The sequence below is a fragment of the Chiroxiphia lanceolata genome, chromosome 1 (genome assembly GCF_009829145.1).
Source record: "Chiroxiphia lanceolata isolate bChiLan1 chromosome 1, bChiLan1.pri, whole genome shotgun sequence".
In the NCBI taxonomy this organism is placed as follows: domain Eukaryota; kingdom Metazoa; phylum Chordata; class Aves; order Passeriformes; family Pipridae; genus Chiroxiphia; species Chiroxiphia lanceolata.
The window spans coordinates 26,550,457-26,694,635 of record NC_045637.1 but is presented as its reverse complement, the minus strand read 5'-3'; the positions used below and the strand labels follow the sequence as shown (position 1 = coordinate 26,694,635).

At 38.8% G+C, this 144,179-nt stretch overlaps 2 protein-coding genes and 1 long non-coding RNA gene across 6 annotated transcripts; 2 read left to right on the top strand and 1 right to left on the bottom strand.

Moving 5' to 3' along the window:
* Window positions 1–59,286: 59,286 nt before the first annotated feature.
* On the top strand, window positions 59,287–81,316 carry RIPK2 (receptor interacting serine/threonine kinase 2). 2 transcript variants are annotated; one of them, XM_032687121.1, is made up of 11 exons: window positions 59,287–59,664; window positions 62,524–62,677; window positions 63,852–64,007; window positions 66,289–66,446; window positions 70,871–70,920; window positions 71,258–71,419; window positions 74,302–74,387; window positions 74,569–74,658; window positions 75,078–75,183; window positions 78,202–78,384; window positions 79,187–79,634. In XM_032687121.1, the coding sequence occupies exons 1-11, from the start codon at window positions 59,474–59,476 to the stop codon at window positions 79,318–79,320; spliced, it is 1,470 nt and encodes a 489-aa protein (XP_032543012.1). In that variant the 5' UTR covers window positions 59,287–59,473; the 3' UTR covers window positions 79,321–79,634. The 2 variants fall into 2 exon arrangements, with proteins under 2 accessions (XP_032543012.1, XP_032543002.1); XM_032687111.1 differs by having other exon boundaries at window positions 59,295–59,664; window positions 79,526–81,316.
* LOC116786520 lies at window positions 78,184–87,292 on the bottom strand. The gene is made up of 2 exons (XR_004356983.1): window positions 87,138–87,292; window positions 78,184–78,478 (listed from the first exon to the last, which is right to left on the bottom strand). It is a non-coding gene; the product is annotated as an uncharacterized LOC116786520 (long non-coding RNA).
* Window positions 86,039–108,945, top strand: LOC116786504 (Y+L amino acid transporter 2-like). Of its 3 annotated transcripts, none has more exons than XM_032687138.1 (11): window positions 86,039–86,443; window positions 92,464–92,747; window positions 92,928–93,445; window positions 96,551–96,676; window positions 99,794–99,938; window positions 100,826–100,949; window positions 101,681–101,784; window positions 102,089–102,185; window positions 103,494–103,643; window positions 105,894–106,077; window positions 106,795–108,945. In XM_032687138.1, the coding sequence occupies exons 3-11, from the start codon at window positions 92,944–92,946 to the stop codon at window positions 106,884–106,886; spliced, it is 1,524 nt and encodes a 507-aa protein (XP_032543029.1). In that variant the 5' UTR covers window positions 86,039–86,443; window positions 92,464–92,747; window positions 92,928–92,943; the 3' UTR covers window positions 106,887–108,945. The 3 variants fall into 3 exon arrangements, with proteins under 3 accessions (XP_032543029.1, XP_032543026.1, XP_032543025.1); XM_032687135.1 differs by lacking the exon at window positions 92,464–92,747 and adding an exon at window positions 87,187–87,228; XM_032687134.1 differs by lacking the exon at window positions 92,464–92,747 and having other exon boundaries at window positions 86,040–86,443.
* Window positions 108,946–144,179: the final 35,234 nt, after the last annotated feature.

Genomic DNA, 144,179 nt, shown 5'->3' with positions numbered 1-144,179 from the left:
ATAAAACTAAATTATCTAAGGTGATACATTTTTATGTTTGCCAATCCAGTCATTGCCCTGAACAATTTCTCCATCATGGAAAGTCAGCTATCTTGCCAATATGTCTATATTAACATCTCTGCTAAGGCAGGATACCAGTAATAGATTTTCCATACATAATCCAGTTATGAACCCACTTTATTGGAATAAGATACTTTAAATCCCAGTGGTTAGGAAGATGCAGAACTTTAAAGTATTCACTCTTCTCAGGCAAATTATTACCTATATTGATCTTCAGGTCAGTAAGGTTAAAAAATCTGTACTCAAGGAAAGTGAGAAAAAGATCTTCTAAAAGGAGAGAAGATGTTCTATGCTTGAAGAATGTTTTTATTTTGGTTGCTTTTATTATGTGTTTTTAATTGGTGCTGGAGGAAAACATTTAGTTGACCTTATGACAATTCATTGCAGCTACTCAGAAACTGGAATATCAGGGGTAAACACGGCAGCAAATCAGTAGAGATTATTAAGCAGATCTAATTTGAACAAAGTCAATATGTTTTCCCCATTTTTTAAGGAGTTAAAGCAGCAAATCACCATCATGTTAGGATGCTAAGCATATCAGATCTACAGTATCTGAAATGTGCCAGAAAGTGTAAAATCCTTCTTAGGAACTCTTCCAACTTGCTAAGAATCTGTAATCAGGAAGATTTCTCCCCTTCCTTTGCTACTCAATTCTTCTGACTGTTTCCCACAGTAGAATTCATTAAGAAAACTCAGAAATGCCAGGAACTGCATTTTAAAAGGCAGTAACATCTTTACTAACTCTGTTCCCATCACAAAGTATTTCTTTGCTTTGAAAGAGGACTGTATTCCTGTTGGCTGCATGCACAGAAAGGAAACGGAAAAAAATCTGCTTGCAGAAACATCCTCAGGAAACATATACATTGCACAGATCCCCAAAAAGACTTTCCAGTTATTCAAAGATTTGGTCAATGCCCACTATGGACATTTGTGTCTGGGGTATCCTCACACCCTCAACATGTTTAGCTACTTTACTTGGACCTTTAGTAGCTGTTAAGCTCTCAAGAGCTCAAGCTCTTCAAACAAGAAAGTTAAGTGTTCCTAGTACTGTACAGAAGTTGAAGGGAATGAAGATAAATTGCTTTTTCTCTCCTACTTCATATGAGCTAAGGTTTTGATCCTGATTTGTTCTACAATCACACTGTTAAAGCTGTTTGACTCCAGGCAGTCTAGTCCACTTGCTGGAGAGTATAGTATGGCATCAAAGTGATCAGTGGTAAAATGGACAATAAATTGTAAATATCAACCTTTCTTGCAGGTTTTACACTTGGATAAGAGCTGAGATAGTGCATTGAAATAAAATTTTTCTCCTTCTGCACTTTAGCATTTTCAGTTTGGAAAAGACTAATACATTTCAGGTCATATAGCTTGCTCCCTAAAGTGAGATATTTACTAATTTAGAAGGTGCTATCAAAATAGCAAGAAAGAGGAAATGAAAGAGAGAGCAAAATAGTGATACCTTTCCTGGCACAATAATCTCTGGGTCTTTGACCCAGCAAAATATCCTCTTTGCTAAATCTTGGAGGTGCTGGCAAGAGTTCCAAATAAGATATCAGGAAAGGCAAACAGATTTCTGTGGTGGAGGAGATTGTATTAACCTATCACCCCTACTGAAATGATTACTTTATTTGGAATGATTCTTCCTTAAAAGCCATAGTGATTTTGTGTACTAATTAGAGAGGGAGACAGAGCATCAATCATAAATCTTTTGGCAACATTATCATCTGACAGGCTGGAATTAGACTGTGGATATGACATAGTTCAGGATTTTACTTTCGTTTTCCTTTGGTGTAAGATTCACCTATTAATCATCTTGCATGCAGATAAATGTATTTTAATCATATTTGAAAAAATTAATGTTGTATTATGTAAGCACTCAGCTGTGAAAGCACTCAGCTGTTTTATGTAAGGTATTTTAAGATAAAATGGTATCACAAACAACATCAACAACAACAACAACAAAGACAATATATTTTGAAAAATTAATGTCTTCTCTTGTACTTAAGACATTTTGTCACAGAAATGCTCACTCCTCTGTGCTGTTCCCATACACAGTAGTCAAATAAAATATGCAGATTTTTACAACAAAGTTTTGCAATTTTTAAACATTTATCTCGATTTTAAAATTGTTTCTGATTATAATTGATATAAGCATTCTTTTCCTGTTTTTTCTTCTTAGTTGTTAACAGAGATTACAGTGCTGTAATCAGAAAAAAAAAATAAAAGCTTGCTGAATGGCTAATGTTAAATATACATGTATTCCTTATTTGTGGAAAATTATATTGAGGTGAACGTACTAATCCAGAAGGCAAACGTGATGCAGGTTCCAAATAGGGACAATAATAAAGACAACTGCTAGTGTTAAAAGAAGTACTGCTGGTAAGAATTTTTGCAAGATGCATCACTTTCCATTGTAGTAACCTTGCGTCCAAATATGTCTTGGGCATATAAAAAGAGTATCCTGGTTACACACACCAGAGTCATCTGAACATGGCTAAGAATATTAGATCCAAAACACCAAGAATATTAGATCCAAAACACCTTTTTTTCAAAAGAAATTTTCTTGTATCAGAACTTGTATAAGTAGACATTCTAACTCACTATTTAACAGAAAATAAAATCCTCAGAACTGTACTGAGTATGCAGTGGAAGTACTAATGTACCATTTCCTTTGAAAGCATCATGAATAAGCATTTCACATAATTAGAGAGCTTGTCTAAATTCACTTTGTTTTACCCTGCAAACTAAAGTCTGTTTTCTACCTTAGCACTGTTTTTCTCAAAGAATTAGAATACGCTGAAATTCTTGAAGCTGAAGCACTTCCTTTTGGTCTTAATTTAGAAACTGTAGGATTAGATGCCTGAAAATTAGCCCATTAAAAGGTAATGTCTCGATTACAAGCACTTAAGCTCCCATGTGTATATGGTTTCATCAGAGATTCTACAAAATGAAGGAAGTCCTGGAACAGTCCTGGAACAATCCATCGTAACAGTATTCATTTGCTAAAACAAAAATGGAGATCTGTAGGAACTGTTACGTGAATTTAAAAACATTGTTCACCTTTGTTAGTAACATGGGATATGCATATACATGCTTATATCTTGACAAACTTTTAGCTCTCCTATTCCAAAGATAGTTGACTGCTGTGCTTTCTGCTCATCATTCTCCATATTTTGTGTCCATCTTCTTCTTGACTTGGTCCACAGGTTACTGAAGCAGTTGGCTTCACTGTCTTCCAGGAGAAAGCTGGTCTCTGCAGCTATCTGATCTATCCTTCATTCTCTCCATTCCCAACACTATAGCCTTGTGATGGAGCATCAAAGAGGTGTTGCTATATACATGGTATTTTCTTTGATATTGTTCTCCATTAAAAAAGAAAAATTCTAATTAGACTATGGAAAACATCCCATCCCTGAGAGTAAGATACTACACCAGAAACAAAGAAAATCTCAAGGAACCAGTGAAGCTCAGGGTCCCACCTTGGCCATTGTCAAGTTGCAGGAGCCAAGTATTTGAGCTCTTCTAGATTAGAGGTGTTTCTGGCCTCACCTCTGACCCTGTAGATTTAGTCCCTCTGCCACTGCTACTTTCCATTTTCTAAAAAAACGGGCAACTGTTTGCAAATTGTCTTCCATAGGCAATGTTTGGGTAATGCATCTTTATTTTACATGGGGTACACCCAGAGAGAGAATATAATGAACTATTGTCCCGAGGCATTTATCTTTGCAACTTTGAGAGGGATAACTTAGGAGCAATGTATAGTAGCCATGAAGATAAATAACACTTCAGGGCATAGTATAATTTATAAAATATTCTCGGTACTCTAGGTTCCATTTCATTATTAGAATTTTAAAAAGAACTGGTTTTTTGGTTAGCTTCCAGAGCTAGCAGTCACAGAGGCTAATTGCAAATTGCTTGTGGCCTTGGAAACAAAGATGTATTTGTGCAAACACTGCCTTAAACAAAAATAAAAAATGTGAGTAGGACCCACTCAGCCTTGTAAGTGAATTATATACAAGACAGTTTTTCTCCTCACAAAACCCCATCTCCCCCCAGTTTTATCATGCACCAGCATTTACAGGATGGCTTTCAAAGTGACAAAACTAATAAGGAAAAAGATAACTAACTGAGATAGACAGACAGCTTCCTATGGTGAACACCTAATTTTGACCAGCATGTGCAGTCCTTCCTCTTTACCTATCTCCAATGAGATCTCTCTCAGAGTATATTCAGGAAGGATGTGGATCAAAAAGGAGGAAGCCCAAGGTAGATCAGCAGGAATGGTTAGATGTGTAGTTGTCAAGGATTGAAAGAATTTGGGTTGTTCAACCTGAAGAAAAGGTTTCTGGAGGGAGAGCATGGCAGTTACTGGTATACAAATCACTAGAAAAATTTGCAGTAGGATACAGAATAAAACATTCTTAATAAATAGATTTTTAAAAGACAGTGAGGGAAGTTCAGGCTAGATACCAGGAAAACCTTTGTAATGTAAAGTTAGTAAAGCAATAGAATAGGTTACTGGAAATGCTGTGAAATTTTCACCACTGGAAGTTTGATGTGCATGTTTATCTAGAGAAAACACAAGTACAGTTAACACTGCTTTGGATCTGGGAGACAGAATGTGCAACTTCCTAAAATCCTTTCAGATCAAGGATTTTGTGGTTTGTTAAAAAGTGCTGCATAATAAATACATGCCTCAATGTTAGCAATAAAACAGCACAAATATAAAATTAATCATAATCATTCAGCAGCGCATCTTATCCCAGAACTGTTAGCCTTTTCTCTTTTTTAGATAATGGCACCAGTTGGTAATTGCATGATAAATTATTTATCCTAAGTTTAGTTAGCTTAGACAAATGAGTTATTTTATGGTTAATTCGGTATGTAGACTTTAGTCTCAGTGGAGTAGAGTTTAAGCCCATTTTGAAACAGATTCGGTTATTTCAGTTAATCACTTGCTCTCCCTGTACACTAGTTTTTCACTTACAAGGAGGACAACATCTTTTCCAGATTTTAACTAGTTCCTGTAGGCATATATGGAATGAAGAACGGAAACCAGCCATTTCCAGGAGTGACCAGACACTTTCTTTAGATAAACAAATAATAGTAGACACTTCTTTTAATCAGGCAGCATAAAATGAAGCTGAAGTGATCTGTAGATATCATTAGGAATAAAAGGTCAGTCTTAGCATAGGTATCATTTTATTATTGTTTAATAATTGCCCCGAACAAACAAAAAGTTGATATTTCATCTTATGGGCAGCATTACAATGAAGATTAATTCTTTAATACTTCAGGACAGTAAGCATAGCAGATGTAAAGTTATTGAACCTTAAAATGTTTTTTGGACCAAACTACTCCAATGGCCCTTAATTTGCTATGGATTATTTTTTTCAGTCAGATATATTTGAGTTTATATGTACTTTTTTGCTGAGGTAGATGAGAATTTAAGAGCTGCATGGAATAAAAACAAAGCTTTTATGCCTCTAAGGAAAACTCCTGCTGAAATGGTCAGAATCACAATCCTATAAGTTCCCAACTGGCTCTTTACTCACGATCACACAAGCTTGCCAAGCTGAAGTACGTGCCTTCCACCAATGTTAGACTCCCACTACCTAAAGACTGTAACAACTTATTAATTCCTCAAGTTCATTCACCTCAAAGTGCAAGTGTAAGAACTGAATCTCTCTCCCCTAGGGGAGGAGGCTCTACCAGGAACTCAGCTCAGGCTGTATTTGAACTTTTCTGCAAGGTGATTGAAGTACAGCACTCTGTATAGGTGAGTGTTGCCTCTGTACATCCTCCCATGGCCCTCCTGCGCACAGCAGGCTCTGACAGTTTCTTGGTCTAGTTTGTGGTCCCATGAGCTGAAATTGGCCCTCCTCTTACTTTTGGTAGTGTTAAATGTCAGTTATTTGAGGATTTATAGTCGAAACGTGCCTTTTAGACTGTTGCTTTTTCTCACTTATGGTTAGAGGAAGTGGCGTATGTATTTTTAACTAGGAACCATAAAACTTATAAAAAGACACAAAGTTTAACGTTTTAGTTGAAATACAGTGAAAAAAAGAATCTGTCTTAAGACCTTTATTAAGAGTTCGACCTGTTTTTCTAATACAAGATTAGTAACACAGTAAAATATGCCTGTTTGTGAAGTGTTATCCAAAAGAAAAGTATAATATTTTTAATAACTACATTTGTCTCACTTAATCCCTCCCTCAAACCAGCAGACTCTCTTCCCTGACTTCATAAGAAATAAAAAATAGAACACTTCTACTTGACTGAAAAAATTTATAACTCATTCTGGTTTTGACAGACTTGCCACTTATGGCTTTCACATTAAGTTTAACATGTTTCAGGGTGTCACTATGAGCCTGACATATAGAACAGATATAATAATTTTCTTCCCTGATGTTCAGTCTTGGAGTGCATTCAGTGACTGCTGTCACAGCTGGACCCATGGTATGAGGTGGATCATTTTGCCTGTGTCACAAACATGTGCTCGTTCCTACGTATGTGCAGAAGCCAAGACTATGGAGAAGGATGGATGACTCACCTCTAGTGCTTCTCTTTTTTTTTTTGCCAACTAGGTTGGATACAGGGGCCTCTTTGTGTAAAGACTTCCGGGATCATCCTCCACCTCTTCTCTTTGTCAAAATCTCTTTATTTTTTTACCCTTTATATTATTTATTTTAGGCAGTTCATAAGTCCTTGTTTTGTTCCAGTAATGTGTTGTTTTTCATGCCATCCTCAAGGTATGTTCATACATAAATTGATTAAAATGTCTTTTGGTAAAGTGAGGCAAAGAAGTCTGGTTTACTCACTGCCTGCATGTGACAATACCAGAAGATCTAGATATTCTTCAGAGATAGAATAATCTGTTCAAAGAAGAAAAAAAAAGAAAAAGAAAAAAATCACAAAAAACAACTAAAACTTCAATTAATATCCATATATGAATCTTTATATTATGTAGTCTTTTCCCAATATTTCTCAAGAATTTATCACTATAAAAAATCGTATTCTGTTTTGACAAAAATAAGAAAGAAAGTTGTTCCTATTTCACAGTCTAAACAGGTTGAGGCTAAGAGAAATTCCAACACAAAATCTGATTCAATGGATACTGTTTTTTCCTGTAAGTTATTGCATTGAAACCTAGGGAATTCAATGGGAAAACAAATGTATTATAACATGCATAGATATTCCAGAATCAAGAACATAACCTATACCCATAATCTTCACTTTCGAGTCATAATTTACGTCCATCTATGTAGCTTTTTTATAGAAAAATATACAAATCAAATATGTTTCCAATTCAGAGACCTAATTTTACAACCTTTTGAATGAGTATGCAAGTATAATTGCCTTTCTTTTTGCTTGTTCACTGTCAAGCAATCTTTTGGTGGGTGTCTCAAGACATATTTCAAATAGTTTCCTACAACATCACATATTTTTGTGGTACTTGAATATTAGTTGTGAAATACTATATTTTGCGGGTTTACACAGTTTTGTTTCTCACAGTGCTTCAACACATCTTCATTGGCTTAGCTTTTTCTGCAGGATGTCACCAACATCTGCGTTTAAGAAATCTTTTGACAAGTAAGATTAGAAAGGTATTCTTTCGTGTGTTTTCATTTGCACATTTGACAAATGTTTTATGTGACTAAGAAAATTAGGAAACAAATAAAAATGGTCATCTGATGGCCTAGAGAAGAATCAACTGAAAGGTGTATAAAGACAAGGTAAATTGTGTGTCACAGTTCAGACAGTGCTTATTGCCACAAGTTTCATCAAGTCATTGTCTGTAAAACTATAATATTTTCCAGGGCTTGATGCATGGACTCATCAAAAAATTCAGGGAGGTCAAGAATACAAAGAATATTTAGGATCCAGCACAGTTGGTACTGAGAAGTCATAGAAAAAGAGATTGTGTCTTCCTAGGAAGTACTCCTTGGAAGAGACTTAAGCAACCTAGGGGAAAATGCTTAAAAGAATGAAAATATTTCTACCTTAAATACAACTTCTTGATTATGGCTTTCAGACTTTAAATTGCCAAATATAATCAGCACATGATAGGAGAGTAATGATGACACCATGAACTCTAGCATGTTACTATGAAATCAGACTGATTTAACAAGGGACTTAAGGAACATACATGATGGAGATCTTTTAGGGATAGGTTGTCAATCACATGTTACGGAAGATGAGCTACTTGTGGGAAATCTTCAGAGCCTCTAAGAGAGACCTCTGCAGATGAGTGTGCGTTGGATTACAATGAGCAGTCAGCTATATGATCTGATAATGCTTCAGGACTTGGAGAGCCTCTTACAGTCCTTTACATCCTTTGATGTTGTGGCTTATGTAAGGCTGTGGAGACCACTTCTCAAAAACTTTCCCAATAAACAACCTTCCCTTTTTCTTCAAGTAAGAACCTATTTCCTCAGTCACTCTTCTTGGTTTCTGGTATTACAACTTCAAAAACTGTGAGAAATTTTGAAAAGCAAAATTACTGAAGAGTTGCTCTACAATACTGGGTTGCAATTGGTAACAGAAAGCAAAAGTATGATCCAAGATGTCCTTCAACTGAGCTTGGAAATGGAAAAATTCTTTGCAGAAACATCTGGAGCTGTACATCACAGTGGTGGATCGCCTAGGAGGTAGAAGAGCAGATAGCAGAAAAGAAGGTTGAAACTTGCTGAACTGCAAGAACAACTAGAAGCCAGTTCTGTATGCAACTTTGTAATCCACACCAGTTCTGATCGTGGAACTGTTGCCTCTACTTCGTTTCCCTAGAACTCCAAGATTGGCCCAAATATGCTGTCAGTGCAGGCTGGAAAGTCAGTAAGTAAGCCGGGGTGTCTTAAGGCTTGCCAGGATCTGTCGAGTATTGAGGAACCATGCACTGCACTGCACAGCAGAGAAGTGAGATTGGACTTGTGGTGGGTTGACCCTGACTGGATGCCAGGTGCTCATCAAAGCCGCTCCATCACTGCCCTCCTCAGCTGGACAGAGGAGAGAAAATATACTAAAAGGCAGAAGGAGGTAAGGGATGCCACCATACTGTAGCTGGGGTAAAATACAGACCTCCCCACCACTGAATACGTGCTCTCACTCTGGGAATCTACCTACAGACAATAACTTAGAGGAGACATTTCAGCTATACAGCACATTACACTTTGGCAGGTGTATCACTTGATTGAAGCACTGCTTGTCTGTACACTGACAGAAAATAATGAAAGCAAAATATGTAAGTTAGTTGTACTTTGGAAAGGTACTTCTAATTCATGTCCTTGAAACATAGCTATAGGTATTTGATTTCTGAACACAAAAGGCAATCACATCCCAAAACCAAGAGGAATGTGTCTCTTTATTTCTAACATGCAGGTGCTGAAATGTTTCTCAGTGTAAATACAGAGTGCCTCAAGTACAGCTAGTTGCAGCAAGTTGATGGACACCAAGCAACACAAAATGGTAATTCATCAGCAAAGCTGGAGACTCAAGGCAGAGCAGCAGCTGCTAAGAGGTGCCTTACATTATACACCATTATTTGTGTTCAACCTCTTCCCATTCATTGCTGAGGAAAGGAAAATTTGATGTTACCACTCTGCAACCTTTTCACACTTAAATCCCTGTAATGGTTCTGTTACACTCAGTGTATGCTGGACTAGAAAGTATAACACAGGAGCACAGGTGTGGTATTTGCTGAAGTAAGACAAAAAAGGACAGAAAGTTATACAAGCTAGGCACGGTTCATCTGTCACAATGTGGACAGGTCAATGTTTAACAGAAAGAAAGATGGTTGTGGTTTCACATGGCCAGAGATGACTCACTGTCTGAAAACACAGACTCTAATGGGGTTTTCTGTGAAAGAGAGCAGAGGCAAACCTGTCTTTGTCACTGGCTCTGCACTAAAAGCACAAGATGAAATGCAGACATTACCATACACTGCTGTGGACTTCAGCAGGCCCATTCCTCTACAAATGAAATAGCAGCTACACTTTTTAACCAACTCAACTTTATTTTTGACTTACAAATATTTGTCCCTACAATGTTCTTGACTTTTAAATAAAAACAGTACAAGACAGAAAACATATAAAAGAACCAAGGAGGACCATAATAAGTAGACAAGCATTTTATTGTGCGTTTGTTTGTAGTTTGGTTTGGGGTTTTCTTTTTGTGGTTTCAGATAGGTTATTAATGTGTTTTTTTTTTTTTGAAGAGAAATACATTCTGTGAAAGTTCTCTCTGTTTACACTGCCCTAAATTGGGAATTAGTTTTATCACATTAAACATTTCTTTGGTGGTCACACAGAATGGCAGAAGGTGGTGTGTTGTGTGATTATTGGGCACCAAAGTAGCTCAGTCCTCCACTGATTCAGGTAGTTTCTGCTACAGTACTCCTTGTAACATGCAATGCAAATCATTGGTTACCACAGTTTAAATGTATTTCCATTACAATCTCCACCACTGGTCCCTTTGGACCAGACCTTAGGGTTTAACATTGCAATGAACTCCTCTCCCTTCCCCTGCTCCAGCTTGGGCTTATTCACAGAGTGTAGTCCCTTGGGATTGTACTTGCTCTAAGCAGAACCCTATCTATGAGCCACAGTCTCTTCAGGGGTATACCTGATGCAGCATGGACTTATCCACTGCCACAGAGGCTTCAAGGTGGACATTCTCAAATGTGGATTTATCCTTGGGCCACAGTCCCTCACATGTACACCTGCTGTGCCATGGACGCAAGCACAGAGACACACCTCCTCTGGAGTGGGCTTATTCATGACCAGAGACACTTCAGGGTGTCCTCTCACATGGGCTCATTCACAGGTTGCAGATCCTTCGGCTTAGGTTCGCACTGGAGTTCCAGCCTGTCCAATACAGCAGTATAGAAACAGCAGTGATGCCCTGGTCATTGACCAGACCAGGTGCATCACTACTGCTGTTATCAAAATGTTCTTAGGCATAGGTAAGGTGATAGGCAGCATAGAACTACAGCAAACAGCAAAAGTAAAAAAAGTAGCCACCAGAAAGCACTAGACTACTTTAAGGGCAAGCAAGTCCCCTAGTAAGCATAGAAACCTGTCAATTCATAGTTAAACAGCAATAACAGCTATAAATTTCATCTAGCTTATTCCAATCAAACCTCTTACCTCAAAACCTTCAAGCCCCATGTTAGGCACCAAGAGGATTGTCATGGTTTAACCCCAGCCAGCAACACTCTCACTCCCACTGTAGTGAGATGGGGGAGTGAATTGGAAAAGCGAGAAAATCTGTGGACTGAGATAAATACAGTTTAATAGGCAAAGCAGAGCAAAACAATGAATTCATTCGCCACTTGCCGTAGGCAGGCTGGTGATCAACCATCTTTAGGAAAGCAGGGCTCCATCACATGTAATGGCGATTTTGGAAGACAAACATCATCACTCCAAATGTTTCATCCTTCCTTCTTCTTCCTCAGCTTTATAGACTGAGCATGACACCATCTGATCCCTTTGGTCAGTTGGGGTCAGCTGGCCTAGCTATGTCTGCACCCAATTCCTTGTGCACCCCCAGCCTCCTCACTGATGGGCTGGTGTGAGAAGCAGAAAAGGCCTTGACTCTGTGTAAGCCCTGCTAACCTTCAAAAAGTCAGGAGTGAAAAGAGATCATTTAGCTAAGTAAGAACAAGCTGCATGAAGAAGCAGTATAAAGTGGCCCTCCTAAATATTGAACTTCCCTGGGGAGCCTGTTCCAGCACCCAACCACCCTCTGGGTGAAGAACCTCTTTCTGATATTCAACCTAAACTTCCTCTGATACAACTTCAGGCCATTCCCTCAGGTCCTGTCACTGGTCACCACAGAGAAGAGACCAGTGCCTGCCCCTCACAAGAAGGTTGTAACTGCAATGAGGTTTCCCCTCAGTCTTCTCTTCTCCAGGCTGAACAGAACAAGTGACCTCAGACACTCCTCATACGGCTTCCCCTCAAGGCCCTTCACCATCCTCGTTGCCCTCCTTTGGACACTCTCTAATGTCTTAATACCTTTCTTACATTGTGGTGCCCCAAACTGCACACAATATTCAAGGTGAGGCCTCCCCAGTCCAGAGCAGAGCGGGACAATCCCCTCCCTCAACCAGCTGGTGATGCTTTGTCTGATGCCCCCCAGGACATGGTTGACTCATATTCAACTTGCCGATGACCAAGACCCCCAGGTCCCTTTCCACAGCTCTGCTTGCCAGCATCTCATTCCCCAGTCTGTACAAACATCCCAGGTTGCCCCATCCCAGGTGCAGAATCTGGCAGTTGCTCTTGTTGAACTCCATATGGTTGGTGATTGCCCAGTCCCCTAATTTATTGAGGTCTCTCTGCAGAGAGGGCCTCTCTGCCTTCAAGGGAGTCAACAGCTCCTCCAAGCTTTGTGTCATCTGCAAACTTGCTTAGTATCCCTTCCAGTCCTGCATCCAAGTCATTTATGAAGATGTTGAAGAGAATAGTGCCCAAGATGGAGCCCTGTGGAACCCCACTAGTGGCAGGTCACCACTTTGATGTCACCCCATTCACTGTTACCCTCTGTGCTTGACCCATGAGCAAATTGGTCACCCACCACATGACGTGTTTGTCCAGTTGTGTGATGGACAGTTTGTCCAGAAGGATCCTGTGAGAGACTGTATTGAAAGCTTTGCTGAAATCCAAAAAGATTATATCAACTGACGTCCCCTTATTAGCTAGGTGGGTTACCTTGTCATAGAGGGAAATCAGGTTTGATAAACAGAACTTTCCTCTATGAACACTCAGCTAGACATCTTATCATGTAAGTCCTTTCCTAGACAAGACTAGAATTTCCTATTCCTGGAAAGAGCTGTTTCTTGTGGATAAAATATTGCAATTGAATCTCTGAATATCTGAGTTCAATTCTCAGATATCTTACAGATAGATCTTAATTGAAGACTTATCAGAGTTATTCAGCTTGCTGGTTTCAGTATAGACTTCCTCAAATGACAGCTATCCAGGCTTTGAAATAATACTTGAGCTGCTGTGACCTCATTCAAGTCATCTTCATTTCTATTGCACTGAGGCAGTACCTGTCCTAGTTAGAACAGTTGGGACCGATTCATCACTGGATGGGTGTAGCCCAAAACTGTGTATTCTATAGCCCTCCATGCCATTTCCCAGAAACTGTTGTCAGTAGAGGCCTGCGAGGTGCCCCCCCCCCATGCTCCTGTCCTCATGCCCTTTTGTGGAATTCCCTGACTGAGCACCCTTACACCCTTTTATGGAAGGACTGAGGGAAGGACTGAGCATCCTTTTATGGAATTCCCTACTCTGAGGGAGGGACCAAGCATTCCTACCTGAGCTGGAGAATATATAAACCTGGAGCTTCAGAACCTTACCACCACTTGTGAGATCCAGAGGAGGACTGCAGCTCACCGCTCTCAGCCAGACTGCAGCTCACCGCTCTCAGCCGGACTGAGACCACCACCCTCGGTTGGACTGCAAATCACCACTTTTGGCCGGACTGTGGCAGCTCTCCCACCAGCAGGTTTTTCCCCTCTCCCTTTACTTTGGACTCGGGGGGGGCCCAGGGAGCACCGCTTTGTTTGTGCCCCAGGGTGCTGGGTTGTACATTTGGGTTTTGTGGGTTGAGACCAATTGCTTGTCTGTGTAGTTGTGCTTATTGTATTATTTTATTAAATTGTTATTCTGACTTGTAATCTCTCTTTTGAGTTGAGTTCATTTCCCCTGCTGGTTAACTTTTAAACCAGCACAGTACCTTTGCACAGTATTAAGTTGAAGTACTCTAGGAATTGTTTTCCAAAGAACTACCAGCGTCTTTGCTTGTGCTTCCTAGTTCCTTTTGGAACTATTGGATGCTGACGGAACAGTACAGGCATTAAAGTGGCATTTCAGTGCTTATGTTAATGCTTCATTTGTGATTAGCCTATACTACTAAACAGTCAACTATTTTGAACTAATAACACCATTTTATTTGAGTGAAGGGATGTGCTTGGGGGTATAGGATCCTAGACTGGACACAAAGTCATCTCAGTGGAACAAACCTAATAGTGAAGTCTCAGACAATTATTAAACCTCTTATATCCTCCTAATTCCATCTGAAAACTGGAAATTCTAATTTCTCTCCCCCACACTTTACATGCCTGACCTGTTCCAATCTCTAAAAGACCAAATAGTCAGCTGGTGTAAATGGAAGAAATTTTCTAGATCACTTCAGCAGTTTTAAGGTCAGGTTTGGTGACACCGGCTCTTGTGTGTGAGACAACAGTCCAGTACATTCAGACCTGGATATTGATTCGATGTGTAGGAGCTCATGCATTGAAGACGGTAAATCATCTTTGCAAAGAGGTATAAAAAACCTTTTCAAAGTATTCTTTATCCTTCTTCAATATGGCTTTTTCACTATGTCCACGTAACAGAAACCACCACACCAGTTTTAGCAATGCTCCATTCAAACTATCTCCATGAAAGGGACTTGATTCAGCATTGAAAACTGCTGCTATACAAAGTGTGCTACAAGAAGGCAAACTTATTTGTGTCAGTTCAGTATCTATGCAACTGGAAAACTGCAGGAGGGAATTAGTAAACACTGTTTAAGTGGAATTTATAATACTTTAGACATATTTGACTTTGGATATTGGAAAAGTTAATGCTGGCAGCAGGTAAACTCATGGCAAGCCTGGGTATGTGCAGTTGTGCACTGTGTACTGTGAATACAATGAAACCACATAATAACAGTAAAGTCCATATGAAAGTCCTGCCAATTGTTGTATGCTTTTTTCCATGCCTGGAACTGTTCCCATTCTGAATCTTGCTTCTCTACACTGTCCCACTCTGAAAATCTTGCAAACTCAGTAAATAAGAACACTCCGTCTAGCCTCACATCTCTATCTGCCATGCAACAACAACACTGACAAACAAGGGCAACCAGAGGTGAAAAGAGAGATCCAAGTTCAGAATGTACATATTATTTACGTTGTTAGTGGTTATTTATCCATTCACTGACAAAATAGCTGTCGTTTGCAAGATTTTGCCTAATACACATATAGCCAATACCCCTCAATCCAATTCTTTCACTTCTTTCTACACAACTGCAATTGAGCCACTTATCTGTCAAGCTAATGATGACTTTTCATGTCAATATTACTCAGCTCTACACCTATGCTGATAACAAATTAGAGTTACTAATGATTGATAAACATCTCACTGGGGTCCATGCAAGACTTGTGTTGACAAAAACATCAGGTTTTTGACTCTTCTACCAATGACAGCTAATGAACACCAACCTACAGAAGAAATTGCTCTTATTAAGACTCCAGGGGCATCAGTTTGTACTTTATGTTCATTTAGTTTTGAGGACATGGCAAGATTACCTTTAATCTCTGCTCTGTCATTATTGTGTAGTGGACTCACTTATGCTCTCCTGTCTTCTTTTTTATTTATACAGCTGAATAATCTTTTGCTATTTGTTTAATTTCCTTTACAAAGTCTGGCTCAGACTGGCTTTTGGCATGTCTCACATTACCACCATACTTCTTGATCTCCTAAACATAATTGGATTGCTGAGTGGGACTTTTTCCTGTTCCTGGTAGGGTGTCTACTTACCCCTGTGATTTGCTTTGTGGTTTTTATTCATCCAGTGGGATCCAGAGTCCTATCCTGAAATCTCCCCTAGAGTTCAGAATATAAATTGTTTTTTACAAAATAAGATTTCAAGCCTCCAGTTTTTAGTCCTTGATCTTTTCAATGCAACTGACTTCACAAATCTTAACATGCTCATTCACATCCCAGATGTCAACCACCATGATACTTCCTCAGTCTAGAAAACTTCTGGCCACACAAGCAATCCAGAGACACAGTACCATCTAACCCTCTATCACCCAGATGGCTCATCTTCCACCATCAGCTTCTTTGTATTGCCCACTTGCCCTAGTCTTAGGTGACTTGCCTAATAATATTTACCCCAGGTAGCCTGGCTTCTTGGCTACTTCTAGACAGATCTCATGACTGTCACTGTTCAAAGAAGGATCCACAGACCTATAACTGAAGTCTGTTGTATAGTCATTGACACTTGAGAGATCAAATATATAGAAAAGTACAGTTCCAAATTTTGTTCTGTGATTCTGTGATTAAATTAATCTTCTCTAAGGAATTAACAAATAATATATCCCCTCATGTTTAAAAAAGTTTGGAACTCTCCTTTTCTACACATTTGATCTTTCAAGTATCAGATTAATGTAATTTAGGGTTTCAATGTCCTGTCAAAAATCTATAAATTTTAATGATTAATTCACGTCATCAAATAGAGCTCTTTCTATCCCTATATATCTTATCTGCACCCAAAGGACAATTCATCATGTCCATAAGCACCTGATTCATTTTCCTGACAATCTCTGGGAAATAAGTTATTAATTACATTTTAATAGATCATATTAACTCAGGTCATGTCAGGGAAAGAGGTCATATTAACCACCCTTGGATACCCACAACACTATGACTTCTTTGCATGCACACTCTGCCATGCATCAATGTTATGATGGAGGTGACTGATTCCTTTTCAGCCAATAGCTGCTTCCTGGCCCTCTAACAAAAAACTTCAGTGTAGTAAGCACTGCTCCCTTTTGTTAATGCCATCTTCCCTGAGCACTGTCACCTGTTCTTGGTTTGATAAAGGTCTCCTTCACCTCTTCACACTCTCTTTTCAGGCTTGCAAACAGAAGTCTTTATTTTTTATATGGAGGGTCCAGTACTTGCCAGCTGCCCCCTTGCTCATTTCCATGCTCCCTGGCACCACTTCAACACCAGTTAACATTCTTTTGGCATCTTACCCTGACATGCATATTGGTGAATCTGTCTCACTCCCAGGAAACAGTGAGGCCAGAAATTATCTTGGCCACGGTCAAAGCAATATACAGAGCATCCAGGAGTGAATTGACTCTTGATTGTTTTAAACTCCATGCAACCTGCACGAGTTGATGCTTTGAAAATGGATTGCACATTGGCCCATATGGTGAGGGGCACTGGAATGACTGGAGCCACTCATTTAGGAGGGATAAGCACTGGAGGTTTCAAGGTCTGGGGGGCCACAGCAAAGGTATATGTTTAGATGGACTGAGAGAGCTCACGTGCTCTATAATTTATATGGAAGGATATACTTGCTCTGATGAAGAATTAGGCTGCTAGGAGGAGTAGCAGTGGCCAGGCATGCAAACTTCACTTCTATAACCATTCTATACCTTCAAGGATATTTTAATTTCTCCAAATAAGTGAGTCAAGGCTACAAGCCAATAGAGTTGCTTCACTCTACAAGAAAATAGTGGAAAGAACAGCTGGAGAGGTGTCCATGGCACCAAAATAAAAATTTTATAAAGCATGTTTAAGAACTCTTCAAGTGATGCATACTGCTGCTTGGCAAAAGTACTGAACAAATCTTGCAGCCAAACTTTGTTAAAATGTCACCATATTTAATACAAATAGGTTTACTTAGCACAGAACCTCACAAGAAGGTGGATTATTGATTCAGAAAATAAACTTATTAAGCTTTAAAATGCAGCAAGGATATTAAAAAGAAAAAAAAAAAACAACACTGTGAAAATTTCACTAGAAGCAGTACCTTCTCAAAATATAAACATTTTTGGACAGTAATTACTGTAAAGCTTTCATTATCAATACCATTCTTATTGTTTATGCTGTATAGAAACTATGAAACTTGAACTTACATAAAAACTATTCAGTGAACCCATTAAAACAGCATCATTATCTGAACAGCAAATTCTAATAATGCATGAACTTAAATCTCATAATAATCCCATAATAGGAGAAGAAAAACTATTATTTCAGCATATATAGTGCTGGCATGGGGTGTAATTTAACTTGAATCTCACAGCTCTGTCAGACTAACCAATGCCCTGGGTGCCTTGATAAACTATGAGGAGCAGATGCATAATAAGATAACTCAGACAGCTTACTAAAGTTTCATCTGCCAGTGGGACCTACTTGGTACAGCCAGAGCTCTTCGCCAAGTCTACTTTCTCACTCTGTATAAATGGCATTTCTCCAGTAGCAGCTCTGATCTTCTATCCAGCTGCTACACACAATCTCAGAAAGAGAACTTTTATTATACATTAGTTACAAAGTCCTACAAAGAAAAATAGGACCTAGCCACTACTCCTTAGCAGGTGGTTCAGCATTTTTTAAAGACCAATTTTAAAGCCCTAGAGGTGACAAAACTCAATTTAGCTACTGAAATGGTTCAGGGTAAAGTGGACCTTGAGCCTAAAAGAATGTGAGGGCTCAACATCAGAAAGCAGGCTTAGGATTTATTAAGCTCTAAATTTTTGATAGAAAACTCTGACACTGTAGAAATACTGATTTTCTAACCTGTAGTTCTTAAAATCATTGGACTTCCCAGCTATGATATTGCAATTTTCTTTAGAAGGGTTTCTTCTGTATGTATATTTCCACTGCAGAGGTTTAACTCCTTTCTGGAACTGCTCTGCTAAACCTAGTGAGTCATGCTGCAAGGATTCATCTGAGCTTCAAGTGAGTCAGAACTGCTGTCCTTGGTTCATGTATGTTTGTATGATTCCTAGGACATTCATCCCACAGTTCTGTACATTGCAGCAAGTCAGGTTTCTCCATCATGTCTTTGCTGAAATATAGTAGTAGGATTTTTTTTTTATATTTCTAGAGGGTATTTGAGCTTCTACGTTTATCCTGAAGAAAAGAAGTCTCCAGGGAGACCTTAATGCAGCCTTTCAACATTTAAAGGAGGCTTATAAAAAAGACGGAGAAAGAATTTTTACCAGGTCCTGAAGTGGCAGTATAAGGGGCTACAGTTGCAAACTGAAAGATGGTATATATAAGGATATAAGGAATAAATTCTTTACAATGAGTGCGGTGAGACACTGGAACAAGCTGCCCAGAGAAGCTGTGAATGTTCAGTGCCTGGAAGTGTTCAAGGTCAGGTTGGATGGGGCTTTGGGCAACCTGATCTGGTTAAAACTGTTCCTGCCTATGGCAGATCCTTTGTAACCCAACTCATTCTATGATTCTGTGATTCTATGATTCTATTTCTTTGTGAAGATGCACAAAGCACTAGCAACACCAGAACACCAGCTTCACCTAAAGTGCTCAATAACTATGGTGGAAGTATTTACATCAAGATTTTAAATCCTGTCTTTTTCTTCCTGTCAAATGTTGCACAAATACTCAATGTTACTTAGAAAACAAGTTCATAGGGTCTTTGCAGAGGGTAGCTCTCACAGAGAGAATCAAACCTCTTGAAAAGGACAGTCAGTCCAGACTAAACGGTGCCAGAAATCTTTGTTCCAAGGACCCTGGTAATTCCAATGGATTGGATGAGACTCCTCAAATCACTGTGTTGATGAATTCTTATGATCCAGAGGTTTTTTCGGTGCAGTAGACAGCCTCTTGGGATTTGTGCTGTGATGACATGATTCTGCATGTTTCTTACCAGATCCCATACCTATTTATTATGATTCCTTCATTTTGATATATCCCAAAATTGTCCTTCATGCTTGACAGTCCTGTGTCTCAAAAATTTATAGATTCTTTTGGTATATATTATGTAAATTATGCATATCTTGCATTTTTTAATATTTCTTAATTAATCTTCAGATTATTTATGGAGAAAGCATTCAGCATTCCATTAGCTTGGAGATTTCTTTCATTGAAAACAAGATAAATAATGTCTTATGGAGAAATACTGGTGTAATCATTTGTAAGTTTAGGTACCCAGCTGCATTAAACTGTCTGGTCCATATTTTGTGGTTTGGGTTTTGTGAAGCTAACATGTGATAAACTGGATATAAATTGTCTGCCTTTTATAGGCCATGAGTAGGGTAGGGGTTTTTTTGTAATATGATTTCTATCGTAAGGTGAAAGATGATGCTCTAATGAATTTAGTGAAAATTTTGCTCTTTTGTAGTGAGCATGAAGTCAAGATTTCTGGATTGTGGTCTTGGATGCTCCTAGATTATGCATAACTTTTTATGGGATTTTCACCATTACAAGACTGGGTTATGGAGAAAATTAATAATTTTCATACCACATCTTTCAAATAAAATACTGTTCACTAAGTCAAAACTGAGATAATTTTCAAACCATGCAATCTCTCCAATCACCTATCAACAGACTCCAGAAAAACAAGTTTTAGAGCCCAAATATCAATGAATAAAATGTTCAGAAACATTTTGCAAAAAAAATGTTTTAGCATAGGATTTTTTCAGTACAAAACCAGACATGTCAATGATATTTTTATGTCCTTTTTATAGTAAGTTGCAGAATGAAGCCAACCGATCTGCAAAAGTTGTATATGTACTGTAAGTCAGCAAATATTCCTCCTATTAACTGCGCTGTTTGATCTTACAGTCTAGAAGAGAAGCAGAACTATATTTAATGACTCTCACAGCCAGAATTTCAATTTAAAAAACCATCTCTGAGCTGTATTGTTCTTTGAAATACGAAACCCTCATCTCGTTTTCCTGTTCAGAGAGCTTGAAACAGATGATGGCAGGATTCTTCCATTAAATTGCTGACAGGTCGCTGTCTGCCAGGATTCCAGCCGGGAGCCAAATTCACAGGGGTCAGGGGTTGAGGTGAATGTTATGCATCCACAGACAAGTCTTATAATAGCCAAGTACAGAAAAGAAGGCTTTTGAGTACCTCCAAAAGGATGTCAGAAGCAGCTATTAGGCAAAGGGGAAAATACGCTTCAGCTCCTTGCACTTCCATGGTAGGTGATGAAGTCTCTAACTGAATGCAGTCTAAGGACACTGTTAGGGGACAGAAATACTGGAGACATTTTGTCAATATCTTGATTACCAGGTCCACAAAAATGTATTATTCATGGGTTGCTCCTGTTCTGTGTCACCATCACAAAACAGTTTTGTTAGTACTGGCTTTACTGTTTCGTTTCTTGGGCTGAATAGCAGATTCTTCACTCCCACAGGAATATTCACACTTTCTGTTTAAAAGAGAAGCTGAGGTTCATCACTGTAACACAAGTAGCATAAATATTACTTCTTCTAAAGTTCTGTCCTTACCTATGCAGAAATAAAGGAGTGTCCTTGTATATTCCTATGTTATGCAAGTGAGAAGTAAGATAATAAAGAACTAAGAAACTAAAGCCCCTTCAGGTGCTCTTACCCCAGGAAAGTTTCACACAGGTTAAGGTGCTGTTAAGGGGGTAAGATGATAATGAAAATAAAACAACTGAGGCTAGAACAAGAGCATTGCCAATAAAGAAACTGTAAAATTAATAGATTTTGTAGGCACTGAATGATGCATTAGGGAATATGGGTATCTACAGAAGCAAAGCAGGAGAAAAGGGCAAAAGCTTTCACCAATATTTTCTGCAAAACAGTGATACCCACACTGGGGTGGAGCACAGTAACACTGATAATGAGTTTGCCTACATTTCCTATTTAGCATTCCTTCCTATTTTCCTCTGCTTCATATTTGTGTCCTTCGAAAGATAGGTGACACCAATTTATACTAGCTTGAACTTATTCCTGCTTCTTCCACTCTGCAAGTAGCTTATTTAACTTGAAATGCAAAACCATTTCACATTCCAGGACCTAAATGCAGATAGTGTAAGAAGTAAGCCCTTTGCAGTTCAGGTGCAAAGGTTGTGATTTCATAAGCATTTAGTGACAGGAAAGAGTTTGTATATATTCCTCTCCTCATCAGTCATCTTAATTGAGTTTAAAATTCCAGTTATAATATTCTTTAAGTATGGACATCTCTATTTCATAAAGATAAACTTTATTTCCTGACAGTCCTTAGTGAAGCACTGTGTTTTCATAAGTGAAGTAGGTATTTTGATTACATTTGCAAAGCAGGATTTCTGTCTCTGTCACATTGTAATATAAATCACATATCATGTATGAATGCATCACTTAAAGTCACGTAGGTTTATGTCATACTGTGACAGCTCTTTCTCTTTAGAGTTTGCTGGTAGTTTAATAATGGTCTTAGACCTTGACATCACTGCCTTTAGGCAATTGACCTATATGAGACATGTACAAGCAAATTATATTGACTTTAGATAAGGTATAAAAAATACATGATGAAGATAAACCTTTCTTACTAACAAAAATAAAAAAAGTGGTAAAAGAGAGTCCTCGATTACTGCTGTACAGAGAACCTGAAGAACCAAAGGCTGTTTACAGTGAAATGGCAAACTGCTGATGGAAAATCTCTTTGGCAGCATGTGAGGAAATGGAGAAGTGAACAAAACACAAAAGAAACAGTTCATGTTAAACTTCCTGCCTGCATAAAAATCCTGCATCAACCTTCCTAGCTCTATGGAAATTGCAAGTTAAATATTTTATTCCTCAGGTTTATTACTTTTAATGGCCCAAAATTTATAAAATGTTTCCAGAATTGAGTGGTCATTTTCGCTAAAAGGCCCACAGCATGATGCTAATATGAGACAAGGAACTGCAGAACTGCCATTGCAACAAGGCATTGCTAAAGGTGTCGTTTGAAATATCATATACCAGGTGGTCATTTATACTCAAAAAAGATAAAATTGAACTGGAAGAGAAGCAGAAACAATCTATAGCAATGATTAAGTAAAATGAGAACTTGCAGAGCTTGGGTTGTTTAGACAAGCAAAAAAAGAGACGGAAGAGGATACAAGGACTCTAGAAATATGTCTTTGGAGGAACAGAATGGCTCGAGCTGAACACACGCACTAATATAAAATCAAATTACTGTAAACTGATTGTGAATAAATCTATTCTGTAAATTCCTAATAACTGAGGAGCAATATTTTAAGGGTATACACATCGGCTATAGGAGAAAGCAAAGCTAAATTTGTTTTAAGATTAACTTAGTAGATAGAGGTGTACACCTCTCTTAGTAGAGAGAGGTGTATAACAGAGTATGAAAATGTCTGGGACTAGGAAGTTGGTGGCTCACTTCAGTCCCCTAGACAGCAACAACTAGTACCATGTCCTCAAACACTGCTCCTGGCCTCCAGCTGCCAGTCCAGAAAAGTTCTTCTACAGGATCTGGGTAGTATTAGCCAGAACTGTGTAGATTTTTCAGCTAAGTTATAGCATCACAAATGGCATGAGTTGACCACGTTTAAGCTTCTGAGTCAGGTTGTGAGGATGGGTAATCAGACTTAGGTATATCATGTGCTATGTAGGCAGAAACATACCCTAAGTACCTGGACCTTTATGAGCTTGTATTGAATTATAAAGTGTTCTCAAGACTTCTTACTTGTCACATTTGGAGGTCAGGGAGAATTTCCCCAGGTGAATGCTCTAGTTTGTAGGGGAGGCAGGTTTTTCTTTCAGTTTTGAACCTAAAAGGTATTCATCATAACTGCAGGGAGGAAGTTAAAGAGATATATTTGAGGGTCACAGTGCATTATATATTCAAGCTGATGCTGAGGGTTAAAGAAGTTATTGATCAAGAGATGTTTTTTCCTCCCAAGTTTGACTTAAAAGGTCTTTTTGCTTTTTCTACATAGAGAAGAATGTAGTCAGGCTTTGAGTGATTTTAGTTGAACATATACTGTGCTATTAAAGAGCCTAGAGATGTTCTGTTTCTCATTCATGCTTCCCATGGTACAGCTGTGACACTTAGCCTTGGTAAAATTATGAATTCTTTACAGGGTGATGGAGATGTTTTGCACTCTAGCGTATTAGTTACTTGTGGAGTGCCTACTGCCTTTGGAACTAGAGATTTTTCCTTGGTTACCCACAGCTCTGGGTGTTCCAACCAGACTGCCTACAGATCATGACCTAGACTGTCTCTTTCATATGCTTCTATTTTTATGTCCATATTAGCATAATAATCAATTCTGAATGCTGGAAGAACTTACATTATGCTGTCCTGAATTTTCTGTGAACCCCAGCAGTATGTATTTATATACTGATTTCCTGGCTCCTGGACATCTTTTCCCATGTGTCAGAATAAAGAGATGCTATTTTATTTTAGATGTTCAGTGTCTTTGCTGTAGTCTGGCTCTTCTCAGGAAACATCTCAATGTGATGGATTTTTAATTTTAATTTTTTTTTAATAAAAGTCACATAGATATATTAGAAAAATTCCCAGGAAGGTGTGTTGCCACAGTTTTATATTTGAAAGTATCTACACAACTGTAAGTATAAAATAGCACTATCCACAGACAATGTAACATACACTATACTAAACTGTGAGAATTGTGTGTGCCATCTGAGTATTCATTTGTTTTAACAGCACTGTACAGCCGGACAGTGCTGAACTGTGTGTAGGAAGATTGCAGTGTATAGGCTACGGATCCTTTTATTGCTGTTTTCTTACGGCATGCAGTGTTATTGAAAACAGTATTTTGAAAAGGCTGTTGAGTTACTGTCTGTTCCTGCTTACAGCTCCCAAGAGCAGAACAGCAGGTAGAGAATGTTGTTATGAGGAGATAAGTATAAATGGTCAGGTAGAAATAAAAAGCAAGAAATAAAACATTTAGATATACAATGTGCTTGTAAAACAAACAAACAAACAAACAAACTAAAAACCAACCAAAAAACCTTCAACATAGTATCTGGGAGATTAATGGAAAAATGAAAAATGTGTAACTGACCACTTTCTCCCAAGAAAATGAAAACTGATGTCTCAAGATTGCAGTCCTCATATTCAAAAGCCCCCTTGGGAGAGATTTTGGGAGAAAAATGGCAAAACTACCTCCTGAAACAGCAGCTACTTCAGGAGGGGGCTGAATGAGAATCCGAGTTGTCACAGGAATGCAATGCTGAGTCAGAGTATTCTGATGGGAAATACCCCAGATTAGGATGGGTGTGGGTTCATCAGGGAAAGTGAGCCAGCACGTGAGCCATGACGCTGATCTAGCATCCTCCTCTCCTGGACATGAGGAAGCAGATCAGGATCCCGGTGCAGAGAGCTGTAGTTATTCTTTCCAATATCTCAGTCACTAATCACAGCTGCCACCTGAGACCTAGCAGATGACTCCATATGAATCAGGCCAAAATCAAGAGGCTAGCTACAATCACAGAATGTAGGAATATATTAAAGGAAGCAGGAATTACGCTACGTATCACTTCTTATATTTTAGTTTATTGCTCTGTCACTGGGAATAGAGGCTGCTGGAGCTGAAAGCAGTGTATACAGGTACAAATCACAGAATCAATTGGGATGAAAAAGACCTCTGAGATCATTGAGTTCAACCGATGAATTTGGATACAGATTTCTTATGTCAGCAGGTTTGTTGATGACTGAACCCAGGGCTAAAGTTCAGTCACAAAACTATTGCAACTTCCCCTGATAAAGAGGCAGGGCAGAGGAAGTCTGAAGAAGACAGTTGGCTGACAGCCGGACAGTGCTGAACTGTGTGTAGGAAGATTGCAGTGTATAGACTATGGATCCTTTTATTGCTGTTTTCTTATGGCATGCAGTGTTATTGAAAACAGTATTTTGAAAAGGCTGTTGAGTCACTGTCTGCTCCTGCTTACAGCTCCCAGGAGCAGAACAGCAGGTAGAGAACATTACTCAGGCTTGTTGAAGCAATCCCAGTTTAGCAAATGAGCATCTTATATCCCAGTTCTCTTTTAAAAGTGTAAGAGACACTGGATTCAATACCAGGCAAGTAACCTCCTCTAAAGCCACATTCAGATCAGGGAGTGGTATGGATGCAAAGATTATATACTTTATTTCAGAAGTCCATTCAGCTTTGTCTTAGCAAAAGACTTTGAGGGAATTCACAAACTTGCTCCTCATTCAAACTAGAACAACATGGTCCATAGATGTGTCTGCCTTATATCTACAGTGTCTACCCAGCTGTATATTCAGGGCATTCACATTTGTGAGACTACGTTCCCAATCTCCTTCAATGCAAATATACCATTATTAAGGTATTATAACCAAATAGCTCTCACATTCTTTTACTTTGCTTTTATGGTAACCCATGAAACAGAGTCATATCTTCCTTTCTATTAAGGGCCTGAACACCTACTGAATTCTGTGAAAGTCTTTCTTGTAACTTCAAGTAATTGTGGAACAGCCTCCAGGTAACTGCTTACTCAGTTGCTTTGAGTTAGGTTTTTAAGTGAATTTGATTGTTATTCAGTAGTGATGTCCTCCAGTGCAGGACCTATTTTGTATTGACAGGAGCAGAGATTCCTCCTGCTGAGAAGACAAGAGATGGTGTACAGTCAGCTACAGCTTCTGCAGTTCCAGAGCCTTTCCTTCCAACACCAACACCTTGGCAGCTGTTGAAGTAAAGTTTGACCCTCAGCACTGTATCAGTTTTTACATCCACTGCTCTCTGCACTAACATCTTTTTTTTCACTTTTGTCATAACTAGATGTATTTTGTATTGCCCTTTTTCCTCTATTAGCCCAAGACTGACAATAGTGGAATTTCACAGCCAATACAAATACTATTTACATTTAAGAAATAGTCAAATATTCACCTGTATGAAACCCACAATTGTTCCATGCTTCGTGTCAGTCTGTCTAATGTTTTTCTTCCCTCTATGACTATATTCTTACATCATTGCATCGTGAGGCATGTAACACAGTAAAGTACAGCCAGCAAAACCCACATTCCTGACCATGGAACATATCCCTTTTCATTCAGCAATTTCTCTGCTGCAACGGGTATAGTTCATTTCCTCTAACTGAAAATCAGGTCCCTAGAGGAAAGTGTCTGCTGTGCATGAAAATACACTGTCAGGTAAAAATGATGCATTCCTTAGTTTTAATGTTTAATGTGATTCCATGATGACCCTCAGCCCACACAGCAGAAACTTCTAACCTAGATGATGTTGGGCAACTGAGAGAATTAGTTAGACAAATGTTCTTTTTGTTCAGCAAGTCATTCCTGATATGTTCTATCACTGAGCTTTTGTACTGCAAAGCCAGTTTGTTTGAAGCAAAACTGGCAGATAATTTTGTGATTAAATAATTGCTTGTCAGAAACTGTTGATGTGTCCAAATAGAAAAGTATTGCTGAGAAGCACTCACTCGACTTTTAAAGGACAAAACTTAACTGGTCAAATTCAGATGGAAGACAGATGTTCACTGACCTTAAAAGAGTTTCAGGCAGGTACGTGGGAGTAAGAATCCAACCGTGACATTCTTGCTTTGTGTATTTCAGACCATGGATCTGAAACTCACACACCCACATACCCAGCAGGTTTTCTGCTTTCTGGACTATTAAGTTATCTTTCCTTATGCTCTTTCCAAACAGATAATGCAGTTATCCATGTGAAGTGGAGTATCTGCAATAGGAAAGACTGATTTACTCAGTAATATGATTCAGGCATTTGATTAAAATCTACCATTACAGGGTTCAAATATCTGTTTCAGCAGTAGTCTACAGAAGGATAAAAACATCAGGTGAAATGTAGACAGAAAGAAATACAGAAGTTCAAATCCTTTGGCATATTTAGACAGAACAAAGCCTTTAACAGACCTCTAGATTTTTAGCGTGCTAGCTGTCAAGATAGTATGTAATATGAAATAGAGAGGTCTGCCTTTTTTACTACTAACTTTGAAAAGTTATTTCAATGTGTAATATACACACATACATACCAAAACATCAAACATGCACAAAAAAAATCACCAGGAAAAATGGAAAAGATTTTTTTTTCTCTGAGCTTAATGCAACAGCCTGTAACACAGGAGTGGAAGAATCGGTAATGCTTTGCACTCACGTGATCCTTTGAGAACTCATATTCCGTTTAAAAAGTTAATAAATTCATCTTCATGGATTTCTTGAGGTAGATATTGTGAGAAAAATGTAGTATGGAGTTAATAGGTTCTCCATACCAAATAAAAATTCATTGGCAGAACTGCAAAGGGAACATAAATATACAGCCCTCAGCCTTACCTATGACATTATCCTTTTCCATAAAGTGTTCTCACTTCCAAAGGTATAACAGTCAGAGTTGAAGGAAAAGATGCTTTTTCATCTCATCTATCCTGAGGTTTTTCCTTTTCTCCTGTTCCATGAGATGGGTTTAAGTACTGTCTATAAGGGAAGGGAGAATTACTCCGATTGCCCAGTCCTCTGTATTTAAAGCATATTCCTAATCAAAGGAGTTTGAAGTATTTTGGCCTTGGATCGCCTTTCCCAATGTTGAACAGACTCTACTGTACACTAGAGAAATTATGGTGTAATTTTTTATAACAACTTTTTCATTAAAGCATCACACTTCAACAAACTATTTCAATGAATCACTTTCTTTTTTCCAATGAAAACACATTTTGCTGAGAAATTTCTAACCACTTGACTTTCAGAATCAGTTAATAACCCGGACCTAAATCCTGAATTCCTTCCTGAGGCTTACTTCATCCTTTCAAGGGTTTGATCTGCCAAATAAAAAAAATTTGAGAGAGGTACTAGAAATAACAATGTTTTATCATTTGTATTTTGTTAGGAAAGCAATTTTATTCATATTGAAAATCTCCTAGGAACTTTCTTTTGACTGCAGTGACACCTACTGGTACTCAGAAAATTTTCTGGATATGAAGTAAGAATAAATATATCCAAATGACACTAGGTATGGGGCCCAGCATTTTGACATTTTAGTATGAGTAGGAGAGCAGGAAAAAAGCTGATGTTCCAGTGTTCAGGCATGTATCCTCCCAAGGACTGCAGGCTTGCTCATCTTTCTTCATGTAAGAATAAAATTATTCAAGTGGAGAGAGCGCAAATTCAAGTGTTTTAAAAGGCAAAGGAACTAGATCACCCAATACATAAAAAGCGGATCATTGACCACTTTCTATTCCAAAGTGAACAAAAGAAAGGAAAAGACTGCAAGGGAGGGAAGAATTCAAGAATGTGGAGGGGTCTATAGAAGCAGCCATGCTGGCAGAAGTAACAGAAGGGTAATGGCTTGAGCTGCCTGATATCTCCCTCTCTGAGACATTGAAATGAAGCACCAGTACAGTGAAACCAGCACAGCAGTAAGCTAAGAAACTGAAATCCTGTACAGAACACCTAAGGGCATCCAGACCCCATCCCTGCTTTCTTCGCATGGTGCACAGTTAATTACTGCCTGTACCCTCCAGAAGACTGGATCCACAACAACAATGAGGATGTCTACATCTTCCTGCTCTTCACTAACATAATCCTTGCTTTGCCTTTACCTTTCAAATAGATAGTGGGTGCTTAAGAAAACACTGTAAAAGAGCTAAGGATTTTTATAAGATACTCATATAGGTATTTTTCATTGTAAATTCTCTCCTTCCATGTTTTTTTCTTTTTGTGTTTGACTGTAAATTCATAAGGAGAAGCACATAACTTATACTACATTTATGAAGAATTGTCAAATATGCCTTTGAAGTATGTTTGTATAGTAATACATTCAAAAGTTATTTATACATCAGGATCCTCCTCATTTTATTTTTCAAACAAACAGAAAATCTTGTACACTTTAGCTGAACTCTATGTGTAAATATGCACAATGAAGAAAGTACTTACAAAAGTGTCCTTTCCTTAATGGCATATGAGTGTTTTGAAACTCAGTACTGAGCATATTCAAATAGCAAATACTTACTAGGTATTTCTGAAATGACTGACAAATGTATCAAAAAATATTGTCCAATGCCAATAATTTAATGCTAGTCAAAGTCAGAAAGCTGCCTTGCTTAATGCATTCAGTTAGTCTGTTCCCTTCTGCCTCTCAGTTAAAATCAAAAAGACATATGTTAATGAGAGTCACCTCTCTGGACTTTGCAAGTTTCCACATTATCTATGAATCTATCCTGTAGCCATTTGGAGAAACACTGAGAGCAAATGAGTTATGAGTCATGGGAGGAAAAGAAAGGCACATCACAAATATTGAAATTAAATGTAAAGGGAAATGACAAGTATTGGAAATATGAGCTGCCTAACAAGCAACAGATAGTAAAATACGTCAAAAGCTGGAAATGGCAAGTAATACAAGAAGACAAATACTGGGAAGAAAACACAATAAAATAAGGGAATGAAAACAAATACAGAACTAATGGCATCATTGATCCTAAGGACTCCTGAAAGGGTAAGACAAAAGTACTGAAACAAGCAAAGCTTTAGGGAAGATGCTAAATTAAGGCACAATACAAAATAAGAGATCAAAAGATTCACTTAGAGGCTTGATCAGAAGCATCCAATTTGTCATTGATGGGCTTTCTGACTTTATCCTTTTTGTTATTGTGGTGGTGGTGGTGGTGTAACTTCGGTATATTCTATTTGTTTCCCAGCATATAAAAAGTAAACACAGATACTGTTTTCAGGACTGTGGAAATTTTTTAAGATCTTTGGCCATTTGTTTTAAATGTGATCTTCAGACTTTGATTTACACCTTGATTAGTCTTAATGACTTGCAGAAAGTACACTTGCTAAGCAAGACAGAAATTTCTCCAAGTTTATTTATTGATTCTAAAGGAAGAAGAAAGAAGAGAGCCCGAAAATAAAGATGAAAGGCCACAGTCTCAGCTGAGATATATGAGTGTAGTTAGATGAGCTTCTGATTTATATTACTTAGGAAACTCACCTTGAGGCTCTGTCACTGTGAGACAACTTCTGAGGGTGACATCTGCTAACAGGGCAAGGTCTAGAGAGGGAATAGATTTGTAATTAAGAGCATTATTTACTCAGCCTAACCTAAGGCACCTTCATCAGGCATCTGCTCTTGAGTCACACTTGACTGGACACTCTCTGTGAACTGACTTTACATGGAACCAAGGGAAGATACAGCAAAACTGAAAAGGCTTAGAAGTAGCTGCACCAACACATTTATGAAAAAGCTTACTAATATGAACTTAATACATGAACATAAGAGTATTGGAGATCTTAAGGGAAAGGTAGCAGTGAACTTCCCTATCTCTCATGATTATGGCTGACTTCAGTATAACTAATAATGGGATCAAATTAAGAGTGAAGCTTCCACCCTTTAAATGAAAGTTGGCAGCACTGTAGAGCCCAGCTGATTTTAGGGGATGTTCATGAAGCATCCTGAGCATGATGTACAGGCATTAAACTAAACATTTGAATATGTGTCTGATGGAACAAGACTAGGAACTGGAAATTCAGAGTTTTTATCACTTGCATAAAAATTATTTTACATTGTTGTTTTGTATTTTCAAAGGGCCTTCAAGTGAAGACTTGAAGTGAATTGATTAAGTGAATTAATCACCCACAATACTGGAATATGAGTATCAGCCCTAAGCATAGCCTACCAAGAAAATGTATCTATTTTGCCCTTGGACGCTATTTTGCAAGGAGTTTTAGTGTCTTGTTAATACAATTTGTAAGTTGAAATGTAATATTTATCAGAATATTTACCTTTCTATCTTTTATGGGACGTTTTTAAAAGTTGCAAATTGCAGGGTAAAGGGCTTAACATAAAATGTAAAATATTTCATATCAACAGCAACTTTCATCTAAATACAAAAAAAAAAGCTTTGAATTCGGAGTTAGTTGAGACAACTATCATTATTAATTCTGCATTATTGGTAAACAGGTCTTATTCAGAGAAACAGATATGATGGGAAACAGAATAGAGAATAAACTTGGAATATAATTTTACTTAACAAGACACTATAGCTTGAAGAGTAAAGACAGAAAAACCTTAAGATATTGAGCTACACCAAGTATAGCTGCAATTTAATAGGTTAAATATTTCTGCAAAAGCAGAAGAGTGCTTCATTGAGGTGGAGTCTGCACCTCTAACCATGAGGGAAGGGAAGAAGAGTCTTTGGATGTGATGGTAAAACCTCAGACTCTACACAGCAACAGCTCAGGAGCAGAAGGGGGATGCACACAGGTCCCACACAGCAATAGGACTGTGGGATAGGACCAGGCAGTGGCCAAATGTCCTGGGACTGGACCACACCAGTGCAGAGCAGGGACTCCAGACCCCCACCGGACCCCAGACCAATTTCCGGAAAGCTCAAGTAAAGAGGAAGACGCATCCCTGGCCAAGACTGAACCCAGTCCACGGGGGTGGGAACCAAAAGCTTTAAAAAACTTGGTCCCAGATAAAAGAGGGGGCTCTAAGGGCAGAGATACCCTCCCTCCCTCTCTCCCTCCCTTCCTTCCTCCCTCCCTTCCTTCCTTTTCTTTTTTTCTCTCTTTCTCTCTTTCTTTTTCTTTTTTTCTCTTTTTCTCTCTCTCTTTCTCTTTTTCTTTCTCTTTCTCTCCTCTATGAAAGCAAACATATGTTGTTTGGACAGTGCTGATTGCTAATTTCACCCAGGCTTAAACTCAAGTCGGTTCAGTTATTGCCAACAAATATTGCTATATTCACAAAGATGTCTGGATAATCGTCATTATCCAGTCTTTATCACTCACAGATTCAAAACAACCTACTCCTTTCCCACCGAGGGGGATGGGACACTGACAACTATCAACAATATAACTCCAGATCCAACATCCCGCCTTCAGCAAACCAGAGGTGCTTTTAGGTCACACAACAAGACACACAGAATTTATAAAACCCATATAACAGAAATGATGTGGATAGCACCACTTTCCCATAAAGGTTTTTTACAAACTATGTAGACTAAAATTATTGTATACTATCCTATACTAAAACTGAAAACATGGTTGATTAAGGAAAATTATACTTTTTTGTTTACTTTGACTTATTAATTTAAAAATTCCATAAGGAGAGGAATTACAAAACCACAAAGGTGAAAATAAATTATCAGGTGGGGGAGGAGCAAAATTAAGTGACTAAGTATTTTAAGTAATGCTCGCAAGAAATATATCAGAGGAATATGCACACTATATAAAGGGTTTCTTGTATGATATTTAAAAAGCATCTAAGAGTAAAGATTAATTTAAATATATAGAAAATTACACAGCTAAAACAAATAATATAATAATCGAGAGCCAGAGTGATCAGTTCTAGACTTGTGATTAATGAAGGTTGACTTACCACACCTTAAGATAAAACTGAATAAAACAGTGAAACTTCTATCAAGACAAACATTAAAATTATTATAATTAAATAAGAAAACTACAAGTAGGAAGACTAGAATGAAAATTCATATTCCTAATATTAATAGATTTTTGTTTGATTTTTGCTAATATAATTGCTTCCTGAGTCAACAGGTCACCAAGAGAAGTTTGTAAGTTGTATTGTCACAGCCATAGACTCTAATATCATGATGGTTCCAGGGACAAGAGGTCAAGAGATTATTGAAAATTCAACCTTGTTTCACTGAATTTCATAAAATTTGTTGAACTAGTGTGTTCAGAGGAGTTATATTCAGCACTGATTTACCTTCTACTTAGAAAAGAATTATCTATGATCACTTAAGAGATGAATGTAACATAAAATTGCAGTGGTTTCAACCAATTCCACATTGTCTTAAGCAGCCAGATACTGTGAGAGTACTTAAATCACAAACAGTTTTTTTCCCCTAAACAATAATGAAACATGGGCTTCACTGAGTAGGGTGATTTCCAAGATGAAGTATTTATAAGTTTGCATAAGGAATGAGTCATATAAAATTAATGCTGAGCCACAGGATTCTTGAACACATAAAACTTTTTGTTATCTGCTGAGTTTGCACAACCAGATTGATGTATATGGGACTACCTGCTTACACTCTGAATTGTATGATTTATTAATAAATACATAACCAAACATGGCTTCAGTCATGGCTAAGTGTAATTCTTACAACTTTCCTGCTGCACAAGCCTTTGAAAATATATTCAGAAAAGAAAATGGGAATATTTAAAATTACTGAAAAACTACATCTGAGAGCTTGCTGTAGTCTAATATGAATTTTTGCTGAATTATGATACTGATTATTTATTTCAAGGATACACTTTGAAGGGAATAAGAAAACTATTAACATTAAAATACTAATATTTTAAAGTGAAAGAGAAGGTTACTACAGCATTTCAGACCACTACTAATGCTCTCTCTCACATGAAAGCTAATAAAACCAAAACTTACAAGCCTCTATGTATTTATTTGTGGTTAAATCCACATGCAGAATTAATGCTAACCAAAGGTGGCATGTCAAGACAAAAGCATTTGCATTTCAGTCTTTCACTATTTAGTGGTGGAAATAACAAATTTCCAAGTTCATCTTTTATCCAAAGATCTTGATGTGCATCATAAACTTTAATTAAACTTCACAGCATGACTATCAGTCAGGTAGAAATCCTATCATTTTCAGAAAAAGCATGGCATGGCCTTCATTCCTTGCACAGCTGCTCTGATTACATATTGCATTTTCTCTGCTGTGTTTTACTGTGAAAAAATATATAATAGCAAAGCAAAAGGCCCCAGTGTGCCCAACCTTTATTAGCTTAATTTTCTTACTTATTTCTTACTTTGTTGACAACACTTTTCATTAAATGTTGCATTTTTTATCTTTACCACTGAATTTATGTATGTGTTCCTAAAGCAAATCACCATTTCTTCAGGACAGATTGGGGAAATGAGAGGGATATATTCATTAGCTCTTTTTCTAATTGTAGTTGCAATTTTAGTGGTCCTGTGCTACTTCTGACAAAAACCATCTTCAGTTGGATACAAGCCATATGAACTGAAGTTTGATATTATGCCTATAAATAAGAAAATCACATTTACGAAATGATGGATTTCAACCAAAGTGCAAATCCTTTGAAAGAGATACTAAATTATGAAAGTGTATGCAATCAGCTTTCCTAGGTACCTATGGTTCAGAGCAACAATTAAAAAATATGTGTGAAATGTAACATATGTAGCTCAGTCAATCAAATATAAATCAGAAGAAACACTGTGCAGTACTAAAACTTTGCAATAAATTGTAATACTTGAAGAGTTGAGGAAAAAATCCACAGGACTATTAAAGCCTGGAGATGGGAGTAATTGTGCAAAACTTAAAATATAAAGCCCAAGAAAAAGATATTTTTGATGAAGAGGTCAAAGTATTTCAGAAAAATATTGACACAATATGCATTGTTCCAACTTATTTGAGGTACAGATGATGTTAGTATTTAAAATTTATGTGGAAGGCAATGCTTTCTTCAAAGTCAAAACAAAACAGGAACTGGTAGCATGAAGTAGCTTCTGTTTTAACAGACCAGGTTTTCTCAAAAGGATAGTACAAATAATACTATAGTCCCAGTTAGCACAGGATCTATTCATGAGCTTCCCTGGCAGGGTACGGTCAGTACTATCAGGTTCACATGCAGGCAAGGAGATGTCTGTATCTGTGACCCTCTGTGGTGTTATTCAGTGATGAGGAGAAGTCACAAAAAGCTCTCTTTCTAATCATATATTTCTATGTTGATTAAAAAGTTATCTGTAAGAATTTTTAGCTTGCATGTAGCTACTGCAGTATCTTCTGAGAAAGCACATGTATGCAGGTCTGTGTCTGTATGTTTGCTTACATTATTTTTTCTGTTATGAACACCTTATTACTAATAACTTTGAGCTATAATTGCTAAATTTTCTTTTAACTAAAGAGGTTATCTGTAAATCTATATATTCATAGCTTAATCACACACAATTTTTATGTCAGGATATACTTAATCTCAGTGTGACTGAAATGTAACAATATCTATGAAGTATAAAATGTTAGCAAAGGAGTGAATCTGTCTACAAATCTGCATTTATAAATCCCATTACCTACAAAGTTTACTTTATAATGGAGCTCATGGTTGTCACAAAAGTTCTTTACTGCCCTTCTCCCTTTGGGGCGTACCTGCACTCCGATTCTGGATGGCGCTCCATCAGAAGTGTCACTTTGGGTTATGCAGCTTTGCTGACTGGCAGGAACTCATTCCAGCATGAGACAGCCGCAGTGAAACGCTGCCTAATTGGGAGCATCACTGCAGAGGGACAGCTGATGGGCTGAGGCCTGCCCAGTGCAAGGTAAGCAGCTCTCAGCCCTGCCACTTGCCGCAGCAGCCAAACCCTGCCAGGCTAGAAACATGCCCAATTCTTCCTCGTCTGACAGGCTTGTCACAGGGATATTGACTGCTTGCTCAGCTGCTTTGCTAATGGAAAGGATGAGTTGGCAGCTGGCACCGTGGCTGTGCCAGAAAGGGGAGTGTGCTGTGCTGGGCTCCCAGCAGCACTTGCATTGGCCCAGCCCTGTAAAAGCATCAGCACGAGGCTGTGCCCCAACACATCAGCCTTTCCCTCCCCTGCTTCATGTAGCAGTGACGCTAAACTGGCAATTGGATAAGTGCCATCATCTCCCTTTCAGTAATATCTGCTTTCATACTACTAGGGAAAAAAAAAGAAAAGAAAAAAAAAAAGGAAACGGTTTTTCTGAGTCTTTCAGTTCTTTACTCTTATGACATGAATGTTTTCTGCCTAGATGTGTTTTGTGTTACATAATATGGTTTGCCAAAATATTATTTTATATGTGAGTATCTATCTTATTTTTAAATTCTTTTGCATGCAAACCTAAAAATTAAGCTGATTGTTTGCTGTCCACAGAGTCTGAACTGAGAAATCTGCATCTCCAGATTCTAGGTCTATGCTATATACCAGCTTAGCCTCTGTACAATTTATTTGACCCTCTTAAGACAGTTTGGCTGCTGAAGAGATAATAAGAAATCATTAATATTTTTATAATCTGCAAATTTTAAAAGTATTTAAGAACCTGCTGTCATGGCAATAACTGCTAAAGATAGCAGCTCCTAAAAATACTCCTGAATTTATTACATGATTAGCATATACGTGATTCCCAAAAGAACCATTTCATACAGTAGTACTTTTGAGGGCCTACTGCCAGTGCATTAATGTTTTCAATGCTGTAAAATCCCTGGAAGAAAGTTTCTGTTATGAATAGAGACATTTCCTTTGCAGTGAAGGGGATTTTAACTGATTTGCATGATTAAACCTTTTATGGCTCCTTGGAAAATCTGGTACCTCATAAAATCATATAGTATAGGTAGTTCTCCCACTAAAGTTTTTTATCAATAACAGTAAACTTTCATCTATTTCCATTAAGAATATATTTAAAATCAGGTCAAGCATGGTTTCCAAAATGGTAGATTCAGCATTTTACTCACAATAGCACTTAGTAATAATATTCAGGGAATTATGCTACTTTATTGACATACAGGATAAAGAAAAAATTGAGATTTCATTTAAGAATTGGCCTCCAAAGGGGCATTCTGATGTCCACCTGGAGGAGTATGACATAATTTAAATGTGATTTTTATACGCAAAGATAGAGTTTCAAAGCAAGGAATATAACTCCTTATTAAATCATCATGAGTGCTTCACTTGTAAAAGTTGCTTGCCTGAGCATTCTGTCAGTAGCTTAGTTATGTTCTTCTGCCTGACAGATGTAGAATAGTGTGAAACAATAAGACATTGATGCAGCATAAGCCTACTCAGCACTTTTCTGGTGGCAAAGTGCATTAATGGCAGAGTTGTCACAAAGTATCCAAGAGAAAATGGAAACTACGGTTCAGAATAGCACAAGATGCATCCTACTGTGCTATACTGTTAAATAAAAGTAGTACTTCAGACAACTGATTAAATATCTCACAAGATTTAACTGGAGAAAATGAGATATTTTCTTCATACTTCAGAGAAAAGTAAGGCTTAAATTTCAAACAATATTTTCTTACTCATCAATCTAGGACATCAGCAATCATAATTGCTAATCAACTGCTTCCAGAACAGCAGGGAATGACACAATCCCTTTTGTCATAGGGTAGCTACCACAGCAAAGCCACTGTTGTGTTTCACTGAAATACAATACAGCGTCCTGGAAAATGTGTCTTTGGAAGGCAGGCTACAGACCTTCCAGATGCTGCTAAGACATTAATAACCAACATTACTAGCAGGTTGTCAGTGGGCTATTTTAAAATCTAACAAGCCCTTTTACATTAAAAATTAGGAAGAGGACCCAATCTCATACAATTTAGTACACCAAAGGCAAGAGCAATCATCTACACCAGCTGTGAAAACAACACTCGTAGTCCACTGCAGGTTGAATTATTTCACAAGCTGTTTATCCCTCCTGTAAATTGTTTGAATTGGCATTGGGTAACAATTGACTTAATTTACAATTGTACAGGTAGCAAGAAGTATCCTACTTTGGTATTCAGAAAATTCAAATTAAACCTACTTCAAGCTCAGAGTAATAAACAAACACTCCCTGTGTAAATTTTCATTGCTTTCTTGTCACATACTCACGGTTATTCACCCACCAGAGAACATCTTGCATGAGTCATATAGTGTACCCATGAATCTGGAATGACACAGTCAGGATTTCTCTTTATCTGGAATATGGTATCAGTGAACGATCCTGTATCTGGAATAAAGTACCTCTCTTCAACAATAGGCAGAGAACTGTTACTATTTTTTCACTAAGAAATGCTCGATTTTTACTTCCTTTTGGGCAAAAGTCACTGCTAGAAACTAAAGGCTCAGACACACAAAAAAAGCATTGGAAAAAAACACAGGGTAAAACCAGGAAAAAACCAGTCATGTTGCCATTACAGCACTGACCAGTTAAAATCCAAGTAATTTCGCTTAGGAAACACATCTTGCATGACAAACATTAAGACATAATTCTTCTATTCCACATGTGACTCTGGGTCTACACTGCTTGATGTCCAGCTTTTTAACTGGTGCTTCCTATTACTGGGAAGACACAATACAAGAAAAAAAAGTCAACAATTGTTTTTCAATTAGGCACTGTTTGAAAAAGAAAACCTGCAGAATTAAAAAAACATCAGCTGCAGAAAAACACGAGTTTGGCCAGCATAACTAGAGGGGCAGCACCACTGTGTAAGAAACACTGTGTGCTGACTTGAGAGAAACACAACAGAAGTAACAACGGAATTCAAGAAGGCTAAAACTTGAAAAATAGTGTAACCGTCCTCAGGAAGAAAAGGGAGCTAAGTGACTTGTTTGACCTTTCACTTACCATTTGAACCTCTGTTTTCAGAACTTCCATCGCTTTGGCAATCTGGCATTTCACTCTCCTCTCTTAGATCTGAATGTTCAGGAAGCACTACACTCTTCTTTCTGAAGGAGATTTAGCCACAAGGATCACTTATTCTCTTTCATTTTCTGTTCCATTTTTTCTGTCGTTCTTGAAGTACATTTTCACGTTCTTCCATAGGAGTATCCTCAGAGGACAGAAACTGAACATTTCTCTTTGTTGCTGTGACTCTTGTAGAGTTTCCATTCTTTTTACATTTTCTTTCTGACTTATCTAGAAAGAGATATAATTAAACATAATCCAGAACATGACTAAAACAGTTCTTCCTTCAAAATGCAGCATCCTCATCTTACTTGACTTGCAAGGAAGATGACCACAGAAGCTCAAGTAACATTGTCCATCTCCCTACATATGTCTAAAGAAAAAGTTGCAAGTTAATTAGATGAATTTGATATTAAATATATTGTAGGCAGGGAACGGGAAAACACTGTTTCATATAACTAAAAACTATTCAAAAACTGCCATGACAACATTTTGGACTTCAAGAGGTAGTTATGTAGGAGCCATTAAAACCCAGCTGGGCCATCAAGGCCAGGGTCTTATAATGTCAAGCAGCAACAATACTTGAACTCTATAACCACTCTGAATGAATGACCTCTGGATTTATCCCACATTTTGAAGTATATTTAAAAAAAATCAATTCCTCTTGCATGAAGAGCCATACATCACAAGAATCTCCCAGGTCACAGGAACGTAGGAGGTAGCAGTGACTTAAGAACCTTCTCCAAGAAAGTCTGAATAAAATGCAGCTTGCTATTAGAGATGAGTATAGTGGCATCCACAGGTGCTGATGGCATTTTTGGTTTTTCATTACACTTGGGTATGTTTTGTTCATCCAGGAACAGAGCCCTCCTTTGGCATTACATGGATGTAAGAGGAAGCATAGTCTGAAGGACTACAACCTTGCAATAAAGAAGAGAGAGCAAAGAATTGTGTCTTGCATGGTAGGTCACAAATAGTGAGACAAATCTTACAATGTTCAGTGCTAAAAAAGTTTCTTTATGAGATTCTATAATGTCTTGGCAGCATTGTTCAAAATTTTCATCCATTTTGTGACTCACTGTGAAATATGCAGTATCTCTCAAAGCACAAGTGCTGTGCCTAGGAAGACAATCTGAAATTTTATACTCATTGTTTTCTACCAGATAATGAAACCCTTTATTTTGCTTGGAAAGATTTTATTGTTTTCATAGGTAGGTTCTCAAAGGTTATCTCAGTGAATGCTTTCATCATAACAGAAAAGTTCACACAGAATCACATAGAATATGCCGAGTTGGAAGGGAACCAAAAGCATAATTCGAGTCCAACTCCTGGCCCTGCACAGGATGATTCCCAAGATTAAAGCAAAAGCACTAGTTACTGATCAACACATTGATAACAATTTCATGCCCAGTTTATTTAATGCTACAACAGTTACAGCCTGGCAAGAAATACTCTCTGTAGGTGTTTAAAATTATCTAATCCCATATCTACTGTCTTCAGATGACATTTATCAAGTTATACATTTAAAAATTTTCTAAATTAGGAATAAAAATACATTCTCACCTTCAGGACCCTAATCTAGGTTGTATTCTTAAACATTGCTACAGATTAGATCTATGTCCTTCAGAAAATGTCGTGTAGTTAGGTACCGGTGCAATCTTAGAGAGAACTGTTCAGAGGTCCTTTGGCTGTTTAATAACAGCATTATGATCAGGTGCCTATAAATGAAATATTCCTGCTCAGAGATTTTATGCAATACCTAGCAAAATTAATTATATTCACAAAGTCAAATAAAGGACTTCTCAAAAACACCAAATATTTTTGAAGCATCCAAAGATGCAGAAATTAACCAGCTAGTTTCCTGAAAATAGAAGGGCTATTTCAGCTGGCTTTGAAGAGACAGACCAGAAGAAGCTGGACAAAAAAGAAGCAGGAAGGTAAGAAGCATGTGTGGGACAGAGAAGGGAACAGGCACCCAAAATTTATGTCCTAGTCATCTACTTTAGAATGAAATAGCTGGACCCAGAGCTGCCAATTTCTTTCTACTCAGATCATAAAAGGAGCCTAATGACTAGTTTAGATGAGAACATCTATGTTTGTCTAGGTTATTCACATCTCAGAAACTACAAGGAAAGGAAAAGACAAGTCAGTGGATGCTTAGCAGAATGGGACTGAAACACAAAAGTCTTAAAATTACAGCTGACTTTGAAGTATGTGCCCTAGCTTAAACTTATTCAATAAATTAAATGAGTGTCATGGTTTGAGATAGCCCAAAATCCAATTCCCTAGCTCCATCCCCCTCCCACATCTCAACCCAATGTGAGATGGGTTTTTTCCAGACAAAACACAACCAGACTCAGAATGGGAGAAAGGGAATATATTACAGTGACTGTACAAATAAATACTACATTATACACACAACTACAACTATCTCTACCATGACATAAGTATTTACAATGGATCAGATCTCTTCTCCCCTCACAAATAAAAGTCCAGGAGGGAAAGAAGGACAGATCCCTTCCAGTCTCTCAGGGCAGCAGATTCTTCAGAGTAGCAGTCACTAAGCAGCAGCATCTTCTAAGGCAGCAGGTTCTCTCTCTCTCTCTCTTCTGTTTCTTGCAGCAGCTGATAGCTGGATCTCTGCCAGCACACACGAGGGGGGTATCCCCCTCGGCCACTCGTCTCTCCAAACAAGTGGTCTTCCATGGGCTTCGTAACCCCAGACAAAGGTCGTTTCACCACGTCATATCACGAAGCACAGGGGGTCTTCGTGACGGTCTGGTATCTTCAGGAGATTCAAGCTCCTTGCAGGGCCTCTGTGCCCTGTCTCAGGCTGCGAGCTTCTTTGTAGCTTGCAGCAAGGGAGGGCCCTCAAGGCCAACCTCCCCCACTCCGTCCTGGCTGAGCTCTCAGGACGTCCGAGCTTCTCAGCTCCTCTCTGCAGTGCATGTTGCACTTCAAGGCTCTTTCAAGTAAGAGTCTATCAACTTCCTCCTTCCAGGAGGTCTCAAAGGAGTTTTGGGGGGTCTGGTATCAGTTCTTACCCCCAAGAACTCTGTAGAACTCAGCTGCTGACTCTCTTTCCCTCAGGTCTCCTTCCAGGAGTCCCTTCTCTGGTGCTGCATGTCTTTGTTGCTTCTTCGGTTCAGTTCTTATCTGTCTTGGCTCTCTGCCACCGTTTCTCTGGTCAGTGCCAGCTGCTGCTCTGCGCCCATGGAGAAAAACATCTCCTGGCATAACTACAGGCACCTAGCCCAGCATTATGCTGTTCCAGGTCCCCACAGGCCCCAGCTGGGGCTGGGGGCCAAAGCCCCCCTGTGGGGCTCAGAGCCTCTTCCTCGTGGCTCACAACATGGCCACCTTCTTCTAACTTCAAACTACAACTCTTCTCTTCCATTTGGTTGTGGTATGTTTACATTTTTGCAGGAGCGCTCATTGGACAGAAATTCAAAACTTCCAGGGGTTTCCACCCCTTGGAGTCTACCACTTTTCTTATCCTCTGGGGGAAAATAAAGTCCAAACCACTACAATGAGAAGTGTATAGAGAGTGTATAGGAGCAAGACAAAAACACACAGTCCTTATTGTTGATCTTATACCGAGGAAAGCGACAGAAGGAACTGGGAAAAGAATCTGGTAATTTATCTGACCAACTCCTGCTTCTATTCCTCTTCTTGCAGAAACCATTGACAGTCAATTTAAGAGCTTTAGGCTTTATTAAAACAGCCCTATAGGTACTGGTTATAACTATAAAGAAAGAGATCTCTCTGCTTTTCAGTGCTGTAACATACTTACATATCCAAGCCTTTTCAAAGGCAACCTTTACTAGTGTTTAGTGTAACTGGTACTTGGACTAGATGATCCTTGTAAGTAACTTCCAGCACTTCCAATGGATGCCACGCTTAAACTAATCAGAAAATTTTAGTCAATTGATGCAACTGCAAACACATGAAAAGTCAAATGCCATCACATGAAAAATGATTGAGAGAAAATTACCACCAACCCAAATACTGTATTAGCTGCTAACTTACAGTAGCAAAGTTTTATCTGTACAATATCCTCACCTGCATTATTTTTTGATACAGGAGTTTCATAGCTACATAACAGTCCTCAAAAAAAGTCTCCTTTCAGCACAGCCATGGGATTTTGCAAACTTCTTCATGATCATTATTAAACAATGCTTATATCTAGAGCATGAGAAGAAAAGATATTTCAGATATAAGACCTCACAAATTTTTTATAACCTCTTCCAAAAAAAAGAGTACCAAAATTAAACTGAATACTCATCTGCATAAGACAAGCTATGAAAAGTGATCTTCTTGACCTTAAAAAGTTATAGTGTGGCAAAAATAAAATACCTTCTCTAAGAAACACCTTTCAGAGTTTCAATTTCATGAAAAAAATGTATGATAAACTAATGAGAAAGGGATGAGATTCACCACCCTCATGGCTGCTTATTTTGTTACCTATTTTGTTGTCCTTTAACTTGAATCTTTAAGGCAGCTAGAGAGGGAACAGGCAAGGCTCAGCAGAAAAGTGCCAGCTTTTTGGTAAGATGGGGGGTTTTAAAATTTTATTTTTAATAATTTAAATAAGGTGTCTCAAGTTGCATACTTCCAAGTTGTACTCTGTTTTTCCATCTTGAATACCAAAAGGTATGGAAGGAATTTCAAACCTTATTATAGAAGGCACACATTAACAGTATTAAAACTTCTGTTGCTGAAACAAATTAATCAGAGAGGCATATTCATATTTTGAGCACCTTCCTTAAAGCACGCTGTCAGATGTCTAGAAAGTTCAGCATGTCCTCTCAATGAATTTTGTTAAGCAATACAACTAAAAATTTATTTCCAAGTTACTTAAACAGAAGTTGGACCTTAGCTTTCTAATTTGTCAGGTTTTCACATAGCTGAAGTGTGGTGGGGCAAAAACAGTTTTCCCCCTGAAGTTATAAAATGGTAAACCCCCAGGGGGTGGTGACCCTTGAGGTTTGAGCCAATGAGCGCTTCTGTAAAATATAAACGTATCACAAGCGGACCAGAAAAGAAAGAAGTAGTGGTAGTGGTTGTGGGTGAGGTGGCCATGTTGCAGAGCCACGAGGAGAAGCAGGAGGAGCCCCACTGGGGGTTGATCCCCCCCAGCCCCGGCTGGGGGGGCTGCAGGGACTTGGAACAGTGCAAGACTGAGCTAAGCATCTGTAGCTGAGAAGGTAGAAGTTTCTCCACCGTGAGCAGCAGCAGCAGCAGCGTCAGAACAACACTGACAGAGGAAAAGTGGCAGAGAGCCAGAAGAGATAAGAGAGAAGCAGCAAACAAGCATGCAGCCGAGCAAGAGAGGCACAGAGCTGTCCAAGAGAAAGAGAGCCAGCAGCAGAGAGAGTAGAACTAAGCTCTACAGGGAGAGTTGGGGTAAGAACTGAACCAAAACCCCCCAAACTCCTTGGACACCCCTCCTAGAGAGAGGAGGATGATGGACTCTTACTTGAAAAAGTCTTGGAGTGCTACAGCACTGCAGAAAGGAGCTGAAAAGCTCAGAGAAGGAATGCGGAGGGGGTGACCTTGCCCCCCCCCCCCGCTGCTACTGCCAAGCTGGCAGTTTTGAGTCACAGCACAGGAGTTCTGTAAAGGGGGCTTGAATCCCCTGAAGATATGGACCGTCACGAAGACCCTGTACTTCGTTGATATGACGTGGTGAAGTGACCTTTGTCCGGGTGAACACAGCCCAGGGAAGAGAAGACCCTCACTTGAAGTTGAGTGGCCGAGAGGGCTTGGATACCTCCTCGTGTGTACTGGCAGAGATCCAGCTACAGTTGCTGCATGGAAGAGAGAGAGAGAGAGATAGACTGCTGCCCTGGAGAGAATGCTGCTCTGAAAGTGGAAAGGACCTCTTCCTTCTTCCCTCCTGGACTTTTATTTGGAAGGGAGAAGAGACTTGACCCATTGCAAATACTGCTCTGTCATGGTAGAGATAGTTAAGATTGTGTATAATGTATTGTAATATTTATATTTGTACAGTCATTGTAATATATTCCCTGCCTCCATTTTGAGTCTTGTGTGGTGTCTGGAAAACCCGTCTCACACTGGGTTGAGATGTGGGAGGGGGGCTAGGACTCGAGAATTGGATTTTGGGGCTCTCAAACCATGACATGAAGAAAGAAATTGAAATTTTTTGAAATAATTTAAACTTGAAATTACATTCCATGAGTAGCAAGTGTGACCACTGTTCTTTTTCAGTAAAAATACCTTTCACTTTTCAGTAAAGATGTTTTCAGAAAAAACAATCTTTTTCCTAGTTACCTTTCAAGTACCACATATTCTTCACTAATTAGGGCACACCTAACCATCTTGAAGCCACTGAAGTGATTGTCTGAAGTAAATCCATACATCTGTCAAATAAGCACGAGTGGGTGAGAATGGAGAAAAAATTGGGTCAAGGCCAATCTCTTTACTGAGAAAACACTTTAGACACATGCTTTCAGCATCATTTTCTCTAAGCAAATTTTAAGAGACCGGGTTCTGGTGCCTGAATAATAAAATTCATAATTTCAAGCATAGTTTACAAGAGGTGACCAATCCTGTGCCTGCCTGAAGAGACAAATCACTCACAGCCTCTCATTACCAAAGGATCCACCAGACCAGATGACGTGCCTTGGAAGATCACAAGCCACTGCTTAGAGATGGCACCTCAATCACAGAAGAGGACCTGAATGTACTGCATGAGGGAACTGGCAACAATCCTTTTACACGGCAAATTTCTCCGGGCACCCTTTCAGATTAACAATATTCAGGGAGTTCCTGTCACAAGATGGGAAGCACACACACTGTATCCAGGCAGTGATTACACAGGGTATTTATATGACCTAGCTGCAACCATCACATATCAAAAAAAGAATTGCTCCTCCTATATGACAAACAAGTACCAGTCATACAATGTGTCTGTCCTGACCTGTACAGCTCTCAAATGCCGCTAATAAAAGTTAAAATACTTTTGTACAGTTGTAAAGTAAGATACACATGGGTATTCCCAAAAAATACAGAGGCAGTTAAAAGAATTCAAAAAGGTTTATTTGAAGGCAAGAACCCCAGAAACTCATAAAGAATATTCTGCACCAGCAGTGAGAGCACTGGGCCTGAGAATGTAATGCCTCCTGATCTTTTCCAGGCTTCTTATCTTCTCTGGCCTCCCTCCTCCAGCCTCAAGGCAGGCACAGCCTGTAATGCTGTGAGGGTTTATCTCTCCTCAGATGAGAGAGACTGCTGCTTCCTCTCTGGGACACAGGAGGGAAAGAAACACTTCCCCCATCCTTTTTCTGCCAGTTCATTCAAGGAAAAGAATCCTAGCACTCCATTTCAAATTGCTACAGTTACTACCAAGAAGAACAATAAGTATGACTCAAACTACAGATACTCATTCAGAAAATGTGAAACATCACCTTCTCCTCATCTCTGATCTTAGCAAGACTTCCATAAAAGTATTTCCTGGTGTACAGATTAATTATGGCAAATTCCTGGAATTTTGTTACAGTAGGGAATCATGTATTAGATCTGCTTTATGGCACCTCATCTCCTGTGCCTGAGAAGGAGTGGTTCATCTGGTGGAAAGAAATTGCAGGAGGTCACTGCTCCAGGACTGCATCTGTCACCTACATAATATGCAACCTTCAGAGGCAGAGGCAGATGTCCCCTGAAGACATTTACAAACTTTATTCTAGGTATGTTCTATCATAGAAAAACAACACAATTCAGTTTTTCAGGACTGCCTAATCACAGTCCACCTATGTGATATTCCTTTGACATGATCCTCAGCCTGCTTTGTTCATCCTGGGTAGATGGAGTTGGAGAAGAAAAGGTTCTGCTAGCTGCATACCTGCTTATGTGAAGACTGCTGTAACACAAGTACAGAGGTTATGCAATGTGTGCAGGAGGAGGTAATACAAGAATAATGCAGGCAGGGACGCAGAACTCAAACACTAACATTTGTACTCTACTGTAAGACTTGGCTCTGCCTGAATTTCAGAGAGTCCTCATTTGACTTCTGAACTAAAAGTATTCATTTTCTCCAGGCGTCTGGAGAGTCAGAACACTGATTTTGACTGTGTGCCTCATCAGGAAGATTTGTCCTTCAACAGATGTGTTTCATCAAACTGCCACAGTACTTAGCACCTTTCCCTCAGTGGTTGTTCTTGTTTTGTAAGCCTCTGTGGCTTCCAAGCTGTTCTGCCAGTGATCAAATAAGACAGAAAATGCACGAAAAAATATCCCACTCTTCAGAATATGGCTTCTTTGGCAAAGGCAGCACAAACTCTCTCACACAAACTCTGGCACTAAGGCAAAGAGAAGGACAAAGCCTTTTTCTCCACAGCTAAATAAGGTTCCCAGGAACTCAAGCTATGCTGCAAGAGAACAATCTGTCTTCAAGACTTCATGCAGTTTCTGAGGAGGCCATAAAAGAAATACCTGACTCAGAGAAATGTATGTATGTACAAAATTTCTTCACCCTTCGTAGTCCATGCTTCTTCAGGACTTTAGACAATCATTACTAAGTGGCTCTGTCTTTCTGGCATTTCCTCCCCAGGTTTGAATACATGAATACACCAAATGAGACTTTTTTCCAATCTCCTTCTTGACCCCTTAGGCCCTCTGTGCTGGCCTGAAGTTAAGAAATACAGAATATGAACAAGTAATGAGGAAGCTGCATCCATCAGCATTTACTTTGATTCCTTTCAAATGCAAATTAGATAATATACCAGAAGATAAATAATATTGGAGCAAATATTTTAAAATACTTTTCACCTCTTCTAACTCAAATACAATTATCAATAGCAATTTTGGGCAAATAGCTACCTAAGCTGATAATAATTTTGTCCAGCTGCTCTACCAAAAAGTCCAATGTTCTCCTCTAGCACTGTAAGATGTACATGAAAACTTAAAACTGTATCAAATAAACAGCTCTATAAAAAGAAAAATACTGAAAGATCTCTTGAAATGTTCTTGTGTATGAAGGATAATCACTAAAAATATACCAGCATGTAAAAACTACCCATAGATTTGTAATATAGATGGTACATTAAATTAGCCAATCTATATTTTACAGGGATTCTATGAACAATAATAAATGCAGATCACACTACTTTATTATATTTATATTCTACAAGTGCTTGGGGAACACACAGAAGAAAAATCTACCCTCAAGAGCGTTTTAATATAGCTAATTATTTATACAGCTATTTCAAAAGATGTGCAATGCTGCTCATCTAAAATGCCATATTCACGTTCTCACTAATATCAGCTAAAGTCTTTTCAAATATGAATTTGGATTACAATAGTGACATCAGGTGGTCATCGTTGTTAATTACTGCTGTGTATTATGAAATCCCAATGATGGTAATGCCCACGTGTATACTTCAAGTAGTGGTAAATCAGCTAGCACTGCTTGTACAGCAACTACAGAGGTGAATTCATTACAGATTGTCAATGTGCAGTTTAAATTCACAGTCAAACATTTTAAATATAACCCTGTGTACAACGCAGCACAGCCCATGACATACTGCCAAAAGTACGAGCAGAATACAAAGGCAGAGCATCCACCACAGGATGGGCTGCACCCTTAAAAGGCTGGCATCAAAAGCCTGAAGAAGATCATCTGAACCATACAAGCATTGACACAAAGTGCCAGACATTTGAGCAACATCAAAGTCTGTGGCTAAATTCTGCCTCCACAAATGCATCCACACCACTTAGTCCTGGTACTGGCTCTGGCCCTTACTCAGCCTCTCTGATGATGAGAATTCCACTTGTGCCCATGTGTTCTTGCTCCTTGAGTGCTTTATAGCTGTGCAAAACTATTTGTATGTACAGGCTGGATGGGTGCCAATGCACACCCTCCAACCAGTCCTCTTATTTGGATAATCAGAGAACCAGCACAGAGTCAAGTGCTCTCATGCCTCAGAAGCCAAATTTGCTGCAGCAGATGAAGTCACAGAGACTTCAATTAATCATGCACATAAGGGCTCAGCTGGCTGGAATCAATATGCTTGGCTTTTTGGATGGCTGAGAGGACTTCACTGGACAGCAAGAGAACAAGGATCACTGAGTAGTCAAGAATGCAATGAATGACCATGTGCTTATTTTTGGTGCTTTCTGAATCCACATTATGTTCCTAATATGTCGTTTCTTTCTTCACTCCCTCCCCAATGCTCATGGCCACAGTGTGACAGGAGTTATCCTAAAATTCCCCATCCTTTTCACTTCTTTATTTTTTTTAATAATTTCTTTAATTTCTACATTTAAAAGCAGCATTTCCTCCTTACTGCCCTTGGTGCTTACACATTAAAGCTGTAGCCTTAGCTGTGAGGGCAGGAATCTTCTGGCAGCGACAACATGTAGGAAATCACTGGAAGTCTTCACAGATTTGGGTGCAGATGTGTAGGTCTCATCCAGATCAGATCTCAATAATACATTCTCTACTCAAACATACTTCCATATCATGCCCTGCATTTGCAGGCCATGCCTTTTAACAGAAGGTATCTAGAGCTATATTGAGGGAACATGCTGAGAGTCCAGTGCAAAGACTTTGATCTTCAGATTTAAAGGAGGGAGTGGTATTTTATCTGTATGATGTGCAACAGCTTCTGCACATGGTGTGAGATTTAACAGGAATTGAACAATGCAGAAAAGGAAAAATCTTTCTATATCATCATAATAACAGGCCATACAGAAAACCAACTCCTTTCTCAAATTCACACAGTGTGCACAAAATGTCCTATTTCATTTGCTAGTTGTTTTCTTGTTCTGATGTCCCCAAGTCATTATTCACTGATGTGCTACATTGGAAAGAAATTATTTCCATAGCACTTCTGTAAAAAAACCAGCACAAGAGAGGGAAGATGGCTCTCAAGCTCCCAAAGAATGTACAGCGATGTACAAGGGCGGCAGATGGACCCAAAACATAGCCTGTTTTTACAAACATTTGGAGGAGTGGAGGAGGCCCATGGAATTGGAGAAAAATGAGTATCTGTTAAGAGACTTAGGATAGTAGTTAATGAGAATGCATAAATCAGTACGTTTGGTATAAAGATGGTTTAAGTATGCAGTATAATCTGTGTTGCTAAGAAGGGATTTCAGTAATGAGAATTAGATACAAAAGGATGCCTAGAAGATGTTTCATTGTATTAAATTATGTGGGACATAAGCAGGATGCAAATGGTATGGGATAAGGCATGGAGATTGTATTGAGTCTAACTGAGATGGAGTCAGCTTTCCCATAGAAACCCTCATGGTGATGTTCTTTGTAGCCAGAAAGGTGTTGATGAGACACTGCATTTTGGCTACTGCTGAGCAGTGCTGCCCTAGCACCAGAGCTCCAACACCAATCTGTCCAACATTTTTCCCATCCCTAAAGGCCAGTAGGCTGGGGGTAGGCAAGAGGCTGGGAAGGGACAAAGCCAGAATAGTTGACCCAAGATGAGTAAAGAGATATTGCATACTAAATGATATTGCACTCAGCAATAAAACTAAGAGAAAGGAGGAAAGGGAAGAAGGGCATTCCTCATTAAGATGTTTGTCTTCTGGAGCATCCATTATGCATACTAAGGCCCTACTTCCCAATTATTGGCTGGACATCACCTGCTGATGGGATGATTAAACTGCCTTCATCTCAAGCCGTGAGTTCTTTCATCTTATATTCTTATATCAGGTCCTGCTAAGGAGGGGAGTGATAGAGTGGCTGGTTGGGCACTTGGTGAACAGTCAAAGTCAACTCACTACATCTTTACACAGAACAAAACCACTAAGTCAGCTCTTCCCTATAGGAACATTACACCAAGGTGCTTCTGAAAGGACACAGTCCAATTACAGCCCAATTTTTTTTTCTCTGTGTGTCTTTCTAGGTGTCCCGGCCATTTCCATCAATAAAGCAATAAATCATCTGTATTATCTGTGCTTTACTTAACACCAAAATGAGAGTGCTGAAAAAGTATCCAAAAGCTTAGTAGGCACTTAGTGCTTAGAAGCACTCAATAACAGAATAAAAAGAAAATCTCAACTTGCACCGTGTTTTTCAAAGAAGTATGGGACACTTGGACACCAGAAGAGGTTCATAATTCTCTTTTAATTGTCAGGCAGACACAGCACATGAAAAGCAGACACTTGTAAAAAAGCAATGTATGATGACATGTATTCATAAACAGAAGCCTTCAGAGAGTTCAACATCTTCCATAAGCCAACCTAAAGCTACTATCTCCTTCCTAGGTCTAAATTGCATAATAAATGAATAATCAGAAATCTGAATGATTTTTTAAAATATTGATTATATAAAACCCATGTAATCTTACCTGTCTTTGTCCTCATTATTTTCTGCCTCTTTCCCATCTATTCCTTGTACTCTTTAATTAGTTTTGATCAATTTGGAGACTATTTAAGAAAACAGAATCTATCTTCAGTTTTGTTTGTCTTAAGTACAAATATTTCTAACCCAAGTTTAAACCTTTGATCCCTAAAGAAAGAATAAAAATTATTATTTTCCTTCAAGAACTTTAAACTCTTCCAGACTTACAGAAGCAAATTAGACTCAAATTTGCAATCTCAACTTGTCTCAGAAGTTCTCAATCAAGGAAAATTTAAATGGGATTAACTTCCCATTTTGTCACTCAGGAAAGGTGCAACAGCAGAACAAACTTCTTAATTTTGAAACTGCAATATTTTCTGATGCGTCTGTGCTGAAGATGAAAAGGATTTGCATCCTGCATATTTCCTCTTTTATCTTTATTTTGCCTATAAATACAGCACAACTACTACAACATAAATACCTTCAGTTTGAGGGTCATGTTCTAAACTACTTTGTATTTGATGCTCTTAAAAGTTACTGTTCATAAAAATTCTGAAAATTTAGTTTTGATAAATTTGCTGATATATGCATCTGTACTAGTGATTTTCTCTTTTGGAAATATTTACAGAGATGTATTTCCGGTTTACAGAACCAGATGAAATTTCCTTTTTTCCTTGAAGACCACAAGGTGGCATGTGAAACATACAATAAACATACTTGAAAGAATAGAGTATAAAAGTTCTACCAGATGACCATTACCTGAGTACTCAAACAGTTTTTCCCTAAATCTTCATTCGCAAAGTCTAGCCATGACTTGACTGACAAACAGTTTTAAAATGCAGTCTAAATTTTTGGGGGAGGTTTGCCTTTTTCAGTCCAAGCTCTTTGCAATGGAAAGGGAATTAGGTGGGCAAGCCTTTTATTAACAAGGAGGGATTATTCTTTCTAATATAAAAGTATATAATGGCATTCTAACACAGACACTGGGCCTTCATACCCACTGAGTAATCAGTGTAAACTTCAGAAAATTTCTTCTGTGATTTCCATTCAACAGCCATAAGAACCAGATGAACATCCTGCACGTGACTGTGGTGCTAAATCTTCATTTTAATGAAAACTTAATTAAGAGCTTTTTTAAACATTAAACTATACTTTAAAATGGAAAAGTATGGCATATGGTACTGTTTTGCTACACCATGGAAGGCCTGAGCCTGTTCACACTGATGTTTGAGTACAATGAAAATTTTTTCATTTATCTCACACACTTCCAAATTCAGCAGATTCAGCAGATGCCATTGGGATGCCTAAAGGACTCTGAAGCTGTAAGGATGTTAACTGCTACGAGCTGTTTGCTGGGGTGTCTTCTTTTCACGCACTCTATCCGAAACGATAACATTACATTTTTGCCATGGCCAAGAAAGATTGCATCATGTTGATGTGTCCAATTTTCTAAACTGCACTCCAGGGAAACAACTTTGCTCCTCAGATCACTTCAAACACATTCCAAAACCCATCTCTGCCCCATTCCAACTACCACCTCAGCCTGTCTGTGCTATTCTCTCCTGTACAATGGGGAGCTGTGGTAACTCAAGGCCTGTTAAATCTTTACAGGCACTTCTTATATTGACCAAATGTCAATAAGTTGATTAAAGACACCCACAGAAGAGCTAATACTGATGGGCATTCAGACGAATTGAATCTGCAGGAGTGGTATTGGCACATGGACTAGTAAATTAAGCCCTCATTTGATATAGGATTTGCACATATATCGTTCATGAAAATATTCCAACTTCATTTTTGTTTCTGCTTTTTTTTAAATTATATTTTTCTGGAATTTACCCTCTCCCAAACTGTTACATTTGTGCTGAAAATATGCCTTACGTTATTCCTAGATGACACATGTTTATTACTTTTACAAAGAGGAAGAGAGGGTCACGTGTTTATGGCCAAAAAAATGATTAACACGGTTGATTCATTTTGTCTTACTATAAATTACTTTAAACGTAAGTACTATTGCTAAAAGTCATAGACTCAGCAAAATACTCATCAGGAATTACCTGCTCCTAAATGAACATGAATTAATTGCACTTACTAACAAATGACCTCAGTCTTGGATTCTCAGAATCACAGAATCTGGGCCTTTGACCTTGTTCAAACCGGAAGGTTTTCAAACCTGGAAACTGGAGCTATTGCTTCTACTGAGCATTCAGCCTTGTACTATACTAAGTATGCTGAGTTCCTACAAGTCTTAGCTCCTCATTTGACTTACAGATAGGCTGCATCTTAATTTGATTTCAAGGCACATAGGCATTGTCAAATAAACATGACAATTTTTTTCCCTCAACAGAAGTGCCAATACAAACCACAAAACAAAAAGCAAATGCAAATGTTTATCATTTCTAGCTCCTTGATTTCACCCCCTGATTCTATACATCCATTTGATTACCTACACCTTGCCTGGCAGTCTTGTAGCTAAGTAATGAATGTTGTTATCCTTTATGACTCTGTCATGATTGATAGCTTGACAGGTATTTGGAAAGAATTGTAGCTATTCAAACTCCAGGACAGAGATCAACAGATTATGTACTTCTGGGAACTGTAATTATAACCCAGGAAATTTGCGACATTCTAGGAGGTGCTTTGAATCATAGAATTCTAGAATAGTTTGGGTTGGAAGGGGCCGTAAAAATCATCTAGTTCCAACCCTCCTGCAATGGGGGTTGGATCTAGACCAGGTTTTTTAGAGCTCCATCCAACCTGGCCTTGAACACTTGCAGGGATGGGGCATCCACAGCTTCTCTGGGCAACCTGTTCCAGTGCCTTACCACCTTCACAGTAAAGATTTTTTTTCCTAATATCTAATCTAATGCTACTTTCAGTTTTAATCCATTCTCCCTTGTCCTGTCACTACATTCTCTTGTACATCTCATACATCTTTCCTGTAGGTTCCTTTTAGGTACTGTAAGGCTGCAATTAGGTCATCCCTAAGCTTTCTCTTTTCCAGGTTGAACACTTCCAATTCTTTCAACCTTTACCTGGAGCAGAGGTGCTCCATCCTTCTAATAATCTTGGTGTCCCTCCTCTGGATTTGTTCCAACAGGTTGATGTCCTTCCTGTGCTGGGGATCCCAGAGCTGGACACAGTACTCCAGGCAGGGTCCCAGCAGAGCAGAGCAGAGGGGGAGAATCACCTCCCTCAATTTGCTGACTTTGCATCAATCTGCTGCACCCATATAACAGTTTAAATTTGAGAAAAAGAAGGAAGAAGAATAAATTTTGCTCTAATGCACTGCTGAAAGAAAATTTTCAGCTTGTCTCAGCTGAAATAATTTTGTGGGAAACACCAAGAACATCAGCATTTTAGACATTTCAGAAAACCAAGATAAAGGTTAAAACCTAGAAGTAGGGTGAAGGGGGAAGCTAAAGAATTTGAGGAAATACCCAGCCTAAAAAATGAACATAGCCTAATCCTGAATATAGTAGACCACTGAATATAGTAGACCACTGAATACCTTATACTACCTGCCCTTGTAAAGTCAGAAGTGTCAGGGAATGCTCCTAGGCCTGCCTGGCACTCATCTGCCAGAAATTAGAATTCTATTAGAATAATCCCTTTTGGCTCATGAGAAATACCACTCTTCTACACAATCTCCATGCTTCAGGAATTAAAGCTAGGAACTATTCATAACAGGCATTTCTGATACAGATTCTCTGTTTCAGGTGGATGACTGTCATCCTATGCTAGTTGGCCTTATTGCTAAGAAATGATCCAGCCCATGTTTACTAGATTCAGCACCTAGGAGAAACCTGGACTCCACATGGTCCCAGAGAATCCAAGTAAGCACATGTTGAGAAAGGTACAGAAAGGTACAGTATTTTATCCAAGAAGAACCCTTCAAAATCTCATTTCCTTCCTCCTTCTCTGCTGAGCTTTTCCCTCTGCATTACTTCCACACAGAGAGGTTCACTGTGCTCATGAGAAGCTGGTGGCTAGGAAGACGACTAGCTTCATTAAGTTGCCCAGGTCCCACAAGGAAGAGGAGAACAGAAGAAGCTCAGTGAAAATAGCAAATAAACATTGAAATTATGCAAGTGTGGGGTGGCTTTGTTAAACTGCTAGTGCTGAAAGGAAATGCCATTTATCTTCAAAAGAACACCAGAGACATTATCCTGACATTATGCTCATGACACGTCACCACCATATGTGCACCAGCAATACCACAGCATGGAAATAAAAACCCAGGTGACTCAGAAGCATCGTACCCCAAACACTTCCTCGCTCCCTCCAAACTGCCAAAAAAGCTCCCAGAAGCTCTGCCCCTTGATTCAGTCAGCTGGGTAGCATCAACATGTTGTAATAGCTGGATACAAGTACTTCCGTGTACATCTCTTAATAAAAAATTCTGTCAGCAGATATCTAAAACAATAGGTAACAACTTCCAAAAGAATCCAGATGTTCAGGAATGGCTCACCGAGTGTACGGCACACGCTGACAAGGAGGAGTTTGTTAAAGCTGATAGGAGACTACACTCATGATTGCAGAGGGTGTTGGTTTCTAATAGATATAGATCCGAGCAAGTGTATCATTACATTATCAGAGTGACAGCAGGTAAAACAGGATCTCAGCCAGAAGCACCTGATGTTTTGTTTCAGACAAATATCAGGATGGAAACGATTTCACACTGGTAAGAACAAGCACAATTGAAGAGGTTGCTACAAAACTCCTTCATTCCTGCAATATGGACAATACAAAATATTCAGACAAAATATTCCTTCTAAAAAGGCTAGTATAAACCAAATACCCATTCTCTTTTTGTTTAAAAGCTAAGAGACAAAGGCATTGTGCTTACTAAATAAAAACTCATTTTCTGAAACAGGATCCTTTATACAACTCTAAAGATACAACTAAAATTTAAGAACTATCAAGAGTTGAGAGAAAAATAATGTTTTTTCCTCAAATGTTTCAGAATATTTAATAGGTAACAGGGTCTGTCATGTTTAAGTCCAACAGTAAAAATACAGTAAAATTGTTTGAGATACATAACAACTAAATATGTAAGTCCATGTTCTGACTATTGACATGATTCTGTATTGCTTCATATGATCACATATAGTTTATCTAAGTATTACAAATTAGTGTATTTAAGACTAGCATTTCCCTGTCCTCAAGGTAGTCATATCCAGTAAATGTTGATAATGGATATTAAATGTTATATGATCACAGGAAAATAGTGACTTAAGCAAATGTTCAATTATCTTTATGAGACATAACCACTTTCGCTACTTGATTTTAATCGCTTACCATTTTTTCTACTACTTTGCTAAAAATATGACAGATTATTATACAACCGTTCCAAATTTTATGGGCAAGATAATGATTCCATCTTGCTGAGTCTGTTATTTTAAATCATGTCATAAATAGGATCCTACTTGCAAAATACCTGTAAATATCACCAAAAAGAAGAAGAAGAAAAAAAAGTAGCCTGAAAAAACAAGGGATGGTGCTGACAGAGCCAAAGTAAGGCTGTACTTATGAGGTAGGACAGATGCTGATCATCACAGTCCAGGTGTCACTGTTTCATGGGAGCTATTAGTATCTGTCCTCTCTGAATATTGTGCCACTTTGTATGGGAAGCACAGCACCAGAAGACAAGGCAGCTGAGGTGGAAGAATATGAGATGGAAGAAGATGATACACAGGTAGGTCTCTTCCCAGGTCTTTTCCAAATTGGTCACAGCTAGGTGACACATCCAGACTGAGATCCATCCTGGATCCCAACACACAGTCATAGCTTCTAAACATCCATGTGAATACCTGTTTACAGCAGAAATATAAAAGCCCTTTCCAGCTTATGCTGCCCACAGGGAAGAATCTCAGAAAGCAAATACCCTCTCAGTCTGGAAAATGTGTTTAATTTCAGTTGTTATTTTATTTGATCTTTTAAAGAGATACAAGGAAAGAAAAGCATTTTACAAGTCTGTATCATCATATACTGATCACATAGTAGCCGCCCTCCTAGGTTTCGCAAGCTGAAGACTAAGCTCATTGACGTAGCTGTCACACTTTCAGAACCATTCATTACAACCCTATCAAACCACTAGGAATACTACACACATGAAAAGTATCCTCTTTGCTGTGGACCTTTGCTTATCTCATTATCAGTGGAGATCTTCAGAGAATTTCCCTGTGAAAGGAAGAGTCAGACCAAAGACTTCTTAACAAGAATGAAAAGGACTGTGTGGGAAATCTCACAAGTTAAGAATTCAAGGAAGAAACCAAGAGGCAGCTATTTATCTGTCACATGATCTCAATACTGTTTCCATCATTTAGAAACAGAATTTAACAAAAACTTCTGTTTTATCAAAAGTTTGATCTACTTTAGGACCTCAGCCTTGCTGCCGAACTGCTGTTAGGGATAGGGCTTAGGGAGTCACAACACCTACAGTTCCAGGAACACTGTGCATGCCAAGGGAAGCATGGCACTGCACCAACATTGCTGCCTCTACATCCACATTTTAGAACCACAATAACTTCCTTGGGGTTAAGTTAGTATACTTAAAACTATAAATATACATTAAATCAACACAGCACATGGCAATAAGGTGCAAATAATTTTTTAGTATAGTGACATGATAGTGACATAATATATTAATAGGAAATATTATAAGCATGTATTTACACATTGGTTTTGTAGTGCATGCTCATGGCAATTGCTTCTTTAGGAAACAAAATCCTTCTTATATATCAAAGCTGAAATCGTATGACAAATAGTACTACCGACATGATAAATACAGAAAGGGATATGCATATACAGATACCCAAAACCTGCATATTGCAAATATTGCCTCAAAATTACAATTCTGGGAAACCACCTAGTGGATCTAAAGGACACAGGCTAAGTGAAAACACAAAGTAGAGTAAGTGACTGCTTGCTTTATACGGCTGCTCAGTATGTTCGTAATGCTGCAGCATTTGGAGGATATAAGTCATCCAAGATACAAGAAAATTGGAAAAACAGTAAAGCTACTGAAGTACTAGGACCTAAACAGAATGAAAAAATAGTTGCCATGCCTTAAAATGAATGCTGTGAAATATTGAACAATATCGTAGTCTGAAAACTTAGCTCCTTTCCCTCACTCTAACCAATCCATATGTCTCACCATTACTGGGAGAAAAGAGAAGTGAAAAGCCACAGGTGCTTAGGCTCTGATCCACACACATGGAAATGTGATTTGCTGTTTACCTCTATTTCATCCTGTGGAACTGTCACTCCTTGTGGAAAGTTACAGACCTCTACCTCTAAATTAAAGCATTTCGTTAGTCTGTGAGAACTTGATGAACAGGCCTTACAAAACCTTCCTGCGCAACCCTCACGTAAAGCTCTCATAAACACCTCAGTGTATCAGGCAGCTTGCCTTGAGCAGGGGCAAGGGTGAACTCGCACTTACTGGAAATTTCGAAATTACCTTTTTGAAATGCCGCTATCCTTAAAAGTCTTCCTAATACAGACAGGAGATAAGCAAGTGCATGAGATAACGCTCTTCTCACTTCACCGGAGCAGTGAATATATACGGGATGGGGCACTGAGCAACCTGGTCCAGTGGAAGGTTCCCTGCCCATGGCAGGGGAGTTGGAACTGGGTGATCTTTAAGGTGCCTTCCAACTCAAACCATTCTATGATTCTATGGAGTGAACAAATCACTGTGGCAATCTGCGTTCGGCTCTGGCATCCTGCATCATCTTTCGGAAACAGAACTAACACGTCCCTCACCGCCCTCCCGGACGGAGGGGGATGTTTCCCTCTCTCCCCCTCTCCAGCCTGAGTAACGCTCCCCGGAATGGGGTGGGGGGATGTTCCATCCATGGCCGAGGGATGACTCCCGGTACCGCGCTCCCCTGGCTCCCCGAAGGAGGAGAGTGACTCCCGCCTGGCGCCGCTTTACCTGGGGTCAGCGGGGACCGGCTCCGCGCTCCCTCAGCTCGCTCCTCCCCCCGACGCGGGAACCGCGGGAGGCCCTTTCCGTGCGGAAGGGAAGTAGCTCCTCCGTGGGGCAGAAGGATCGCCGGCACACTGGGGAGGAGGCGGGCCGGGGAGGTGTGGGGAGAGGCGGGGAAGCGGAGTGAGGGGAGAGGAAGGAGCGGCGCTCCTTGCTCTCCGGCGCCCGGTGGAGTGGGAGGATGAGCGGCGGGGACGGCGGTGAGGGCCGGGCGGGCGCCATCAGCTACGCTCTTCCCTCCATCCCCTCCAACAAACTCCCGGACTTGCGTTTCATCAGCCGCGGCGCTTACGGGACCGTGTCCGCCGCCCGCCACGCCGACTGGAGGGTCCCAGTGGCCCTCAAATGCCTGCAGGGGCCGCTGCTAGACAGGTAACGGGGTGGGGAGGGGGACCGCCGGGATGGGGCATCGCTGGGGGGGCGGCCCGGGGGCAAGGACCGAGCTGAGCCCACCTTTCCCTAAACTAAGCAGGGGGTCCCACGCAGCCAGAAAGGGGTCGAGGTGCCGCGGCGAAGATGCCGGCGTGGGATTCTCAGGTTGGTGAATCAGTCCTGGTGTTCTGGTAGGCAGCGTTGCATTAAATCCCTGTGAAGGGGATTCCCAGGAAGAGTGAATCGGCTTGAGCCACGAGAAAGCACGTACCAGCCCCGGAGCTTCCTGTCTTTCGGTTGTCGGAAATTGGTGGTTTCGGTCTCGATCAGCGGGACTCTAATTAAATTGTTTCTTTTGGAGGCTTTTTATTATACAGTGTGCACCTTGATTCCTCCTCAAGGTGGGATTGGCACAGTTTGGCTTCTTTCCGGGCCTGTTGGTTACTGATCGTTTTGTTGAAGTATCAGCAGGATGTTAAAGTACAGTGATTACTAATAGATTTGTAGTTTACGGAGAGAGAAAGAATATAGAGAATATAGGGAATATGCAGTAAGGATTCCTTCTAGCTCCTAGAAGAAGCTTCTCTGACACAATGCACAATTATTATTTTTTCCCCAGATCTCACAGTACTGAGAGAAGCTGATTTAAAATAATAGGCTTGTAGGCCCCCATGTACAACTGATATTTTCAGTGCTGCAGTCATGTTCCCCAATTTCCAGGAACCCAAACAGCAGCATGTTTATTGCAGGAGCTGTCACTCCATGTAAGGGGGCAGCAGGTTATAATTTTTCATACATCTCTGTCTCATTCAATCCCTATAGTGCCGGGATTTTACCATATCAGTGCAAATTTGCCTCTTCTAGGCTGTCTGAAGCCTGCCTGACTGCAAACCTGCCTCTTGAGTCTTATCTCGGTGTCTTCCAGCTTTATTACCTCAGGTTTCTCTGATCTAGTACTATGCCTTTAGGCAAGATAGCTTCACTCAAAAAGGCTGCTAGTCTTGTGATCCAGTATACTAGATTATGACAAGTTGTTTCAAACTCTTTTACCTCTTATTACATAGATATGTATACAGGGGCTTTATCTCTGAAATCTTACCTGAAATCTCAGTTATGTTGTGTTCTCTGGGGGAAGAAGAGGGTGTTTTGTTTTTTGTGGTTTTGTTTTTTGGGGTGTTTTAATTTAAATGTCTGCTTAAATCCCTGCTAATCAGGAATACAGTGTTTATCCTCAGAACTCAGCTGGGGAAAAACATCAAATGTTATTTTTGGCTTTGCAAGAGTTTGGATTAGTGTGACATCTTACCTATGAAATTATGATGAAAAGGGAAAGCAAGGTAATCAAAATAATTCAGTCACCTACCATATATCATGCAAAGCTCAGATATGCTATTAGAAGACTGAAAGCTGTAAGAAATCTGTTTTACCTGAGTCTCTGCAGCAAGTGATTTGTTTGTTGTATAGTATAAAATGCCAGCCTGTAAGTACTTTGAAGAATTCATGGTGCAGTTAATTCCCTAAACGGGAAGTCTGTCCTATGCGTGCCAGAATATGGTGTGTGACCAGCCAAAGAGCAAAGCCAGCTGGGAAGCTGTTGTGGGCATGTACTCATTTAGGCACTGCTCAGTGCCCTTCTGGTGTGGAGCAGACAAAGGTGAAGTGACTTACAGACCCAGGAATAGACTTTGGTTATGTTGCAATTTGTTTCCCAGCTACAGCTGAATCCCATGCATGTGTCTGGGAAAACCCCTAGTTTCCTTCAAACCTGGTCTTTTCTGGAGAGAGGGAGGAAGGGATAGAGTTGTGTCTTTTGTGCCATGCTTTTCTCAATGGCTGCATTCCTAGAGTTTTCTATAATAAAAGTCTTTTTCTGTCACATAGATAAGGACCTCGATTTCCCATCCATCTAAAGTCAAAGTTTTCCTATTGTAAAAGCAGCAGGCTTTAGTTCCCCAGGCTTCCTCCTTTCCCCGTATACCCTGACAGCCTTTTCTTTGTGAGGGCTGGATCCACATCTGTGGGTCCAGACTGCCCTGAGCTGAATGGACACAAGCGGCTCTCGCCCCGGAGCTGTGTAGCCACATTAACAGGGAGCTGTGCTGAACAAATGGTGATGGGCATAGCCCTGGCTTGTGCACTGCTGTGCCCCAGCACAGCCCTATTGCTTCTGAATCAGACTGGTTAATGTCCAAAGGATCAGTTTTAAATGTGCTGTAAATGTCCTGTATCGGGATATTCTGGGCAGGTACTTCTACCTGTACCAGTCTCTGCTGGTGTGAGATCTGAATCTTTTTTCTCAGAATTATCCTTCGTGGCCCAAATATCCTCATTGTCAACAAACCCATTTTTTTCAAGACTGTTTAAGCTATAAGGCATACCAAAGAGCTAATATTTTTAAGGATAGAAGCATACACAAATAAAACTTGAGCTTCTCGAATCCACATGCTGCAAGGTCTGAATTTGTAAAGACTCATTAAATCCAAGTTTTTGAGGAGTTTTGAGGTAAAATAGGACAAACGTGGCTGGTTATTACCATCATGGTTACAAAGAATGGTGGAAGTTGGGAGTTCTGACTGTATCCTTGTTTACTGGAAACACGATGAAGTGTGTGATGGAAATAGAGAGATTTGTGTGGTACAACAAAACCAGGGAAGCTGTCTTGTCTTTGCATTTGCAGATTCTAATTTATCTTATACTGTTTTGGTATCAAAACAGCATGATAGAGATCAAATGGTGAAAGGTGGTGGTGCTGCACACAGGGATATAATTGACAGAGAATGTAGTAAACGCAAGGTTTGCTTTGAGTCTTTTAGTATTGGTGTGGTAATGTTTTTTGTTTGTTTGCTTGTTTTCTTCAAGTGATAGAAATCACCTTCTAAAAGAAGCAGAGATATTACACAAAGCCAGATTTAGTTACATTCTGCCAATTTTGGGAATTTGCAACGAGCCTGAATTTCTGGGGATAGTAACAGAATACATGACAAATGGATCATTAAACCAGCTATTACATGGGGTAAGTGTACATACAGTCTTTAAATAGATACCTGCCTGCTGCAAATAGATTGCAATTTCCGTACTTAATTAGTATAGTAAAGTGTATTATGAATAATATTTCACATTGAAAGACAGTAATTATCATTAGTAGTTTTTGGTGCTCTGATAGACTTTTCTGTATCTCAAAAAGACAACCCAACTCAGTAGACTTAAGTTTTATTGAACTTTTTCCTTTAATGTTGTGACCTATTACTAGCTGTATGTTGAATTATTATGTAGAGTCACTTTAAAAATCTATGTTGTTCTCTAGTTAGGAGCTGAAATACTTATGTGTACTTCAGCCTGGGTTTCAGAATTACTGCTGATATAAATATTGAGGGTTTTTTCCCGAATTTGGGTATTTCTAAAAAATAAATTGAAGATTTTGACTTTAGTTTATAGAAGCCAAATGTTGCTAATCTAAACAGTTATGAATATTTCTACCAGATCTTATTCTCTAAGTTCTCCTATGCTGAACTCTCAGCTGCTCCCATTAGCTTGGCCTGAATATACAGTGTTGCTACTGTAAAGCTCCTGCAGTTGTCTCAACAGCACCTCTTTTGTACCTTTAATCAATACTAATCTCATGCATTAGAGAGCTCATCTGTGGGTTTTTCATAGAGGCATTACTGTCAATATAAATTTTAAGATTTCATTTGAGTTTTACTACCTTTTTCTAGGTGTATTAATATTTATAAAGGTAATATTTTGTGCTTAGTTTCAACACAGCTTTTTTTTTCCCCCAGTGTCAGTTGAAGATATGATTCTTGACTGCCTTTGTGTAGTACTCATAATCTGTGGTTTGCAAGTTTCATGCAGAAGTTCATCTGTAATTCATATTTCTGCGTGAATGAGTAATGTAGTAAAATGCTCTATATCATGTATAGCAGTCATGAACTATTATGGGGATGCCAGGGGATGGAAACATAACACTTTTATGCAGTGTTATTTATGCATGATTTATGCATTTGTTTTAACAACTAATCAGTCTAAATCCTCCATTACAGTTTTTTAAGGAGTTTGTGTAACGTATGTTTTAAAAAGATTGCTGCTTGCCCAAGTCACTTTCTTTTTCTTCTAAAATAAGCCTTTGTGTTGTGCTGTTAGATCAAAACAGAGGATTATATTCCGGGTTTGTGGTTTTATCTTGGCAGAAAGACATATATCCTGACATTCCCTGGTGCCTGAGATTCCGCACTCTTTACGAAATTGCTTTGGGAGTAAACTATTTGCACAACATGAATCCTCCACTGCTGCACCATGACTTAAAAACCCAGAACATTTTGCTGGATGATGAGTTTCATGTCAAGGTAGAGTTATTTAATTCCTATGTTCTTCAGTGTCTAGAATGAGTGAAAGTGTTTTAATTAATTTAGAGGAGGAAGAGTGAGTTTGTGGCCATACAGAGAGGATGTAATTGTATGCCGGATTTTTTCTTCTGTCCTTGCAGACAGAACTTCTGAGTTTTTCTTTTTGAAAACTGCATTGCTCAAGTGTAGATTTTATCCATCTGAAAAGACTAGAAAGACAGAATTTGGGCTGTTTCTGCTATAGCAGGGGATGATACTCAGTAGTAGTGATGCTCTTGTGTGTCAGCCTTCCAAGGGTAGCTACATCTGACCCTTTCCGAGAAGAAAATAGAGAGTGTACCTGTCTGAGATGCTCAGACAGGTTACTTTTGGAAGACAGTAGGTCAAATTCAAATGTTAATACCCCACTGGATATTTATCATGCAATATATACTTATCTATTCTCTTAGTTTAGTATAAGAACATGTAAAACATAACTGTGAAATCGGGACACGTTGGAAGATGGCTTTTGTGACACTTCTGAGAACAAGCAAAGATACACAGAAGTAACAGTATTTTAAAACTTCAATTCTGCTTTTTGAAATATCTCTGCCATGATGTGAAAATAAGACTAAAAGTACTTTTGACAAAATGGTTAGGTGCTTCCATAACTGCAAGAGTTGGGTGTGTTGCTTCTTTGTTTTTTTTTAAAGATCCTTTATTTTTATAATTGATAGAATATATTATTCAAGTAAATGGAAGTAAGAGATATTTTGCACTGAATTTATACTTGAATGGTGAATGTTTCAGTTTTTACTATGAGGCGAATCTCTGTGAGTCCTTCGAGCAAAGATCCAGCGCTGCTTTCTTTTCTCTGTTGCACAGAAATTTTTCTTGGCTGCAGCGTGCCTCACGCGGCTTTGTCTCTGCTCACACCCTCAGCAGGTCATACCTCCTCCCACTCAGTTGTGCTGCTTTTGCCATTTCTCGAGCTTCCTGATAAACCTGATCAGAAGACTAGTCCAAGTAATTTTTTTTATCCACTCCATTTTTAATCCCTAACAGCACTGGTGTGGTTTCGTGCTCTGACTGAGTGCATCTGAACAATTGTTTTGCTGGAGCAATTGAAAGGAATAGCTTAACTCTTGCACACTTGCCCTGCCTCCTGTAAGGAGTGTCTTAGGGTTCTAAGTGTCTTTTAGAGGTAAAGCAAGATTCTCTAGAATTAGGAGAGCTGACAGGAAACGCAGGGAAGGTTATCACCTATGCTAAATAGAAGTAGTATTGCGTATGTATAAAAGTAACACCACTAAGCTCTACTGACTGTCCCTGATCTATTGAATGAGCAAGAATTAAGACAAATTACAGTGAGGAAAGCTTGATGAGAAAAAAGTTACTTTTCATTGGGTATTTTGACTGTACACTCTTCAGAAAGCTTGTTTTTGATATTTTAGCTGCCACAGTGCTTGCACAGGCATCTTCATTGAAAATGATTTTGCTCTTACACAAATGCTGGCCAAGTGCAGCGCTCATAGCTGGCTGTTTATCTTTCTCCCTTGTATGCCAGGCACTCTGCAGCTCAGCCAGCAGGTGTATTTTGCTGGCTGTGTGTGTCCCTATCCATAACCTAGCCTGATGACATCCATGCTGGGTCATGGATGTCTGAGGATGCAAACTGAAGTCAGTTAATTCTTTATGTAGATGTACTGTAAACTGTAGAAAGGGACCAGGCTCCAAGTTGCACAGTAAAGAAAATATTCAGCAGCTTTTTGCAGAACAGAATTTCAGAATATCAAATTTATATTAATTCAGGATTAATATATCACAGTTTTGTGAGTGAGATGAAGTGCCCTAAAATTTTTCTGAGAAAGGAACTGCCTTGGCATACTGGCAAGCTAAGTCACATAGAGCTATTATGATTTATACTAAACTTGTGATTTCTTCGTAACCAGGGAGCTGGAAGTAATCAGTGATTTTTATTTGCTTTTTTTCAACACAAGAAAGTGATTTTGTCATAAGGTACAGATTTCTATAGCAGATTCCCCAGCCACAGAGTATATGAGTTCTTCCTTAAAAGAACAGCATAGGGCAGTGCTAGAGGGATAGCGTGAGTCATGATCTGGGAATGCTTTATGAAGTGGAGTTGATGTTTCCTGTTGCTAGAGGAACCACATACTCTTTGTTATGTCAGGTTAAGGACTTTGGGTGACCCCTTCTTCCGAGCATACTTCAAGAATTTTTAACAACTGTCAACAGATAAATTCAGTTTTTCTTCTAAGAACAATTGATTTGGCCTTTCCAGATTGCAGATTTTGGCATGTCCAAGTGGCGTGTCATGTCCATGTCACAATCACGAAGTGAATCCTCTTTGCCAGAAGGAGGGACAATTATCTACATGCCACCTGAAGACTACAACCCCAGTCAGAAAACCCGGGCAAGTGTGAAACATGATATCTACAGGTAACTCATGTTCTCAAGTGCGCTTTGAAATTTGAATTCAGATTTGATTTTCTGAACCTAGATTTTAACATATTCTCAACAATTCTATTATTTTCAGTAGTGGTAGTATCATATAGGTATAGGCAAAATGAATTGGAAAATAAAAAATAAAAATTGAGTGACTCATTTCTTGTCACCGTTACAAGTGTAATGCTCCAGAAATTAAGCTGGGACTATAGAAGCAGGTAGAGGAGACTGGTTTCTTTAAAGGATACACATACAGACAATGTAGGGGAAAAAAAAAAGCTATTCACACCATTAAGTCAATGCACATACTCTTGTAATCTGTGCAGATCAATTAACATAATTTGCAGAATCATCATCATCATCATGGCTGGGCTTCGCGAACGAAGATTTGGGAAGGCTCTATCCACATTTGTTACAAGCATGCTGGTGGCTAATGAGGCCAATACGAGACAGGCATATCCGACTGCAAAAGGCACAGCAGAAAGACTCCTTAGGTGGTATATTCTGCAAGACACGATTCTTTCTGCGTTGTCTTTTCTCCTCGAGAGCGATCCTGCGTGTGTTCTCGAAGGAAACTGCAGTGTTATAGATGGTGTGTCTCCAGACCTCCCGGTTGGAGGCCAGAGTAGACCAGTTATAATGATCAATATGGCCAAGGCTGAGATGTTGTTTCAGGGAATCTTTGTATCTTTTCTTCGGGGCTCCTCTCTTGTGGCAGCCACTGGTAAGTGATTTGCAGAATGCACTCAGGGGAAAGAAGAAAACATGTTTTTGGAAAGGGAGTAGGTAAAAACAGGTTAGTGGGGTTGAAGGAAGTATTTAGAGGGATCTACTCAAGGAATAACTTACTTTATGGAAGTTCAGGTAGTTTTGCATTGGTCAGTTCTGAGTAGAAGTAATAGAATAGTAAGGAGTGTGGTGGTGGCCCTTATAACACAATTGCTCTGCGGATGTTAGAATTACAGTTAAATAGTCTGAAATGATTTGGAGAGCTCAAAGATTACTTGAAGGATTTGGGGGGAGTTGTCATGCAAATGGAGATTGAGGAGGCATAAAGAGGCCCATCACTGTGACAAAGTCCATCTCTCTGCTGCAATCTTTGATAGGATTGTATCTTGGTGAGAGATGACCATTCTCAAAAGAGTCTTAGTGACTTCTAGGGAGATTACTATTTACCTTAATTATCCCTTACCCTTAAGGGGCACATGAAGTTTCTTGATGTTCCTGTCCAAAAAATACAGATGGCAACATATCTGCTCTCCTCACTCTTTGATGAGAAAATACACACTAGGAAAACATTGAAAAAGGAAAAATGGTATATTATGGGAAAAAAAAGTATGACTGGTGTCTTAATGAGTGAATGGAGATTAGGAAGACAGATGATGTTAGGAAAAAAATATGTGCAGAGGAATAACAACCAAATGGGAGAAAATAAGAGAGAACACATCAGCAGAAGGGCATAGAAAACTGATAAATTAGGAAGGAAAGAAGCTGTGTGAGAAGAAAGAAAAGAAACTGAGACAACATCGGAAAGAAGGATGACAGTTCACACAGGAAGACATGAAGGTGGAGAGACAGTGAAGGACCTCCAGAAAGGCCACACAGGAAGATCTGTGCTCATGTAGTGGGTTGGTCCTGGCTGGATGCCAGGCACCCACCAAAGGCACTCTCACTCCCCTATGCAACTGGGCAGAGAAGAGAAAATGTAACTAGGAGTTCATGAGTGGAGATAAGGACCGGGAGAGATCACTCATCAAATACCATCACGGGCAAAACAGACTCATAGTGGGGATATTAATTAAATTTATTAATAACAAAATCAGAGCAGGATAATGAGAAGTAAAATAAATCTTTAAAACACCTTCCTCCCTTCCCCAGCCTCCTTTCCAAGTTCTACCTCCTCCCCCTCAGCGGCACAGGGAGACGGGGAGTGGAGGTTATGGTCAGTTCATCACAGGTTGTTCCTGCTGCTGCTCAGGGAGAGTTGTCTTTCCCTTGCTCCCCGTGGGCTTCCTCCCATGGGAGACTGTTCTTCACAAACTGCTGCCACGTGGGTCACTTCTCCATGAGGCGCAGTCCTTCAGACACAGGCTGCACCAGTGTGGGTCCCCACAGGGCCGCAAGCCCTACCAGAAAAACCTGCTCCAGCATTGGCTCCTCTCCCCACGGGTCAGCAGATTCCTATCAGGACCCTGCTTCAGCATGGGCCTCCCATGGGGTCACAGCCTCCTTTGGGCATCCACCTGCTCTGGAGTGGGTCTCCACCACGGGCTGCAGGTGGGTCTCTGCACCCCGATGGTCCTCCATGGGCTGCAGGGGCACAGCTGCCTCACCATGGTCTGCACCACGGGCTGCAGGGGAACCTCAGCTCCTGCACCTGGAACACCTCCTGCCCTTCCTGCTGCACTGACCTTGGTGTCTGCATTGTTGTTCACATATTCTCACTCCACTCTTCTCTGGCTGCAATTTCATCTGTGCAGTAACTTTTTTTCCTTCTTAAATATGTTATCACGGAGGTGTTACTGTCATTCCTGATGGGGTCAGCCTTGTCCAGTGGCGGGTCTATCCTGGAGCAGTCTGGCATTGGCTCTGCCAGACATGGAGGAAGCTTCTGGCAGCTTCTCACAGAAGCCACTCCTGCATCCTCCCAACTACCAAAACCTGGCTATGCAAACTGAATACAGCTCACTATCAGAAGGAGATTCTATAAAGCAGAAATAAGAAAGAAAAACAGGGGAATGCTTCAGTGTTGTAGAACTGAGAAAATAATCTTGAATCGCAGAGAGATTCCAAACTGAATGAAAGGCTGGATGTCTAGTTGACCACAGCTGAATGTTGTTGAGATATTTAAGCTAATTTGTGAGGAAGGATCTTTCTTAAAGAAACAAATCATTTAAACAACAGTCAAGCAGCATTAACTCTTACGAAAGGGACAAGAAAATCAGCCTGCCTAAATTTATCAGGAATGCATCAAAAAGCACACTTTCTGCTTTTATTAAAAATTACATTAATAAATTTTATCAATTATTAATGTTAAAATATGAACAGAATAAGTTAGGAAAACTCAATTGATATGATTGATTTTAAGCACCAGTTATTTCTTTCTTAAATTTTTTGATTCTTCTTAATTAGTAGCCATCAGATGCTTAAAGGCAGTTACATGTATGCAAAATGTGGCATTTCTTAGTGATGTAGGAAAGTAGCTTAGTATATTCACAGCAAGAGTGTGGAGCAAGCCTTGAGAGCAATTTACTATGGTGATTATTATCTGGAACAATACTGTGATAATGCTTGTAAAGACTTGGCCTGGAAGCATGGAACTACACACTTGTCAGCACCTCACATTTATTCTGAAGTTACAGAAGCACTGAAGCTTTAGCCTGGATTATCTTTTCTAAATCTGGGTAATGGAACCAGATGCTTGAGTAATATGGTAGGATTAGTATTAGGACCTTTCGGGATAAATCATGGAATAAAGCTTCATTCACATATGGTAGAATATGCCAAGAGAAAATTGGAGAGCATCATAAAATGTAGTAATAGCTTTGATGAAATTTTTGATGTGCATCTGAAAAAAGGACCAGGAATGGAATGCTTCATTGAAATGAAATCATCTAAACTGGTTCAAATTACAAAGTTGTTTAAAGTTATCTTTTTTAATATATCCTGATGGCTGAATAGAGTGACTAGTCTACTAAAGGTGGAGCAAGCTTGTACTCACTGAACCACTTCCCTTTCATGTTGATGTGAATGGAAAGAAAAGGCCACCAGTTTTAGTAAGCAGGTGTGTGTTCAGTCTCCTAGCAGTAGTTCAGAGTGGTGTTCCCAAGAGTCGCTTTTGGAAAGTGAGCGCTGTGGGAAAGTGACATCTCTTCCTGTAGAGGAGATTGCACGTGTTGAAGGTGAGTATATGGGAGGGGAAGCTGGAGTGTGCATCCCGAGTGGAAGTTCATACCTTAGGTGTGCGTCAAAGCCATCCTCCCTGCTAACACCCAGCTTCCCTCAGGAATGTCAGGGAGTGTCAATCTGGACTGGGGAAACGCCAGAGCATTGCTGTTAGGACAGAGCAGTTGGGCCTCTGGGACTCACTTTAGTTTATGTGCCGAGATTTAAACTGCATGTGCATAATTCACAACATACTATTAGAGCAAAGTTAATACAAGTTTGGAATAGGGGTTTATGTATGTACCTTTTCTGTATTTAATATTATTAACTAGTTCTAGTTGAAGTCACTGGTTAAAAGTCCTGTTAGTTTTCATATATTCAGCCATCATTGTAGTTAGCTACAGTCAGTCCCATGTGTGTTTACAGGACCATTTACCAAAATGTTTTACACAAAATATAAAGCTGAGCACATTGTGTTATTAAGTGTTGGTAATCTAAAATAACGCCTTCTATACTTTTTATACTTTAAACAGTTATGCAATTATCATGTGGGAAGTGATGTCAAGGAAACGGCCATTTGAAGGTAAGTCCATGTCTTCCTTTAATTTATTTTTCCCACATTATGTAAAGGTTAAACCTGAGACCTGGGTACCAAGGGACTTCATTTTAGAGGGTACTTTTTAATTATTCAATTTGTAAGCTTGTTGAAGAACACTTTGAGATACTTTTCAAATTAGGCTCTTTCTTGGTATTGTGGGTTTTTTTATTACAGTGTTGTTTTATAAATCAAAAATACATTTTTTTAAAAAAAGAAACATGAACTTATTTTGATGAACTGTATCTGCAAACTGAATTATTCCTGTAGTAAGCTGTTTATTTTGCATGTATTTCTAATGACTGCATGATATCTGTTTTGACAGAAGTTATAAACCCCTTGCAGATAATGTACAGCGTGTCACAAGGACAACGACTAGACTTAAGTGAAGAAAGTTTATCAATGGACATTCCTCATCGAGCGCTCATCATAAGGCTGATGGAAAGTGGATGGGCACAAAACCCAGATGAAAGACCATCATTCTTAAGTGAGTTTGCCTTGCGTTATGAGAAAAGATTTTTAAATTACAAGATTTCTCTTGGACGTGGTTATTACAGACCAGGGTTATAGTAGCAAAAGGGAAATGGTAAGGATGTGAAGAGATATATGTGCTTGGTCTTGTTACCTATGATAAGGGTCTTGGCTGCTTCCATCATGTATGTAAACAAACTTTTATGAATGGAATTACGTGTGTGCCATAAAACCACGTTGTTTGTTGAAGTCTTTTGCATTTACCATCTCTTAATTTAACTGTAAAAAAGAAGCATGTTTTGTTTGACTACTTGTGTTTGGGTTTTTCTGTTTGTTGTTGGAAGAGGATTTTGGTTTCTTAAGGTGGGGGAAGTGAGTACAGAATGAGTACCGTGGGATTTACAAGCAAGCTGGTGAACACACCAACAAACCATTGCACATCAGATAAACCATAGTAACTTCATCTTGTGTTTGCATCTCAGTATAAATCTTTTTCACTGAGACTTTATCTTTGATTGTTCCACCTCCTTTATCAAACAAGAACTTAACTTTTCATCTTTTCTATGTTCGGCTTTTTGTCCATGAAACCAAATGCAGCTACATTCAGCCTTTTTTACAATGGTTTGCAGAATTTAGAGAATAAGACTGAAGTGTGAGCTTGTAGAGATTAGAGTGGCAGAGTGTGAACTGGAAAAGTTGTGGTTTTATTTCTGAAAACCTGTGTTTGAACTTAACCAGCACACCTTATTTGCATAAAGGTAATTCCATCAAAATTGGCAGAGAGCGATTACCTGTTTTCAGCTGTGAAATTTGCTCTTGCAACTGTTGCTGTGGTCACATATGTCAGGGTGGTGAAGTGAACAGTGGTTCCTGCAGCTGCCTCACTGTGCTTGTTTAATTTGCATGGGCTTTACAAACTTTCAGCCTGCCCCTTTAGAAAATGTGATTCTAATTCAATATGGAAAGCTGTGTTGCCTTGGAGAGACTAAAATGTAGAGTAAGAAAGTTATTGAAAATATTCAAACATAGAGCAGTACAGAGATCTGTTGCTCAAAGATGCAGTTACTCAAATGCCAGGGTTTTTTAGTTGATGCTTTTCGCTTTTAGGGTTTGATTTGATTTGATGGGGGTGAGGATGGGGGAGGGGGCATGTGTGGTTGGTTGGATTCATAACTTTGGGGTTTTGCATCCATTTAGCAGAGGACAAAATGGGAAACATCCAAACACATACAACATCTTCATGTTGAGTTTACAGTCCAAAATGAATTACATGATTTTTTGAGGCATTTTTATTTTTGCCTTAAGAACATTTTGAAATGCCAGATTATGTTGGAGTCTGATTTGTGTGTAAATTGTGGGTATATATTTTATTTTTTTCAAGCAAGGAAATATATCTATTTAGAATATTTTCTAAAATCAAAAAGAATAAACTCATAATTGTATTTCTGTATGTGTTCTTGCTTTCCTCTGCCAATTAACAAAAAAAAAAATCGATTAAAGTCTGTGGTCACACTGAAGGGATAATTACCTGGGATATGTACTACATGTGACCAAACTTGGGTTCAGTTATTAGTGCCATGCCTGTAGTAAGATGGTCTTTGAAAAAAAAAAACCTGCATTGCTTTTCCTCTACTATCGTAAAAAGAAAGAGGAAGTTACAAAACTGTTGCAATGTTAAGGGAAGTAAAGATCACTAATGGGGAAATTTTGCAATTACAATAGGAGAAGGACACAGACACACACACAGAAACACCCAACCCCCCTTTTTTTAAAATAAGCTTTAAATAGAAAAGCTCAGCTAACCTGTCTGTTCCTTAGAAATAGAGGATAAAGACTGCTTATCACCATCTCTCCATATATACTTGGAGTGTGTCCCTACAATTTAATTATAGTCAAAATTATAGTCAACAAACATTAACAATACTAGTATTTGAGTGTGGAAAATGATATACCTTTAAAACTGTGGTTTAGCTGATACAAGAAAATAAGAATCCCAGTATTGAATGTATGTCTTGAAGATGCTAGTGGATAAAAGTTAATAGGGAAGAAGAGTGGTAAAATTATAGTAAAAAGTAAAAATATGTTAACAAGGATGCAGTATGACAGGTTGTTAGTATGATAAATGAGTTCTGCTGAATCAGTGAGTTCATGGAAATGCAGTAGAATTCTGATACATATCATCCTTTCCTGAGGTTTTGTTGTATTTTAGCACAGTTTCAAAGGTATTTTTATAACATAGTCATCTCAAAATTTTTAATATTTAGTATTATAAACTTTTGGAAGCAAGAGAGGATGTGATCATTTCCTTATTGTACTGTCCTGTGCTTCCCTCTGTGAGCAGATGATTTCAACTTCTCTGGCTTGCTGCATTTGGTGAGAATGAGAACAATATCATTTGGTTTCACTGGATGTGATAGTCAGTGCCTTGACTATCCCATCCTCTCTGGCCCTGCCTCACAGCATGTATTCTGGATAGTGCTGTGTTGGAGGTGCGTTTATTTTCCTTGTATAAATTTTTAACACCTCTTCTGGAGTGGGAAATCAGCAACCCACTCTGAGGTCTCATGGTGTTTGGTCCCATTCAGCTAATCAGGCTTGATGGGTCTACCTTGAAACACAGCAAACTCACCAATCTGTCCATTCCAGGAATGCAAGAGTTGCAGCACAGTCCCGGATCTCTTTTGTTACAGAATGATGAGGTGGCTAGATCAGGACAGGGTTTCTTTTAGTGGTGTGAACTGTTTTAACATGTGGAAGCAGGAAACTTCTGTTTAGCAGCATGTGGTTTGATATATGTCAATAGACACATTCTTTTGTAAATGTAAGAAAGATGCTTTAGCAAAATGTCAACTTGATTTCCACTTCAAATTATTCACAAAGTACTCTTTCTTTGTTTAGAATGTTTAATAGACATTGAGCCAGTTCTGCGGACATTTGATGAAATAGCTATGCTGGAAGCAGTAATTCTGTTAAAGAGATCAAAGGTAAGTAGCTTTTGTTACAGTTTTGAATTGGTCAAATAAGTTGGTAACTTTTGCTTGCTAAATGAAATGTGATCTCGTTTTGTCATGTATCTAATCTTGTATCTGGTTGAAGCATGTGTCTGTACAGAACTGTCATCTTGTCTTATAGCAGAAATTTAATACAGGTAAATGTCTCTTCCAGTCACTATATGAATCACAATGTATTTACAAGAGTGGAAAGAAAGCAAATGTGGAGCAGATTTCTCTAAATATACCTCTGAATCCCCAAAAGGTAAATATTTTACATGTTGCATTTGGTATGTCAGCATCCTGTGAGCTTAAGGAAGGATTAACTTAGTAAGGGGAGTTGTTCTGCACCTTATTTTCCTGTGCAGTCAGGAAAGGCATAAAATTCATCACCTGAGCCAGAGTGTAACAAATGCATAGCCATATAGGGCTATTTTGATCCTTAATGCTTCTGCTTTTGGTTCTTACTGGTATTTAAACTTATATACAAAATTGCTATCACCTTGAGAAAAATACAAGTATTAGGATTATATGATTTCTTCAGATTTACTTTTTTTTATTCGTGTTGTCTATTGAGCATTTAGATAGCAGGGAAACACAGTGGTGAGGAAATTCTCTGTAAAAAAATTGCAGCTTCATATTTATTTAACGTGCATGTTCAATATACACCTGGATTTATTTCAGGAAACATATTCTGGCTCTATACAATGTGATGCACTTCCCCTTCGGAGCATCTCTCCAGATATATCAAAACTCAAGTCTATCCCACAGTGTAATATCCTTTCATCAGGTGAGATACTCTTGACTTTGTGTAAATTTAAGTTGCCATTGCAGCTTTACACTCCCACTGTGACACTGCATTTACATAGCAGGAAATTGGGTCTCTGTTTATGTCGGAAAATAATGTGGTTTTTAAACTTAGTGCTTTGAGTAAAGTAGAGGTTTTAAGCTCTGGTTTTCTGTTCCTGTCACTGAGAAATCTCCACAGCTGACAGCTTTAGTTTTCCTGCTCTGGGTTGTTAGTTCAGAGATAACATTTACTTGTCCCTTAATTGTCCCTTAAAACTCTTGGTGGCTTAGTTAACTGCCTTTTTTTTTTTTTTTTTAATCTGTGAACTACTTCTAAATATAAAAAGGCTACACATTTTGAGGCATTTTTGAAGCTGAGTAAACTCAAAGTTTCCAGTGCAGCTCAACCTCTAGATCATTTGTAATTCAATAAATAAAAATGGCTTTAATAGATTGCCTTGCAAAAGTTGCAAGACTTGCACAGACCTTTTGTAGCTGTCCCCTTTTCTGAATAAAAGTTGGCAAAATTCCCTCAGAAAACTCAATTTTGAAGTTTTGCTGACATGAGAAGACAGAAAAATGCAGTGGGACCCAGGTGGAGTAGCAATATATTGTGAAACTAAAACTGCATTTAAGTTTATTCCCTTGGTGGAATGCAAACATATTTCAAAAGAATGGAGTATCCTCTGGCTTTGCGGGGACCAGTAATGTGAAAGCAGGCAAAAAATTGACTTCAGTGCTATAAAGTATGGACATAAAAAAGGGGTTTTTTCCCTTCCGTAGCAAGCTTTTCTGGGGAATTTCTTGAAGTTTAAACAGCTTTTTTCCCTCTTCCCATTTCATTTCTGATTCAGAGAGTAATCCTTTCATATATTTTGTTTTGCTAGGTGAACTTTTGAAGTCCCTTTGTAAAATATGCTTCTTTATTCTCCTGGTATGCTACTAGTCCTCCATGTGCATATTCTAACTTGAGTCATTAAACTAAGACTACCAGACTTCTACTTACTACTATGAAAGACATGACAAATGGTTCTTTGCCTTAAAAAAAACCTCTACTCAGTATACCTTAGAATTGTATTTTACCTTTATCACAGGACTCTTCATTACAGAATAATCTACCTAGGGGTTTTTTTCCTCATCTCGCTTCCAGTCATTAGACCTGCTTGAAGCAGAAAATTTAGATCTCGTATTTTCCTTCTGAATTTCCCCTTCTATCACTTCAGTCTTCTAGGTCAACTAGGTTCTTTCTGAGTAGCTTGTGTCAACCTGTTTTTTTTTCTGAATAACATCTGAATAAATCCCATTAGCATGTTTCTCTTTGAGGGAGCTGGAGTTGTTTAGCCTAGAGAAAGGGAGGCTCAGGGAAGACCTTATTGCTCCCTACAACTACCTGAAAGGAGGTTGGAGCCAGGTGGGGGTCAGTCTCTTAACCAACAAACAATATTAACAAGCAATAGGATGAGAGGAAATGACCTTGAGTTGCGCCATGGGAGGTTTAGATTGGATATTAGGAAAAATTTATTCACAGAAAGGGTTATCAAGCATTGGAACAGGCTGCCCAGGCAAGTGGTTGAGTCAACAACCCTGAAGATATTCAAAAGACATGTAGATGTGACACTAAGGGACGTGGTATAATGGTGGACTTGGCAGTGCTGAGTTAATGCTTGGACTCGATGATCTTAAGTTCTTTCCAACCTAAACGATTCTGTGATTTTATGATTATACTTTTTATGCTGTGATCACTAGTCAAGGTCATTCTCTCATATCAGTAAAATCCCAGTAGTTTTATCTTTATGTTATTAAATTAAACGTGTGCCTAAGGATCTATAACAATCTGTCCCAGCAGAGCTGCTTAAAACACTTCTCTTAAATCATCTTTCACTCACAGTGGTTGTCTCTTAATTCTTTCTCATTCATGCAGTAGATAATATCTGCTGCTTCACGCTACATAACTCTGCCCAACTTTCTCTCTTGTTCATGAAATAAAATACTAGTTACTGTGAGTTCTAGTCCACTATTTTTAAAATACTTAGAATGTAATTTCTTCCACATTTTCCTATTCTTGCTTCATGTACTTATAGACATATTCTTCTACAGGTCAACAGTGAACTGGGAATACACCTTCAGATTCCCCCATTGGACAGGTAATCCCGAGTTGTCCATGGGGCTACCTCATTTTGTCTTTAGATGTTCATCTGAATTCTTATATCTGCATCTCTGGTTCTTAGTTAACATCTCTTTATCAAGTGACACTGTGAAAGTCTGTAATGAAAACTGTTTACAGAATTAGGCATGTGTCCTGTAGTATGTTTCTCATCAGCTGTTTGTTATCTCTTCCGTGAGTCATTCCTACTACTGCTTTCATATCCATCATCCTTTTCTACAATAAAAAATCCTAAAACTAGAAACTATTAAGCTTCCCAGCTGATAGAAATACTTTTTCTCTTTATTTGCAAAAGTTTACATGAAGCTTTCTTGAAGTCATATCATGTTTTAATGGAATACAAAAAGCTTCCATTGGCCTCCCACTGAATGTTAACATTGCTCCTCATGTCCTTTTCCTTCACCTGAATCTTTTTTTTAATGTTATCACCTTTTAATGTTAGCACCTGTTGTGCTGCCAGACTTCGTCAAAATAAATGAATCTGCTTTCACACTGATTTCTAGTTACCTCTCCATATACTCAAAGGATTTATTTTGTTCTTCTAGTCCCTACAAAAAATTTCTGTCACACAGAGCTTTTTCATTAAAGTTCACATCTACTAGATTTATACTCTCAATGTTTCTTTAAAATAAAACAGGACCCCCAAACCCATGGTTAAGCCCTGGTACAATATAAGGAACATAAATGTACTCAGAACTTGAATATAAGGACTAATATGTTGTATATCATGTGGAAGTAGTTTGTTTATGAGTTGTTTTATGGAATTGCTCTAAATAATCTCTGATGGCTTTATTTTATTTGAACATAGAAGTAATACATCTTGCTCTTTTTTTTTCTCCTTTTTTTTTTTCCAAGATGGAAGTTCTGGGTGTCTATACTCTCTCAGCAGCCAGAGCATGGATGACAATATCTCTGTAACTCAGAGTGCCAAACTTCTTGTGCATCCATGCACAAGTAATGTTCCCTCATCTGACAGGAGTATTTCAGATGCCTCGAAGTCTGCATCGTGTATACTGCAGTCGCCACTGATTCCTTCAGGTACGGCAAACACTGTTTAATTCAAACACCCACAATAAGTGTTCTAACATCAAATATATGTGTGTATGAAATAGAAACTGGAACTGTTATCAATCTGTAAAATGAAAACAAACCATCTGCAAATTAAAAATACAAGTAATTCTCTCCTTGTAGACTTAGAATACAAAGTAAGCAAAACCAATGTAAAATGTGACCAAGTACACGTACCTAGCTTTTTTCTTTCCTTTTAAGCAGACTTAATTCCTGCTGCCATGGGTCTTCTTTATCCCATTCCCTTTGCTCATATTATTCATCCTGTCCCCTACTGCTGTAACAATGCTGCAGTCCAGCAGAACAGGAAAAAAACTTAACTTGAACTAGTCATCTTTGTTGCCTGTCACTTCTCACTTTTTAAGCTTGTCAATCTTCTGTTCAGTAATGGTGAGGCAAAGAGAAAGCAGAAGCTGTGTCAGCATCTCACACAGAATCTCTACTACTATCTTCTGTGTTAGTCGAGAGCCCACTACATTATATTCCTATCCATCAAATAACTGTTAAAAGTGTGCTTCCAAAAAAGTTAACAAAAAGAAACTTTAAACCATGATGAATTATTCAGAAATACATATTGTTGAGGGAATACACAATAACATGCAATTTTATAAAGATTTGTTGCATCACCCTCTTCTGGAAATAGGAGAATCTACACCTTTTCACTATGTGAATCCTCATCTTGAGGAAAATACCAGGAAGCTACAGGGATGTTTTCAGTAAACTTCAATAAAAATCCCCCTGGAAAGTGAATTTACCACCTCTCTCTTTTTAGTACCAGGTCGGGTTGAACACTGGAACAGGTTGCCCATGGAGGCTGCAGAAGTACCATCACTTGGAGATGCTCAAAATTCAGCTGGACAAGGCCCTGAGCAACCTGAGTTATGCTTGAAGTTGGCCCAGCTTTGAGCAGGCTATTAGACCAGATGACCTCCTTGAGGGTTCCTTCCAACTAAATTATTATATGATTCAGATAGAAAAGATACTCTAACTGCCAAATTTGACAAATTGGAGCATTTTAGCAGCTCTTTCTCAGCTTGTTCTTTGTTCTGTGGTAACATTTATTGACAGACAGTTACAATCCCTTCTTTTTTTTAATCCCCTCCAATCTCAGATTTTGTATTGGAAACCATACAGCAGAATGTAGCTCATCAGTGGATCCAAAGTAAAAGAGAAGAAATTATTGATCAGATGACTGAAGCATGTTTGAATCAATCACTGGATGCTCTTCTAGCAAGATTTTTACTCATGAAAGAAGATTATGAACTTATAAGCACCAAACCTACAAGGACATCAAAAGTACGACAACTGCTTGATACTTCAGACAGCCAAGGAGAGGAATTTGCCAGAATTATAGTACAAAAGTTGAAAGATAACAAACAGCTAGGACTTCAACCTTATCCAGACGTTGTATCTAATTCTCAAAGACTGCATCCTTAAATTTATTCTCTCTATATGAAACCATGTGAATATTTCTTACAATATGATTCTTGTTTCTATATAGTAGTTTTATATACGTGCTGCTTTGTCCTCACAATGCCTTTGTAGTCTCAGAAATGACACTGAGTTCATCTAGCCTGCATTTGGTGAGTGACCAGTTAATCAGTTGGAGTGCAGTGATAAAGCTGAACATTTGACACTCTTTGACTCACTTTTTTAAAGTATTTTGTTTATACATGACAAAGAAAAACATTAAATGTTCCCTGTTTTACATATTTGCTGTTCATACATAGCCTTTCTTTTCACCTGACAGGATTGAGACAACTCATCTCAACGTGCAGTATTTGTTTTTCTCCCTCCATCTGCTCTTTCCCATAGAGGAGGGAAATAATCTAGGTGCTCTATTCTGGGGTTATTATGCTGTGTGTATAATAAATTTTCTTCCTTAAGCCATACAGGAGAAGAGTGATAGGTGGGAGGAAGTTTGCGTTGCATTTTTACAGGATTTTTTTAATTGTTTTGTTTTGGTTTCTCCATTTTGTTGCCATGACAAGTGCTTCAGACCACTGCACAAGAAGAATGTCAGTCCAAAGAGAAGCCTTGAGGACAAGGAGGATATTATGCTTATCATCTTTGTTCTGCTCAGAACTGATACATTAGAAAGGCGGCAGCTACAGCCTTTTACATTATTTGCTTACAACTGCTTAAACTATTCTTGAAATCATAGTAGGATGAGATCCAGGTAGAGGTTATATAAGGGCATCCTTAGTTAATACCTCTTTTACATTTCCTTGGTTGATACCTCCCTTACCTTTGTCATCTGCCACAAAATCATGTTACTAGATCAAACTTTTAATTAAATTTTATTTTTAGTATTTATGTGATGAGCAGTAGTTGGGTCTGTATGAGGAACAACTATGCACTGCCCTGCCCTGCCAGGCTGGAAGTGATGTGCATGGGTCATTCCTGCCATGACCTACCTTAACGTTCTCTGGACAACATATCTGCCATCATTTTTTGTCTGAAGGATGGTGCTGACAGGTTGAGGCACAGATGGGGCCACCTGAAAGGAAAAGGTATGTGGAATTTTTTTTCGGCTCATTTTAGAACACCTTAGTGACTTTACCTAGTGACTTCAAAACTACTAAAAAAACTACTGGTTTTAATTTGTCAGAACACAGCACAGGCAGATTATTTTTGCAAGCACTAATAAATAATTTCAATTTCTGCTGACACTATATAAAATTTGGTAAGTGGTGGCTGTTTCAAAACCTATAGAGATGTAAGATCTGCCCCATTTCAGTGATTCAAGCTTCAGTGTGGTCATTACTAATTGTCAACAGCTTACTTTTTTCAATATCTTTATTATTTTGTGAACTGAATCACAAGAGTTCAATGTACAGTTTATTGCATAGAAAAGGAGTGGTTTAAAATTCTATTTAATAAAGTAAGTTTTTTGCATAAACTGGGAATTTGCTTTTTATGCTACTTCTCTCTGGAGGCTGGACAATTCAAACTAGAAAGCTGAGACCAGGATCATGGAGCAATGAATGGCTGTGCTTTTTTCTAGAACAGCCCTAATGAAGTCTAGCAGGGAGAGGTGCTGAGGAAGGCTGCCAGAAATGCCAGTGGGTGTTTGGTGGCAGAACTGTGTGTTTCACTGCATGTCACACTTTAAGCCACATTTGTTCATTACTAGTGGTACCTAAAGAAAGCACTGTGGCAAGGCGCCAAAATATTGTTTCTTAGATTTGTGTCCAAAATTCACCATATATTAAGAGCTTTCCTGAACAGTGGTTTTAGTAACTATAAGAACAGAGGCTTCTCTAGAGGTATATGATCAAGATGATATCTACATCTGGTACCATACTGATGGAAGCCTATTCAATCTAAGGCGACTGAAGGCCCACACCAAGACCTTAAACCATATTGTGCGGGAGCTGCTTTATGCTGATGACGACACCCTCATCGCCCACTCAGCAGCAGCTCTGCAGCGTTTAACATCCTGCTTTGCAGACACTGCTGAGCTCTTTGGGCTGGAAGTCAGCTTAAAGACAGAAGTTCTCTATCAACCGGCACCCCAGGACATCTTGCATCATCCCCATATCACCATTGGCCAGTCAGAGCTCAAATCAGTCCAACAGTTTAATTACCTAGGTAGCCTCATCTCCTCAGATGGTAAGATCGACGGAGAGATAGACAACAGGTTAGCTAAGGCATATAATGCTTTTGGAAAACTCCATAAAAGAGCTTGGAGAAATAAACACTTGAAGAAAAGTACAAAGATCAGTGTTTACAGAGCCATAGTGCTGTCTACTCTTTTATATGGATCTGAATCATGGGTCATCTACCGCCACCACCTGCGACTCCTAGAACGCTTCCATCAACGCTACCTCCGTACAATCCTAAACATCCACTGCTCAGATTATGTGACCAATACATCTGTTCTAGAACAAGCAGCAGTCACAAGCATTGGGGCCATGTTACTGAGAACACAGCTGTGCTGGGCAGGGCACGTCTCCAGGATGAAGGACCACCGTCTCCCTAAGATCTTGCTTTATGGTGAACTTTCCACTGGCTGCCACAAAGAGAGGAGCCCCGAAGATAAGATACAAGGACTCCCTGAAACAACATCTCAGCCTTGGCCGTATTGACCAACATAACTGGTCTACTCTGGCCTCCAATTGGGAGGTCTGGAGACACACTATGTTTAACGCTGCTGCTTCTTTTGAGAAAGCATGCAGGATGACTCTTGAGGAGAAAAGACAAAGCAGAAAGAATCATGTCTTGCAGAATATTCCACCTAAGGAGTCTTTCTACTGTGCCTTTTGCAACCAGACGTGTCTATCTCGCATTGGCCTTTTAAGCCACCAGTGCGCTTGCAACAAACGTGGGTAGAGCCCTTCCCAAATCTTCACTCACAAAGCCTAGCCATGAATGAATATTCTTATAATAGAGTCTGCATGAGTTGCAAACTTTATAATTCGTTATTTTAAACAACATGTAAGAAGGTAAAAGCAGTCCTGCTATGCGTAAAATGCCTTGGCCTGCCAGGTGACATCTGATATCTCATGTCTGGGGATCTGCACCTTCTTCCTGTTTCCCAACTCATTGAAAGCAACTTCTCCCTTAGAGCAAACAGAGCTTGGCCACAGCAAGATGCCATCCTTCCTAACTCTACATGCCATGCACAGGCTGGCAGATCTGAATTTGTGATTTGTGCTGTTGGATCTTCTCAGTGCTGCTGCAGCCCCTTTGCAGTCACTGGCCTCTGTCTGTTCTGCAACCTGCCAGTGAGCCTGTTGCAGCTTTTCTGCCAGAGCCCATGAGATGCTCTGACCCAGAAACCGTGTAAGGATGGGTGGGGGAGCCCTGGGGAACAATGGGGTAGATTCCAAAGCTACGCTAGGTGCTGCCAATTGTGGTAATTGCCCACCCTGCAGTCTCTTCATAGTGGTGTGGTGGGGAGAAAATGGACATAAAAGATGAGGACCTGCTCTAAGACACCTGAGTGAGGGCAAAGAGCATCCTGCTGCTGTCTAAAGTCTCCCCACTGACTCTTGCTTGGCAGTACAAACTAGCTTAGAGTCACTGAATAGTTATAATGATAAATATGGCCTACAGAGTCACATTCAGGAATGGTGCTGCCAGGCTGCTGCAATTGCTGTGGGCTGCTCCCCTTCATGTGCCATCACCCAGAGGTGACACAGCTGCAGGAAAAGTAACTTTCTACCCCCAGTCCTGAATATGCCCACATCTGTAAGGCTATGAGAGTTCTAGCCAAAGCTCAGCCTTCCAAGGAAACCCTGAGGCCACACAGTTGAAAAACTCTACCCAATCTCCCGCTTCTTTTCTTGAACCCTGAGCCTCCCTCCATGAGGGAGTAGAATCACAGAATAGTTTGGACTGTTAGGTGACCTCTAAAGGTCACCTAGTCCAACACTTCTGTCATGGTCAGGGACGACATCAACTAGATCATGTTGGTCAGAGTCCCATCTAATCTGACCTTGAACAGATCAGGCATCAGATACCACCTCTTCGGGCAACATAAACTTCCCCTCCCCAACATGTTAGGCACACGCACAGATTTCCTTTAGTGAAATGGGAGAGGAGGCAGCCACAGTTGGGACTTGAAGGATACAGATGAAAACATAAGGAGAATGCTCTGGGGTAGGCATGGGGAAAGGGAGGTGGAAGCTGTGTGCCTGATCCACACAGAATGGGAGAAGGGTGTGTGGAGATGGCAGACGTATGAGTCAACATGAGCCAAAGTCTGACAGTTCTCTTGTTTTACAGTTGTTTTAACAGTATTTTTTACACTCCTCACTTCTTCATAGCAATTCTTAACAGTTTTTCAGCTTTTTTACTCCAAGGGAAAATGCTGCTGATGTTTGAGACTAATAATACAAGCTTTTTTCTGAGTCACAACAGCTTTTTGAAAGCCTTTCAAAATGTGCATGTGGAAATGTCTTTTTACATGTACAAAGGGAAAAATAGAAACATAGGAACACACATATTAATTTTGCAATTGTTAGCACTAGACTTCCTATGCCACTTTAGCACCTAGTCACTTAGTAGTGGCTGTTCCTCCTGTTCTGCTCCCATACCTGAAGTTAAAATGATTGGTAGAAGTTTCTTGACATGGTCTGTGAGCTATGTTCTGTCCTGCATCAACTTCATGGCAAAGTAAGTGAAGATATGATTTTACTAAGATGGCACAAGTGGTGGCCTTTGTTGGTCATACAGACTCTTGCAGCTAATGGTAGAGGGTGTTTGGCAGTGTGTTTTCAATCGGGGTTAAGCATAAATGCATCCACTGTAGGTGAGGACTGTAGGAGCTGGTGCTGCCTGAGCACTAAGGCAGAGGAGAGGAACTGAGGGAAGCTGAGGACTTGGTAGAGGTGCAGCTGAGCTGTTTGCTGCAGCTGCGCAGTGGTAAGAATGAAGAGAGATCTGGAAATAATTGAAGTAGTCTTGTTTCCAAGAATTGTACAGAGTATGAAAAGCCTTCCTAAGCAGTAATGGAAGTGTGGGCAAGAAACCAGAAAGTGTCACAGGTTTATTCAGGCAAGCATACCTCACTTTGTTGTTCTATAAGCAAATGTGTGTGCATATGTAACTATAACACACAGAAGAATTGCTATGAGCAGTAAGTTGGTACAGGAGAAGCCTCAGTGCAGAAGTTTTTGTTAAATCCTGCAAGATTGTAAAAATAAATAAGAAAAACTTGTTACAAAGGCAGTCACATTCACTTCTTTATGTTATCCATCCTGCTTACTTAAAATGAAAGATTACCTTCCTTGGCAAAGGTACTAGATTTTGTGTTCACCGAAGAAATGTTCAAGAAAGAGATGTTTTTCATGCACAAGCAAGCTTTATGATTGCTCATTGTTGATTTATGTGCTGTTCCTGTAAATCTGTGGCTAATGTCCAGTAGGATGTATCCAAGAGGGTCACACCAATAGTAATACGGGATGCATTCATAAAGAAAACATTGTTTTTCACATTCCAACATGCAGCTTCTACAGAATTAAAGGGCTGAGGCTGCTTCAGGAGGGAGATATGTGAACAATATAAAGGTGGTATGATAACAGAATCCCTCAGCATAACACACAATGAGAAAACAAGTTTCGTGCCTGAAATCAGAAACAGGACAAACTCGAGTTCAAATTTCAGAGTGAAAGTAATTATGCATTCTTGAAAATATGCATTCTGGGGTATAGGCTATAGTTTGTTAACATTGCCCTGGCAAAAAAAAAATTGAAGATGAGAGGGGCCCAAATTAAGGAACATGGCACTCAGCCCCTCTGTTCTTCCAGCGAAGAACAACATCCCTGCAAAGCAATCCCGTTGCCAAAACATTTCTTGCTATATTATAATGTACATAACTACAGACTTGCAGGCATCTGGAGTTGTGCAATCTTTTCTGGCAGACTTAGAGAGCTCCCATCCTTCATAGATACAGCAGATTGAAAGCTGTAAGAAAGCACAGCCATTTCTGTGTAAACATTAACTGTATACCTGTCTTGGTCTATCACAAAAAGCATGTTTGTACAAGATGTTACTTTAAAAAGAAGGAATAGGAGGAGCACTGGCTTATGATAGGAATATTTGTGTTGTTTTTATTATTCCTTTGCGTCACCATGGGTTGCAGAATGGAATGTACAAAATAATGCAATGCTCCTGCTTGTTTTCTTGTTAGACTGCTGAGGCTCACTGGAGAGACCTCTGTGCTTGAATTCAATTATTTCACTTTCCTGTGTGGATTAGTGATCCACCCTGCTGAAGACCTGTTGTCTGGTGCCTCAACTCCAGTGACTTAAGACTCTTCACCTGCTAGATCAGCTCCTTCCAGATGCCCTTTGGCACATGAGTGCAAATTTTTTGCCTTACTACTGTGTTCTTCATGGAAAAGAAAAATCCCAGATTAGTGCTCTTGCATTCATTAACTTTTTGCTCTGCTCAGAAGACTTTATTCTCTGGATGTTTGCTTGTTTCCGTAGATATTGTGCCGTGTACCATACTGGATTTGCAAAAGTATGTCATAGACGGGGCAACATACTGTTTCAGAAGACAAAGCTGAATACATCGGGTAAGTAATTTTTTTCCTTGCTTATTTTTATCTTAGATATTTTTAAAGCTTAATTAATTGAGATCTTAACACCAGATCAGCCTGTTTTGTGTCTTGTGCATCATGTCATAAATAATTACGAAAGCCACAGATCTATAATTCTTAAGTTAAGAAAAATAATTGAGTTGATAAATATTTAGCAATGCGTAGATTAAACCTAAAGAAAATACGTTAAAAAAAGAACAAACCAAAACCCAGAAAAATGTTAGGTTGTTTGAAATGAAATAATACCTATGATTTTCGTTTAACTACCACTCTTTGCTAGTCTCCCCTCTCTGAAAGTCTTTCTGATTTGGCAAGTTGTGCCACCAGAATAAACGTCTTTGCGTAGTGTTAGTAAAAGTCTCATTGTAGCTTTCTGAATCAACAAGAAAGAATTACACTGCATTTGTTTCACATTAACATCTGGCAAAGTGTTGTTCTTGGTTTCAGACGTGGATGAAGGACTTTTATTTTCCCAACCTCCCTTTTGTCTTATTCTATCGTAACCTCCTAAGGAATAGAGAGCAGCAGCTGCCTGCTTCTGCCTGCTACTGACCTCAGCTGAGGCTGTTTGGAGAAAACACATTACAAGAGAGTCTTTCTTGAAAGCTCTCATTGATTTTAGTCTTCATGCTACTGTAATAAAAATAGCAACTAGGGAGTGTTAACTTACCCGTCCTGGTGAAACAGACGTGTTTATTTAGAGCACTGGTCTCTTACAGCAGTCTTCTGCTAAAGGAAGCAGGCATATCACCTACCCTCTGGTAAGCTGCTACCTTCTCCTTTTAATACCTTTCTTAGATTCGGGCTACAGTAGCTTCTCTCTCAAATATCCTCTGTGATTTGCTTTGGGGTGGGAATGGTGTGCTGGGGGTAGAGCAAGCCCCTCCTACAGGAAAACCAGTCTATGACCATAGTAATGCATATGGAGCATGTGAAGAAATATTTCATTAAATATTTTTATAAACATAAAATTTGAAAACCAAAAGGAAATATACTTGTTTCCTACTGAGTGGGATATGTTTGCTTTGGATGAGATCAAAGTGGATTTGTTGTTGTTGTTTGGGGTTTTTTTTTATTATTATTTCTAAGAATATTTTATAATGTTTCCTCATAATGCATAATCTTGTTTTGTTTACTTTCCTCTCTCATTGGAAAATGTTCAACAGTATCCTCTTCCATGAATACTCCCTTTAAGACCTGTTGATGCTCATGCTCAAGAATAGTGTTTTGAAGTTTGATCTACATATTTTTTGTCATGTTGAAAACTGCTAGGTCATCTGATTACGTGTTCCAGTAGTTATTAATATAAACTTATATGTTTGGGTTTTTTTTAATTTTTGGTCAATCAGCTACAGACAGGAAAAAATTGCCCAAAATGTACTTTGAGAAAATAAGACATTGTTCATGACTTTTAAAATCCTTTCTACGCATATGTTGATTTCTAATACAAACATAAATAAAATGTGGTAGATTTCAATTTTAAATGCTTTCTTAATCTCACTAATTTCCTAACTGAAACTAGAAAATATTGGGGGTGTATCAGTTTTTTTACCTGGTTTGACTTTGCCTGGTTCATTGATGGCATCATTATTGAGAAATTAGGTGGAGGTAGACAAAAATCACCAAAAGAAAAGGCCATGAAATTAAGGATAAATTTGATGTCTAGCATGTTCCAACATCTTTGATAGGAGATGACTTTCTAAAATACCTCAGCTTTCAAGGGAATCTACTGAAGGCAACAATATTTGATCTCTGAGAGACACATTGATTACTAATATTCCTTGAATGAAAAGCTGAGAATTTCAAAATATTCTAGCAAATAGAGGCACCTCAGTCCCTCTGGAAGTCTATGGAGTAGTTCAAAAGACTGCTTCATAAGTCTATAAGTTCCTATGAAAGTTCATAAGCATCTCCATAAGCCCTGACCAAGCCTTGCTGAATCATTTGGCAAAGGTAAATTACCCCCTTGAGAAGGAGGCAATCATTCTTGAGGCTGAGGACCCCTGAAGAATGGGAAGTGTCTGAGAAAAATCTGCCCTGCCAAACTGGCCCTGCAGTAACTTATGGAAAAACTGTCTTTGATTTCAGCCCTGGTTTTCAGCTACTATCAAGCTGTCCCTTCTTCCTTCACTTTTCAATGTGACTTTTGGCAGTGGCTTGACTAAAAATGGCCTATTGAGGATTAGCTGTATGTGGTGTTATTGTTTTCTTTAACTTCTCAGGTGTCAATCTACAAGTTCCTTTCCGTTGCTTTTTGCACATACAGCTGGGAGGTAAACAAGAATGCAAAAGATTCAGGGCCATTAGGCCTGTCTGCACTCTCAAGGCATTGTGCTTTTTCTCTGAGAGGAAAATTTCCCTCCATTTGTTGAGGGGCCTCCTAAGGAAAAGCATGACCTGCATGCAAACAGGGTTCTAAAGTTCTATAATAGAGATCACTTGCTGACACAAAGCAGAGGCAAGTGTTTGCAGCTGTTTCATTTAGCCTGCTCTGGCCTCCGAGCCACATTGGCAAGTTGATGCCTGTCTGAGTCTCAGATTTCCAGAGAGCAGTAGGTCTTTCTGCTTGTCACACTCCGTGGGGACCAAGACAGTAGGGACCTTCCTTCATGTCAAAAAGCTTTTATGCCTTGCTCTTCAGCCTTCATACTCAAGAGCTACTAAAATACCTGTACTTATATTTTTGATGCCATTCAGTTTTATTATTGCAGTAGGGTTAGCCCTTAAACACTCAAACATGTTAGAGCAGAATGAAAAGGACCTCGTTTTTTTATTAGTGCATAAATTAAATTTTTCTGTTCTCAGGAAGCCCCTCTGAATGATAGAAGATTCACAGTAAGGATTTCTTACCTATTATAATCCAGGATTTAATTGAAATTGGCCATCCTAACTGAAAATGGCCATCCTCCTGTAAGAAATCAACTTGTTACAGCTCTCCCAGGCTGTAGTTTTTACTGGCTCTCACTTGGATTATGTGCACCCTCAAAAGGTGACCTACAAACGCCCAAATGATAGAGAAGAGCTATTGAAGCATTCTTGAACAGCTAGGCTTCTCAGCTTAAACTATTTGGCACCATTGAGAGACAGAAGCAGCAGTGGTTAAGGAAACACTGATTGTGGCACTTGGTGCCATGGTCTAGTTGACAATGTGGTGTTAGGTCATAGAGTGGATTCGATGATCCCAGAGGTCTTTTCCAAGCTAATGGATTCTATGAATTGAATTGATTCTGTAATAGTCCCAGAAAGGGAAGATGGTGGCATGAGGATGAAGTAACAGTGATGAGAGTAGGACAGGACTACAGGCCAGGTTTAGTAGGACCAAAATAGCAGAAGCTATAAGTGAGATAAAGGGTGAGACTGTGGCAACAGACATTGGGCACATCCTCAAATTGTTTTCATCACTGTCTGGATGTAACAGCACATTTGACAAAAAAATATTCTTCTTTTGCTATTATACAAAAAGATCTGTACAGGAGACTATTTCCTATATTCTCCTAATTTTCTTCATAGCATAAAGACTTTGCTGAGCCTTAGCCTAGGACAAGTCTTGACTTCATTCTAGACCTAGCCTAGCATGAAGACTTGTCCTAGCCTAGCAGGAGTCTTACCTCAGTCAAACAAACCTTGTTTAATTAAGGAAGACATTATCCTAAATAAAGAAATCAGTAACAGCTTCAACATTGTGATGCCACTGAATGAAATTAGTGTACTGTCAAAGCTAATGGGAATACTGTTGTTGGCTTGGGTGGGGAAGGAACAGAGAAAGGCTGTTTAAAATATTTTATTCTAAAATTGCTACTTTCTTTCAGACTTTCAGCTGATATAAATTGTGATAACTTAATTAAAGTGAAGCTACACATTTTGGTTATGGAAACTGAATCTCTTATCCTTTGATTCTCGGGGTATACCTATTTGTGGACTTAGTTCAGGGTATGGTTAAAAGTTTTGCTAATGTGACATCTCTCAAAAGTACAGAATTTTGAAATGGTTTCATCCACAGTCACTTATTTATAAAAGAAATATTTCCCTACACAGCTCTAGTTACACATTTTTAGCAATCTGAAATAATCTTTTGTTAGCACAAGAGATATGAGAAAAATACATAAAACATTGTGTTACTTAAGAAAATAATTTAATCTTTACCTTTGTGCTGTCATGAAAGCTACAGGTCATAATAGTGCTACTGGACTTTAGTAGCATTGCCAGTTTAAATGCTCAAATTCCCTTTAGCTACCAGGACTAGACATCAAAGTTCAGGTTTGATACCACATATACAAGTTACCTGACAACCTACCAGTTACTTGATGTATCCTTTTTTACATAAAAACGACCTTATCTCATTTATTAGTGAGACTTCATTTCAGGAAAACTGATATTCGTTGGTTTTGATAACTACTTGCATAGCTCCACATTCACATCACCTGGGGAACAACTGTATTTTAAATTCTCACAGCGTTTGAACTGTACCCACTTAAATATTTGTACATTTTGGCTCACAGGCAAAGCTCACTTTTTTTTTTTTTATTCTACAAAAAAAATCCTAGATCAGGCATAAAAAGCACAAGATGATTTTTAACTAGCTCTGCTGACAAAGTGGTATTAATAGAGAGCTCTGCCCAGATTTCTAGCATGCTGCTGTCCTGATGAGCTCTCTGGACAGCTGCCATCACAAGAGGGTTTTCTGCCAACATTTCACATACCCATGGAGACTAAATACTGAGACAGAGGTTCTGGAAGTATTGGCTCGTATTTCAGGGCAGGAGTGTGACTTTTCCCTTCTTTGTGTCACACACAAGGAAACTGGGAATGCTTATCAGGAATTTTAAGGGAGATACATGACTGGTGTTTTTGATGCTTGAAATTTCTCCCTGCAAACCAGGATGATGTTTTTTATTCATAGGGGGACAAAGTGAGAAGTAAGAGGAGTCACCTCTATGCGTGAGGAGGAGGTCAGGAAAAACGTGGGAGACTGCAGTCATGCTTGAACACTTACATCAAGAGTTAATATTTAACTTTATTCCAGTGTTCCCGCAGTGTTCCTGCGGTTAGAAGAAGTGCCAATGGGATGAGAAAAGCCTTTAAAGAGAGTTTGGCATTTTTTAATATTTAATACTTATCAGGCCTCATTTGTTATTTAATCAGTTAGGAAACTGAGTTGCATCAAAAGAGCTGGGAAAGAACACAGAATTGTGAAATATTCAGGGCTGCTAAAACAGGCATACTTTACAAAGGAAGCAAACCTTTCAGGAAGTTTGGGGAGGGCAGGTTGTTTTAAACTGGCCATTGATCCGCACTTTAAAAACATACATTTGTAAATCAAATGTAATGTATAAATATAATGCTTAAGCATTTGTAATCAAATGTTTTTTGCCAGTGTTGCATGGATGACCTTTGTTCTATTCAGAGAATTTGGCTTTAGGTCATAGGATTTTGAGGAAGTTTTCTTTGGAAGTATTTTAGAGTGTGTGTGGAGGTAGGAAGAGAATGAGAAATAAATTTCTTTTGAGACAGGCACCAAAAATTAGCCATTGTTCTAAGCATTATTATAAGTCAGCAGGACACAAGAACTGAGACAGTCACTGCAGTCCTGGCGTCCTCATCCCTAAGGACCTCAAACCCCAAGCATCCAATGTGTGCACAAGGCCGATTATCAATGCAGTTATGCAGTAAGGTCGTTTATCCCAGCTCCCAGCATATTTGGATCTTGCCCTGCGAGCACCAGAGTGGGATGCTTTTACACTCATGTTTTGTTGGACTCTCTTATACAGAAGCATTCCAGGGATAGGGGATTCAAAACTCAATCCATGTGCATGCTAGTGTCTTCTACTGAAAAGTCAAGTGAGGTTAATAACTAAACAAGCTACATTATTCACTGCAGCAGCAATTTCACCTCTAGGAGCAGCTAAAACTCTTCTCTTTATGCTCATATTAACATTTACCTTGTGACATCAGAGGTTTTGAATATCTTTTTCTGTCTTTTCTCTTGTGTTCCTCAGCAGATAGTGTTCAAGTGGATGTGATTTGATGAAACAAATAATAATGAAATAAAGTTCTTTCTGGGATGACATAAAAATTTAGGTAGAGTATTCCTATAGAGGACACTCCAGCTGTATTAGGACATGTTTCCAGGGGTACAGTGTCTCCTTCCTCCCTGAAATGTCTTCAGTAATGTAACATAAAATTACAATTCAAGACAAATAATAAAAGTGAACTGAGAGTTAACAAAAGCTTCAGGATCTATAACAAAGGAACAGTGGCCTCACATTTATCCATTAAAAAGGTATGGAACAGTGAAAGGTAGTGAACAGAAGTTCACTAATTTGTGTATTTCCTGAACTGCAAGATAAAAGCAGGCAAAATAGTTGTTCTTTGTACTGTTTATGCCTTGTATGCTAATTATCTTATCTATGTCTCTGATGTCATGTGCATTACAAAAGATGTTCTCTCCTCTTGTTTTCAGGTAATGTGATTTGAAGATGCCAGCCCCCTGGCAAATATGCTGTGATAAAAAATCCAGAACTAAGAATGGAAAAGCTGAAATGGACCATATGGCAGAGGCGACTGAAAAAATGCAGATGAAAAAAGAAATCACATTACTAAATGGAGTTTCTTTAATTGTAGGGAATATGATTGGCTCTGGGATATTTGTATCGCCCAGAGGTGTTCTAATGTACAGTGCTTCCTATGGACTCTCGCTGCTCATCTGGGCGCTTGGTGGGTTATTTTCGCTGTTTGGAGCTTTGTGTTACGTCGAACTGGGAACATCCATTGTGAAGTCTGGAGGCAGTTATGCCTACATCCTGGAAGCATTTGGTGCCATTGTGGCCTTCATCAGACTCTGGTCTTCCTTGCTAATTATCGAACCAACAACTCAGGCAGTGATAGCAATCACATTCGCAAACTATATTGTTCAACCAATTTTTCCTCATTGTGAGCCTCCATATGATGCAGTCAGGTTGATTGCAGCTGCATGTGTATGTAAGTAAAGTTGTGATTGCTGGAGGTTAAGAGCTATAATTGTAGGTGCCCAGGTGAATTTCTATTTCTTTGCCTTCTGTGAAAAATAATTATTACCTATCTAAAACATGGTGTTAGGAACTAATAATCTTGTATTCAGATGTATTGTATTTGGGGCTGGCATTACTAGAGTGGAGAGGAGAATTACAACAATATGGCTGAGGGAAGTTATGGCTGCTGATTAAAGATATATGTATCTCTGTGGTTCATTGACCTAATTGGCAGCCCACATTTGGTCCATGCTTTCTCTCCCCTATTTCTTGCAAATCACAAAAAATGAACATTCATACGGAATTACAAATACTCTGCCTAACAGCATTGTCTGTAGAGAAGTTGTGTAGTGTAGTCAGACACTCCACAAGCTCCAATCCACTTCATCTTCACTGTATGTCTTGGGTGAGCACAGGGATAAGTAAATCCATCCTCCAGTAAATAGACTGTACTCAGATTCTGTTCTTATAAACATGGATTTTCAAGCTAGGTTGTGTGTTCCTTTGAACCTGTGCTGTAGCTTGTGCTTTTAAAAATGGTTTTAAATTGTACAGCTCAACAAAAATTCCAAAAAAGATAGGTAGTTTTAATTTAAGATAAAATAATGTATACTGACAATTCTGGAAAAGTGTTTGCTCTGTAGCCCTGACACACTAGTGTGGTGCAGAGGAAGTTCACCTCTAAAAAAGGCTCCATGGTATAAGTTGAGGCCATCATGACCACTCAGCAGTCTAAAAAGTAACTAACCCTGTTCCAAATTACTTTATCAGCTGAAATTCTGCACTTTCACAGGAAAGCAGTTATTTATTAGATCAAAATTTCTTTCCTCGGTGTTCTATGTGCTCCTCATGAAACCCTGACACTTAGGAAAGTCTTCAAATGCTGATGTTTCTCTAATGTTTCACTTTTCTTAGTTATTCTTACTGTAGTCTTGATGTGAATCAACTGTGTGCTCTCCAGTACCTCTGATTTCTGAACTGACTTATGTGTGTTCAGATTCCTCAAGTGATCACGAATCTGATCTTCTCTAACAGTGGGAGGGACTTTGCTCCTATTGACTAAATCCCTAAAGAGCTGGAAGTTTGCTTTCCTAAAAGTCAGGGTCCTGACTTAACTCTTCACCTCACATATCCCTCAGGACTGCAAACTCCACGAATGCATGATCACTGCAGCCCAGGCTGCCCCCAGTCTTGATGTCCCCAATTCACTCACTTATCTTGGTGACTATCAGGTCAAGTATCACATCCCCTCTGGTAGGGCTGTCTGTTACCTGGCTTATGACATTATCCTCCATGCATTCCAGGAGTCTCCTGGATTGCCTACAGCTCATGTTGCTGCTTTCCCAGCAGATGTTGGGGTGGTTGAAGTCCCCCAGCAGGACAAGAATGCCTACAGGAGTACAATGCCTCCTGTAGCTGGAGCAAGAAGGCTTTGTGATAGGCTCCCCTTGATGGCAAGTGGTCTGTAGCAGACACCAGCCACAAGGTTCCTTTTGTTGCCTCAGTCTCTGATTCTTACCCTTAAGCTTTCAACCTGTTTTTGGCTATTTTTCAGAGACAGCTCTTCACACACTATCCATTTCTTGATGTAGAGGACAACCTCTCTTCCTCTACAGACTTTACTAGAGCAAGGTTAAAGTAATTCTATACAGACACGTTTAAAATTATAATTAAACATGACACTAGACATGAACAACCACTGTATAATCTATTAAGTCTTTTTATTACCAAAATAAAGATAAAAAATTTTGTGATATAAAGGATATAAAGAAATTTTACCTTTTGTATGTGTCACATTAAAAGGGGCAGAAAAGAATAATTTTCTGTCCAACCTGTCTTAATTTATTTTTTGTCTATTAGTGTCTCCCCTAGGAGATCAAAGCCTTTTAATGTCCAAAACAGTCTGTCAGTGTCTCACTTAATGAGACCATTTGCTTAACAGATTTGCTGAGATGGGCAGAACATTTGATACCTTTTTATATAAGGACTACTCTTAATAGTGACGGAAAAACCCCTCAGCAGGTTTCTCCTGTGTTATTTGGCTGTCGAGAAAACCATCAGCACCTAAAAACAAACTCTCTCTAACAGTTCATGAAATAACATGTTTATTAATACAAATTTGTGACGATTTATTGTGTCTGGAATAGGGTCTAACTGCAAAAATTACACTTAAACTATATAGTAATAATAATAAAAAGCATAGGCACACGTGCTAAAGCAAAAGCAGCTTACAAAGAAGTAAAACAACCTACAGTGAATACTAATGCTGCAAAACCTAAAGCAAAAGCCACTTACAAACTTAAAGGAAAAACTAAAAATACTATGTAGCAAAAGTAAGCTCTAGTTATTTAGAAGCAAGTAATTAGCATTCATAAGATACATCTCACCTTCCAGGTGTCCCCAGAAGTGGAAGGAGAAAGGGTAACTTGTCAGTTACCTCTGCAGAGTTGATGGAATTTCTCCCCCAGTTTTGCTTAGGTCCAGTCTCTTTTTATACCTTTTTTCTATAGGCAGTTTTAGTGGCCGTAGTCAATAAACTAATTTTGAGGTGATAGCCAGATGACATAGCCTCAAGGGTCATTTTCCTGTGTTTCCGTCTGGTGGGATGCTTTGGAAAAAAGGCCTGCTATCTCCATATCACTCCTTTCTTAGTTTAATCCTCTTACCACTTTCTGGGAATGTCTCCCCAGGTGCTGGGGTTTCCCAGGAAGCCACCAGGAGACTTTTTTCTCCTTTTGTGTGGCCTTTCTATCACCTTACAGCATGTGAGCAACTCTGTTGACTTCAATAAAGTTTAAATATTATCTAAAAGTAGCAAGAGTTAGTCCTAAAATTCAAAACTCAATGTGTTTTGTCTTACCTACTGTCATGAAAACAGAATCCTTCAAAAAACCATTGTGTAAATCTTAAACCAGGTATTTCATCTTAACAAATGTAGGTGATCCTGAAGGGGTGAAATTTGAGTCAGTTTTACTCCTAGAAAGAGGGGTGGCATCTGGAAGGGTGGATTTAAAATATAACTTCAATGATGTAAAACATCCAGTGCTCCTTTCATGCATATTCTTTTTCTCTGCAGGTTCCTTAACATTTATTAATTGTGTTAATGTGAAGTGGGGAACCCGTGTGCAAGATGTTTTCACATATGCAAAAGTTATGGCTCTTATCTTGGTGATATCTGTTGGCCTTTACAAAATTGGTAAAGGTAAGAATAAATTGTGCTTACTTGAATTCTATGAAATGAACCATAAATGAGTTTCAAAATCCGTGCAGGGAAATCAGACTTCTTAAGACTTATGTATGAAGCCTTGTTTATTCTGGAAAAAAAAAGTCTGCCATAGGAAGATCAGAGGATTTTTATGGCTTGTTAAGCAATAGAGGGTTAGTTATTCTTCTGTCCATTGACAGTCAAGTCCTGTGTTGCTTGGAACAGCAAACAGCAACTGCTAACTAGTTTAAAGTTAGCCTCAGTGTCTCTGACTCATGCATTGCTACCTATCCTATGACAGGACAGCACAACAGAATTTGCATTGCTCCTCACACCTCCCCCCACCACCATACTCCCCAGCCCCCCCACACAGCCCTGCCCCAGAGCACCCTGCCAGGGGAGGGGACCAGGGAGGGGGAAAATCATTGGTGGGATTTGTGGGAGGGCATGGTTGTTCACCAAGGGAGAAGACTGTAATAGTGCAGTTCTGTGAATCACTGTGGTATTGTGTTAATATAAGGCATCACAGGACAGATGAGCCACCTCCTATCAGCAGTAACTGGACTGAACTGAATGCACTGAAAAGCTGGAGAGTAGTTTATTCCAGTAATACATCTGATCTTTGTATATGACAATAGATCTGATTTTATTAATTTGGGCCTCTGGTACAGTGAAGTCTCTTTGAATTCTAGCTCTGCTGCGTAGGTTACTAAGGCTTCTTCATTTTAATTTCCTTTGAAATTCTTAAATTGTATCTTTATTCAGTTGAAATAAAGATGGTTTCCCCTTCTCAGTTTAGGAATTATCTTTTTCTCCTGCTAAACTAGCTTATATACCTAATGAGCATGCTTGCTTTTCCATGTTTGCTGGCCTTTCCTTGGCTGCAGTTGTATCAGCTGTTCCACTGTAAAGTTACACCAGATTTTGAGAAAGCTTTTTTGTTTAGTCATTATCTGTGCATGTCAGTTGTCACTGGTTGGTTCAAGTCTAAAGAAACTTAGAAACTGAACCCAGTCCTAAGGGCAGGAACATCAAGATGAGGAAAAACATTGCTTAAGGGCCACAGTTGTGTGAAGGAGTAGTTCCCTTCATAAAACTGCTGCAGTTTTACAAACATGTGAGTCTGTGATGTCACCTCTGTATCAGCTTTGCCACTGCTCTCAAATCACCTCCTTCAAAATTCCCAGGCTGCTGTGGTGTACTTTTTGGCCCAGGGACTGTTCCCTCTGGTTCCACATCCACACAACCCACTGTGTTTCATCTGCATTGCTTTGAGGGGTCAGGGAGGGTAAAAGTGGAAAGGAAACATGATTGCGAGGAACACAAAATGCTGAGAGCTTTGAGTGGTAGTAAAGGTCTCATCTCTGCTTTGTTTAAGCAGAATCAAGGACTTAAATACAGGAAGAACAGGGAGGAGGAATGATGTAGACTTCTGGAGGAAGCTGTGATCAGGTCAATGACTCTTTTAAACTCAGCAACTGTTTTAATGATGCTTTAGCCCTGCTGTATTCCTTCTTTATGAAGTGCTTGGATACACTTCTTAGGTTAAAAGACTCTCAATGTATCTGAATTTGAATATCAGCTATCTTTAAAAAAAAAAACAAAAACCTTGCAACCATTTTCTTCCTCAAAGTGTGTGTACATCTCATAACTTCCTTTCTTTGGTTTGAACAGTCTCCTGGTAGTGACTGCTTCAAGGACTGAATTGCCAGAGGGTGAAGTGCTTTAATTTTACAATAAAGGCCTTACTTTCTTTCCTAATTGGGTTTTCAGCATGTTTCTGTCTTCCTTAATACTTAACCCACTTCATTTGCATTAGGTAGTTGACTTTCCTTCTGCAAACTGAGTAAGGCCTTTCTTCCCCTTTTCAGAATGGCAGTGAAGGCTCATGCAGTTTCATTAACATTTCATCTATTTTGCAGCATTCTGCAGGTTGTCATCTCAACTGATTGTGCTAAATTAGAGGATAATTTTGACAGGAAAGATATTTTAAGTCTTGTCTCTTAATTTTGGGGAACACCTTTGTGGGGCAGAGCATCCCACTGAGGATGCCTCCAGGAGGTCCCACTTCAGTGGCCACTGATTCACCTGGTGAAAACTAAAGTACAACTATTAGGAAGAAATATGAGACAGATTCAGGAACTGAAATTGGGTTTCCCCAGTACCTCTGCCTGGCTGACAATGTACTGCATGCCCTCAGTATTGCTCCCTCCTTCAGTAGACTTGTCAGTAATGCCATGAGATGAAGACTCCATGAATTCTGGTCGAATTACACAAGTCATCTGAATAACAAACATGGGAAAATTTGTTCTACTCTCTCCCTGTACAAGTGTAGTTCTCTGAATGTCTGACAGAAATTCTCCTGTTTGTCAATTAAAAATGTAAGCTGTGCACTTTTAGATATAGTAATAAAACCTTGATGCAAGGGGATTTTATTTCCTTTTGGTTAGCTGAGACTTTCAGTGTATCACAGAATCACAGAATATGCTGAGTTAGAAGGAACCCACAAGGATCATTGAGTCCAACTCCTGACCCTGTGCAGGACGGCCCCAAGTGTCACACCATGTGCCTGAGAGTATCATCCAAATGCTTCTTGAACTTCAACAGGCTTGGTGCTGTGACCACTTCCCTGGGGAGCCTGTTCCAGTGCCTAGCCACCCTCTGGGTGAAGAACCTTTCTCTAATATCCAACCTAAACCTCCCCCTGACACAACTTCAGGTCATTCCCTTGGATCCTGTCACTGGTCACCATAGAGAAGAGATGAGTGTCTGTCCCTCCTCCTCCCCTTATGAGGAAGTTGTAACTGCAATGAGGTCTCCCCTCAGACTCCTCCAGGCTGAACAGACCAAGTGACCTCAGCCACTCCTCAAACAACTTCCCCTCAAGGCCCTTCACCATCTTTGTTGCCCTCCTTTGGATGATCTCTAATAGCTCAATATCTTTCTTATATTGTGGTGCCCAAAACTGCACACAATATTCACGGGGAGGCTGCACCAGTGCAGAGCAGAGCAAGACAATCCCCTCCTTCGACCGGCTGGTGATGCTTTGCCTGATGCACCCTAAGTCGTAATCCTTGAAACATAACAGGCAATTGGCACCTGCCGTTTGTACAGGGGAAACAGAAAACCTGAGAGCTCCGTTCGAGGGCTCAGCAACCAACCCAGGGATGATCGCCCTGGCTCTCTACTCTGCCCTCTTCTCCTACTCAGGATGGGACACGCTCAACTACGTCACTGAGGAAATGCAGAACCCCGAGAGGTAAACACACGGTTTTGCTTTGAATCTCTGATGGGTGATGGCAGGGCAAGCCACTCTGTATTTGTTTCTGATTGGCAACTAGTCAAACTATTTTCTCTGCAAAATCCTTGTTCTTTTCAAACAAAGGAATGAGAACTCTTTCTGGTTATTTTGCTCAGTCGTCAGTTGTATCGCACTAATAAATCACTTGCCTTTACATATTTTACACCATACATTTCAGACTAGAATTTTTCAAGGGGGAGAACAAACCGCTGCCGAAAACAGGGAAAAGCATGGATCCGCATAGCCCTCTAAAATTCCCTACTTCTCTTCAGTTGGACAGAACAATTATTTTTCCAGGACTGGTTTTGCCACCGGTAGAGTAAGACTGTGTCAGGTTTACGACTTTTATAAGCTAATCTTCAGCATTACTGTTTATGGGCAAATACCATCTCCTCCCCTCTGTAGGGATGTCAGCCCTGTGGGAGTTGTATGTGTCACCTACTCAAGCTGATATAGTCCAGCTGGCCTTGGGACATGCATAGGTTATAAGTCAGGAAAAAATGCCGCAGTCAAGAAAATACCTAAGTGTGAATTTAAATTTCATTGTTTAGGTGCTCTCTTAAATTGCTTCATATAAAAGACAGTATATTAAATTTACGTGTATGAATGTACATTTTCTTTTTCTCTAAATCTTGTGACAGACCCACAAGCAATAAACTAAGCTGCTTATGGAATTGCTCCACACATGGCTGCATGTTATTTTGTAACCCTGTGATTACAAAATGATGGATTACAAGCTGTGGTGGAGGTATCCACTGACAAATGTTTGAATCTGGAAATAATCTTCTATTTAAGTATTTCTTATTTAAAGAATATGAAATAATTTTTCCATTTTCCTTTTGCAGGAATCTACCTCTTTCTATTGCAATTTCAATGCCTATTGTGGCTATTATTTACTTGTTGACAAATATAGCATACTACGTAGTGTTGGACATGTCAACTCTGCTCACAAGTGATGCAGTGGCTGTGGTAAGTTGGGAAAAATAACTAAAACAAAAGACACTGCAGAAAAATCTCAGGTAGCATACTTCTTGGCAAACAATTGAAATAATTTCACACTGAAGGCTTCTGCTTTGGTTAAAACACTTTTTTCCATGTAAGAGTACCAGTATATTAGAAGGTGCATATCAAGAATGTATCCAATAAATCTGCTCTTGAAAAATCCTCTTGTATACTCTGTAAATCATGCTCTTAACAGTACATCATTAGAAGGATGCTTTTGCCAGGATCAGACAGAGAAAGAGCTATAGAAAGTCTGAGTAGTTGGAGAACCAGGGGTTTTTGTTATCATTCTAATGTGCAGTGTGTGATGCAGACCCACAGCAATATTTCCAACACAAAAATGTTCACTGAAATGCTTTCTTAAAACCTTATTAATATTATACAGAAGTAAAATGAAAATTCACGGATTATTACAGCTGGGATTTGTCAGAATAGATTAAAGCCAATACATCTTCTTTTCCCTTATTGACTTGATCTACACTTAGAATTTTTTTTAATCTTTTTTTAATATGTCTACCATTTTTATTTTGATACTGATCAGCTTTTCCAAATTCTAATTTCCCAAGTCATTATTGGATGTCATAAGAAAGCATGGGCTATGACACGACATTTGGGATGGTGTGTTTTCATGAGTTTCTCAGGATTGTCCATATGCTTAATGTAATACGCCTCACCGTCATTTTTGTCTTCTGTTACAGACATTTGGCAATGAAACCCTTAGTCATGCTAAGTGGATAATTCCTATAGCAGTGGCCATGTCTTGCTATAGTGGCTTAAACTCATCAATTATTGCAGCATCTCGGTATGAAATACAAGATTTATTTTAAGTAATTGAATAGGAATAATTTGTTATTAATCTTCATTCTTTATTACTGCATGGTAGAAGTGATACAGTTAATTTTTGCCATGTCAAGTTGTTTATTTATGATGGAGGAGTTGTTACAATCCCATGGGTCTTCTCATGATCAGCACCATTTGATAAACTAAAGCCACTTGAGAGCAGCATGTACAGCAGAGTAATGAAAGAATTATTTCTTTGTTTTGTCAGAAAGCAACAAGCTATTCTTTGGCTCTCTGTCTGGTTGAGTTTTTTATTTGTTTTTTAGGCTTTTTTATGTTGGAGCCAGGGAAGGACACCTCCCTGTCAGCCTGAGCTTGATTCATATAAAGTGCTTCACACCAGTCCCTGCTCTCCTCTTCAATGTAAGTGACAGCCCAGCCTGGAGCAGGCAGGGTTCAGACCCCGGGGGTAAAACACCTCACCGCTGCCCGGTGCTCTCACAGGCATCTCTGGTGCTGGACACATCTTCTGGAAATGTCCAAAAGTCATTGAAGGGGTGGGGATCGTGTTATTTTGCCTGATAGGGTTTTTTTCAGTGGAAAGAGAATGGCTCGATTCACTTGCCAAACAATATTAGTGAGAAGTACAATACCAGTACTGAGAAAACAGAGAATGGCTAAATATGTAATGGTATAGACAGGAGCTGTTTAAGTCTGTTTAAGGCTTTATGTGAACTTTCAGTGTCACTGGAGGAGAATATAGCAGGAACATCTCTCAGACCCTGCCATAGGCTCATATTCTATGGCTCTAGTTATAGCAGAAGTGACAAAGCACCTAAAATTAAATTTCTACTATTGGTTGCCTATTGCCATTTCCTGCTGTCATTATATAAATGAGTCTTGTAACACAAAATTGAGGAACGAAAAGTTATAGAATAGGTGTAAATGATTTTCACAAATAATCCATGTATTTAAGTGCGTATTTTATTTGGTATCTGCCTTTGCCCTGTGTTACATATCATTTATGATCTCTTTTATGGTCCTGTTTAGCATCAAATAATTTACTAAAAGTTATAATCTCATTATGAACACTTTTCTTACAGGGATTCTGTTTGCACTGGCAAGATGAGCTATATTCTTTTAATACACTACCAGCCACATTTTTCATGTGGAAGGTGGAAGCTTTTTCTGCTCATTTCTTAAAACAGACATTAAATTCCTGTTGTCTTAGGTCTTTCCATGAAAGCAGAATAGCATACCTGCAGACCACAAAATTTGTTCGAATGCTCTCAATTTATGGGTGGATTGTGGAAGCCTCTAACATTGAAACTAAATTAAAACTTTGCTTTCAAACTGAAGCCAACCATAACAGCAGAGTAAGCCTCTACATACTGAGAGCTTCTTGGCAACCTTCTCCATACTGCAGCAGAGTCTGGGACTCCTCACCTGGCCTTCTTGGGAGAGTTGCCTGCTAGTGCTGAAACATAACTTCACAGACTCAACACCTCTTCAGCCAAATGTGTTGTTTAACATAGCCAAAATGCTATGTTTAACAAAGAGATGCCAGCATGTTTCACACAGCACATTTGGAGATTTCTCAAAAGTTTCAGTACATCTTTCTTGCGAGGACCTGATCTCCTAAGTCCAGACAAATATGTTGGAAACAGGCCAGTTTATAATTTTACTCTCTTTATTTTCACATTAAATGTTCTTTGCTTTTATTATCTCTAGGGCTTAATGACATTGCTTTATCTCCTTGTGGAAGATGTTTTCCTCCTCATTAATTACTACTGCTTCAACTACTGGCTCTTTGTGGGTCTGTCTATTGCAGGACTAATATATTTGAGATATACTCAGCCGCATAGACCACGACCTATTAAAGTAAGTAAACAAGAGAGGAACCAAGCCCTAAAAGCCAGCTAATGCACACGTTTATGTGATCCTTAATACCACAACCACAACATTACCAGTTACTCATAGGCTATTTATCAGCCATAGAAATTCTTACAAAATAGAAGATGAAGGAGCAAAACCGATTTGAGTTTCCACAAGAACATCTGTTCTAGTACTTTTGCTGTTATATTTACCATTTGTTTTTCTTCCATTCAAACTGATATTTTTATTTCAAAATAAATAAGAAATAAATAAACGTCTGGGGTTCTTAGCCTGTGCTGCAAGAACAGCAGACCTCAGTAGAGCTAGTGATGGAGGCTCCAGAGAGGTTAACACTCTGATCAAACTTATATGATTTAACAAACTCAGTAAAATCCCTCCAAAGCCCATAAATGTCCACAATTCTCACACAGAAGTTCAAAAGCTCACATAGAAGTTCAAAAGCTTAAATAGTCAAATATATTTTGATTGTTCCCTCCCATTGCACAGTGGTCATAGACAGCAAAATGCAAGTTTAATGATTGACTTAGAAGAGCATTTAACTATCAGTTAGGAGAGGGAGACAGCACAGAAACAGTCTAAAACTTGTTTCTAGTTTTAATCCAGTGGTTGTCCGAGAGGCAAGGATGGAAACACACAGCTTCCCGCAGGCACATAAAACCATGCACTGGCTCCTGTTTGTTGGCTCCATGACATGCATTTTGACTCTGCAGTAATACAGTAAAAATTAAGAGAATTATAAATTCACACCCAACCTAAAGATATATTCCTTATCACTCTCTCTTGCTACTCCTGCATCATTTTTACGAACACTTTTTTTTACATTTAAGTGTAACATCCTTATTAATTAAAAAAAAAAAAATAGTTCAAACAACTAAGGGCCTACTGCTGGAAAAGTGTCCAGTCTTCCAGAGCAGACCAAATTTTTCTGAAGCATGTTCACATTTAATTTTCATACTATCCCCCAACCTATGTGGAAGATAAAGATTAAATCTTGCCTTAGTGGTAGTTTTGTTTCTAATTCTACTAAAACAAGGATTAGTCAGATTATAGATAATGACTGTTTAATTCCTGTCAGCATTTGCCATCTTAGTCAACACCACACCACCATATACACTTTTTCCTATTCTGAAATGTAGCAACTTACATTTTTAACCTTTATAAGCAAAGAGAAGTAATTATACCAGTGAATTCTCAGAAGCTTCAGCTAGTGTTCAAATGTCAGCTCCTGGACTCTTGAGAAGGTTCACTACCCCCGACAGTGAAAAAAAATTTAGTGAAAAATAAATTAATGAAGAGGTTATTGCAACTTTCATAGAATCATAGGGAATGTTAAGGGTTGAAAAGGACCTTAAAGATCATCTAGTCCCAATAACCCCTACCATGGGAGGGGGCACCCCTCACTAGACCGGGTTGCTCAAGGGCTTATCCAACTTGGCTTTGAACGCTGGGGTTGGGTCATCCACAACCTTCCTGGGCAACCTGTTCCTGTGTCTCACCACCCTCACAGTAAAGAATTTCTTCCTAATATCTAGCCTAAATTTCCCCACTTTCAGTTTGTTCCCATTTGTACCCATTACTCCTTTTTCTATTGCTGCAGTTCCTGACAAAGTGTCCCTCTCCAGCTTCCCTGTAGGCCCCCTTCACATACTCGAAGGTTACTATCAGGTCTCCACTCAACCTTCTCTTCTCCAGGCTGAACAGCCCCAACTTTCTCAGCCTGTCTTCATAGGGAAGGTGTTCCAGTCCTCTTACCAACTTCATGGCCCAACTTTCCTTATTTGTGGCATAATATTTGTTAAATGCCCACACAAAAAGGTTGTAGATCAGTCCATTAGTTCTATAGCATCAAGATGGTCACTGAAAGTCTAGCTGAGTTAGTTCCAAATCAAAATTACCCTTAAAAATTCGCAACTGAAATTAGAGGGAAAGCTACCCATTACTGCTCAGTTTGAAAGCACTGCTTTCAAAGGTTGATCTTTTACTAATTGAAAGGAACTGAGCTTGTGCAGGCCTGGAAAAAAAAATGGTCAGATAGGTGTGGTATAAGAGGTTCTCAGCAGTGCTCTTTGCTAGCTTACAAAAGCTAACAAATTGTGCTGACTGTAAGCAGTCAAAAGATTCAGTACATACTTTTATTATTGACATATCTAAGTTCAATCTGCAAAACTTGGCATTTTTGTAATAGAGTATTTATTTGCATCTTTTAATTTTTTTTTTTTTTTTTTGTCTCCACAGCTTAGCCTCTTCTTCCCTATAGTATACTGTTTATGTTCCCTTTTCCTGGTCTTAGTTCCTCTCTACAGTGACACAATCAATTCTCTTATTGGTGTTGGTATTGCACTCTCAGGCATTCCTGCATATTATTTGGGAGTCTATCTGCCAGTTGAAAAACGACCTAAATGTCTACAGTGGCTCTCTGGTAAGCAAGATCATCCTGTCCTACTCACTGTGACAAAACCTTGGTCAGAAGAATGAAAGAATAATTTTTCTTAAAGTCCTTTTTCTTTATTAAGTTTTGCTATGTTTTTGGATGTGGCATGTCATCTGCTTCATCACATGGTCTTGAAAACAAAGCCATGCATACTTGTACAAACTGCTTCAATATGCAGATGTTATAAGGTCATCTGATATCTGTGGTGTTGAGCCATTTCAATATGTTGGCTCAATAAAAGCCATGTAGGATTGTGAATACTAAAGGAGTGCTTTTTAATACCCTGGAAAGCAGACATACCAGGACACCGTTGCTTCACTTTCTATCCAAGGAATGGAACATCCAAGTCAGAGGAGTCCGTGAATTTTCATAAACAGTGAAATAATTAATTATTGACTTGAAGGATAGTTTCCACTCCTCAAATTCAGGCAGTCTTGAAAAGCAAAACTTTAATGTTTTTATTCACTTTGAACTCATCTATCAATCTGACAATTCAATAAAAATGTTGATGAAAGTCTGATTAAACAAGACTTTCAGTTTAACTACTGAACTTTTTTTATTTATCTATCTGTAACATGATTAATTCAATTGATTAAGGTGTTTTAAGATTTTCCTAATATCAGTGTAATGCTTTCAAATCCTCAAAATCGATATATTTGTCTAAGATCTAATATAACTTTGTCTTATTCATTTTTACTATTGCAGCTACAACAACAAAGTATTTTCAGATGCTCTTCTACTGTGCTCTGTCAGACCTGGACACAGACATGGAACCTACAGCAGCTAAGAGTAAATAGAGTTACCTTGACATTGAGAGTTGGGCCATGACATCTCCTCCTTGGAGCAATTTTTATCATCTGAAGTTCTCCCCATGTGTTCAGTCATACTAAAGCACTAATCACTGTACTGTGCATCATTTTGATGTCAGTTAAGTTTTGCTTGTTAGCAAATTAGACTAATTCAGTCTTCTGAAATGGAAAAGACAATAACTGTTAAAAAAAAAAAAAAAGGCTGTCAGCCTTGCAACCTAGACCACAAAAACAGGTGCTCCAGCTCAAATATGGTTTGTTGATATGCAGTGCCATTTGTAATCCTTGTTGGCAAGTCATAGTTCCTTTCTGTATTTATATTTGCAAGTAACCTACATTGTTTCTAATTTGAATTTCATCATTCCTCTTCAATTAAGGTAGTTTAATCTTATACAGATCCCTGTAGTTTGTAGAATTATCGTGTTTCATTGTCGTCTGCTCAGAGAAAGAGCAATGGAATAGGCAATTGTTGCTACTTACACCTCTCTTCATTCCCATCCCACACTGTAAGGTCAGCTGCAGGATTGTAATTTCATGTATCTCCAACGCTGTGTTTGCTGATAGGGCTCCTATGAAATCTTCTGTTTGCATTTCAAAGCCATATGCAGTGGCAGCTTCTTTGCGGCAAGGTTTTCTTTCGATACAAAGTATGAACAATGAAAATGCAATTAATTAAGGTAAACATGAAGATATTAGAGATGCATGTTTTGCTTTTTGGAAGCCACTGTTTTCAAGCACTAAAATCAGTTAGGTATCACACCCACAAAACAGAAAGAGAAAAGAAGACCTGGGATGTAGCTGCAGCTCAGAATATGCCCATGTACTCTTCACACACAACACGTCTCTGTCACACTATAGCACCACTGTGCTCCTGCTCTATGACTGTACAGAAATATTGCATTTTCGTACCATCTCTTACGAAGTGCTGGTTAGTGACAGAGCTGTGGTCCCAGACTGTATCGGGGTACAGAGACAGTACAAACCCTACAAGCCGGTACCAAACTAAACGTGACAGTCTTTGCCTCCACGGAGTTCAAAGTCATGCTTGATGCTGAGCCATGTATCACACCAAGACACCAGAGGTGATGTCTCAGATGGTAACAGATAGCAGCGTTACAGGTAGTGCAATAAGGGTATGGACTAAGACCACGTCCATACAAAATTCTGAGCTGAGAAACTTCTTTTGTTGTCTGTTCTTTGCTAAAATCTGGTTTTGTTTGTATCTGTGTATCGGGTTTGGCTGAGATGGAGTTCATTTTCCCCAGAGCAGCCCCCACAGTGCTGTACTTTGCATTGGTAGCTAGAAACTTGTTGATAACACATCTGTGTTTTGGCTACTGCTGAGCACAGCATCAGCAGTCTTCCCAGCATTCCACCCCACATCAGTAGGCTGGGGATGGGCAGGATCTTGGGAGTGGACACAGCTAGAATAGCTGACCCAAATTGACCAAAAGGATATTCCATACCATGTGACATAAGCTCAGATATAAAAGCTAAGAAAAGAAGCAGGAAAGGGGGGCATTAGTTATTTACAAAGTTTGCCTTCCAGAGCAACTGCTATGTGTGCTGAAGTCCTGCTTCCCAGGAAGTGGCCGGACATCACTTGCTGATGGGAAGTAGAGGATAAAATTATTTTTCTCACTCTTTGCTTGTGCACATTTGCTTTAGCAAACTGCTTTATCTCAACTTTCAAGTTGTTTTCCATCTTATTTTCTCTACCATGTCCAGCTGAGAAGGGGGAGTGAGAGAGCAATTTGCTAGGCACCCAGCATCCAGCCAAAGTCAACCCACCACAGCCTGTTAAATTTCTGGGTATGACCCACAAGCCTTCACTTTCTTTCTGGACAGAAGGAAAGCAGTAGTCAGATGCAAGGTTATAAATGTAAATAAAGTCATTGAAATTCTCCATGGACATTGGAATCTCAGATATGTTAATGTGTTTGTTGATTTTTCACTTCTTACAAATAATATATGTAAGTTATTGCCAAATATCTAAAGTAAGTCATAGATGTTGCAAGTGTTTAAACAAATAAACATTTGAGCCTTGGCAAATGCTGTAGTTGTGTGGTTTTAAAGCATAAAAATAGTACTGTGAAAGAAATTTGCCCTGCCTTACATCTCTCCAGTTGTTTTGCCAGGAGAGCAGTGAGACACTAAAACTCTTATTTGTGTTCTCTGTCACACAATAAAATAAGCATTTATGGAAGGAAAAATTTCAAGTTGCTCTCAGATGGGACATATGAGCAATTCAAACACTTTCTTACTCTAGAAGTTAACACTTTTTTTTACATTATTCACAGATGCTCAATTATGCAGTGAGACAATAAACAGTTATACTTTTTCAAAGACAAGTCTTAGCACCCAGGCTAAGTATCTCATCCTTACGTTACATAGGACATCTAGTTTGCCTACTGACATGTCTGTGGTGGAAGGGACTTGCATATGGATCACACTGGAAGCCTCTGAAAGACGCAACCCATCGAGGTGAAGGCTCCACTGCAAAGAATAACGGGAGCCTGGCAGGCTGCAGGGACAAGAGACCCTGGCAAATAGCCCATATGCAGAGCTGGGGAAGGGTCTTTCAGGGGCAAAAACTGGGGTAATACAGTACTTGAGGGTAATACTAGCTCTTCTTTAGGAATTAGGAAAATACCATTAGTGCTTTTTACAAAGCATCACAGTTCTTTGAATAAAAACAGGAGAAGGGAATTGGTATCAGATTCAATTTCTGTGTCAGCAAAGGAAAACAGAAGCTGTTGACAGAGGAAAGACTATCAGCCATAGCAAGTCTGAAGATGTCTGGGCTTTGCATGAGCCTGAAGAGCTGTTAGAGCAGTTATGTGTTCCCTGGATACAGAGGTAAGGAAATGCTTTCATATGTCAAGTAGGACGAGCATATTGAAATGTGAAGCAACCTGAGACACAAGACCTGGCACTGGGACAGGTCACAGCTCTGTTACAGGATGAAGTGCCTTCAGTACACGTGAGACTTGAAACTGAAGACATTTCCTAAATACCTTTCCTTGAAATTTATGTTCACTGTGTAACAGGAGCTTTAGAAGTATTATTGCACAATCTTTCAATCTGTAGTACTACTTTTGTCAAGTCTCTGTTCTGATAAGCTATCAAGTTTTGCAAATCTTCCCATTTTCTTCTGCAGGACTGATTTTTTTACTTATGAGAAGTGGCAGCCAAGAAACTATGTGAAGTGTATTTTGCAAGTGGCTCAACAGCTCTAAAAAGACAAAAAATAAGTGAATACGGGAAATAAAATGCAACCCTAAATATGATGCCACACAGTAAGGGGAGAATTAATTTCTTTGTCTTTTACATCAAGAGCCTAGATATTTACTACAAAAAATTATAAATACTTCTTTAGGAACACACATTTAATGTAATGGATGTCACTAAAAAACATGAAAGATGAGCTACTGAAAGGTCTGGCTATTAGCTACTTCGAAAGGTCAGTATTAGAGTCAAAGGACTGGAGTGGAATTTTGGTTACATGACCATGGATTTGAAACAGGAGAGGTCAACATTAAAGCAAATGATCTTCTTGTGAAGAATAAATGAGAATGAATTGGTTCATGCTACAATTCAATAAGAAAACCACAGTAGAAATTAGTAGGTGTTTAAACAGTTGTTCACCCAAAATGTGCTGCCTATCAAGTGACAGAACTGAATACCGTTCAACATACAAAGAGGTCAATGTAGCAATATATTTGCATAATGCTCAGAAATGTTCATTTCACAGAGCCAAAAACAACTGCGAGCCACACCTGCTGGAGGGAGGGAAGGCAAAAAGAGTTTACACTGGAAGAAAACCCTCTTGGTGATGTTTAAGAACACTCTACCTAGATGCAGATACTAGGAAAAAAAAAAAAAGGAAAAAAAGAAAGGAGTAAGCACTGTTTTACAACTGTAATAAATCCTTCCATCCTTCCTCTATATAGAAGAGTAAAGAGTCATTTAGAAACAGAAGGAAGCCAAATGATCATAAGTTCAAGGACAATCCACTGAACAAGATGCCTCATATGCTTCTATAAGAGTTCAAAAGAATTTCTGAATGGTTGCAATGCACAGTGTGTGTTCAGGTCAAAATAAGCTCTTTATGGTGATATTACCATATTTCAATTACCCATTGCTGTTGCCCATATCACATAAGGAAATCTGCAAACTAAATTTACTTTTCTCTTAGGAGTTAGGTCCTGTCTGTCTCAGAGAGTCTGTGGTCAAGGAAACAGAATTTAAAATTTCCAATGGAGTTACATTTGACTCCACAAGAGGGAGAACTCAGCTTGATGCTCTCAGGAAAGAAGGAGCCTGATTTGGGACCTTCTGCTCGGAGCAGTAGAACCAGAACGATGTGTGTGTATATTCTTGCCCATAGCAAAAGTCCTGAGAAGCATAGGCTTAACTCCAGTGAAAAGTGTCAGCTACATGTTCTGAATAATGCTGTACAACAGCCTACTGCAAATTCAGATGAGGACGAGGCTAAAGTTCAAATATTCCTCTTTCGTTACAGGATTGCCTTAGTGCCTGCAGGAGCAGACAGATTTTTCTCATCTTGGCTGATTCCAATATATAACAGCATGAATGAAAAGGATCAAGAACATCCTCTTCAGAAGTTCACATTAAGGATAAATAATAAACAAGCTAATCATAGCTAATAGATAATAAATTATCTATTTTATGGAAAAGAAAAAAATTGTTCTGCTTGAATGTTTGAGCAGTTCTTCATCCTCATACTCTCCTTTTTTCTTCTTTATCTTCTTTTCAGATAAAACTTGTGAAATAATCTAAGTCCCTCTGCTATTTGGTAGTGAACTATTTATAGACACTCTTTGGAAAATATAGTGCTTAGGTCAAATCAGTTGCTTGTTGACCTCCTGCCAATATGATGTCCGTACATGGACAGCCATGACCTTTGTTCTCTATATATATCTGTTATTTTTTCATACCATTCTGTTGAATTCAATTCTGCTTTAATTGCGTTCTGCAGCAATCCCCTAGCTCTGCCCACTTAGTGGAATACCAAGCCATTCTTGCCTTTATCTCAGCTTATGATATCCATCTACTGCCAGTAATTCTCTTGATATATTAAGGTACTCTGAATTAACTCCTACCATTAATAACTGCAACTGAATCATATGTACAGAGCAGGCAGGGTATCTGCAAGCAGTTGTCAGCAAAAGGTACCAAGAGGAGAAGAGCATGCAGATTTCATATTCCTTTTTTCATTTTGTTTATTTTTCTCTCCGGTAGAGCACCTGTATTAGTTGTAGTGCTTGCTACAAATCCAGACAGCAAAGAGATTTATATTGGCCTACTGACCTCCCTCCACATATCTCAACTATTCACTCTCCAGAATATGTTTCGTCGTAGCAGACTTGACAGCATTCCCACTTTCCATTCATATCCTCGTTTCCCAGCTGTGCAGTTTCTGAGCTCTGCTGGGTTGCTTGCTAGGCTCAGCTGACAGTGTGGTGGCACTTGGGTCATTTCCCATAGAACCACCTTATATCCTTGCACTGCATGAGCCTTGCCCCTTCCTCCTGTGGGACATACCCTTAGGCAGGACTGTTTGGACCTGATGCATCTGAGGAGGAAGTTACTGAAGCTGAAACAGTTCCAGTTGACCCAAAATGTACCTCGTCACCTTCTGGATGGCCTTGGCTGCCCTGAGCACATCAGCCCCGATTTCATATCGGCTCCTATTTAGCAACAGAGGTCAGTGAGGAAGATTTATTCCTAATACTCATTGTAACTATTAGATCAAATCCCAGATATACTAAATATTGAATTGAGACCTGCAAATCACTAAGGTGTTTCTGCTTTTTTGGGACACTGCAGATTACCAGACTTCATGGGTATTTCAGTCCCAGAGAAATGTTCTTTCTTAGAGCTTTGAGGCCTTCTGGAGAGAAAGGTTTATTCAGTAATCTATATAATCTGATTCTTGTTGCAGGTAAGAATTTGACTGTACAACAAACTTTCAGAGATCACTGGGCCACCACAGGGTCTGACCAGCCTCAAGTGTTGCTGTAAACATCATCTTTTGGAGGTCTTGGAAGCAGGATGGAATGAGAAATGAGGAGATAAAAACTCTCCAGAAAAAAAAGAATGAAGATGTTTATTCAACAAACAGTAATTATTTTCTTCCACAATAAAATGTTAACCCAAGATAATCAGATGAGCACATTTATTTCTCCAAAACACGGGACATTAGAAACTAAATAAGATGGAACTGCCCAGGAGAGGATCAGGGAAGAAGAAATGTGGCTGTGATTTTATCCCCTCTCCTCTGTTATACTAAGTTGTCCTCCTACAGTTTATCAAGATAAACTAGGTAAACATTTTGACTTTGAAAGTAGAAAACATTTACTTTTACAAACAGCTTCACAAGCAATCTAGTTGCTGTCTGGGGACTAGTCATATAGTAAATGACTGCCAAAACAGGTTTAAACTGTGGGAGTGTGGGACAGAGAAAAGAATCCAAGAAACTATTTCTTTTTAAGACATTTCATGAGCTGACTACATGAAGTATCTAGTTTAGTAAGCACCATAGTATTGGATGCAACCTGCAAATAAGCAGCATAAATATTGCTAAAAGCCATGCTGGCTTTACTGGAACTATTCCAGCCTTCTTCAGCCATGCATATTCTCGAAGTGACTTGTTTTAGGTTAGGGGTGAAATGTGTTGATGTACATTCACACATCAATATACCAAGATTTGTAATTAAGATTACATGAAGATTTATCCAACTTTTCCTTTTTTTTAATTTACAAACAATGTGGTCATTACTCCTAAGTCTTTCTGCGTTGGTTTTTTTTTTACTTAATTTCCAATGGACAATATTAAAAACAGAATAAACAGTCCAATATTTGTCTCAGAGAGCTCGGGTTTTTTTGTACAGGCTGAGTGAATCTGTCACTGTTCTGTTACTCTCCTCAGTGGCACAGTCCTACCACCACATCTGGAGTGAAAGGGCTGGTGCTCTCTGATGTGTCAGACATCTCAGGAAAGTGGACCAAATTTGTTCATTTGTGACTTGATTTTAAGAGGTGGCCTTTTGTTTCCCCCTGCTCTTTTTGCTGGTTCCCCTCATTTCCTAGTAATATGGACTGAGCAAGGTTCCAGCAAAGTCCATCAACACAGGTCAAGCTCTTGATCATACTGAAATTCCTGTGAACTGCCACCCCTACGTGGTGTTACACAGAAACCAAATGAGCACAGCTGAATCCAAAAGAGAGTCATAAAATGTATATAAACACAGCTACATATTGCAGCACTGAATGACTTTTGGTGGCTCCTCAAAGAGTCCTTGCTGAACACTCTAACACTGACAAATTTTCCAGTATGCCTTGGATGCCCTGAGAGTCTATAAGAAGAGCTTGGTGCATGTGCACTGGGAAGTGCTGTTGATTATCAGTCTAAAGAAAGGCAAGTGAAAGTTTACAGTATCTGAGCCAGCAGTAAATGCTCACCACATAAAACTATTCAAAGTCACATTTTAAAGGTTAAATGCAGGAACAAACCTGCTTAATTTCTACTTTTATAGAGATTTATTTTATAGAGATTAATCTGGTTTTACATAGATTATATACAGATTCCCACTACCAAATGCTGACCTGATTTTATATATGGTCCACACACCACTGAAAGCTGTGTCTTACTTAAGGAAAAAAAACTCAGAACATAATAAGTCTGCCTTCAGGGCAGATTGAAGCATGAAGCAGAAAGGGAAGAGAAACAACACACAGGAGATGCTGATATTTGACAGTTTTATGACAGTTTACTTGGACACCTCTCAAAGTGCTTAGAAACCAAACCCAGCAAGTTAAACTTTCAGATGGGAGTCTGTTGGAAATACAGTCTACCACAAAGAAATTGTTCCTGAATTTCAGTTACTTTTTTGCTTTCCCTTCTCTTCAAGTCTTGTCTCTTTATGTTGTATGTATTATACTTCCACTGTAAACATCATGCAAAAGGATAATCTCAGCCTCAGTACTGACTTCAGTTTAATTTTCACCATACTGACATCATGGGATTCACCTGTCCCAAAGGAGGAAGGGGGTCTTTGCTTACAAGTTAGCATGCCTTATTGACAGAGTTTTAAACAAGACTTGAAGGGGCAGAGGATAACATCAGGCTTGCCTTGACAAGTTGTTGGATGACATGCAAGGTTAGAGGGACATGGTGCTAGCAAGGGTCCTGTTGCACTGAGGTGTGCTGGGTACCCTGCACACAATTCAAGCTTTACAGAGATGAGCCAGGAGCTCCTGAGGTAAGAGGAGCCAGCAGAGAAACACTGGTGAAATACCTCAAAGGAGTTAAGATATATTCCTGAAAGATGGTTACATGTCTAACAACCCAGCTGAGTGCCTCTTCACAGAGCATGGCCAGCAAATAAGAGTAGTTGGAGGCCACCGTGCTGATAGAAAGCTATGACCTAGTTGTCATTACTGAAATTTGGTGGGATGAATCCCATGAATGGAGTGCAGCTCCGATGGCTACAGGTGAGAAAGGAGAGGCAAAGGGGTTGTCCTGTACATCAAGAAATGGAAAAAGTGTGAAGAGCTGTTTCTGAAAAACAGCCATGAATGGGTTAAAAGCCTGTGGGTAAGAATCAGAGGCTGAGAAAACAAAAGGAACCTTGTGGCTGGTGTCTGCTACAGACCACCTGCCATCAAGGGGAGCCTATCATGAAGCCCTCTTGCTCCATCTACAGAAGGCACTGTGCTCACAGACTCTTGTCCTGCTGGGGGACTTCAACCACTCCAACATCTGCTGGGAAAGCAACAATATGAGCTGTAAGCAATCCAGGAGACTCCTGAAATGCATGGAGGACAACATCCTAAGCCAGGTAACAGACAGCCCTACCACGGGGGATGTGATACTGGATTTGATGTTCACCAGTTTGAGTAAACTGGGGACATCAAGATTGGAAGCAGACTGGGCTGCCTCTGATGATCATATCCCAAGGGATATCGGTCAGGTAAGGAGTAGAGTTAGGCCCCTGAACTTCAGGAAAGCAAACTTCCAGCTCTTCAAAGAGTTAGTCAATCAATTGGACTCTCCTGGGAAACAGTCCTTGGGGAAAGAGGAGCAGAATAGAGCTGGCAGATCTTTAAGGATACTTTCCAAAGTGTGCAGCAGCTCTCACTCCCCTGGTGTAAGAAATCAGGCAATGGCTGAATCAAGATCTGTTGGTCAAACTAAAGGACAAGAAGGAAATGCACAGGCAGCGGAAGCAGGGACAGGTATCCTGGTAAGTGTACAGCGATGCTGCTGCCCAGTTTTGTGGGGACAAGGTCAGGAAGGCCAAGATGCAGCTGGAGCTGAACTTGGCAAGGGGCACAAAGAGTAATAGAAGGGTTGCTGGAGTATGTCATCCAGAACAGGAAGATCAAAGAAAGCCCTGTCCCTGGAAACACTCAAAGATCAGGCTGCACAAGGCTCTAAGCAACTTGATCCAGTTGAAGATGTCCCTGACCATGGCTGGGTGGTAGGACTAGATGATCTTTAAAGTTCCCTTTCAACCCAAACTATTGTGTGATTCTAGGAGTCTGAGTCTATGAGTCTTTGCTACAGCTACATTGCCTTTCTTGTTTAAGCCAGTTTTGCCTGTAAGGTCCATGTTCAAGTTAAGGCTGAATTTTCATCCAGCTCAAGTACCCCTAAGCCACCAGAGGTGCTTTTGATGTTTGGGGATTTGAGACATAACCTGTGCAATGTAAAGCAATTTATCTACCTCTTTCTAAGTCTCAGCTCTTTAAAATTATGGTAAGAGGAGTGCTTTATGGCAAGATTTTTTTAAGCCCATACCCGAATGATGCCTAGATATTTCAACAATAAGATTTTAATACATACTATTTCTAGAGCTGCGCAGTCTGTAATGCATCATCCAGACTTTTCTAAACCTTCGTATAATATTAAAGACACAGCTTTGCATTAATTTTTCGACTGACAATCTGCTGCATTATAGAAAGATTGTTCATTCCCCTTCATTTTTATACAAGTAGAGGTCCTTTTTTCACACTGCTGAATATTTCTAAAAGGAATATGAGATTTGGGGAACCTAGAAAAGCAACTATAATTCAGTACACTCACTGCCTCTTCTGTCACTATGTAGAAGGATGTGAAAAGATATTTCTCAGTACAACACAAACGCAGCACTGAAAAAAACCAATCTCAGACCTTTATGCTTTTGAGGACATTCTGACAGCAATTGCCTGGGCAGTGTAGGACAAGATGTGGGGATGCTTCTCCAAGGCACAGTGCTGTGCTGGCAATGGTGGAGCTGGGACCATGAAGGAGAGCACAGGATTGGATGCAGGAGCAACGTAGGATGTGGGGGACACACAGACAGGAGCCCAGGGCACTGTGCACTGTATGTTTTTCATCCTGTTGACAGCCATGGCACTGTAATGTTAAATTCCAGGTTAGAGAAAGGATGTGAACTGACAGCAGCTCAGTCTCTCATGTGACTGGGAAGATGTATCAGGTAGGGGTAACACAGCCTCCTGAATATAGTGCAGGCAATCCATTTCTGCTAATGGCTCAGGGCAGGGTCCTTTTGCAAAATAAGGTCCCTGGAAACAGGACACAGGGCAAAGGTTTGTGACAGTGAGTCACCTTTGTGGCTTCAATACCATGGGGTCAAGCCACACTGTTTTTCACTTGTTCTATGGCTCTACTACATTGCTTTAGCAGAATGAACTAGGCTGTAGCACAAACATGATCACCAGAAAATAATCAGTTGGGAATTACTTCTTTGTGGGAAATAAGGCCAGAATATATATTTCTCACCCCAAATGCACTACAAGGCACTGTCAGAGAAACTCTCTGGCTGATCACAGGCACCAGAGTAGTTCTGTGGTGCAGGGATATCTCAGGATAAATGACAGTGGCTTGAGTACAGCTGAAGAAGAGAGCTGGGTAGACCAGGCAATAGCCGTGCTGAGGATATGAAGGTGGGCACAAGTAGCTTTCTGCAAAATGGGATAGACACTCAGCGTCCTACAGCCAGAAAAGGAATATTGACATTCTGACACCTACCAGAATATAAATAATCCTAATTAAGTAGCTCTCGCATTGATAGACTGGAGGCTGATGGTCTTTAAGCAGTGTGAGCTATGTGCTTGTGATGTTCAGCTCTGACAGAGCCAGCATGGCTGAGCAGTGCCCGTGGAGGACAAGGGAGGACAGCTGTAGGTACTCAGGTTCTCAAATTAATAAACCTGGAAAACTCCCATGAGATCTAAAATAGCAGTGTTGAATTATTTTCTGTCAGGACTTTTAGTTTCTCTGTTTATTCTTTACTTGCATTTCAAACCTTTCACTGCAATAATGAGGCATGAAAAGGGTATTTGTTTGGGTAGGTTTGTTCTTTTATTAGTTACTTCTTGGTTTTTTAAAGAAGAAAGTACTACAGAATCAAAAGGTTCAAGTTAGGGTTTAACCAAAAACATGGAACAGTTTAAAGTGAGAAATGCAATTAACAGATTTCAGAGTGCAGAACCAGGAAACCAGGGAAGAAATCAGCAACTGGTGTGGAAGAACAGTACCAACCTTTCTGCAACAGCCATGCTAGCAGAAAACACACAAAGATTTTAGAATGCCATATACCTGGGGTGTGTTTCCTTTCTCCCTTCACATGCCAAGAGTTTACTTCTTTTCAATTTCTTTCCCTTGCTTTTTTCCCCCCTATTCTTCCTTTCTTTGCTATTTCATTACCATAACTAGATTCACTTGAGAGTGACTTTACTTTGTAAAACAGGACAGTGATTTCTTCTCATTGCATCCTTTTTCCCCTCCTTCTCCTCCTCAAGATTTGCTTTAATAACTTGTCCTAATTAAGTTTTAATAAATTCTTTATTATGCTCTCAGATTTTCTGTGGTGTGATTATTTAACCTGTAAATTATAATTGCAGATTTGGTATCCATGCAGATTGATTATTTTAATTGGCACCTGCTACTCCCCTTTTAACTTTCATTATAGCTTTACACTCAAGGAATTTAAGATAGTTCAATTTTAGGAATAAACAGGATCCACTGTCCTTAAAAAAAAAAATTGTCTTTCAAATGCAAATGCTCTCATATAATGTCTTTAACTTTTAAAAAGAGAATCTGCTGAGTCCTATCTGGGTGTGGTAAGAATTAGACCACAGTTTGAAAAACAGTACTTCTGAGCACATTAGAAATGGACCAAAAATCAAACCAACGAAGTTACTGAAGCTGAAAATTTGATCCAATATATTTTCAAGAGGCAGCTCTGCCTTGCCATTGCATTGGTAAATCTAGTCTTTTTCAATGAAAAGATGAGTGATGGATGGTACAGGCCTCCTTTCTGTAGCTTAACTTCCTTATAATGTTCCTTATAGTGCTCCATATAATAAAGAGAGCCATTTGAGACCTGAGCTAGTGATTTCATAGGAATGCCCTGCAAAGCTGAAAAAAATCAAAACCAATAGATCTGAGTTTGCTCTAGGAAGAAAGGATGACCAGAAAAGTGAAAGGCTGTGGAACCATCAAAATAGGCTAGTTGACAAACACCATTAAAACTGCCACTTCTTTTTCAGAAAAGTCATGCTTCTGTAAAAAGTTTCAGACATGAAAATCTTCACATTAACCTTCACAGAACTTGGCTAAAGTTTTAATTGGTGAGCATTTAAATTTTTTTTTCCTTCATTCACTCTAAACTGGGGTAAAAGGATAGGAAAAAAGTTACTGAATTAGAAAATTATTTTAAGTTGTGATATATTTTAATTATCAGCACATCACTGATGCCAGGTAAAAATAAAATCACATTTTCATCTGCTATAAATGGGAGTAGTTTATACAAATTGACATTGCTCTATTGCCACGTAATAGTCCAACCAAGACATGAGGATTTAATTTATATTTTTTTTTTGTCTTTGATTGCTTGTAGTATCTCTTGTTCATTACCATCTCATTCCCAACAGCACCTAGAAACCAGCTTAAAGGTTTTAAAAGGTATCTGTATCTTTATTGACCTAAGTCAATAGTCCATAGACTTTTTGCTCTGATTTAATTCCAGACCTTTAGATTTATCAGACCTAGCCTGACAATTTTGCTCTACTTTGTCATTCCTGAGGGTGTTCTATATTTCTGTCTGTATTCACTCTTATGACATCCAGATTTGCCAATGGAATGGAGAGCTGCAAAGGCCTCCTGCAGCCCTCACTAACACATCACCTCCAGAAGCAGGTTTCCCTTACTTAGTTCTGTGCAGACTTGATTCATATGGAGCTTTTCCTCCTTAGGAAGGAATGATAGAATGATTGGAATGATTGAACCATTTAGGTTGGAAAAGAGCTTTAAGATCCAGCACTGTCAAGTCCACCATTAAACCATGTCCCTAAGCACCATGTCTATTGTCTTTTAAATACTTCCAGGGATGGAGACTCAACCACTTCCCTGGGCAGCCTGTTCTACTTTTATCAAATTAAAGCACAATGTAAAATATATAAAATTATTAAAAAATATAAATAAGAACTACACTACTACAAATATAGTACTGACTCTTTTTTCAAAAGGAAGATTTAAATAAGATGTAGAAAAAAGTTCAGACACTGTTGTTGAGAAAAGCAATTAATCCTGCTGCTGAAACAGTTCTTTGTACCAGCACTAGATCTGCCCTATGGCCATTTTACGGAGTGTATTCTCAGGCTAGTACAGCTTTCTCAGTGCAGACATAACAGGGACATTTTGCAACTCATCCAGCAGAGCCCAGCAAAGCAGTACTCTTTTCTCCCTTCCATATTTCCTTTTCTATCCAGCTATTCCCCTCCCTTCCTATGGAGCTTGCAAGGGAACTTCTTTACCTGTTTCTCCTTCCATTCCCTTCTTGGTTTGCTAATTCCTCCTTACTGTTGCTCTAATGATTGCAAGCTGTCACATTATTCTCTATGCAGCCGTATTTCAGCCTTCATCTGTCCTTTCACCCAGTTTTGTTTATAAGCCCTGAGGGATGTGGAAGCTTTTGCACAAGGTATTGCACTTGTGATTATTGGTGATTTTTGCAAGCCTATTGTTTATAATGCACACAGTCATCCTAAGCTATTTGCAAGTTCCGAAGCTCACTATATTGCTGCATATTTACAAACTTTCAGCTAAAAAACATTCCCGACTGTTGTTGTAACCAAGTATGACCATGTAATTTAAAATTAATTCAAATACAACTTAATAAAACTAGACTTGTGCCAATAAATGGTAAAAAATGGCTGAGAAAGGCCTGATATCCACTTTTCTACAGTACAGTTTCCTTCAGAAAGAAGTAGGCTGCTAGGTCATGGAGCTTGGTTTACTGATTGTATTGATGCTGGCTTACTCAACTAATTAAAATCCTCATTAGCGATCTTAACTGAAAATTTGCTATTTTCAGGTCAGGCTTCTGTCTGCGTTCATTTGTCTGATCCAGGGGTTAAGGAGCAGGGACTCAATAGCAGAAAATAGCTTTTCGCAGCTACCTCACTGTCTTCTGGTGCGTCCTTGACAAGAGAGTTAATCTGTTTGACTTTCTTTGCCAGGTTGTAAATGTGAAGGCAAGAACTTCCCACTTGTCAGACACACAGAAGCCGATTTCCTAGTCTTTGGAAAATCAGATGTCAGATAAAAAGGTATTGGTTGTATTTATTCAGTCATATGTCTGAGATGTTTGAGAGTAGGGTGACTGGGTAAGTACCCAGAAGACTTTGTGTTGCAACAGACTTTAAGCTGTGCACGCAGAAGTTGTTAAAGCACCTCAAAACACCATGACTGAGGTACCTAGCAGTAATACTGTTTTGTGCAGGCAATACAGACTTGCTTGATTAAAAAGGCAGAGTGGAGGACTTGCACACATGTGTACAGGCTGATACATGGTACTTACTTGCTGTAAGTCAAGTACTGAGTCATCAGTTTCCCCTAAAGCACACTGATCAAATTAGTTTTCCTTGGCTTACTATGTCTTTAAAGACCTGAAAGCCTTGTGTTCTTCAGGTAATCAGTTCACGATGTTGGGTTGATGCAGTGCACTTCAGGATTTCTGCCTTTAAAGAAATTATTCTGAGCCACATATACTAAATGCAACTGCTAAGATTCCTGCTGATTTGAAATAAATGAACCTCTGCTAAATAAACTGAACATAGCTACATAAACCAGAAATGGTACATTAGAGTTTTATGCTGTCTACATCCTCATTCCACGAACAAAAGTTAAACTGGGTCTAAGAATATTCAAAAAATTTGTTTCTGTGGTGGAAACCTTCCCTGTCATGTTGTCACCAATGATGTTTTACAGTTTGTTTCACCCACATTTGAATATGTGCAGTCCACAGCTGCAAACACAAAAAAATGAAATAGTGAATAAATCTTCCCTTGTTTGTTATGTTGTACATTATCCATCTATAACGTACAACATATCTTTAAACATTGATGATTAATACTTCATTTTCTAATTAAGACTTATTATCAGTTCCCTCTTGTAAAAAATGGGAAGTGCTAGTGTAAATTGTACTTTAATGGAAAATAACTTTTTAACTGTTGCTTTATTGGAGAAGAATTGCATAGTACTCTCAGCTAATAACAAAACTGCATGTTTTCTCTTGTTTTCTAAACATGGGAAAAAAGTTCTTTTCCAGATGACAAATCTGAATATTTTATAACCTTACATGGGTCATCTAGAATTAAACCATCTTTTTATATCTCAGGTAGGATATAATCACACAGACATATTTTGAATCATGATTTCAGAGCCTGGAAGAACAAAAATCCTAAGCAAAGAGAATATGTCATTTTTTGCTAATTTAAATGATATGTTAGATAAATTATTTTCAAAATAACTGAAATGTTTCTTCAGTCAAATATTTGTATTTGTATATTACAAGAGTTCTAAGTGACAACATCAGCTTTTACAAGCTGTATGATAGCATTAAAAATGTCTACATTCTGTTTTATTTTCCCTACTGAGTATTTTCAACCCATAAGCCCAGATAAAAAACATCAGTACAGCTGCATGAATCAGCCCGGGGTTGTCAGAGAGGCTGAGTCACTGGGCAATGTAGCCATACCAGCCATTTCATCACACCCATGAGAGATGAAGCCTCACCGGTGCAGCAGTGCTCTGAGGCCAGTGACTACTGCGTGCCACGTCTTGCAGGGGAAGCTGTTCCTCCACTCCCAGTCAAACCCTTGGCAGAAACATCCCTGTGCTGCCGTGGGAAGGGCCACCTCCAAGCTTTTGGGCATGGTGGTTACCGAGGGCTAGTGCAGTCTGAGACAGACAAACTGTGTGGGGCAGCTGCACTTCCCACACAACCAAATGGCTGTGCCTGAGTGTGCTGGACAGGAGAGGTCAGGCCTGTGTTCTGCACAGAGTGTAACCACATAACATTGCAAATTCCATGAGTGTAACCACATAACACTGTAAATTCCACGAGATCTGGCATCTCTGTAGAGACTGGGGTCTGGCTGATATATGAGCAATCCCCCACAGCATCAGCCCAGGTTCTGAGCTCAGAGTCCTGCATGAGGAGGAGAGGACCCTCAAAGGTGTCACCCTGAGAGAGCCTCTTCAGGTGTATTCTTGGTTGCTGCTTGTTTCCAGAGAATTTGTCTTCCAAAAAGCACTAAGAATTTATCTCGTGTTACATGCTGTATCAAACACACATCATTAGCTTTACAAATGGATTTCCACAATCTATGTCTCTACTTGGAAAGAATGGAATGATTCTGGTAGAGCCAGATGAAAATTAGAGAAAATACTGTGAGAATTTTTGTCACAAAAGAAGGTGTAGTTTTAAAATAAAACATATCTGCTCAATATTTTGAAATCAGACTATAAAGTACAGGTCACAAGAGCTTCTATTCTTAAATGAGTATTCTCTAAATGCTGAGAATACCAGTATACTACAATACCATTACTAAATACCGGAGGCTTTTCCATGTTCCTTATGTTTTTATAGGATGAAAAAAAAAAAAAAAAAAAGGAAAGACTTTTTGGGAACATATCGTTTTCTAGCTGGAGATAAAAAAATTCCACAGTTTGAATTGCTTTGGATGTGTCTGGCTTATCGTGAGAAGTAGAAAGTGAAACAACTTCAAGGCGAGGAAGCACTAGAGCTCAAAAACTGCTGCAACTCCCCATGCTACTTTTTACTATTATTTTATTTTCCCATGGAAAAGTGTCATTTTTATCTTCTCAAAATCCACAGTTTGCCTTGATGTTACCACTCTTTTTAACCAAACAAGCCTCCGAAAAAGTGCTGCCCAAACTGGAAACTTCCAGGATCAGCAACCAGAGGCTGCTGAGAGAATTTTCTCAAATATAACATGGTGAGATCAGTTTCACTGCCATTTTCAAAATAACTACCAGCTATTTTCTCTTGTGTCCCACTAAGGAATATGACAGCTTTGTGGAAGTTCTCCTACAAATCACTGTCTTCTCCAAATTCTGAAGAATTACGAGTGCTCATAGCACCACTTCAGTACATCTTCCAAGCTTTAACACTAAACAATATTCCTAATATTAATCAGTGTAATAGTGATGTTACAAGCACCACAAAGGCAAATTACCCACCTCTACTATGTACTTGATGAAACTCTAAAGACTTCACTCTTGTGGAAAACTTGGTCATGTAAGGGCCGAATATACATCTGGAGCATCAGGGAACAAGAATTTGAGGAAAACATTTGGCTGAAAGAGAAGATATCATGCGACAGCTTTACAAGAAACCAGAGAGAGAAGTGGATTACAGATCATTACCCAAATAGAGGAGGCATTTCTTGGAAAAGGACAAAGTAGTATATACAGTTGTCTGGTTATTTAGACACAGATTGGGTGGCCTACAGTGAAGAGGACAGTGTAGGCTGTTCACTTAGATAGTATTGACACTCTATGTCAGCATTGCCAGAAGTCACCAAGAAGGACCATTGGTAGCAGAAGTGAAAAAGGTTGATGAAGATGAGGTTAACAAATATCAACAATGCTCATACACTTATCATCATGCTGGGCTCCTAACCGAACAGGAAGATTTAGGGAGAAGGTTAAATGGAATACTACTAGTAGCAAATCCTCCCCCACAGAGTGATTCAGACTGTTGCATAAATGTTGTTTTAACCAGAGTGCAATCAACATACTTGACACATGGTGACGCACACTGTATAAAAGCTAATCTTAGCATCATTTATTCTATTTTCTTGCTGTTAGGACCTGTTTTTTTAAAAGGCAAGGGCATATTCTTTTTGTTTCTATGTATTAATATATTTTATCCGACTGACTGCTACAAGTAGAAAAACAAAACAAACTGTTGGATATGTACAATGTCGAAATGCTATAGAGATAGCAGATCATCAAGTCCTTGCACATTCTTCCCACTTGCAATTTCATGTACTGCAAAACACATACAAGCATTGAAAGATTTATCAGAATACAATCCTGTTTTGAAATCGGATTATCCAGAACCACCCTTCTAATTACGCTGGCCTCAGCCTCACTAAACCCACTATGAGAGGCAAGTTGCCTGTGGCCAAAACAAAGTACATGTATTTAGGCCCTTCACAAGTACAAAACTTAACCAGCATCTCTCCACAACCAGCACAATAAATATGCCTTTACACAGAACAATCAACTCCTGTGCCTGTACTTCTGGGGATATAATACCTTTCATCAGGTGCATTGAGTGCTCTTAGGGTAACTATGCAGGTAAAACTAAGCAACTGTTGGGCACCAAAAGGAATGAACATACACAAGCTGTAAAGGACAGAAGTTTCCCAGTTATCAGGGAAAGAGTATTTCTCAGAAAATAATCACTGCATTTTGAATATCTTAGGCTGGAGCCTCAAGGAATCCTGTAACACTTTCCAAACAAAAACTTGGCTGCTTTCACAAATTTGCTGGATAACAAAACCCATGAATTCACAGACAGTGCTTTTGTGAGATTAAAATCTCCCCCCATGCCCTTGATGTCACTCTTCCTCAGACTCCTCTTCCTCTCTCTGTTCCTTCCTCTAACATTCTCCTTCCTTTAAAAACCTCAGCTACTTTCCCTTTGAGATGGTCTGAGGCACAGCTAATGTGATAACTATAAGAGAATGTGCTCAACTTGTACATAGCTTTGAAGGCTTCTGCTTCTATTTCAGACCTGAAGAAGGACTCACATGCTCAAAAACTTGTCTAATTTTGCCAGTGATACAAGCTAGTCTAATAAAAGATACTGCTTCCACCAACAAAATATGTCTTGATTATGTCTTTAGGCTGTCATAACAAGAGCTCCACCACTGTTATTCTTCATGCAACACAGTCAATCAGTAGATATTTTATTTTTTATCTTTCCATAAGTGATCCATAAAGCTAAAATAAACCAGGTACTGGATTTTTTCTTTAGACTGATGGAGAGAGAAGGAGAGAGCACTACAAATAGTACTCCAACCAGCAGAGCCATAATTCAGACAGAAAGTGTGTGTGGGAAGTGAAGGGGCAGGGATGGGGGAACTTGTGGTTTAAGAAGACATATACGAACTCCTGAATTAAAAACCTAATTTCAGATACAAAGTAAGGTGAGAACAGAGAGATATGTTCAACCAATGACATCTGAATGACAAATAAACTCATGAATTAGATCACTGTTATTTGTGGGAAATTTGAATTAAACTGAACACTATTCTTCATCAAACATTAAAGTTGAATACTTTTGCTTCCAGGTTTCTTTTTGCTCCTTTTAAAGGCTCACATCTAACAGGAATGTCTTTTTGAGGAGAAACAGAAGAGAAAACAAAGCTGTAACAAGAGAAGGAGATAATTTGTTAAACAAATATAGGAGAGAATACAAGCACAGAGTGAAAAAGGACATAAGCAAAATAAGTCAGGACTGTCAGGAGTGTTTGCATAAATACACACTAGGGAAATGGAAAAGGGAGGAAACAAAGGCATGCAAATATTTTTACTAGATGTACAAAAAGGCAAAAAAAAATGCTGACTCTTAGAAACATGATGTAGATCAAAAGGACCTAGTGAAGGAGACAGAGGGGAATGACACACAGCAAGAGAGGAAGATGATTCCTGTGGCAGCATTGTAACCTCCATCCAAGACCACACAGCAAAGAGAAACAGAAATAATAGTTTTACTAACCATGCATCAGAAACAGAAATTTAAGAAACTGATTTTTATCCACTGTTTTCACATAACTTCTGTTTAGAAAAATGTTAAAATTTAATCTCGAACTTACAGTAGATATTATGAATCTCATTTGTTTCTAGACCTGATAAGTGTTTCACATATTCAGATTAGTTTACTTTATTAAATGCCTGATCTGCTAAAGGTAAAACAAACACTACCACATCAAACTTCTTTCATTGAATACTGTATTTCTTTCAGGTAGTAACAGCAACCTCTTTCCCAAGTGTCTATTTCCTTGAATAAGATGACTATTTAAAGAAAGGCGTGGGGTTATCTTCACATATATTTTCAGACTTCCAGCTTGCATCCATCAGAGTTTTAGATGCACATTCATTCTTCTGCCTTCTCTAAAGGACAGTCATAACAACTAGACACCTGAATTCCAGCACAAGCATGTATCCCTACTGAGCATCATCTTCCACCCAGATGCAATTGTACTCAATGGTCAGTGTTACAAAAAGAGGATTAGTCAAAAGAATTAGTCAAGAATGCCTGTTACAGTGCTCCACTCCATAAAGACATGGAACTCTAAACAAAAGCTCTGAGATATGCATTATCTATTGTATTTGAAATACCAATTTGTGCTCTTCCTGAGGATATTTGAGACATCAGTCCTGTCTGAGCAGCAGGAAGGTGGCATGTTTTCAAAAAGGCACTGAAATGACCAGTGGGAACATAGTATGGTCACAAAATTTTCTGCATTAGTTTTCCTCTGCAAGGTAATGCTCCTCAGCTGACCTGTCGGAGTTTCTTTTCTCTGTTTCAGGTACCTTTGTCTTTGAACTTGTTTCTTCTTTCATCTTACTTTAAACTACCAGGAATTCATTTTTATTTCTCATTTATATTTTAAAATACAAACCATGCTTGCCAACTCTCTTGCATCTCATTTACTTTTTTAAAGTTTACAGTTCTCCTGTTAAAAATAAAACCCCACCACATTAAAAGCATACAAAATACCTCAGCCTTCATGTTACGTGTCCAATTCCTTTTGTTTCACCTCTCCGATTTCATACCACCTGCAAGCCACTGCAATGCCTACCTCACTCTGCAACTGTAGACTGAGTCCCCCAAAACCTAAACTTTGTGGATTTGAAACGTTTCAAGTACTGTGTTAATGTAAAACCACAAAGTTTTATAAAACCAAAGTCTCACCTTGTGAAGCCTCAGCAGCCTCTATGACTACTAATCCTGAGTTTTATTGCCCTGGGGCATCGATAACATCAGGAGAGGGCCTGCTGAAATCCTACTGCATGTACATTCATTTTTTCTGTGCTTTTTAGTAAGTCTCACACATCCACATGGAGAACTGAGCTAATTACACCAGTGGGTTAATACAAATCCTTCAGGTTTTTTCTCAAGAGGCTCAACAATTGCTAAAGACACTGTGTTACAGAAAGATGTCTAATTTCCTAAAATAATGCTGCTATTTCTTGCTTCGTGGCCTATTTATCTACTGATATATCTTACGGGAGTATTCTCACAGGAATTCCTGTTGGATTTTCTGGTCATGCTTTTCGTTTTCAGTTCATGTAATCATATTAATGAATTACTTGGGCAACAGCTTTCCTTCTCAAGAATGAGGTGTCAGCTGAGTTCATTTGTAATCTGAAGTATGTCCACTTAGCAACCAAGCTTAAAAAATGCTTTATTAAAATTCCAAAACCTTGTATTCAAAATTACTTCCAGAATTCAGCAATCGTATCAGCTTATTACAGAAATAGGAAGTCTGACTGCAAATGTATGATGTCAATTTAGAACAAAACTATTTTGGGAAATTTTTTATTCCAATTCAGACAATTTTTTATAAAGGTTTCATTGTAGGTTCTCTCAAAAAAAAGAAAAAAAGCAAATAAAATATCAAAATTTTTGCTTTCTAGTGTCTCTATGTTAATAGTGAACATCTATCTACATGTTGAACAGTTCTGTAATTTAATATTTATGGAAATAAAAGTAATATTTTAATAGTTCTGCCAATATAATAAACTTTGTACTGTTCAACATTTATTTTTATGATCATTTATATCTCTAAACCGTGACATATGATCCTTTAAACTCTTTTATTAGCTAAAATCTGTTTATGTATGAGGTCTTTCTTGACTGACTCACATTTAAGCAATTACTGAAATGCATGCTTGTAGTAAGACTACCATGCTCAGGTAACCAAGCCACAATAATGAATTCCTTGTCATTACCAAAAAAACAGATGAAGGTTTTTGAGGTTTTTTGCAAGTAGTGTCTGTTCAAACAGTCATAATGTGGTACCTGATGAAAAGACTGTTCAGCTAATTCTGTGATTTGCAGTGGAAACCTACTGCAAATACAAAAAAAGAAAAAAAAAGTAGCCTGCAGTGGAATATGGCCCCAACATCAAAATTCATCACTTTCTGTTGTAAAATAAATTATTAGTAATACTTGCAGAAGAGACTTCTAAGTTAGAGTTTTTTCTACTTTCATTTTGATGAATCCGTTGGTATGGAGTCTTACAAAAATAAGATTTGTGGACTAAAATCTGAAAGCGTTTGCACCAACAGCACATTTAAGTATTAATGTTTGCACAGTTGCCCTCTCATTCCTGTTTCTAACCATAGGCAAACTCTGCAACGATGTATCTACCAATTATATTTCCTATTTGAAACATAACTTATGATTAGACTGTGTTGATGGATACAGGCTTGTTCCTACTTGACTGTCTGTAACATTTTTACTTAAGGACTGTTGTGTTTCTGCTAACAATGTCTTCTGGAGAGCAGTGCTTAAACATAGCATTTAATTTTTAAAGCTGTCCTGCTTCCAGACCAGAGCAGAATTAAAATCTGAACACCATAGATTACAGGTTACCAGCTGCCTTTCTGGATATACCATTTTATTGTTCTACATATTGTTACGTAAGGCAGGAGATGCCTTACGTAAAATGCATGCTTGGGGGTTTCTTTTCCAAGTATTTGGCAAAGTATAAAACTGAGAATCAGTAAAGTAACATTGTAGTAAATTCAATAAGGATATCTTTTGCAAACATAATAAAAAGTAAGACTCGAGAGTTTGATAAGGCTGAGAAGACTGAGAATACTTATAAAGATATATTGCTTAGACTAGCAAATCTGATATGGACACAGTTTTTACAACATACCTCAGGTTTGCACAAATAAAAGAAATTCTGGCAATATTTTTCACCTAACCAAGAGTGACTTTTTTCACCTTCAGCACACACTTTGTATCATGTACACTTATCATCTGATTGAATAAACAATTTAAGTTATACACTAGTGGTAGTACGTATGAAGCTATAATTTTCCACTGAGCCGAACTTGAATGTCATTTTTTTCCCATTGCTCTTTGTTCCAATTCGATAGCTCTTCTCAGCAGATGGCATCTTCAGAAAACAATCAAATTCCAACTGTTGCTACTGAAAGAAGGTCTGGATTCAAGGAAAAAGTGTTTGCTAAATGCCAGTTGCTACCAACTCCAGATGTGGTAATTTAAGCTGAACTCAGCTGACTTGGATGAAACAACAAATTGACTTACGGGCAAGAAAGAATTCCCGTAAATCCCTGCTCCCCAGCTGGCAGCTAAAGTAGGATGAATGGTTTGGTCTGTTTCTCCAGAGGAGGGAAAGGGAAGTAAAAGGAGAAGGAACTATATCATTTTTTTTCACATAAGCCTTCCAAAAAATGCTTGAGATTTAACATACACGGGAGAAGTGGTTTGAGCAAAGTATGCCATGATTTATTTGTAAATTACCACAGATGATACATAATGTGAACCTAGATTTAATAACATTGTCTACATGCTGAAAACATAGGTGTGCTGATGACACCAGGGAACTGAAGGGCTTTAAAGTGTAACAAAAGGTACACAAAACATGGATGAGGATGTGTGTTCTACAGTTGCAACTCCACTGCAAGTAAGATGTTTCAATATCTCCCAAGAACCTTGGAAATTAAAAAAGTCTCCTCTGCTTAAAAATTATCTATTACTTTTGCAAGTTTGGGTTTTTTTTTTGCTAAAGAAATTAATTGAACATTTAATCAAGTGTGGGAAGTGTTAAAATGCTATACTAAGAACACTCCTCTTATTGCCAATTTGAACAGTATGTATTACTTTGTTTTTTTCTTTCGGGGCTAAACACTGCTTTGCTTACAAGGTGAATGAGTGGTACTTGTGGACCAGTCAGTTGAATAGCCCTGTGATCATAAGACTATGAGATTTTCCAGTTATTTGAGTCACATTAGTAACAGCTCAGCTAATTAGCAATTTTAAAAGGATCAACTCACTAACAAATTAAAAGAAGTATCTGTATACAAAGAGGGATTGTTTGATTTGGCTCCAGTCTTGATAGTAATAAATAAAAGCATCTATTGTGTGAAAGCAGGGAAATGTCTCATCTGTAGTGATAGGGATTCATTTTGGAATGACACAGTCGCAGTTTCTATTTTCTCAGTGGTTTGTGGGGTATGTTTTGGTTTCTGCTTATTGAGAGTGAAATTTAAGGTCAGAGGCTAAATGATGTCAAAATGCCTTCCAATCATTTGATGTGACAAGGCAGCTGAGCTGTTCAGGATGTGTCCCGAACACTACAAATATGTGGCAGCATTTAAGGGAATAGTGTTGGTGGGCTTACTGCTTCTGCTTGAAGCTAATTTTTCAAAAGTAAAGTTAACAAGGACATCTCTGAAAATATTGCCATATCCCTCTAAAAAATGGAAATGCTTTTATTCTAACACAAAGAGATTGCGGTAGAAAAAGTGATTCTAGAGGCATTGGCTGGATGCCCCATTGCCCCAAGCACTGTGATGTCTTTTATAGATGCTATGAAACATTTCAGTTTGCCTTGGATTAGGACACTGGCAGTACAGAGCATGTGATCCCAGCCTCAGCAAAGCATTCTTTCTCTTCAGGATACAGCTATGGAGTGATTTTTCCTAGGAGATTAGATGAATCTAGCCCGGGCATCTGCAATACTTTTTTCTCTCACATAATGGAAAGCTTTTAATCAGAAAAGCAACACAAGCCAGTAACAGAAGCCCTCTTGGGTTTTTTTTAAAGCAAAAGCAAAGAAATCAAGCCAAATAAAAACCTCCAATGACCTTAAACTAGTATCCTAAATATGCAGCAGAGAACACTTATAATTTGGAGAAAACAAAAAGACACACGTTCCAAAAGGAGATTGTTACTGCAAGTTTTAAAATTATTCTAAAGGCAACCATGCAAGCTACTTGCTGGTATAACATTATCCTTGCATTACAACTGAAAGCTTGTTAAAATAACTTCAGAATTGCTAGTCTGAACATACCAGGAGTACTATGAGCACAGTGCTCTGAATTTCAGGAGGCTGGTATCAGGCACTGTGAAAAAAATAGATGGCCAAGGATACAGGGCCTTAGTCTGTAACTAGTAAGTCAGTAGATTTTGTAAGCAAATGCCAGAACAAGACACACAGACCATAGCTCGGCAATTTCTGAGAGAAGATTATGAAAATACATTACTTTTAATGTATTAAAGGTTATGGTGATTTTTCATTCAAAAAGCTCTGTCATGATCTGCCAACTCCTGAGGTGAGATCTTTCTGTTGTTTCATACTGAGAGCATTAACTCACTGCTGCCATCAGTAATATCACACTAGAAAAGGTAATATTTTGGCTAGTGAATCTCCAAGGATTGATTTTAAATTTCCCAAGAAGAGTCCAAAGACAAAAGAGTCCTGTAGGTTTTTATTGTAGTTGAAATGATGTGCAGTTATATATATTCTGCTAAGATAGACAATTTCTTAAGGTGATGAAATTTCGTTGTTCTCAGTTGAAGCATTTCTAAACTCTGTTAGATAAATCAATAAAGCAAATAAAGAAAAGATATTAGCACAAAGGAGTCCTGTAGGAAAAGTAACAGTTCAATAGAAGCAACCCAAACACAGACATTCATGTGCTGGTGGCCTGAGGGAAGAAGGGTAGGAGAAAGGGATTGGAAAAATTAAAATTGTTCTAAAGCAAGAGGAGGAGGAAAGTATATCTGACATCTAAAACGAAAACAGTGTCATAAGCATCTTCAAGTATTTAAACCAAAGACATGAACAGCTGAGGCTGAGTGGAATTTTTTTTATATAAAGAACACAAGAGTGAAAATAAACTAGTCCATATTAGAACAGGCAACTTTAAGAAAATAAAAATCATATAATAACCATATAATAACCATGGAATCAAGAAACTAAATGCAAATAAAAATCTGGTTTTCATACTAAAAATTATCAAGAGGAATAATTTTAATTGTAGCAACTCGAAAATTAAAATCACAAAAATGAAATTCAACAAAGAGTTGCTTTTCTCCTTCACCTGTCTCTAATTTACTTTACACCAGCTTTTAAATGTAGCATTTACAAGCATGAGCAGGTCAAGGACCCAAAATGACAACAAGTGCAAATAACACACTCTACACTATTTACATCACAAGTTGCTAAAAATTCTTTGCTCATTTACCAATGCCTTTGCACCCAGAAGAACTCGATAAGGCAACACTCAGTAGGAAAGATGATGATTTTCACTAAATCAAGTGGCAAGCAGACCTGACTGGCTCCAGCTCCACTGATGCAGACTGCACCTAACTGGACTCTGCAGGCAGTAACTAGAAATTGCTCCTGATTGCAGTACCAGGTGGGTTATAGGAGCTGCAGAATCTCATACTTTCCTTATTCTGCCAGTCAGTATAAAATGAGCAAGCCTAAATTCTGTCTAAGGGTCCCTGGAGTTCCAGAAAATTTAAAACGATATCTTCATTTTCATCTGAATATGTGACAACAAAATTGAAAAGTATACAACATGCAGTTTTCCAAAGATGAGGTCACCAATATTGATTACAACAATGTGTATCTCTGCCATTTGGCAGTGTGGGTGCATCAGGGTATGTATTCAGATCCCACATTCCCAAGCAGTTCGGCTTTATGTGTACTGAAATGCTAAATGCTTGCAATTGTTTGCTGTAATATGCAAAGGCCAGTAGGTCAGCATGTAGAACAGTTAAGCCTTTATTGTTACTAGACTTAACATTTTAAGCAAGGTTGAAAAAAGCTATTATCATTGAGACTCTCATCTGTTGTTTCAGTAATATAGGATGGGGCTTTTTAAGCAAATGCTGAGATCTATGCACATTACTGAGGCTGAGCCCAAAACAAAGTCATACCAGAAACATTAAGCCACTTAAGAACATGCAAAATTAAGAGCCTTGTCTGCTTCTGTGTCAATTGTTCACAGCAACTTGTCCCCGTAGAGTGTCATGCAATACTGCTGAGTAGCTACATGACTTTATTTCCAACATGCAGTCATTCAAAAATACTCTTCGAAGATACAAATCAGTATATCTGGTCACCAGGAAAGTATATTTGACTACTGGAATAAATACTTTGGGGATGTAACAACATCTGCTTTTATCTGGTACTGAATGCTGCTTATTCATTTAAAATATAATTATAAATATGCCTTTATATTGTAGTATCCCAACAATTACAATCCAGACTACAGTATACATGCTGTAGAAACAAAGAAGAAAACATGACTTTTCCCTCAAGTTGAGTAGAACTCAGCACTGAAGTGACAAAACAAAGGACAAAGAAGATCATCCTGTAAGCATTAGGAAAATAGAAACATATGTCATAAGCACTTTAAAGCATTATTATTAAATATCCCTTAGATATTATTTCCCTACTTTTTCCATCAAACTAATTGCTATTTTTTTTCCTTCAGACGTAGCTAAGGTGAAGCAAATCTTACTGCTGGGTACAGGTAATGCGTCATGGTTCAATTTGATGGTTTTGATTTTCTTATCTAATTTCATCTTCTCTGTGTTAGTCATGCAGATTTAACGCAAAAATCAGATAGTCTGTTCAGGGTGGGGTTGCTTATTTCTCTTCCACTTCTCCAAAAGCGATCTGCACTTCCACAGTTGAAGACTCCCTAAAGACATAAAAAGTACACCACTGAAATAACAGGTTCCAGCCTCAAAACATGAGTAGGAGGTAGCCAAATGTTTAACTTTGCTCTACAGCTTGCTGGGAAAAAAAAATTAAGATTTTCAGTGATAAAGCTGCTAATTTTGACAGACTGAAATGCTCTTGGAGGAATGAATGCCCTTATATAATACTGACCTTAAAGTATCTAATAAGTAGGTTTTACTAAGCTTTCTTTATGAAATTAATCATAGATATTACAGGTGGTCTGTGACATGGTCAGTCTTCTGTTTCAGAAACATGTGAGCTTAGCAAATATTTCCTACTATGCTATTATAGTCCAGGAGTTGGACTCAATGATCCTGATGAGTCCCTTCCAACTCAGTACATTCTGTGATTTTGCATTTGTCTTATGGGTTCTCTAGTTTAAATTCATTTGCCACTCCTCACCTCTGATATTAAATGCCCTTTGATACAAAAAAATTATAACAACATTGGGTCACGTAATTTGCTTGGATTTTAACAGCTGTTTTGAAATGTGAAAGCTTTAGAATAAAAATTTGAAATTGAATTATAAAAACCCAAATAAAAATAATTCCAAAACATATCTATACCAAAACACATCAGATGTATTCATTACTTAAGTGCATATATATATATATATATATAAAAATATATATATATGACTTTTTTAGAAATTCTGATGGAAAATTTTACTATATAAATCTAAGAAGAGAACCTGGCAATATTTAGATCCAAATTTTGTTATCTCCCAAGGAACAAAACTGCATGAAAGAAATTGCGGCCCTTAGCATTTCACACCAAAAGGTCTGTCTTTACTCTTAAGATATGTCCTTGAAGTTGTAGTACATTCTGCATTTCTCTAACATGAGGTAAAGAGGAACAAGTACATTGCAATTCACTAAATACAGAACATTTTATGCAAACTGCTACTACATTTACAGCAACAAGAGAAGAATAATCATATATACAGGCAAATAATCCTTTAGTCCATGTACAAGGAAATCAGAGAGACTTAAAAAAAAAAAAGAAAGATTTTGGAATAATCTATTTACTCAGACAGAAAAACATATAGTCAGTACTTATTTATTTATGTGTCTTTAGCTACACATTTTCTCAAACTGGTCCTTAAAAATGCCCATCTAGTACACTACGTATTTTCTCTAGAAAAACAAAGAAGCCATGAGAACAGTTATTACTGGCAAATGCTTCAAAAAATTTTGCCAAGTCACCACACAAGTCAAATCCCATTCTATCCTCCAACACATGTAAAACCAAGTGCAAGCTGCACACCACTTCTGTGGTCTGAAAAACAAGACATGATGCAAACCAAAACACTGGGTTACAAAAGAGTGAGGAAAGTTATGGTTAGGCAGGCTAGTAAGAGGCTTGATAATATATTTGGTACAGAAGAGAAAATTCTGTTGTTGTTTCTAAAGGTTTCTGAAATAGTTGTTAATTGGCTGGTTTGTTTTTTGAACTGGATTTTGTAGTTCTTTTAGGTCAACTGTGTATAGTTAAAGCACACACACAGGCACACAGATCATGTGAACACCCTTTTGGTTCCCTCTCTGCTTTCTACCCACTTATCCCACTACCGTCTGGTCACACCTTATTTCACTCTTTAAATTCCAGGGTTTGTGCAGTCTTATGCCTTTTACAGACCTGAAGGAGTTAACAGATGTGACAATTAAAATAGTTTGACTTGAAATAATGAGGCACGTTCATATCAACTGCAAAGTGTGGTTAAAGTGTTGTTGCTACGGAGGTGCAGCTATAACCAAGCTGTCAGTGGGTACTGGGCTCTTAAAATATAGAAATCGAACATTTAAAGAGATAAAATGTTTTGGGGGGCAGTTGTTTTGTTTCTTTTGGTGCTAACGGAAGGAAAGGCAGAAGGTTTGAAATAAGCATATGGTAAGTGTTGGGTACTGTTAAAATGACTTCCCTTACTTTTCAGCAACTGCATCTCCCATTCTGTGACAAAGTTGCAAGTCACTGACAAGAGAGGAAAAAATCCAGTATTTGTCACTTTTAATTATTATCAGTCAACTTTAGGAAATGAGAGTGTCAGAATAAAAACAGACTAGCATTTTGATCATCTTGCAGCAGAATCAAAAAAGTACTGATGGTCTCAACTACACTAAAAGTGAAACTGACTGTGACACAAGTGGTTATAAAGTTTAGTGAAGTGCCAAATCAGCAATAACTGTGCTTTTCACCAAAATATTTTGTTCATTTAGTTTTTTCCTTTTATTTTCATTCTCACTTACTGAGTTTGGTTTGCAACACAAGTCAAAAGGCCTAATCAGAAACAAGGTTCCAGAAGAGCAGTGCCCAACCAAACACACATCACTCTCCTAAGAACGGGATAAAAAATAAAAGGCTACAAATAGATGTGGCAAAAAAACCAGCTGTTATTCTATGACCCAACAAGTAATTACAAAGCCTAGTTCAGTGAATGAAAGCTTCTATTTTCCTTTTTAATTAAATACCTTTAAGAGCTATTTTTGAATGCTCTCTTTCACTGCTTGATACCCTTTTTTTGATGTTTCTCTCCTGCACTCTCCTTCACTCCCTGCTTGGGCAATACAACACAAGTGTGATTTAAAGAAATGTGTGAAGTAGCAAACGCAACAGGATGCTTATGACAGCTGGATTTCAAATAGATTAAAGGAGGGAAGAATGTAGAAGCCACAACAAAAAACCCCAGTAGGTTGGAGTGCAATAAGCTGCAACCTATTTTAAGTGAACAATTTCAGCTCTTTCGACCCCTGGGGTTTTGTCCTTGTTTTGAAAACTATTGTTATCATTCTTTATAATATTCTTCAAATCCCTTGTGCCTTCGTATATGCCAGTCTTGACCAGTCTGCTTTGCACACAATCTTCTCCTTGTCCTTTTCACACATGTGAGTACACGAAGCTTCCCCACGGATCTGGCACTATCCCTAAGAGATGTAACATGACTTTCAGAACAGGCAGGTTTGGCAGTGGCTGGGAACAATCTGTGTTTCAAAACAGAAGAACTGAGAAACATGAAATTCACATGAAGTCAGCTGCAATTTTGACATCTTTAGAATTATGTTACTCTTTTACGCACATCTATGACAATTCTCAGCCTCTACACAGTGTGCCTGTCAGAGACTGAAATGGTTAATGATTTATGCATTCCAGGAGTTTGCAGGCTTTGACTGTTGCCCTAAAAAGGCAAGGTAGTTGGGTCCATCCCTCCAGTGCTAAGCCCTAAAAAGGCAAGAAGATACCTCAGGTGGGCACTTGGGCCCATCCCTCCCTCCAGTGCTAAGCCCTAAAAAGGCAAACAACTCCTCATCCCAGGGAGGTGCAAAAGCATGCTGAGGGTATATAAACTGACTGGTGACTTTGGGATTTCAGGTTCTCCTTCTCCCCCACCACCTACGAATCAAGACCATCTCTCTCAAGCATCGCTGGATCCAGTGGGCGGTGACTATATCCATTTCTTTTGCACTCTCAGCTTCTCTTTTCCCTTACTCTCATCCTGTTTTTCCTCTCCCCTAAGCAGTTTCTCCTCCCCCCAAAAGTTATCTGTATGTTGCATTGTTGTATGACAACACCCAAAACGCTAGCATACCTGTTGATACAAAATTGTTAAAATAAACTTTGTTTTCAGACACTGATTATTTAGTGTTGTTTCACTTTAATCCACCCCAAGGGAATTATTGATAAAAACCTGAGTTACCCCCCCTCCCCTTTTCCTGGGACGGGTTGTAACAGTGCCCTACTGACTCTCAGAAGGCACCACAAAACATCCACTGGATACTGTCCAGAACAAGCTGTACATTCCCATATTTATATAAAAATGCTCTTAATATCACAGTGTTACATCTAAAAGAAAGTAAAGCAACACAACAGAGCTAGTCCCATCTATTGAAGAAATTATGAATCAGACTTATATAGAATTGAAATTAACGTATACTTAAGGAGTGACAAAGTTTCTGCACAATCAGAAGTATGATTGAGACATTTTTCCAGATTTTGGGGAGATAGAGGATTAGATTCAGCCCATATAATAATTTATCTCTAGGAGCTGGACTTTGGTAAATGAGTGAGCACAGACAAAAATCTGGTAGTACTGGGTAGGGAAAGTGATAAGGACTGTTTGACAGCAAATTGTTTAAAAGCAAGTCATCAGTCCACATTTCAAATAACACGAATCCACGACTACTTTCACTCTGCTCTGTTGTTTTTGAACCTGCTCCTGAACTGCAGCATTTTGTATTTCAGATCAGATACAGAATGGTTTTTAATAATTTATGTCTCTGTTCAGAATATTTTGTCTTTGTTTTATTTTTCCTTAATATAAGACAAAAAACCCCCACAGAATTGGAAGAACAGATGTTCATTTGGGTATATAAGCACTGGTATGACTTATATTTTTCTTGAAAACAGTGTCTTGTGCTCATTATCAAAGGCAACTGAAGTTGCAACTCCATCTAGGAAAGATTCAGAGCTGTCTTACTGCCTACCAGAAACAGTGTGCTTGTGTATTAGTAGAATAATCCATATATTTAATATTTTCTAATAATTACTAGGCCTAGGTTTATGTTAGAACTCTTAAAAACAAAAATTCATTACAGGTTGTAGCTAGCTAAATGTATGCACCATTAAAGACATGTCAGAACACAATCTTTATACTTCCTTGGACATTTATTCATGTTACTTACCATGGATAGTTTTGTACACGAACTCCAGAGTAAAAAGTCACAAATCCAAAGCTAAATACAAACCGTACAAAAGATTCACTTGTTCTGCTGCTGAAACAGTTGCCTCAGGGATTAAACTGATTAAGTTTACAGAACAGGTCTAGTATACACATAGACTACATCCTCACCAGGTGTTTTCTACACACATATGTACTCTAGCAAACAAATCTGTGGCAATTTTGAATAATTTGCTTTACTCAGAAATATGTTAAAAAGGTTTTTTTCCTACCTTACAACATGTTGACTTAACACATTTGTTGAAACCATCAAATTCACCAGTTGCCCAAGGCTGTAACTTCTGACCCTACCACTTCTTATGAGTCTTTCAAGCATGCTCCTTTACACCCTCTTTCCTGGCACATAGCCCCTTCCCAGTCTCTCTTAACAGTAACTATATCCTGGTTAACTATTCTCTCTCCCAGCAGTACCATCTTTCAAACACACTTGAAGTGTATTTCCCATTGTGTCAAAACAACAAAAACCTTCGAATGCTCAACAATGACAAAGAATATCCAGCTTTCTGTGATAACTAGTGCAGGGCCTGAATGTGGGTGATTTGACAGGCTGGAGTGGTCCCACTCCGTACAAGGGCAGGTAGCTTCTCCTGTGCATTTCAGCAGTAGTTTGAGAAGAAAGTAATAGCTGCCATTCCAGCAAGCACAAAAGGAGACTAAGCTGTATCGTCTGTAATTGGAATTATATTAACAATGAAGCACTCTCGCTGCATTTTTATCCATCCTTCTCTCTAGGTATTTGTAATTGGAAATTTTTTATCATTTAAGAGATTTTTACCAGTGTCTATACTAGCAGGTTAGTATTTATATTCAATTGCTTCTGGAAACTGATGTCCTGACACTCCACGACCATCAAGAAACTCCAAGAAGTTTTGGCATCACTCCTATTTCTTCTAGAGTCAGGTAACACCAACTCCCAATTACCTCACCATCATCTAATGTCTATTTAGAATTCTATTCCTCTACCTTGTAAATGACAATCATGATTGAATCAGAAGCACACATTACCTGCTCCCATGGAAGGTTAGATCTACAAACTTTTAAATGTCTACAAGACTGACACCATCAGCAAACTTCAGGTGGTTAAACCCTTCCATGTGAACTGTTTTCCAGAGATCATTTATGCCTCTACCTATCTGTCACGCCATGATCTCTCAAGTTTTCTCCAATTTGATTTTATCCATCTGTTGAAGCAGTGCAGTTCGGTGCTAGGGAGTGCTGATTCCTTCCACATGCTATGATAGCATGTGGTACATACAATGATGGTATCACAGCTGTGTAGTTTACCACTGGCTGTGAATTTTGACTGGGCATTGGTATAATTCTTCTCAAATCCTATTGTCCTGGTTTTGGTCGGGATAGTACTGCATAGTAGCTGTGTTGTGAATTTAGGATGAAAATAATGTTGACAACACCCTGATGTTTTAGTTGTTCAGGAGTAACATTACATTAAAGATTTTTCAGCTTCTCATACTGCTCTGCCAGCAAGGAGGCTGGGGGTGCACAGGAAGCTGGGGGGGACACAGCTGGGACAGCTGACCCCAACTGACCACAGGGATATCCCATACCATATGGTGTCATGCTCAGCATTTAAACTGGGGGACTTGGGCAGGGAATGGCAGGCCACTGATTGGGAACTGGCTTGGCACTGGAGAGAGGGTGGTGAGCAATTGCACTGTCCATTATTTTCATATGTTGTTCATTATTATTATTAATATTATTATTATTAGTATTATTTTCCTTTCCTTTTCTTTCCAATGAAATTGTATTTTTCTTAACTTGTGAGCTTTACCTCTTTTCCAGTTCTATTCCCCACCCCACTGCAGGGCAGTGAGCAAGGGCACTGCAGGAGTCGTGTTTAGCCTCCTGCTGGGTTAAATCATTCTTCACCATCATTACAGAATACTACATAGACATCTTTTGGGATATTCAGGCAAATTGTTCTCTGAAGTGAAAAAGGCCAATACTTCTATGCTATTCAGATAATTCTTTGAAACAGAAATTGTTGCATCTTTATTCTCCAAGCAAGTATTATTTCATTAGCACTTAGTAACATCTGAAGGGAGCTGCTGAAAATGATTTTATTTACAGATGATCAAAAGATTCCAGGAACCTGACAGGCCTGCTTCTTCAAACTTGTTTCATAATTGTCTTTTCTTTGTCCCTCTTGACAATTATCTTGACTTTCTGACAGGCTCTGTTATAGCTGCAATAGAACTGCTTGGTTGAGATCCTCCATCTTTAAAAATTTTTTTTTTTTAACTTGACCAGGCAGAAAGTTGTTTTGCAGCTAGATTTCCTAGTTTTCATCTTGCTTAACAGTATTGAGCAAATAAACTCAAGCCTTCCTAATCTCTCCTGGCCTTTCTTCAGTGCCTCGTGCTTCAGGCTCAGTGCCAAAGGCTTGTGGCAAACTTTCTGTTTGCTCATCTCAGAAAATGTTTCACTACATTGTCACTTGCTGGGCCTTGCAGTTCATACATCTTTCAGAGTCATTTACTGTTACAGGGAACAAGTTTGTCATTGAAGAGACGTGTCCTGGGCAAGCCGCAGCACTGGGATACTGCATTATTCATCCAGACAGTTATCATATTCCCGTGGTGATATTTGAAGCCTTGCAGGTCTATTTTCTACTTAGTTTGCAGTGGGTGAAGGCATGGGAATCTTACCAGGATGCTGTAGTGTTTTTCCTTGTTTCCCATGCTGTATTACAAGGTGCAGGTTGCATTCAGCACACAGCTGGTGTCATCCTTCAGTTACTCAGTGACCATGTCGCTTCTATCCAAGAGGATGAAGCCCTTTTTTTCCATGCTGTGTATCATGGATTGAGACAATAGTCTCCTGCTCTGATGCTCTCACCTTATGCAGGACTTTTAAGAATTATGCAGCATCAAATACTGGTACTAAACTTATTCATTTATCAGTCAGTTGGTCACGAGAAGCCATAAATATTGTTAAAAATACATTGTGATTAATAAAAAGTTATCTGTTTAATGTATTTTCCAACATCATTGGTTGAGATAATGACTTACTGAACATTCGGGGAAGAAATATTTTTAAATTCAATTTTAGAAAAAGATAATTCTTGAACAAATGCACAATTTTATTACCTAAATTAGTATAATGAGTGTTAGTGAAATAAAGGAGATTTAAATTAGCTATTTGGCTAGCATGATTTAAAATGTAAGGATTTTGAATATACCTAGCAGCCAAAAACTCCTGAATCTGTTAACAGAAATGAACCCAACAGGAAATATAAATCCCTTTAAAATGTGATTAGTGTTTGTATATGGGAGGAAGTGTTTGCTATCATTTGGTGTGTTTTAGTCTCTTCCTATTTGTTCCTTCCTTAGTGTTAAATAACTAATACAAAGGTACATCTAAAGAAAATATATTTTATCGTGAGACATGGATTTGAAATAAATCCTAACCAAAAATCTAAGACATCTGAAAAACCAAGGTTAGAATTAAAAGGAACAGAAAATTTTGCTTCTGGGAGAAATATTTAATTAATTGCAAATCAGGACATCTACACAGAATATCATTTCCAGAGAAGCCCTGTTAGTATTTTTTCCAAACTGCCTTTTTATATCACAAACTTAAGGTCCAGTATAACTTTCTCAATTTTAAATGTAAAAACATGCTGGGGAAAGACATGTCCCAATCATAGGTGTGGACATAGGTATGGTTGTTTTTCTTCTCAAGTTTATGTCTACAAAGATAAGGGTACAAACTAATAATAGTACCAGTATAGCTGAGGTTCGGTGTTATATTCCAGATAACCAGATTTGTTTATGGGAGGAAATAAAGGTCATACTTAAAGCTAAATATGTCCTTAATACGTTAATTTTTAAGTCAGTGTCATCTGACACTGCCACCAAATAGCTGGTGGAACCTGGAAAACTTTTGCTTGATTATAGCTAGTTTCCTTGAAGTGTGAGGTCCACAGACCTGGAGATTTGTGTACAGCAGAAGGCTGTCCTGACTATGAGCAAGATATTATGTGGGAAAAAAGATAAGATTTCCTTTCACTTTGTTTTGTAGTTTTCCATAACTCACTGTAAAGGAGAATGCAATTTAATAAAACAGTATGAATATTCAAATAGCATGAGTCATCTGATCAACATACAAATTTTTCATGGAGTTTCCTGAATTGAAGGCAGTATTTGGAGGGACAGCACAAGCTAAATGCAGCTTCAGGTTCTAAATTCTGGTCTAAAGACATACTAGACCTGGTGCCGGGTATACTTCAAGAACAGTGTGTTTAACTGAATTTGTTTCATCCTTTGAAAATAGAAATTTTACATCAATATTCTGTATTTCCTCAGTGGTACAATTCAGCTCCTGTGTTCTTTTCCCTTAAGTTTTTATAGAGCACATATCCAATAAAT

Excerpts from the sequence above, each read along its gene's own strand:
- RIPK2 (XM_032687111.1), top strand. The coding sequence starts at position 59,474 with ATGAGCGGCGGGGACGGCGGTGAGGGCCGGGCGGGCGCCATCAGCTAC. Across the intron at positions 64,008-66,288 it reads ATGATGAGTTTCATGTCAAG|ATTGCAGATTTTGGCATGTC; the intron begins GTAGAGTTATTT and ends TGGCCTTTCCAG. Across the intron at positions 75,184-78,201 it reads GTGTAATATCCTTTCATCAG|ATGGAAGTTCTGGGTGTCTA; the intron begins GTGAGATACTCT and ends TTTTTTTCCAAG.
- LOC116786504 (XM_032687138.1), top strand. The coding sequence starts at position 92,944 with ATGCCAGCCCCCTGGCAAATATGCTGTGATAAAAAATCCAGAACTAAG. Across the intron at positions 101,785-102,088 it reads TCAATTATTGCAGCATCTCG|GCTTTTTTATGTTGGAGCCA; the intron begins GTATGAAATACA and ends TTTGTTTTTTAG. Across the intron at positions 103,644-105,893 it reads ATAGACCACGACCTATTAAA|CTTAGCCTCTTCTTCCCTAT; the intron begins GTAAGTAAACAA and ends TTGTCTCCACAG.